Consider the following 144179-nt stretch of genomic DNA (forward strand, 5'->3'; position numbering starts at 1 on the left):
CAATTCCACAGTGTTTGGTCGAAGGCTGCTGCTGGGAAGGCACTAACTCTCCAGCACTTCTGGCCTGCTGTGTGTCTAGGCAAAGCAAACCCAAACCACCAGAAAAAGCCCTCCGGCAGTTGGAAGTCAGGCTGCTATGCACAAAATGTCAAGGCCCAGGGTGATACGAGCAGGGTATCCTCAGCATCTGCTACACTGTGTTCTCTCATCCTCCAGACTAGTGGACAAACTTTCTGCTCCCCATCCATTCAGAGCCCAGAGTAAATCTTCCCAGAATCAACTGGTAGATGCACATCCTCTGCCTCCCCCAAACCAAATTTCCAATTGATACAGATTGCTTACTTCACTACTCATTGTTCAGTAGCTCTCCACCCATGTTACAGGGTCACTCTGTGGTTTAGTCCTCTTTCCTCCCTGTCTGGTAACACGCTAACAGCTCAGACCCTGACCACAGCCCTGGAATAACTGAATAAATCTCACTGACTGACTCCAACCTCCATCCATTCAGTAACATCCTAGATGTTTGGAAATGCCACAGTCTACAGCCAATGCACTTTAGACAGGTCCCTGTCAGCTTTGATGTTTTGGAGAGATTTACTATTTGCTAAACATGGTAAGTTTGGGGTATGTGATCTTGAGGGGATATAGTATTTCTCATCTCCAAAGGAAAAGATCAGTTTCTTTTAGGACTATGGATAGCATCAGTGTAAACTGTGGGCCAGCCAGCTGTGAGTTGGCAACTTGGCGATGTCTGGGAAGAAAGGCTGGGGACCTCGGTGAGAGCAGAAACATTTACTCAGTTGTTGTCTGGTGTATGAACATCCTACCAAGATTCACTGAGTGAGTTGAAAGGCCATCTGAGGCTTGATGTATAATCTTATTTAATGAAGGGATAGCTTGAATTTGATGTCTTTCTGGTTTTCATCATTTTTTTTTTCTTCTTCCACCCTGATTATCAACCTTTAGTAAAGACTGGGAGATCTCAGTCAGTTGGCTCTAATGAAAAGGACCTTAATAGATCACCTGGGAAGTTTCTCTGCCTTCAGGCAACACTACACTAAACCATTCCTGACAGAAAGCTGCTTACCCTTGGTCTGAAAACTCTCCCAAAAGAGAGGTGGGAGAAATGCCATAGCCTCCCTGTTCTCGGTGTCTCTCCTTAATAAGCTCTGGGCTTATCCTTGCTTGAATTTCAGCTTCAAATTTTTAATAAATGTCATGGTGACCTTCTCAACACTACAAAGATTTATTCTGCAGAGTATCCCAAGTGACCTATGACCATCACAAGTAAAATGATAGTATTTAAATATATGAAGTAAGTAGTTTTTCAGGAATTTAGTCTTCTAAGAAATCAATTAAAAACATAAGTAGGACTTGCTTTGAAATACATCAAGAAGTCAGATGAGGTGATGGATGGATGGATAGATGGTGTCTAGATGGATAGACATGAGATAAGTAAGGATAGTAAATGTTAATGGTAAAAGCTGGTAGGTATACAGCTCTTATTTGTAAATTTTTATTAAGAGACTTCCCTGGTGGTGCAGTGGTTAAGAATCTGCCTGCCAATGCAGGGAACACAGGTTCGATCCCTGGTCCAGGAAGGTCCCACATGCTGTGGAGCAACTAAGCCTGTGCGCCACAACTACTGAGCCCGCATGCCACAACCACTGAAGCCTGCACGCCTAGAGCCCGTGCTCCGCAACAAGAGAAGCCACCACAAATGAGAAGCCCACGCACTGCAACGAAGTGTAGCCCTCACTCGCCGCAACTAGAGAAAGCCCACGTGCAGCAATGAAGACCCAGTGCAACCAAAAATAAATAAATAAATAAAAACTTTTACAAGTTTTCTGCATGTTTCAAATTTTTTCATAATAAAATGTTGGGAAAATATATGAAGGATATTTTTTAAGTGTATTAAATGTCTACCCACATACATTTGTTTATAAATTGGGGTTTTAAATTACCACAAACTTTCCTAAAGATAATCTTTTCTTAATAGAAAGCATACTTGAAATACTAAAGAGAACTCTATTGGCTCCTAAGTGGTAGAACTAGTTAAACAATCAACAGATCATTAATGAACACCTCCAAATTACTCTTGGAGATATGAATACATACCACCTTCAAAGAACTTAAATTCAAGTTGGGAAACTTACTTCTATATTGATCTGTCTAGATACCTATCTCATCACCTATACTTAATCTATGTCATCTGCATCATTAACACCTACATTTTCCTGCCCAGATCATAAAATTTATATTTATGCCATCTATCTATATCAAACATGTCATCTACATCTATGTTTAGAGCTATATCATTCATATCTACTCTTACATCATCACCTACATCCATATTTACATACACTTTACCTACATCTGTGTTTACATCTATATCATCTACAGCTACATTTTCATGTTCATCATATGCATCATCTACACTGATGCTTAAATCTACATCAGTATCTACGTTGGCTACATCACTGGTTCTCAACCCAGGCAACTTTGCACCCAAGAGGCATTTAGCAACATCCAGAAACATTTTTGATTGTCACAACTTGTGGATGGGGGAGACAGTGCCCCTGGCAACTAGGACAATACCCAGAACAGCCCCTGACAGCAAAGAAATATCCAGCCCAAAATGTCAATAGTGCTGAGATTGAAAAAATTTAATCTACATCCATGTTTACAGCTATGCCATGCACATCTGCACCTATACTGAAATCTACTCTGTCTACATCTGTCTTTATATCTACAGCATTTACATCTATGTGATGGACAACAACATCTACAATACCTACATAAACCACATCATCTATATCAGCACCTGCATCTATGTAACCTACATCTTTTACATCTGCATCTACCTGTGCATCTAATTAGCAGCTCAGAGCATGTTTGTTACATTGGAATGAGTGATCCATTTAATCTAAAATTAAAATTTAATCTTAATTCTCCCCTCCTCTGACCATAAAGATTCTGATGAACCAATTCAAATGTGTGGAGTGGGGTGCAGTTTGGGGTTTCCCTAAACCACCAAGCAACTGTAAGACAGCAACTGGGAGTCTTACAAGTCAACTCAATTCTGACACTGTCAACCCAGAGATAGCATCAGATGCCATTGGTTGAGGGCTCAGTTCCACAAGACTGCCCTCCACTTCAGGTGCCAATCACAAGTCCAAGACTGACTGACTATAAATGAAGGGTTCCCATGACCCCCTCCTTGGATTTAATTAGTTTGCTAGAGTGGCTAACAAAACTCAGGAAACCAGTTTAGTCACTAGATCTCTGTTTTTTTACAAAGGATATTAAAAGACATGCATCAACTGCCAGATGAAAACATGCACAAGGCAAAGTCTCAGACAAAGGGGCTTCTGTTCTCATGGAGTTTGGGGCCCAGCATGATGGCACATGCAAGCACTTTGGTTCACCAACCAGGAAGCTCTCCAAACCCCATCCTTTGGGATTTTTATGGAGGCTTCATTACATAGTCATGATTGATTAATGAATTCAACTTCCAGCCCCTCTCCCTTCCCCGGAGGTCAGGGGATGAGACTGAAAGTTCCAATTCTCCAATCATGTGGTTGGTTCCCCCAGCAACCGGCTCCCATCCTTAGGTGCTTTCAAAAGTCACCTTCTTAACATAAACTCAGTCAAAAGAGGCTTGTTCTGAATATCAAGGCAACTTTATCACTCTTAGGAAATTCCAAGGGTTTTAAGAGCTCTTTGCCAGAAACAGGGACAGAGACTAAATGTATATTTCTTGTCATGAATCACAATATCACAGGCCACATACAAAAATGTTACATCAGAATGAGTGGTCCATTTAATCTAAAATTAAAATTTAATTTTAATTCTTCCCTCCTCTAGCCACATACTAAAATGTGAGTGGAACAGAGCATGACCATTGTCGATGACACTTGCTAAAGTGTAAGAATTGTGAACTCTGCTGGCTTTGTCCTGGCTTCAAAGGACAACTTTGGCTCCTGATAGAAGAAGCCAAAGAGACTTCCATTTTGACTTGGATTGAGGTGAGAAGTTAAGCATGTGCTTGATGATTTTCATTCACGCCCTCTCTTTGCTTACCAGCCCTCAGGACCAGAGGGCATCTGCTGCAGACACAATTGTCTCTACTATTGGGATAAAGAATAATTTACTCTCAAGAGAGCAGTCACTGCCCTTTGAGAATTTGATATGGTTGGATCACATCTTGCTCCACCTAAACTCATTTGGGCTGGAAAACATACAAGTTGGCACGTGGGAAGCCACAGATCTTGCAATTTCACCCTGGGTGCTTGGGCCTCAGAGTAGTTAAGAAACTGCTTATCCTACAACCAAACGGCAACTCAGGTTGCCACATTCTTTTAAGCCCCCATGGCCATATGAGCTGACTTGTCAGCCGTAGCAAAAGTAAAATGCTGTTTTAAATGAAATTGAGAACATGGGAGAGAAGACAAACAAAAGCAACTTTCTGTGGCTTCTTTAGCCTATGACATTTACTAAATATCTATGCTTCCGGTAGAAACACACACCTCTTGGAAACTGTTATTTGTCCTCCAGGAACAAGACTGACCCTGGGTAAAGTTTCAAAACAGATTCTCAGTAAACTTTTTGTATCCTCACTCATTGTAGTGTTTCTAAATTTTCAAAAAATATTAATTTTTAGAAACTGAAAGTGAAAAATTAGCAATTCTTTACTCATTATTATGGATTTCTTAAAATATTTCAATATATAAGAAACATACAGCTTAGCAGTATTTACAAAAAACTGTAGCCTATAGCAAATATCCAAACATTATAAATGCCAGTGAACATAATTGAATAGTTTTTAAAAATAATCTAACATTTGAATTTAACCCAGTAAATGCTACACAATGTCATAGTTTTAATGTTCTCAAAAGTAGACCACCCACCTTCCTATTGGTTGAATGTCCTCCCTAATAACGATTCCCACATTTGGTTGTTCATCAGTCATTCACTCAGCAGCATTCACTGAGCAGCCACAATGTACCAGGCCCTGTTCTAGGTGCCAAGAATAGAGTACAGAATGAAAAGGGCAAAAAACCCTGGCCTCATGGAGCTTGCAATCTAGTGGGAGATGTAGGCAGCAAACAAATAAGTAAAATAAATGTCTGTTTAACTAGCGGTAATAAGTACTTTGGAGAACAATAAATCTGGAGAAAGGATAAGGAAAGCTGGCAAAGTGGGAGAGGGGAGGTCTGGGAAGGCCTCTCTGAAAAGGTGGCAATGAAGCCACAGAAAGTGCCAAAGATCTGAGGCAGAAGAATGCTTGGCATGTTTTAGGAGGAGCACAGAGGCCTGTGTGGCTGGAGCAGGGTGCATGAGAGGAGAAGTGAGAGGGGTAAAGGAAGCCAAATCATGAAAGGCCGGTTGTGAGTGAAATGGGAGCCACTGGAGCATTTTGAACAGAGCAGTGACATGACTAAACATTTCAGTCTCTGTCTGGCTGCTATATGGAGGATGGACTATAAAGAGACCGGAGTGGAGGCAGGGAGAGCAGTGAGGAGGCCATTCATTTAGCTAGCTGAGGGATGGTGGTGACTTGTAGTAGTGGTAGTGGTAGTTAGAGGTGGAAACCAGCAGTTAGATTCTGTACTTATTTTCAATTAAGAGTCTTCAGGATTTTCTAAAAGATCAGCTATTGGTGTGAGAGAATAGAGGAGTTGAGGATGACCCCAAGGCTTGTGGCAGAGCACCTGAAAATATGGAGACACCATTTACAGGAGTGAGGTCCCAAACTCTTAATCATACATTATATAATTTTGGGCTACAGTAGAGCTGGCTGAGGACAGGTCAAAGACGAATCAGAAATAAGACTAGTCATAAAAAGTCAGACTCCAGATTGAACCCAACCACATAGAAACGTGGCCTGATGCTAAACTCTGTGAATCTCTCCTAACAGAGGCTAAGAGGGGTCCTAAGATTCAGGCAAGGCTGAGCCCATAGGCACAGGGTAAAGTGTATTCGCTGTGGACAGTTGAAATCAGCAGAGGTAGTCAAGTGACACCCTGAGACAAAAACCTCCTTAACTCACTGAAGTTGGATCAAATGCCTTCAGGGGACAGAGATTTTAAAAGGCCTGCACCCTCCTCCTAGGAGTTCTGGAAAGGCTTCCCACCACCCACTTTGCAGTGTTCACAGAAATGTCCACTTCAGCAGCCCCACCCTCACCCCAAGAATATAATTATGGGAGTTATTGTTTCCGTGTGGAGCAAGAGCAGAGCTGGCCCACCAAGTGGGCCGTAACTCACAGGTATGAGCTGAGAGATCCTGAGAAGGTCCCTAACTGAAGTGGGTCCCTGGGGAACCTCTCGCTGTGTGTGACATTGTACTCATGGATTCTCTCCCCTTGGAGGTCTCTAGGGACAGGTTGCTCTGAAATGCCTCCAGGAGTAATGTTGGCTTGGTTTGGAGCCTCCCAGCATTCATTAGCGCTTTGTAATAGCACATTTTGTACAGATTACCACTTCACTTTTAGAACTGGTATGGTGGGATGTTAGCAGGTACTGAGACAGAAAGATGATGGAAGCTGGGTCATCTGGATGTTTACTCTAGAGCAGAATGGCAAGGAGACAGAGCGTGGTCCCCAAGTTACTTCTTCCTCACCTCCCAAAGTTCTCTTGGTGTCTCCCTTTCATCTAGAAAGTTCTCTTGGTGTCTCCCTTTCGTCTAGAGGGCCCAGGAGAAATGGAAAAGAGAGTATGGAAACGAGAGGCTTGGGGGCCATTGACGGACTTGGCATTGCAATGCCTTCTCTGAGGCTTTCATTGCCTCTTTGTGCCCTTTTAAAATTTATTTATTTACTTATTTGGCTGAGCTGGGTCTTAGTTGTGGCATGTGGGATCTTCATTGCCACATGCAGGATCTTTAGCTGTGGCATGCAGGCTCTTAGTTGCAGCATGCGGGATCTAGTTCCCTGACCAGGGATTGAACCCAGGCCCCCTGCATTAGGAGCACAGAGTCTTAACCACTAGACCACCAGGGAAGTCCCTCTTTGTGCCCTTTTACCTCAAATCAAGAGGTAGCAGCATCCAAGAACACCCATGTGTGGGTTTACTTAGAGCAGGGGGTAGGAACTTGTGTGTATGACACTCTGTCTCTTACATACTCTTCTTGTTTTCTTTCCTGCTCTACATTCCCACTGTCAAAACAGTGTCCAGAGTATCACAATAAAACACTTACTTATTATGCAAACAAACCATTGCTCTAGCTTTGAAGAAATATTGTCTACCCATTTCATGGCGTTTTGGGTGAATTCAGGAGTGGGGGTAATTCAAGTTCACTTTTCAGTGACTCAACTATTTCCCTTGAAGCAACTGCTTTCCTTCGTGCTGCTCTGGCCTTTCTTCAGCCTCTCCTTGGGCTATAGATTCAGTGGGGCCTTTTGGATGCCCCTTTACTTCCTCTTCCATCTCTAGGCTAGAAACTGGCCCAAGATTCAGGTCCGATGAACCCTGAGACTTTTGCTTTAGTCTGCAGGAGCCGGGTACCTCTTTGCCCCTTGGGACATATGCCTGCAAACGTTCTTTCTCCTTTCCTTAGTTAGCTATGAAGTCTGCCTTCACTTTACTTCTGGGGGGAAAAGACCAAATCCAGTAAGTCTTTCAATATTTATTTTCATACGTAATAGGATAATATGCCTTCTAAAAGACAAAAAAGTTGAGACTGGCCCATCCATTGGTAATTTAGTTTTAGGCAGTACTGAGTTTGTATGGCAGGATAATATTATTCGGTGCTGTTTTCTGAGCTTTGTGAGTGAATGCAAAAGAAAGGAAAGCAGCTAGGAAAGTGGGAGAAAGAGATGGAGAACAATCCTTTAATAAAACTGATAAGTGGCCCACTGTATATATACATGTTACCCAGAACAAAAATATGGGCAATTACAATCTTGGGAGGTTTCTGATTATGCATATTTACTTAATGGTAATGGCTCCTTGAGGACCATTATGAATTATTGAGAAATAAAATATTCATAGGTATAAAACTGTAATTAGCCTACATGGAGTTTTTCTGGAGTTTACATATACAGAATACATTTTTGTAAAGGAGAGGCCTGCCTGGGAGCTGGTATGCTCTAATCTTCGCCATAAATAATTTAAAATTCAGCACCACCAAAAGAATGCCTCCTCTCAGAGCAAAGAGTGCTTATTAAGTCCACCAGATCTCTCAGAATCACGAGATGGAACCAACTTACATTTCATGACTCCTGAGGATGAGCACAGAGAAAAAGGCCAGACAGAGTACACAAGGGAGACTTCAAAACAATCAGCACAGGACTGCTTCTGCTTTCCAGTATCAGACATGTTGGCCTGAAGTTACTGTGATTTCAAGGTCATGACCATTATTTCTGGCTTGTTGCTAGAAATTCCACAAATTGAGATACATACATTGGAATGAAACCAAACTTCAAAAATCCCTATGAAGAGTGTCATATAGAGAAGGAGTTTTCAGGAAAAGAGGAGAAATAGGCCCCTGCACATCAAGGCATCAGAGATTGAAAGAGGTTGCTCCTAAGAGGTGGAAAGAACCCAACAGAACAGGATGCAGGTCTTGACATCTCTGCTACTCACTGCTTGGCACAAGTGCTGGAAGAGGGGAGGACCACACCATCTGTGTGTGCTTCCACTAGGGACCCCACTCAAACTCCTCAACATTCACACCCACATTCCTCCCCTGCTTCTGGGCTTGACAGAACTCCAAACTTCCTCTGATTTTTTGCATTAGTCCTATCTTAGGAGCTGTGATTTTTCTCCTTCACTCTCTACCTATCTGCTTTTATCTCTCAAGGACTCTTCATGATTTCTGGTCCTATCGGAGCATTTCCCCTTATACTACAGTACTCATATTTGTAAACAATATGCAAGCATTTTTCTATCCTATGTTACACATAACCCATTTGAACATGATGAACTTGGCAGGTACACTTAAGAAACAGCTTCAATCTTCTCTTACAACTGTCTGCAAGCATTTCTGTCAAAGCTGCTTTTCTGACCCTTGAACAATATCTCAGGCAAAACAGTAGCTTTTCATTAACTCTGGACTATTACAGTAGTCCAGACTTCTATTTTTCACCCAATTCAAAGCCCCTCTAACTCCCAGCTGCTGCCTGATCTGGAACAAGTCAAGTCATGGGGAAGAGGGAAGGGTTGGCCTCTCCTTTTGTTCCCTTGTTTCTTTCTTTCCTATCCTACCCCTCCCTTCAGTTCCTTCAGGTCTGGACCGAAGAGGAGGATGACAGAGATGGAGGAGGGTTCAGAGATGGCCAGTCATCTGTGGTCCTCTGTTGGTTTTCACTGCCCTCTATTGTGGCACACCTCCAGATGCTGGCTGGCCCTTTCACAAGGGACCTTTGTGGATTCTTTAGAGTACTCCGTGGGAACCTCTTCACTCCCCCAGTCTCTGACAAAAGTGATGCTCTCTGACCTCTCACAACACCTCTCAGCTACCATTATCAGCACATCTTGGGGATCCCCTTGCTCCTTCAAGCAGGGGCTTTTTGGGGTGACTTGAGACCAGTAGCATTCTGTGGAGGCCACTTAGCCCAGGGAAAACTCTGCACATGCAGATGTTCCAGCCACTGTCTTCTCCCCTCAACTTGCCATTGAGGCTGCTCCGGCTGATCTCCTGCCCACTTCCACCTTGCTCACTTCACTCTCAAACTCTTGGGGACACAAATTAAATTGTCTTGTGATCTCCTTCCCACTCTCCTCTATTGGCGTTGGAGCGAGTCTATGGGTTTCTGCAGCTCAGCAAGCATCTGGCAAGGAAATGAGGTATCAGTCTCCCTTCCTGCAGACAACTCCACTTTATGTTAGCTTCTTGCAGCCCCCAACTTGGCAGAGATAGGAAGAAGCATCATGAAACAGTACAGGGCTCCCTACAAACTCTCTTCAAAAAAGTTCTTTCTCCAACCAGTCCTTTTATAGTTTTGCATTTCTAGGTTTGTATCTGTAGTGTTCCCTTACACAGACCTGTGAGTAATACCCACTGTGCCAGTTTGGCCCCGTTAACAAGTCTTGTAGAAATGTGACTGGCTTCTCTCTTTGAAGCATGTGAGTACTTAAAACCCATGTTGCCTAGCTTTGAGGCTTCAGTCAAAAGTCAGACATAATAAGAAAAATTCTATTTAACATCCTGCTATATGTTTGTGAATGTATGTGTCATCGTTCAACTTTCCCAAAAAGCAGACCTTGAGACAAAGATTTGACTGTAAGTAATTTATCTGGAGATAATTCCAAGAAACAGCAGTGGGGAGTAGAGAAGAAAAACAGGAAAGAAAAGTCAGCCATAAAGAGCTTGCTATCAAGAAAATTTCCACTGTGTGTAACTAAGCTCAGTCTCGCTGGGAAATTCTCAGAGCCTATGTAGAATACATACCTCTGAGGGAGCTGTGAATCTGGGGTGTTTGTACACCTCATGTTCGGGTGAGGGCTGCTCCTGGGGGTCTTGATTCCTCAGCATTTCCAACTTGCCATTTGCACAGCTCTGTTTGCTCTGGTGACCAGAGAGAGATATCAGGCAAAGAAATGCAGATCTTGGCCATTGAAAATCAAGCCAGTGTGCTCCAAAATGGTAAGAATGAGGGAAATTAAGGAAATGGGCAGAAAACCAGTAGCATCTGCTGCAGTGTGTGTGTGTGTGTGTGTGTGTGTGTGTGTGTGTGTGTTTGTGTGTGTGTGTGTGTGTATGTTGGGAGGAGGAACATATGAGAGACCAGCAAGCAGCCTTCATTCTAGATCCTTACCATGTGATGTGTTGCTAACTATAATAGATTTTTCAAGCACCTAATGGTCTTATCAACCCATCAGACCCAAATCATAGTTATCTCCCCTAGTTCTCAATATCTATTTCTTGCTTTCTCTCCAGTATATAAACAAATAAGTGCACCTGTTCATCTAATTTTCTGCAAAACCCCAAACTGAAGAGGAAGATTCCCTGTTTTGTCACCCTGAATGGTTGTAGCTCTATCTCTTGACCTCTTTTTAATTTGGCTGTGTCGTGCAACATTCAGGATCTTAGTTCCCCAACCAGGGATCAAACCCGTGCCCTCTGCATTGGGAGCGAGGAATCTTAACCACTGGACCACCAGGGAAGTCCCATCTCTTGACCTCTTTTTAGAAATGTTAATTAATATCTTCTTGCAAGCTATATGGAGTTATATTACCCATAATTTAGTAGGTTAAAAAATAGTTTCTATCTTCTCTTAAGATGAAGATTTGATTTGTGATTTCTTAATTATGTCAAAGTGTATTAGGAATCTAACCTGACATAAGAAACCAGGTACTAAATGTATTGTAGGATCAAATTATCTAAGGAAAACTACTTATTGACATGGTCTTTATTAGGAAAAAACCTTAAAGTCACAGAGATAAATGTTTATCTTATTGGCCACAAACACAGAGAATTCTGTAGATGTACATCTGCAGGGCATCAGTTTCCATGGTAATGCCATTTTCCTGGCATGCCATGCTCTCTCACCCTCCTCTGTAGACCTGGAGTCTACCCTACACCTCTCCCATCTTTACTCTCTGACTAGTGAACTCTGCTAGAGCAGGGGGAGGAGTATATTTCCTTTAGCCATTAATGTTGGGATTAACCCTGTAATCTGCTATAGCCAGTGGAATATGTATCTACTACAGTGCTTGATAAGCATTTATATGTGCAAATGAAATGAATTCATAAATTTTGAGAGAAAAATCTAAATTCAGAACCTGTACTGCTAACCTGTGGTTTTGAACTATATGCCATTTTTTGGTCTGTTTGCTTCCTGATTCCTTCCTCTGTTCTGTATTGCTGGAGAGACTGGCCCTTGCAAATTAAATTTTACAGTCTTCCCTGTCAGTCTTTCCCAGGTATGTTCAGACACTAAGAGGTACTTGCACTGAAAGAAAGGAGAAGTCGGGTTTTTATCCCCCTTTCTTTTCTTGGGAGGAAGGGGATGCATCTCTAGCAGTGGCTGCTTCTCTTCTGTGGTTCTAGCTCCCTTCCTCCATGGCCCCATGGCCTTTGTAGCTTGTAAAGCTTCCCACTCCTACCAGGTGGTCCATGTTTCTGGGGTCCAGCGAAGATACATCCTTTCTTTACCCTACAACAATCTCTGGGTCTCCTCATTTTCTCCTATTTGCTTTTCAGCTTTTCTAATCCTTGAGTATTATTTCCTGTATTAAATTCCCTCTGGTAGTTTCATTTTCCTGACTGGGTCCTGATGGATTACCTATTTCAGGAGCCATGTGCAAAGCTATGTTTTTTTCTGAACACTGGTTCCTAAGGGAGATATGCTTTCCTCCTTAATTCCTCTTTGAGAGCATTCCTGAGAAATGTTCTTCCCTATGGCTTCTTCTCTTTTCCTATAGTAATAGTATTCTGTACAACTTGAGATAAAATTATATCCAGAACAACATCAGCAATCAAAAAGCTAGGTCAGCCCACTATTCTAAAGATGTCATGTGTTCCCAAATTGATCCACAGATTAAAAATGTCAGCTGTTACCAAATTGATCTATAGATTTGATGCAATTCCTATCAAAATCCTCAGAGTTTTTCATGAAAATTGAACACTGATTCTAAAATTTATATGAAAATGCAAAGGGCCAAGAATAACCAATAACATCCTAAAGAAAAACAAGTTGAGAAGACCTTTTCCACCAGATATCAAGATTTATTTAAAAGCTATGGTGATAGAGAAAGTATGGTACTGCTCCAAGGATAAACAAATAGACCACCGAAATGGAATGGACTGATATTCTAGAACAGTCCAGACACATACCTGTACACATATGGACTCCAGGTTTTTTTCAAAGTTAAACTACAGAGCAGGTGGGAAATATGGTCATTTCAGGAAAAAAAAAAAAATTCCCAGAACACTTAGGTGGTGATATGGTTTAAAAAAAAATGACTGTACCCCTATCTCATACCATGTTTATTCTAAAGCCCTGTTTCCTAAGGAAAATATTGATTTCCTCTGTCATCCTGCTTTGAGAGAATTCCTGAGAAATGTTCTTCCCAAAGGCTTCCCCCCCGCCTCCCTGTACATGCTGATCTGAAATAATAAAAAGATTATAAAATAATGAGAAAAAAGAAAAGTAAGTCTGAATGTAGGAACTGGCTGTCGACCAACTGACAACAGTGAAAAGACATACACAGCCTCAAACACATGTTTCTAGATATGGAGGTTGGGGGGTGGTGCGGTGCGGGGGAGATGAGAAATAAGCTTGAACAATCTAAGCAGGACCTCGCTCCTCTCCCCCTGACTCATTTTAACTACCTCCCCTCACCCTTCCATCCCTTCTTCTGCCTAACTCCCCACCCCCGCTCAAGACCCAGAGCACCAAGGCGACTGGACTGGCGTAAATTTCTTCCTACTTGCGCCACCGCCCCGGGGCCGCCTCATGACGTCAGGGCTGAGCGAGGGGGCGCCGCCTCCTGGGTGCCCGCCCCTCCCGGCCCTGCGGCCCCGGCTTGCTCTTTAAAAGAGCGGGGCCTGCGCCAACCGCGCCACACCGCGGGGACCAAGATACAAGGCTATTTTCCCCGAGTATCTTCATCTCGCCTTCCGTCCACGTCTGCTCACCGTCAGCCGCCGCCCTCTTCTCCTGCGCAGATTCCGGCGAGCCGGGCCATGCAGCCTGCAGTGCTTCTCGGCCTCCTGGGAGCCACGATGATGGCGGGTGAGTGGGCACTGTGGGGAGTTCAGAACCGCGGACAGCGCCAGCCTCTGCCTCTCCGGCCGCTCTAGGCATCCTGACTGGCGGATACTGGAAGACGGGGAGGGTTGAGTGGATGGTGTCTCCCTCTTGCTTGAGGTTCTTACTTTCTTCTCTTCCCTGGGTATTTCCCTTCAACTCCCCGCTCCAACGTCTGACTTGGAAAAAGCCAGAGAGCTTCCTAGCCCAACCAAAAGAGTCTGTTTTAATCGATATAAAGAAGACGTGTCCGCGCCTCCAAGGAAACCCCACATTTTGTGCTCACTTCTAAAATGTCACATCCTCTTTACCTGTTTAGAGAGATACTGTGATAGTCTTATTCTGTATCTGTAATTAATTAATTAATCTGTGTTTGTTTGGCTTTTTAAAGCCAGATGACCACGGAGAGACAGGAATACATGTATTATATTAGTTGGCAACTGTATAATTTATTATTTTATTATTTAAACATAATTAGATAAAAGTAAGTCTCTTATGTATATATGTAGATAAGATATATCTTTTTTCTTAACACATTCATATATGTGTGTTCAGGTATATGTATGCACAGGTTTAGTGTAATATTTTTCTGTATTTTGTATTTCTGCCTCTGGGGAGAGGTAATTTCACATTCAAATTAATCCATCTTTAAGTTATAAATGGTAACTGCAAGAGATATTTTGACTTTTGTATTCCAGAAAAATAATGAGTATAAAATAACCACGAAAAATATTTTTAGAGTAGTAAAAAAAAAATCGTTTCAGTCAATTTGGGAGGATACAATTTTAAGTAGTAGATATTTGAGTGCCTCTTTATGTGTGGAAAATTGTGGGATTGATCTTTCAAACTACTCTGAATCTCAAAGAAATGATCTTTGGAGATTTGGGGAAAAAATGTGTGTGTGTGTGTGTGTGTGTGTGTGTGTGTTGAAGTAAAATCCATGAGTCCATTGAGAAGTAAATATGCCACCACCAGATTAAATTGGAGGGGTTCTTTTAGCTGTCTTAATGACCTCATAGAATATTGTTCTTATCTGAGATTGAGGTTCCTAACTAGAGTTGAGGCATCGCCATCCATGAATATGAGGGTTTCATTGACAGCAATTACGGGATCCCAAAGAGAAAATGAAAGCCACTGGTAATTTATTTTATTGCAAACTACATACATGCAGAATTTTCTAAAATTCTTGTCACTCTTACAAATTGCCTATAAATGTTCTCGATTTAATTAAAGGAAACCAAATGAATGTTTAGAATCCTTCCTGGTCAAAAATATTTTCAGAAAGGAATTGCTTAACAAGATAAATCTGTGCTATACATTATGCTATAGACCACAAAAACAATGTCTTTTATGAGACTTATTTAACTATAGTGGTAAAATATTTATGTCTCTTACGCAAGATAATATTTTAAGAAGGGTTTATATTTTAACAGCAACTAAAATCAAGATATTATATTCTTTAAAAAATTTTTTTACTGAGCTATAATTCACACACCATAAAATCCATACTTTTAAAGTGCATAATTCAGTGATTTTTAGTACATTCACAGATTATCACATTTCAGAACATTTTCATTGTGGTAGAAAGGAACTCCATATGCATTAGCAGTCATTCCCCATTCCCACCTCCCCCAAATGCTTGGATATTAGGTATGGTAGCCTTCAAGCAGAGTTTGTTCTTTAGCAAAATCACAGGAAACCTGCAGAAACCATCTGGCTCATTTCCTACCATTATGAGCTTCTGAAGGAGATCTACACCTTTCTACAGGAGTTGTTCACTCTAAAAATTAATATAAGTGAAGGAGCTACATGCTATTCATATATACTAGGTAAGATGGTTTCTGCATTCAAAAGCGTTAGCGGGGACTTCCCTGGTGGTGCAGTGGTTAAGAATCCGCCTGCCAATGCAGGGGACACGGGTTCGATCCCTGCTCCAGGAAGATCCCACATGCCGTGGAGCAACCAAGCCCATGCGCCACAACTACTGAGCCTGCGCTCTAGAGCCCTTGAGCCACAACTACTGAGCCTGTGTGCCAGAACTACTGAAGCCCGTGCGCCTAGAGCCCGTGCTCTGCAACAGGAGAAGCTACCGCAATGAGAAGCCTGCAGACCGCAACGAAGAGTAGCCCCCGCTCGCCACAACTAGAGAAAGCCTGCACGCAGCAACAAAGACCCAACGCAGCCCAAAAAAAAAAAAACAAAAAAACTACAGAGTTTGCGTACCATGTTATTTTATAGCTGTATTTTCATTCTGGGATGAAACCTTAGTTTGGTAGTCTTATGGAATATTAATACTTTGGAAGTTATTCTCAGATTTATCATATGATATTATTTGAAAATTTTTCTGCCATTTGACTACTTCACTTTTATCACAATTATTGGGTTTTCTTTTGTGCACCCTTAATGTTAACTTTTACAAAAATAAGTTAAACTACTTTAGGGGTATCAACATACCTTCTGTTATTACTTTGCTGCCACAGATTCTATTGGAAGAAATACAATGGAACTTAGATGTCTCACTAGATGCATAATATGCTTTCATAAGGAGACCTTAGTTCCTTTCCATCAAAAAGATGTCTGAAGAGCCTCAATTAGGAAAGAGAATTGTTCTGTAAAAACAAACATGAGCTACAAATTGTTCAGAGTCACAGAAGAAAAATATTCCTCTCCCCTCAAATCAAATGACTGTTACTACTTTAGCAATATCAGTAGTTAATAATAGCACCTATTAAACATTTGTGGAAAAAGAAAAGTTATTAGCAAGAAACTGCATTTACCAAAGAAAGTTTAGGAAAGCCAGAATTTTAAAAGGCACTTTCTAGTTTATGACAGAAGTAATTCTCTCAGTTATTTCTTTTCAGAGCATTTTACAGATCTCAGGTGGAAAGAGTAAGTGCCAAAGTGGGAATGTTCTCAAATAACAGCCATTTGGGGGATAAAATAATGGCCCAGCATATTGGACCCTGAGTACCAAAGGTGGCCATCCAGATCTTGTCTGAACTACATTTCAGGACGATAGTGGGGACATACCTTGTTAATCACTTCTTAAATATTTTACCAGTGATTTTAACATGCTGCATAACTTTGGGCCTATTGAAACAATTGGAGTAGATCCCAGGCTGTGCTTTGAAAAGGAAAATTCAGTAAGGTGAGCAAATGAAATAGGAGTTTTATTTCTAGATTGAGCCCTATGATATGTAATTGATTGGGAGGAGGTAAAGAGATTGGAAAGCAAATATTTGGGGAGGAAAGGTCAGGTTGCTGGTAATAAGAAACAGCATTTGAGCAGCTTCCATCTCTGATGTCTGAGAGTTTTGCTCTTGCTCCAAGTAGCTCTTCACTTGTCTCAGAGACCTGGAAGAATCTTCTGCACTGAGCTCTCCAGCCATAATAGCAGTTTCTCTTCTAGGGAGTGTCAGGAGAACTGTAGAGATGGACCTATATGTAAATGCTTTGAGCTTCTCCAGTGGAAAGAGCTTAGACAAAACAAAGTCAAAGTGAAAGATAAAAGAATCAAAGCAACTTTGAAAAAGGAAAAAAAAAAAAAAAGCACTGTAAAATTAAAAACACCTGAAGCATTTCCTAAGATGACAAAGGCACTTCAATCACTGGTTGAAAATAAGCAGAATCTCATGAAATTTAATTTAAATAAATTAAAATTTATCTTTTTGCAATATCCTCATGAACTATTCATTAAACACCTATTTGCATATGATATTATGGATTCAACAATATCCTGGTAAAATTAGATACCTCCCATATTCTTTACATGGCTGCAGACAACATGGGGAAAGGGAAACAACACTGATACACACATAAGTGTGCTTGTCCAAGAAAAGGCTTGAGGGTAAAATGAGGTAATTAATTATATAAGATAATCATAACCACATTTTTGTAAATAAAGTGAGTTTCAGGGAGAATATTTTCTTGGGGACAGGAAAAGGCAAAGGGAATCACAGATCTTTACCCATTTTGAGTAGGCAGAGGGGTTGAGGAGGGCACCCCAGTTTCATTTAAACTAGGTTTATTTTAAACATTTTATTGACATATAATATATGTACAGAAAAATGCATATAGATCATAAGTATACAGCTTACAGAATTTTTCCCTCCTTAAGCGCAGCTGTGTAATCAGCACCCAGATCAAAAACAGAACATTGCCAGTATCCCAGAAGCTCGCCTTGTGTGGATTTATATTGGATATAAGATAGCATTCATTTTCAAATCATGTTTATGACATTGCTAGGGGAAACAGCTGTGTGTGTGTGTGCATGTGTGTGTGTGCGTGCAACTGGGGCAATTCTTGTCCCTGGGACAGACATCCGCAACTATCTCCACTCTGCTCAGCTCTGACTTTGCCCCTCCCTCCAAGTAACATGCTGGGGGTGGGGTGATTTTGTGAGTTTGGGGACACACAGCTTCCTAAAATCAACTCACTTCCCATTCGTTTTTTCTTTCAAAGCTGTCAGTTCTATGCCAGTGGACATCAGGAACCACAGTGAAGAAACGGTAAGTTGAAATGGAAGTCTAGAATCTAGACTTATATCTAGACTCTGGATTCTCCCACCCCTTATCTCATCAAACTAAACAAAATGAAAACCAAAAATAGACAAACAACAATGAGGAAATGGGAGCAAGTGATGTCCCTCCTGCCCTGGGCTTTTACCTCCTTCCTGGATGTTTTAGTGCCCCTGAGGATAGCTGTCATCACACTGTTTTCCTTTGAATCTGTTCAGAAATGGGTGTTTATTTCTCTTCTCTGGATAGTCTTGACCCAATGCCTTCTTGCATTGTTCTGTGGGGTGGCCTGGGAGGTTTCATTACAGTCCTATATGTAAGTCTACATTCCTGACCCAAGGGGTCTGCATCGGTACAGGTCACATAGCCAAGCCTCTTTTGACAGCAGCTCTGGCTTAAGTAGTCAGGCATCCCAGTGATACCAGCTTTGCCAGCCTGCTTTCCGGTTTCCCCCTAGGTGACTCGCTGCATCATCGAGGTCCTCTCAAATGCCTTGTCGAAGTCCAACACTCCACCCATCACCCCTGAGTGCCGACAAGTCCTGAAGAAGAGTAAGTATCCTCCACTTCAGGAGATCTTTGTCCCTTGAGTAGTTCTTTCTCTTGCTCCCTCTGTTTCGCCTTCCACTTTATCTCCATATGAACCAGGGGCATGATGCAGTGGGAAGACTACAGGCTAGATCAGTATCTGGGAAGATGACATATGGCTTCCAAACCTGCTCTGCCACTTAAACATATGGCTTCCAAACCCTGCTCTGCCACTTCATAGCCGTGTTACCATGGGGAAGACCCCTTGCCTCTCTGGGCTTATTTCCTCAAAGTAAAATGAGGGAGTTGAACTGAATGATAGTCTGTGAGCTGTCTATATAGTTCTTAAATTCCTTGGTTTGAGAGTTTGGAATTTTAAAACAGACTTTCATTTGGGTGGAGTGAGGTATGGGGAGTGCTCATTTGTGATTAGACAGGGAGGCGAAGTGTTCTGGAAGCAATGGAAGATGAAAGGATAGAAGGAGACAAAAATTATTCTTCTCTTTACCTTCTACTCTTTTGACAATGAGGAGCTAGAAGCTTGGAAAGGTGACTGGGAAACTTCTGGCCTGTTTACATGACAGATTGGTTAAGCCATTTTAATACATAGCTTGTTAGAATGAGAGGACTACCAAATGGTATCAGGAGTTCCAGGCCTGAGAACTGGAAGGGGTGGGGGTAGACTTAGAGCATCCAAGGAGTCAGAGCAATGCCCTTCTGGGTCTAGACTGGAATGTTCCTCTATACAAACAGCTTATGTTGAAAACAAAATTTAAACAGTGATATGAGCAGTATCCATTGGAAGTTGACATAAAGAGGTAAATTTTACAAAACTATGCATCTCTGGGACTTCCCTGGTGGTCCAGTGGTTAAGACTCTGTGCTCTCAGTGCAGGGGGCATGGGTTCGATCCCTGGTTGGGGAACTAAGATCCCGCATGCTGCACAGCATGGCCAAAACAAAAACAAAAACTATGCATCTCTTTTAGCATGAAGTCAAACTGATTCAAACAAATCCGAAAAGCTCTGTTCTCTTCAACACCTTTCTCTGCTTTTAAATTTTTAGTCAGGCTGAGAACAGTGGATTTTCTTTCTTCTTTTCACCTTCAAAATCTCCTATTGCAAGATAATACTCTCTTCCTGTTGCTGCACATGAGGTCCATGCATAAAATTATAACAAGTATGAGTGACTAGCCAAAAGAGTAGCCTGGGGGGACTCAATCCACTATTGGGGGCTTCAGGATAACCATAGTAGGTGTGGGGGCCTGAGACTGTAGGAGACCCATGCACAGTGGAAGGAAGCTTCTCTACCACTCCCAGCCTACATGCCTCTTTCATGAGCTTGTCAGAATGAGTTTATTAGCCATTGCAGGGAATGAGTGAGAGCAGGGTGGGTCTCCAGGCAGGGACTAAATGCTGCTACTTTGGGCAAACCCATCTCATTATCTCCCTTCCCATTTCTTTGTTTACCAGACGGATGCAGAAGTTTTGGGTCTGTCATACTAGGTCATCAAAGAACCAAGATTGCTTAGGAAGAGTTGTTGATTGTAGGGCTTTGCTAACTGCCAAGATCAGATTCTTAGCTCTCAGGTAGGATTCTAGCCTCTGCTCATCACTGATTGTGCCCTGGGGTCTTTTGAGTCTCTTGAGAGAGCCCCAGGAAAACTGGTAAAAATCAAATGACCCATGTCTATCAGGACCTTGGAGACATCATACCCAGAGAGCCATTGAATACTGAGATCAGGGAGATTCGAGCTCCTCCGGGCTTGCAGACTCAAACACCAGCCAGGGCCAGGAAAATACGTAAGAGAAAGGAATAAAACAGGACAGGAAGTGACTCACGAACTGGAGGATACAGGCCACTTCTAAGGAGGAGTAGATTTTTCTCAGCTTGAAACCTATTGTGAGAGAAATATAGATTCTGTTACCAGATCTTGGGATTTTTCAAAAGAATTTAAAATTTGGATATCTAAGCAATATCTCCTAGTATTTAAGTATTGCCTCTGAATTCAAATTTACTAAAAATGTTATTCAGGCCAAATAGAATTCACCTTTGGGCTACCAGTTCATAACTTCTGTCGACTAAAAAAAAAAAAAAGAAGCACAACCTAAAATTTGAGATTTATATTTTATTCCATGGACATACTAAGGACTTAAGCCCAGGAGACAACCTCTCAGATACAGTCTGAGGGACTGTTTTGAAGAGGTAAGGGAGGAGGCAGGATATATAGGTGTTCTTGCAATAAAAACCAGATAGTCAGAACATTAAAATATTACAGTTAATTAAAGAAAACCAGACATCTTAAGTTACCAATTTAGCACTTTTCTATGTATGGGAAGATGCAAGAGTCTGGGCTTACTGAAGTCATTCCTTTCATATGCACCTTAATTATCTTGTTTTTTCCATCCTGAATCCCCTCTGGGTACACAGTTAGGTGTGGCTGCAGTGCCTAGATGGCCAGGACACCCTTTGTTTACTGATTTGGCAGGCGACATTCTTTGTCCACACTTCTGTCCTATTCTGGTTTTCTCTCTCCTGCTGAAATGTCTTATGCTGGTCACAGGACTGGTGGAGCTTTCTGCCAACAAGTTGGATGAATTCCTTCATGTAGCCTCCCTCCCATCCCCAGCCCATCTCTGTCTCCACTCCCACTCTCTCCAGCACATCTCGGTTAGCACACGCTTACTGAGCAAACAAACATTTGGGGAGCAGGGAAGAATCATTGTTTCATGGCTTGAAGAGATCTTAGGGAATTCATAGTCCAATTTCTTAACAGGTATAACAATTTCTTTGATCAGGTCATCTCTGCAACATGATAGTTAGGGATGGAAGGTGCATTTTCTCCTTTTTACTTGAAGTAAGAGTGAGCTTCACACCTTGGTTTTACAGATTGACAAGACTGTATGCTGCTAATCACAGCCTTCCTCAGATCTCACCTGAGGGGACTTAAAGCTAAATTTAGGAGGAAGTGCTAAGCCTCAGGCAAGCTGCTACAAGCAGTACACATTTAACCTGGAAAAAATAAAAATGCTTCTCTTCTTGACCAGCAGGCAGTAGGAAAAGGGCCACACAGCCTCTGCCTCGGGAAGCTGAGATTCTGTCCAGATGACATCAGTATCTGCTCAAAGCCTCCCTGCTTACCTGTGCATACCTGGTCAGCCCTGCCTCAGTGCTGCACACACCACCACTGGCTCTTAAAAGGCAAAGGCACTGGTGAGGGGCCAGCCCTCAGGTGTCTGGGTGTGGAAGGTCAGGGACCTTTCAGTTGCCTCATAAAACATGAAAATATTATCATGCCAGGCTGGGCTTTTAAGCAGAGAGGAATAGACTGTCTGCTATTTCTTGGACATTTTTACAAAACAGACCATTTTTTTCTATTTTGCAAATATCAGTTCAAAATGACTCATCAAGAGCCATTCAATAGAAATATCATGTGAACCACAAATATAATTTCAAATTTTTCAGTAGCCACATTAAAAAAGTAGACAGGTGAAATTAATTTTAATAATATATTTAGTTTTGTCCAATTTATTTTATTCAATATACAATTTGTACATACGTTTATAATACATATTATCTTGTACATCCAAAATATTATCATTCCAACATATAATCAATATGAAAATTTGAGGTATTTTACATTCTTGTTTTTCATCTGAAGTCTGAAATCTGGTGGTTTCTTACATTTACAACATGTCTCAGTCTGGACCAGCCACATTTCAAGTCCTCAGTAGCCACAAAGGTTTGGTGGCCCCCACCATGGATGGCGCAGACGTCAGCCTAGAGCTGTGAGCAGCCTTGGCTTCAGGTGTTCTATATGAACTCAGTGACATCAGTTGAAATCCAAGCCCTCCCAGCTAACAACTCAGACAGTGTTAACTGCATATCTTCTTTCACAGGATGCCCTTGAGTTAAGGAGGATTTAGTGAAGATGCTGTCAACATTTGGAAAAGATGAGAAAAAACAGCATTCAATTAAAATGTCGGTTATACTGTCTACTGTTGATTTGTGCAATACAAAGATAACTCAGTTTATTGAAGTTCATTCTCAACCTTTGAGAACATGTGGGGTGGATGGGACCTGAGTGAGGGAAGGACATGGTCCTTTCCACTGCTGTGCAGTTTTCTCAGGGAAGAAACAAACACCCTGCTTATCACCAATTACTAAGTTTTATTGTCACTTACTGCTAAGTTGCATCTACACAGTTGATTGGATAATAAAAATCTGGTAAACTAATTAAACACATTTTTAATCCTTTGTTGAATCTGATATTTCCCATTTTGGGCATTTAACTTCATTTAGCTGGATTCTAGTGGGAACCATTTACACAATGCTAACTTTTAAACCCCTACTTAGAGCAAACATGGAAATAATGGTCCTGAATTACACCTCTCTGAGCCTCAGTGTCTCTGTCCACAAAAAGAGGAGGTTGAAATACACAAATTCTAAGGTATCTTCTGGTTCTAAATTCTAGTATTTTATAAACCTATATTTGGATTTCAATTTGGTCATTGAAAGATGCTTGTTGGGTGTTATTAAAAAATAAATATGCAGAGAATTTATTATCAGATTTAAACACAGCTAAGGAGTTTTCATAACATTTCTTTCTTTTTTTTTAATATTTATTTATTTATTTGGCTGTGCTGGATCTTAGTTGCAGCGCATGGGATCTTGGTTGCAGCAGGCAGGATCTAGTTCCCTGACCAGGGATCGAACCCTGGCCCCCTGCACTGGGAGTGTGGAGTCTTAACCGCTGGACCACCAGGGAAGTCCCCATACCATTTCTTTTAAAAGTAATCTGAGTATATTCTTTATTAACTTAAAAAATTACCCAAGGACTTTCAGGATCTTTAGGATTTGTAGTGATCACTGAGGCTGTGCTTAGTGAACCACAAACAATTCTGAAGTATACTTACTCTTTTTTATTTTCATTATAGGTGGAAAACAGCTCAAAGATGAAGAGAAAAGTGAAAATGAAAACACAAGGTTTGAAGTGAGATTGTTAAGAGACCCAGCTGACGCCTCAGAAGCCCCCAGGACCTCCAGTAGGGAGGACATAGGGGAGGAGGACGCCCAAGGCCAGACAGTGGCAGACACAGAGGGCGGTGGGCACAGCCGAGAGCGGGCAGGCGAGCCCCAAGGCAGCCAAGTGGCCAAAGAAGCAAAGGCACGCCATTCTGAGAAGAGCAAGGGACACGACAGGGAGGAAGAAGAGGCGGAGAAATATCAGAAAAGGGAGCGTGTGGAAGATGGCAGTGAGGAGAGACACCCTGGGGGGCCAGGAGAGGCACAAACTGCTCTTCCCAGCCACAGAAACCAGACTCCAGCTAAGAAAGAGGAGTTAGTGTCCAGATACGATACGCAGTCTGCAGGGGGCCTGGAGAAGTCGCACAGCCGGGAGAGGAGCAGCCAGGAGAGTGGAGAGGAGACCGGAAGCCAGGAGAATGGGCCCCGAGAACCGCAAAGCCACCCCGAGCGCCAGGAAGGACCTGAGGAGAGCGACGAGGATGTCAGCCCCGAGGCGGACAAGCGACGCTCGAGGCCAAGACACCACCATGGGAGGAGCAGGCCCGACAGGTCCTCTCAGGAAGGGAGTCCTCCCGCTGAGGGAAGGGGGTACTCCTGGGAGGAGCCACACGTGGGCACAGGCGGCTCAGGGGAAAAGAGAGCCCGCCATCCAACCCTTTCCAGGGCTTCGGAGGAAGAAGCCGAATACGAGGAGGAAGTGAGGAGTCACCTGGCTGCCCGGGCTCCCGGGGACCTGGAGGGGGCACGATATGGGGGCAAAGGAAGTGAAGAGCACCGGGCTCCCAGGCCTCGCAGTGAGGAGAGCCCAGAGGAGGAGGACAGGAGAAAAGGCCTCAGCCTAGAGCTGAATAGCATGGCGCACGGCTATGACGAGGAGAGCGAGGAAGAGAGAGGCCAGGAGGGGGGACCCCGCCACAGAGCCCGGGTAGGGGAGCCGGGAGCCTACTCCACTCTACACCAAACAGAAGAGAAACAGTTCTTGGGTGAAGCGCACCACCGTGTTCAGGAAAGCCAGACGGACAAGGCGAGGCGGCATCCACCAGGCGAGGTGCGAAATTACCTCGACTATGATGAGGAAAGGGGTGAGGAAGGGGCCCGAGGGAAGTGGCCGCAGCTGGGGGACCCACAAGACGCTGAAGAGAACAGGGAAGAAGCGAGGCTTCGAGGCAAACAGTATGCTCCCCCTCACATCACCGAAAAGGAGAGATTAGCGGAGCTTGTCAGTCCATACTACGACCCTCCCCAGTGGAAGAGCAGCCGGTTTGAGAGAAAAGACCACCTGGATGACAATTCTCTTGAGGGTGAAGAGGAGAACGGGCTGACCTTGAATGAGAAGAATTTCTTCCCAGAATACAACTATGACTGGTGGGAGAAAAAGCCCTTTGAGGAGGATGTAAACTGGGGGTATGAGAAGAGAAACCTGGCCCCCAAACTGGATCTGAAAAGGCAGTATGACAGAGTGGCCGAACTGGACCGGCTCCTTCACTACAGGAAGAAGTCAGCTGAGTTCCCGGACTTCTATGGCTCGGAGGAGCAGATGCACCGTCGCCACGCAGCAGAAAGTGAAGAGGAGAGAGCTGGCCAAGGAGTTCTGACAGAGGAAGAGGTATGCTGTGGGGCTTTTGCTTAAAACTAACTTCAGGTGGTTAATTTTAATATGTTATATACAAGACTATCTGATACTAGGGGGAGATATGGATGGGGATTAATCACCATGGGACTGTACGCCTAATAACAGAGCGGAGACAACCTCTGGGTTTGATTTCCACCTGGCATCTAGCCATTGTCCACAGCCCTGTCCACTTCCTCCCACTGCAGTGCTGCAGTGCTTCTCAACCTCGGCTGCATGTTGTAATCCCCTGGAGAGCTTGAAAAATTACTGACATCTGGGACCCACACCCAGAGCTTCTGTTTGGTACTGGATGCTGCCTGGGCATCAGGATGTTTTAAAGCTCCCAGGTGGTTTCAATGTTCAGCGAAGGTTGAAAACCACTGGTCTAGTGTCTTCTCCTTGGTCATTTGACTTTTCATCACTATTTTCCAGGGTAGGAAAGAACAGGTGATACAGAAGTTAGTTGCTTAGTTCTATCTCTGTCATCTCTTGGCCTATAACAGTCAGACATCTACGTGTAGGAGAAGGAACATTACCAGAGCTTTACCTTCCTTAACAATGTTTTTTTCCCCCAATATTGATTATGTAGGTTGGTGCTTCTCAGGCTTGAATGTGCCTCAGAATCATGTGGGATTTCTAGCCTTAGAGTTTCTGATTCAGTAGGTAGGCCCCAGGTGGGGCCCAAGAACCTGTATTTCTGACGAGTTCCCTGGTGATACTGATGCTGCTGGTCAAGGAACCACACTTTGAAAACCACTGATGTCGGGTATCTCCTATAGCCTCTAACATATCAAAAATTCCCCCTTCTGTTCAGACTCCCTAGAACTGCAAAGAACTAAATTGATCTGGGACCTCATGCCTCTACTTTTCTGTATTTTCTAGGAAAAAGAACTTGAAAACTTGGCTGCGATGGATTTGGAACTACAGAAAATAGCTGAGAAATTCAGTGGTAACCGAAGGGGCTGATGGTCGTTGGAGCAAAGGGCAGATTTTAAAAGCAGCCTTCACATGATCTGTTTTCCACCACCTCACTGAAAGACCCCATTTATTTACCCAAAGGCAGAAAGTAGAATTTACTGTTCATCAAATGTTTGACATGATTGGAAATGTCCTTAATTTTTGCCAGAATGTTATTGAAAATATGAATAGCATGACTTGTAGCATATGCTTTATCAAATAATAGATATATTAACATGCTTGTGACAATGACTGTGCTACTGTCCTTGAAAAAATGTCTCAGTCTGAAGTAATAAAAGATTCACCTGAGGCCAAAAGTGTCATGTTCTCAGCTTCCTTTGGGCTAATAGGGAGGAGTGTGACTTTTAGATCCATTCTTCAAAGTAAATTCTAAAATATAGTACTAAGATTTGTTGGTTTGTTGGTGTTTGGATACAGAAATGAAAAAAAAAAAAGAAAAAGAGCAAACATCTGAAATAAAAGAATGTGGAGGGGGCTTCCCTGGTGGCGCAGTGGTTAAGAATCCTCCTGTCAAGGCAGGGGACGCGGGTTCGAACCCTGGCCTGGGAAGATCCCACATGCCGCAGAGCAACTAAGCCTGTACGCCACAACTACTGAGCTCGCGTGCCTAGAGCCCGTGCTCCACAACAAGAGAAGCCACCACAATGAGAAGCCTGTGCACTGCAACGAAGAGTAGCCCCCACTCACGGCAACTAGAGAAAGCCCGCGCATAGCAACAAAGACCCAACGCAGCCAAATAAATAAATAAAAGAATGTGGAGGATATAAGGAGAAAGAGATCAGGAAAAGACATTGCTCCCCCAGGCTGGAGGAAGATTAAATAGGCTTGAAGAACCTGTTTCAAAAATTATTATAAGCCATTACTTTTAGAATCTGATTATCTGGAGAGCTCTGGGAATAGCTGGCCAAGGGTCATTTTTCAGGGCTGAGGAGAAAGCCTGGATAGTGGGAAGAACTCCAGACTGGGAATCACAACATCTGGGGTAGGCCAGACAGATCCTTGGACCTTCACGGCCTGTCTCATATCTGCTCTATAAGAAGACAGGGCTCTGACTCTAAGTAACTGTGTGACTTTGGGCAAGTTACTTTCCCTCTCTGGGCTTCAGATTCATCAGTAAAACAAGGATATCTGTTCCATTGGGTTGTTGTGAGGATGACTGAATTTAAGCAAAACACTCAGAGTAGTGCCCAGTGTAAGGCAATGGTGCAGAAAACAGTGGCTGCTACGATTTTTATGGCTGCAGTTTCTCACAGCAAGACCAACGGACAATAGCCCTTCTCCCTTCTTTTACTTGGCATTTCATTCCTCACAGATGGTGGCTTCTACTTGGTTGATTACTCCTGTTTTGGCAGTTCAGGTAAAGCATTGTCCTCTGGGCATCACCCATGGCTTTTATTCATCTGGAAGGCCTGGTTCTCCTCCTCTTAACTAAGTTAAGACTTGCCTGTGATAATTTAGCCAGATTCTTGTCAGGTTAACTCTTGGTGACATACTTCTCCAGGAGAGTGTCAGTTTATCATATGGAGAGCAAGCCAGTGTGATGAATCAGTGTGATGAATCTGACAGAAAATTGTTCTAAATCTGGGCACACACACTTCTAAAAGGCTGCTTATTGTCTCTCTAGGTATTTTTTCCAGCCATGGGATCATGACGGGCTGCTCGCAAAGGTGAGTGGGAAGCGCTGGGGGTCATGGCTGCTGGAGGCAGTCCTCGTGGGACAAGGAGTTAGGATACAAATATCGTTCCGGTTTCTGGGGGCTGCCATAACAAAGTACCACAAACTGGGTAGTTTAAAACAATAGAATTTTACTCTTTCACAGTTCTGGAGCCCAGAAGTTCAAAATTAAGGTGTTGGCAGGGCTACACTCCCTCCAAAGTCAGTAGAAGAATGTCCTTCCTGCCTCTTCCAGCTTCTGGTGGCCCCAGGCGTTCCTTGGCTTGTGGCAGCATCATTCCAATCTCTGCCTCCATCTTCTCATGACCATCTTCTTTCTATGACCCTCTCCTCTTCACACAATGTTCCTTTTATAAAGATACCAGTCATGCTGGATTAAGGGCCCACCCTACTCCAGTATGAGTAATTACCTCTGCATCAATCCTATTTCCTAATAAGGTCACATTTGGAGGAACTAGGGGTTGGAACTTCAACATATCTTTTTCTGGGGGCAAAATTCAACCCAAGCAGGCCAGCTCCCGCACCCCTCAGGTGGATTAACTCTGAGCCGCATATTCTGTGCCTCCTAGAACTCCCCAGGGGATTGAGCCCCAGGTGCCACAGGTGGCCTGCTCTCTAGTGCACCCTTTATGGGCTCTCTTTACCTCCCTGTCCTGCTCCTACTGGTGACCCTACTGGTGTTTCCTGGGATCACCTCCCAGATAAACCGATTGTCCTCAACTTCTCATCTCAGGGATTGCTTCTGGGAAAGCCCAACCTAAGAAACCATTCAACAGCAAGCTCAAACTCGTCTTATGGTAAATAATGTAACCACACGTTGTAATACATTGCAGTTATAATCTCTTGTGTTACTGTGTCTTGACAGAAGATACTGGGAAATGCTTAACACGTTACAATACATGCAAAGCAATATGTCTCTCCCCTTCTCTACTGCAGTCCAGTAGAAAACAAAATCATTTCCTAAATAAAGAGAATTCAAGGGGCTCAAAATGAATAGGGATTTACTTACTGGATGAGAGAAACACTGCAATGCATCAAATGCCAGCCTGGCAAGTCACACACACACTCACACACACACACATGGTGGGCACTGCTCATGCGGAGAAGCTGCATGAGCATATGGAGCACAGCTCTGTATGGTGCCCCAGGCTTGGAAATGGTTCACACAGCTTCCTCCTGGCCCACTGCCTGGTGAGGCCCTGTGCTCTAGCACAGCTTTTCATCTTAGTTTGCTGACACTTCAGGGCAGGGGAATGTGCAGGCATGAATGACCTATCAAAGTTGCAGGAGACACCCAAGAGAATCCCACCTGAGCCGTGGTGCCCAGCAGAGTGCAGTTAGGACCTCTGGGTGCCACCATTTCTTTGAGAAGGAGTCAAGGACTAACCGGGTTACTGTTTTTTCCCCCTTTAGTCAAAATAATATATGTTGATGGCAAAACATTGAGTGAGTGTTATGAGTTGAATTGTGTGCCTCAAAATGATATGTTGAAGTCCTAACCCCTGGCACCAGTGAATGTGACCTTATCTGGAAATAGAGCTTCTGCAGATGCGATCTATAATAGTTACGATGGGATCATTAGGGTGGGCCCATATCCAATATGAAGAGGGAAATTTAGATACAGACACATACAGAGAAGAATGCCATGTGAAGACAGACATACAGGGAAGAAGTCCATGTGAAGACAGTGGCAGAGACTGGAATTATGCTGCCACCAGCCAAGAAACGCCTGGGGTCACCAGAAGCTGGAAGAGGCTAGGAAGGATTGCCCCCTAGAACTGTCAGGGGGAGTGTGGCCCTGCTGACACCTTGATTTGGAACTTCTGGCCTCTAGAATTGTGAAATAAATTTCTGTTTTAAGTCACCCACGTGTGGTACTTTGTTAGGGCACCCTATGTACCTGATATAATGAGAAACAAATGGCCTCTGCCCCTCCCAAATCCTTCTGCAGATGCAGCCATCTATAGTTACTTTACAGTTTTTTTTCTTACTTGAGTATTTAATTGTCACAGTCTCTAATATTTTATCAAGTGATGGGACAGGAGGGGAGAAAGTGTCCTATCATTACAAAATGAAAATCCACAACATACCATTGTAACATATATATAATTGGGAGATCTCAGGTGCTAAATAATTAACTAAGTGCAACAATTACTATTTTTAGCTCAGGAGCTAGTCACTTGGACACATAACAGGCCTCAATGAGAAAGTGAAGACCAAAAGGAAGCAGGATGAACCACATGGACACCTGGGGAAGGACACTTCAGGCGGAGGGAACAGTAGATGCAAAGGCCCTGAAACAGGAATGTGGTTGGCACGTTTGAAGAAGAACAAACAGGCAGCATGGGGGACAGTCATAGGGGATGAGGGTAGAGAGGGTGGAAGGGTCCAGATCATGCAGGGCTTTGTAGGTCCTGGTAAGGACTTTTGCTTTAGCTATTGGAGAGTTCTCTGGAGGACTGACATGATTTGCTTTACATGATAAAAACACTGTGGCTGCTGGGTTGAGAGAAGGCTGTAGGGGAAGTGAGGGCAGAAACACAGAAACCAGCAAGAAGGCCACTGCAAAACATCCTGACGGGTCATCGTGATGGCTTGGACCAGGGTGGTGGCACTGGAGGTGGGGAAAAGTAGTCACACTCAGGATCTAGTTTGGAGGCAGATGACAGGGAGGGCCGATGGATTTGGTGTGGCAGGAGGGAAAGAGAGGCATCAAGGATGATTCCAAGGTTTCAGTCCTGAGCAACTGGGAAGAAGGGAGGTGGGGAAGGTTACAGGAGGGACTGGCTTAGAGGGGAGGTATGCGGAACTCAGGTTGGGATTTGTTAAGTTTGAGATGTGACTACACGCCCAGTGGAAGTGTTGAGTAGGTTGTATGGGCCTGGAGCTCAAGGAAGAGGGCGGCTAAAGACAGTGTGGGAGTCACCATCACAAAGATGGTGTATAAAGCCTCAAAATGGGGTGAGATCACCTAGTGTTATATAAATGAGCCAAAGATGGCCTCTGTATATCTGCCCCAAAGTTGTTTATTTCTTCACTGTAGGCTGAGAACTGTTAGCTCAAAAGCCTGTCAGTGCCAGACTCAAATTTTATACATCCATTCATTTTAAACATAGCCCAAAGGAGCACATTTTTGGACATTCAGGGCCCATCTGCTTTGCATACCTCTGCCAGACTATACTTAGCATCTGCTGGCCATTGATAAGATAGAGCCATGTGACTACAAGACAGACCTCAATCCTTATAAGCTGCGAGACTCCTGCCCCTTGGACCTCTCTGACTCAGCGACTCCCTGCCATGCCGAGCGGCATTACCTAGACACCAAAGGCACCACCCCAACTCCCCTCTCCCTGGGAGTTCTCTTGCCCTCCTCCCCTTGAGTAGCAACCCCCTTGGTGTAGCTTCTGGACAGATTCCTGCTATGAGGAACATCTCTCCCTCCCCGCCCTTGCAAACCTGTCAGAGCATCATCCTCACCCAATAAAGTAGGTATGAGCTCCTGCCACCTCATGGTTCTATCTTTTTCTTTTATCAGTTCCCAAATCCCTTGAACATCCTACACCCAGGCAGCAAGTATAGACAAAAAAAAGGAAAAGGTGCAGTTGCTGAGCCCTGGGGCACACTGATATTTTCCTAAACATTCATCTCAGAGATGAAGAGGAACCAGCAACAGAGATGGAGGAAAAAAGGCTAAAAAGGAAGCAGGGAACCAGGAGAGGAAAACTGTCACACGGAGAGGAGTCAACTGCTGCCAATAGGTTTAGAGGACTGAGAAAGAGCTTTGGATTTCACTTTACATCTTTTTTTTTTCCCTGTAAATTCACTTACTGCTTTAAAGTTTTTAACTGTTTCAGCAGTTACAGGAATTTTTTTTTAAATCAGAAAGAAAAATATTTACATTTTAAATACAAAAGAAAAATTTTATTCTTGGTTTACCTCTAAAACCCAACCACTTACATGCTCATGGTTTTGTTTTTTTTTTGTTTGGTTTTTTTTACTAACCTATTCTATCTATACAACGTGTGCATCCTGTGTGATTACTAAGCATTTGTTACCCTTGGATTTTCTGTGTCAGGTTTACTTTGTTGTGGAGTTTCTTTAAAAAAGCTAAGTGAATTTGTCCAATAAAAAGTCTCACATTTTTTGGAAAACCAGTGATGCAACATTGTTTCCAGATCTGCCTCCAAAGCTGAACTTGGGTGTTGGTAGCTCTTTGAGAAGTTCAGATCCTTCACTGAATTCATTTAGCAATGATTCCTTGGTTAAATTATATTAGGTTATTAGAAAAGTCTTTCACTTTTCAACATTCTGGAAAGAGATTTCACTTAATGCTTCACCTTCTCAATTGCACTGTTAGGATTAAGGCTTATGGCATCAATAGTCCCTTTGGCAATACTAGTATGAAATCGAGGCAGCTTTGCAGAAAGATTCAAAAAGTCTTCTACCTTCAACTTAATAAACCTTCTTTCTCTGTAATATTTCTGGAAAGCTGTATCAATTCCAGTAATGTTAGGGAAACCAAATTCTGCCATTTCCAGTTTCACTATCAAGTACTGAAGCATCCAGTAGAATCTTGTGTTTTTGTATCTACCTTAGTCAAGCTATACCCACTTCTACAAATGAGATTAATCCTGTATCTCCATATTCTTGGAGAGTTTGCAGTTCTCTCTCACAGATAATAGCATCCCAGCGCTCTTGGGTCCCCAGCCATTGGGACGAAGCCATCCCCTCTGGGACTGCCCCTCTGACTGTGCCTGGGGCCCCAGCGCCACTGCTCTGTTCGTTCCCACCACGCTCCGAAATGCTGCCCTCCTATTCCATTCATTGCTTCACTTAAATCTGTGGTCAGCACACTTTTCCTTAGAGGGCCAGATGGAACATATTTTAGGCTTCGAAGGCCATATGGTCTCTGTCACAACTATTCAGCTTGGCCATAGCAGAAAGCAGCCATGGACAGACAATACTTGAACAAATTAGCCTAGCCGTGTTCCAATAAAACTTCATTTATGGGCACTGCAATTTGAATTTCATGTAATTTTCACATATCACAAAATTATTCTTCTTTTGCCTCCATCCCAACATTTAAAAATGGAAAAAACTGTTTTTAGCTTTAGGCCATACAAAAAAACTGGCGGTGCACCAGATTGGGTCTGTGGGCTGTGGCTTGCTGACACTTGGTTTAAAGCAGGCATATTCTTTCTTATTTTTGTCTCCTCTATTCCTTGAGTCTGTCGCCTTACAGCTACTTTGTGTCACTCACAGGTGATGGAAAAGAACTGTGAGAGGCCACCTTACTTACACGTATTTGTTTGTGGAAAGTACTCCCAGAAAGCAAATAACTTTTCACTCTCACTTCCTCCGCCCTCTGGATTAATTTCTCTACTTTTCCAAGTGTGCTGGTTTAGAATGATAACAACATACAACATATTGAGGCCACCCACATTTTGAAACAAGTTTTCTTTAGTACCTTGTTAACTTTCTGGCAATGTGAAAATGAAATGTCTAAATCTTTCCAGTCCTGTTTTAATATCTCATTTAAATGCCAGAAGCCCAGGTTACTAATGAATTGTAAGAGGCAAAAATAAAAGGAGGGGGGAGTACATCACATTAATTTCCTATGCTTCGAAGATTTTGCACTTCCTCAGAAAGGGTCAAAAAACAGTGGGTGCCTAATAAATGTTAATGGGGGTAATTAACAGCTTATCAGTTGCTCTTCAGGTACTCACATTTCTTGCCATCTGACCTGCATTACATAAGGCCAAGAAAAATCTGTAATTTCTTTTACAAAAATTAATACTAGCCCAGAGGCAACATTCTATTTCTAGTAAAGATATCAGATGTAATTGGATCCTTTCTAGCACTAGTTAAATAGAGTCCAAAATCAGGACCATTTAGAACAACATGAATTTTAATAATCAGATTTTTAGGACATGCTTCTTAGTATTTACTATTGCTATTGTAATATTTACAATCAATGCTTTATTTTTTTTAATTAATTTTTATTGTAGCATAGTTGATTTACAATGTTGTGCCAGTTTCTGCTGCACAGCAAAGTGAACCAGTCACACATATACATATAAGCCACTCTTTTTTAGATTCTTTTCCCATATAGGTCACCACAGAGCACTGAGTAGAGTTCCCTGTGCCATAGAGTAGGTTCCTATTAGTCATCCACCTTATATATAGTAGTGTGCATGTCAGTCCCAATCTCCCAATTCACTCCCCCTTGCCATTTTCCCCCCTGGCAACCATGAGTTGGCCCCCTACGTCTGTGACTCTCTCTCTTGTCCTGCAAACAAGCTCACCTGTACCATTTTCTTAGATTCCACATACAAGCAACATCATATGATATTTGTCTTTCTCTGTCTGATTTATTTCACTCAGCATGACAATCTCCAACAACAAATGCTTTAAAACAAAATGTACACGCCCTTTTTCTTCAAAAGTTTATACATATTAAAAAAGAATATATTTTTGGCTTTTCCATATATAACCAATAAATGAATGATTACCCATTAAGATCTGGTTCATATGAGGGAATTCCCTGGTGGTCCAGTGGTTAGGGCTCCTAGCTTCCACTGCAGGGGGCCTGGGTTTGATCCCTGGTCGGTGAATTAAGATACCGCAAGCCACGCAGTGCGGCCAAAAAAAAAAAACACAAAAAACAAAAAAATCTGCTTCATATGAGAGGGGACCAAGATGGCAACATAGAAGGGTCCTGAACTCCCTCATCCCTCATTCGGATACAATGAATGTTCTCAACTTCATCCTTGCCACAGTACTGTACAGTTGAGAGGGAAATGCCAACCCCAACTCCCAGCCTCTCCCTGAGGGCCACAGGGTTTGGACCGCAACATAGCACCCCAACATTTAAGAGTCCCACTCAAGGAACCAACGGGCCTCCTAAAGACCTAGCTCTGAAAGCCAAGGCCATTTAGGTCCATGAGACCCACAGGACTGGAGCAAACAAAGTAGCAGTTCTTAATGGCAACCAAACACTTGCTGCTGTGGCCACCCCCCAGGGCTCAGTGCAGAAGTAGCAGAGAACAATACCCATGTCCCAGCCTTTCCCTGAGGGTGTGACTACACACTTTATAAGCTGCTGCTTGAGTGCTAGGCTTCAATTTAGCACACATTTAGGGACTGGCTGTGATCCAGGGCCACCGGAGTCTATGAGCACTTTCCCTACTTTCCACCTCTGGTTTGCCCCAACATTATCCGATTGCCAACCTCTCTGGAAGGAGCTTGTATGCATGTCTGGCAAGCCAGCTGCCACCCAAGGAACAGAACCCCAAATCTAATAGCCAATGAGAACTGCATTCACGAGTCCCACAGGACTTTAGCAAAGAAGTTTTTATATGGGTGCAGGAGCACCCCCTGCAGCTATACATCTGGGTTCAGTGTAGAGGGAGCAGGCAAAAAATGCTCACCTCCCAGTTTCTCCCTGGAAAGGGCTTAACTACATACTTTCCCAGCTGCTGCCTGAGGATCCACTTCTAATCAGCCTGCATCTAGGTGCTGACAGCAATTCTACCCTTTGGGATATTGATGGGTCATGGCACACCCTCAATTATTGGGAGCCACTAAGAACAAAGTCAGGTGTACTTAACAGCTTATCAGTTACTCTTCAAGTAGCTTGGAGATCAGAAAGTCTTGAGAGACAACCAAGAGCTCAGACTGGGCTAATTGATGAGGTTTATCTCCTATATGAGATCATTCTGTCAAGACTGTGAGAGGTGGCTATTGTATCTAATGTGCAGGCACCAAGACTGAGAGTGAAAGAAAATAAACAGAGGAATATGTTCTAAACAAAAGAACACGCAAAATATCCAGAAACAGATCTTCATGAAAGAGATAAGTGATTTTACCTGATAGAGTTCAAAATAATGGTCATAAAGATGCCCACCAAGGTAAGGAGAGCAATTCATAAATAAAGTGAGAACTTCAAAACAGACAGAAAATATAACTACCAAACAGAATAACTGAATATTGAATAATACAATAACTAAACTGAAAAATTCAACAGAGGCAAACAGAAGAAAGGAGCAATGAACTCAAAGACAGTCCAGTGGAATTCATCCAGTCAGAGCAACAAAAAGAAAATAAGAATGAAAAAGAGTGAACATATCTTAGGAGACCTGAGATACCATCAAGTGGACCAACATACACATTATAGAGGTTCCAGGAGAAGACAGAGAGAAAGGAGCAGAAAGCTTATTCAAAGAAATAATGGCTGAAAAGTTCCCTAACTTGGAGGAAAAAAAAAACAGACATCCAGATAAAGGAAACTCAAAGAGTACCAAATTAGATGAACCTATACTGACACACATTACGATTAAATTGTCAAAAGTTAAAGGCAAGGAGAGAGACTTAAAAGCAACAAGAGAAAAGCAACTTGTTACGTACAAGAGAACCCCCATAAGACTACAAGTAGATTTTTCAGCAGAAACTTTACAGGCCAGAAACAAGTGGGATGATATATTCAAAAAAACTGAAAGAAAAAACTGCCAACCAAGAATACTATATGCAGCAAAGTTGTCCTTCAGAATTGAAGGATAGAATTTTCCAAACAAACAAAAGCTGAAGTTTATCACCACTAGATCAGCCCTACAAGAAATGCTAAAGGGAGTTTTTCAAGCTGAAATGAAAGCTACTAATAAGCTATTTAGTAACATGAGAACATATGAAAGTATAAAATTCACTTACAAAGGTAAAATATAGAGTTAAATTCAGAATATGCTAATATTGTAATAGTGGTGGGTAAGTCACTTATAAAGACAAAAGTATTAAAATATAACTACAATAATTTATTAATGGACACACAACATGAAAAAAACAAAACATCAAAAATACAAAATGTAGGAGCAGTGTAAAAGCGTAGACTTTTTGTATGTGAATATATATCTAAAGAAAATGAAATCAGTATCTTGAAGAGATATTTGCACTCCCACGTTCATTGCAGCATTATTCACAATAGACAAGATATGGAAACAACCTAAGTGTCCACCAACAGATGAATGGATAAAGATGTGGTATATATATACAATGGAATATTATTCAGCCACAAGAAAGAGGGAAATCCTGACACTTGTGACAACATGGATAGACTCTGAGGGCATGATGCTAAGTGAAATAAGCCAAATACTGTATGATGTCACTTATATGTGGAATCTAAAAAAATCAAACTCATAGAAACAAAGTAAAATGGTGACTGCCAGGGGCTGGGCGGTGGGGGAAATGGGGAGATACTGGTCACAAGGCACAAACTTTCAGTTATAAGATGAATACATTCTGGCGATTTAAGAATGTATACATTCTGGCGATTTAATGTAGAGCATAGTGACTATAATTAACCATAATTATATACTGGAAAGTTGCTAAGAGAGTACATTTTTAATGTTCTCGCCCCCAACCCAAATGGTATGTCACAGGTGGAGGTGTTAGCTAATTCTGCAATACAAAACTGCATCAAATCAACACTGAACACCTTAAATTTACACAATGTTATTATGTCAATTACAACTCAATAAAACGTCATACAATTTTAATGTACCTTTATGCTAAAAAATCTTCTAACTGGCACCACTGTATATTTCCAAGTATCCTAATCCAATGGAGAAGTAAGATGGAAATTACATAATGATTTTGTCTTTACTTTTTGATGGCCACTCATTAAAGTGCTATTTCACATAGCTCTCCTGGTGACTGGATGTCTAGTAGTCATAGAATTACCCACTCATGTGCTCCAAAGGTGGATGTCCACTTTATAAACAAGACACTCTTGATATGTGTGTATACACAGAAGTGTTTCTCAAGGAGTGGGTTCCGGCCCAGCAGCACTAGTGTCACCTGGAAACTTAGAAATGCAAATTTCCCACCCCATTGCAGACTTAATACTTAGAAACTTGGTGGAGCCCAGCAATCAGTGTTTTAATAAGCCCCCCAGGGGATTCTGGTGCACACTAAATTTTCAAACCACTGAATTAAATCATCAGTACTCAAAGATGAAGTAAATTACATGAATGAGAAAACATTAACAAGTAAAGGTTAACTTTAAGTTAACCTGGTGCAAAAGTCCACAAGTCAACTCCAGGGGCAGCTATATGGGCGCACAGGTCCTTGGCAGTGCAGACCCCCACACTGAATGGAATGAGATGGGACTTGAAAACTGGTTGAGTTTCAAGTAGGAGATGGTTCTAACAACAGTGACCAGTGGAGACCAGCCACTACTGAATCTAGTCTGTGCATATATTGTGTTCTCTTCGACCAAACTTGACTGGTTGCATGTGAGTGACAACTGTTTGCAAGCACATGTTCAGTGACATGCCAATCCAGGCATGTTTTCTTACAAAGACCATGTGTCACAATCAGCTGAAAGCCAATGAATGCGGCATCACTGACAGCATCATTCATGTAAGTCAGATGGATCACAGTAGGAAATGCTTTTATTCTTTAAAAGCAATTGTTTTAAGAAAAAGGAATCAGAACTGTAGTTGTTGGTAACCACACTGGCCATTTTTAGAATAGTACATGCTATTAGGAAAAAGCAATTTTTTTTTTCTGAGATGCCCCTTGCTGGATGATTGCATCTATTCTATAACGACATGAACAATACACACGATGAGCATGTTTAGTGAGCAAGACTCAGACTCTCAATGGGCAAGAGCTGTGGCTTCCTCTAAACACTTTTCTTGGCTGCAGATGACCAAATAATTTAATTACACTTTTTCAGAGCTTAGAAAGGCTAACCACCTAGTCATGCCAGAGCTCAACAAACCAGCATTAATAATCACCAAAAAAAGGCACTTTAAAATACATTTGACAAGGAGTGACACTAATGCAATGAGGACTGGTCTAAGCCCTGCACTAAACTTTGTTTATATGGACAGTGTGTTCTCTCTGTCTCCATGTGGATGTGTGTGCACATATAAATATATGTATGTATGTGCATATACCAATATCCATATACATGTATCTATCTATCTCCGTAAGTCTCTGGGGAGGGAAAAAACCATTTCTGTTTCATTTAATAGTACACAAAAATTCTAGTCACTTTATTTGGAACAAAGAATGAGAGGATTGGCAAATTAATTCAAAAAAGTACCCTACAACACCTTTCTACTGACAAAAACAGCAGTAAAATAAATACTCAGATCTTTTCTAGGTCATCAACTATTAAGATAATAAAATATAAAATTATTAAAAGTTTATTCCACTGGAGGGAAAAGGGTGGACATTTTTGGTACTGTAAGTCTCACACACATTCATATTGCTTAGGTTGAAGAGAACATAATGAACAGAGGAAATTTCTTCCACAAATTCCTTCGTTTCAGTACCCAAGTTTCACTGATGGTGTGTTATTCCACTTGGCTTAACATATAAACAAAGTTTTGTATAAATATATTTCTTTGATCTCTAAATTCTAAAGATATTTGCGCAGAGCACTAAAAGTACTTAGAGGATTTTTGTGAAATAAACACAACTGGCCATATACCAGTTTACTGCTTACCCCAGGCTTGGGTATTCTGGCTCGAGGTTTTGACAGACAGAACCAATCTGTGTCAGAGGTGGACAAAAGGCTTACTTGTCCTTCCCACGAACAGGGGTATAGACATGTTCTCATTCTTAGGATATGAAAACACAATTAGTAATGGCATTTAAAGTTTACTTACTAACTGCATAATGTCTGAGAACAAAAATCAAAGCAATTTTTGAAAGGTTGAGTCAGACTCTGGGCACTTCCGTTTTTTAGCTGCTGGCTCTTCAGTCTTGTGTGATTCTAAAGTGCTGGTGCTAGATTTGAGACTGGGGTCTGCTTTAAGGTTGTCCATGGCAACAGTGAAGCCTGAGAGAAGGTACCCCCCACCTCCGCTCATCAGTAGTTTGGGATGACTTCGATCTGGCAAAACCTAATCAAGACAGAAAGACAGACATTCATGTTTTCCTAGGCAGATAAAGCCACATTAACAATACACATGCCAGAAATGAGAATTTAAACGACACAGATTCGCCTGAAGAGAGACCAATTTAATCAGACCAAGTCCTAAGGAGGTCCATCTTTCACATGACAGTGCAGATAAAAGCGTAGAAGTTGGTTTAAGTGATTTTCTTTTGAAATATAAAACTGAAACCATTTCTCTTATACCTGAAGCAAGTTTCTGGTGGTGAAAGGGCAACTGGTTTGTGTAGTGCTCTGGGCCTGGTTTTTCACCCTCCTTTAATGGGCAATTTTTGCTCTGCGGTTCCTCGTCATCCTGGCTGAGACTTTCTCAGAGCAGCACTGCATGCTCTTCCTCCCCTCCTTCCTCCCACTTGTCACAGGCATCAGGCCTGTATCATGGTCTGACAGCTCTCCCTGCCTAATCCTGCTCCCTCTTGTCTTATCTTTCACAGGCATTTCTCTTACACTTTTAATTCTATCTTTGCATATACGTTCCAGAGGACCTGAATTGACACAGAGCCCACCAGGAACTCTCGAACACTTGCTGCAAAGACATGCCAGCAGAAAGGAAAGGGTCACTTTCTTGTTAGCCTAGGGATTTTGCTATTATCAGTTATTCCCTCTACAGTGATCTCAAGGCCTTGGGGAAACACGAACCATAGTCGTTTGCATTTTAAATGTCTCTGGACTCGGGTATCTGAGTAATAGACCATGACGTGAAAAAAGAAAAAAGGGTCCGGAAAGGTCAGGGCACTTTCTCTGAGTTATAGACGTGAGACTCCACCATATCTATAGATAGAAACAGGGAGATCCCTATTTAACAGCTTCTGGTACTACTGTGCAGAGCCAGCGACCCAGGAGAGCAGCTCCCAGGGACTGGTTGTGAGAACACATACCTGGTAATTTCTGAGCCAGGTTTCAGACAGCCTGAGATTGATGACCCCTCCTCTTTCCCGCAGTTTTGTGTAGCATTCCAACAGAGGCTAAAGGCATAAACAGAGTTCTGTTAATAATTATTTTGAGGGTGCAATTTGAGAATCAACATTCAGATGCAAGAATTCCTGTCTACTCTGTTTCAGTATTACCTCTTTATATTGACAGTACACCACGAATGGCCTTGAAGGAGCCACAAAGTCCAGCAAAGACAGCAGCAGTGGAGTGGGATGGAAACGACTAGCTACAATTAAACTGCAAGGAAAATGTTAGACAAATTATTTCTCTATGTCCCCAAAGCAGAGCATAGGTTTTAAAATATCACGTATTTATTTGCATGACTCACACAAGGAAGCACTTTAAATACAACATTCTAGAGATTCCAACAATAAAATCACGAGCTATTACTTTCTAGGAAACACAAACTGGATTATAAACTCTCATGGTAACTGGCAACTCTATGCGGCCAACTTAGAGTTGGCAACTCTAATGACAGTCTTGATTTAAAAAAAAAAAATCTGGAAGAAAATCCAACATTGTAATACTGGCTTTGCAGATACCTGAATCTGCCTTTCCTGTCAGGTTTTCCTTAGCCCATGCCCTTAGTCAGTAACACATCAACTGGAATGCCCTCCAACCTGCACCTAGTGGGACTACACAGCCCAACTTGATGTGACATCATTGGAGAAATTTCAATTTCTTCTAAAACTCTGAAACCAGCATAATCAATTTCTCATCTCTGCCAGATGCAGCTTCCTTTCTTTAAAAACCCAAGACAGAATCATCATGTTTGCCCTCACTACAACCAAAATAGACAAGCAGACAGAGAATGCTAATCTGCTTGAAGCAGAGCCCACGAGCACCAAGATGTCTCCCATGTTCTTTCAGCAACACACCCGTCTGCGTTTCTTTCACTCAGCAGAGCAGCAGCCTCTAAATGTCTTTTCTTCTGCTCTTCTTGTCTCCTCTGCTTTTCCTGAATCTTCAAGAAGAAAAATAAGATACCAACATACTGAGGTCATTCAGTCGGGTTTATGGAAACACTGGTCTGTCAAAACATTTTAACAATATTTATCAACTTGGACTAAGGCAACAGAAGAAGATCATTTATAAGGAAGCTAAAAACACATAAGAGAGCCCTTTGGTTATAAAACCACCATGCAGCCACCTATACAATGCTTCTGTATCCTAAAGCTCCATCCCAAAGATTAAATCACACATGTGTACACTCACACACAGTTTTTATCTGTCTGTTTTGATATTTGTTATCTTGGGAGCTCATGCTCCAAAGCCAAATCAAATCTCAGGGCTTACATGAAGTTAAATGAAGCCTGAGGAAGATACTGAGGGTAGTGGGAACTCTTAACATTCTTACATAATCCTTTTTGCTTCCTCTCTCTTTAGGCTCCTTATAGTCTGGATCTTGAGAGACAATTTCCATTGTTTCTTGTTCTTCTGGGTGATTGCTCTCTGGGGCTTCTGGCATGCTGTCTTCGTTCTCTTGTTCTGAAGTCTGTTTTTCCTCCAGTGTGCCATTACTTTCTTCAACCGAAGCACTGTCTTTTGGCTCTGAAGATAACATCTCAGCAGAAAATGTTCCATTTAAAAGACTGTCCACTTGGTTGAGGGGGAATTCATAAAGACCACTGAGGAAAGATTTTGGAAATCCAAAACATGCTGTTGCTGCCCGAACAGGTCCACCTCCAGGGTACAGCTGAATAATGGAGCCAAAACCTGAACAGACAAAAGAAACAAATATCTGCTCAACGGAGGTGGCTCTAGACTATGCAACCCTCGGGGTACTACACAGTAAGGAGACTGAAGGTCTCTCTGCTTTACGCTGTTCAGAGGTTGAAGGTGATGCAGCTCCTCTGGGGTCCATCTGGAGTCCATGCATATTCCCAATGGGGGTAACAGAATTCCAAACAGGTACACAGGAAGTCTTAAAGAAGTGTACCCCCCTTGACACTACAGTAAAACCCTGTGATCATACAAATTTTGTATGTCACATGATTGGTGATTGGTTCTCAGCATCCCCCAAGTCCAATCTTTAAACAGGACAGTTAGAAGTTCTTATCTTCAACAGGGTCATAAAAAGGGCAGACAAATCAGGCTGTGTTGTACTCTTCTAGTACAGAATACATCCCTAGTATTCTTCCCACCCTATACTCTCAATTCAGGCCAATAAAATGAGCACCAACTATCCAAGAGTTTAACTGAAATCATGGTCCTGGAGGTCCTAGCCAGTCACAGGCTTCAGAACCATCCCCACTGACACAGAAGCTGGAAAGGACACTGTGTCGGGAGTGCCAGCACAGCTCAGGCTGGGAGATGTGGGCTATGGAGAAAGGTCCCAGAGACTGGAGCTGTGCAGGCACACCCAAGTCATTTCATTCGCTTCCAGTAACTCAAACTCACTTTCCATGAGTTTTGAGTTTTTTAGACCCCTCGACTCAAATCATGGTAGGGTTTTAATGAACTTGAAAACGTTAAATCTTACCTCCCATTCGTTCCATCATTGCACCCAGCACCAAGCCTGCACATGTTTCCATCACAATCATTTTATTGCCAGCACGGATATTTCCCAACGTCAGCATCTGGGCTAGCGTATCGTATCTCATGTGGCTAAGGAAAAAAAATGATTCATTCATTTATAGCTAAGCAAAGTCTGCTATTTTGATCATAATTTTTCAAGTTTTGTTTGTTTCATAAAAATGATGTTGATAAGATTATCGATTGCTTTGGAGGCAATAGTAAAAAAGGACTTACAATTTATGAAGTAGGAGGACACTTTATGCAGATGAGCAAGATTTTCATTTTACTTAAAATCATGACTTTCTTAAAGATATACTTTCCCCCAATTATACTTTTGAAAGGAAACAAAGCGTACTTAATTTTTCCAGGTTCTCTTGCATAATACATAACTGAAAGAATGCGGGTGGATGGCTTCACAACAGTAATCATGGCTTCATATCTGGGGGAAGGAAAAGCAGAACATCAATTTTAAAAAGCTAGTTTAAAAATATTTTATTTTTAATAATATATTTTATAAATCTATAAAAAGATTTTATATTTTCATCCTTTTAAAAACAAAAATTACTTACTTCTTTTTCTTCTTTTTTATATATTTATCTTGAGCAAATTCTGTCTTGTCTCGGAATGTTGTACTATTTTCAATTAATTGCTGAACTATTTCCTATAAGAAAAGGAGCAAGCAGATTTCCTGAAACTTTATTTTCACAGCACAGATAACTTCAAAGGTTTCTTACCCCAGAATGTATCCAAATGTCTGATTCTCCAGGCCCTTTTCCACAGAAGTCCAAATGGGTGAACTTTGTATTTTTATACTCTATCTAGAATTTGTATTAAAATGTAAGTACTTTAAACTCCATTTAAATCAAAGTAAAAGAACAGACATATACAATAAAAGAAGAAAAGAAGTAAAGAAAACTGTCAGTCCTGAAGACACTGGCTGAAAACATTACTGAAAATGAACAAACTTAAGCTCTGAGATGAAATAAGTTATCAAATTCCCTTTTGCTAACACTATTAGTAATGCTATTCACTTACATTCCTGCCTATAAGAAACAAAATCTTTGATATACTGAATTGCATATACACTTCAAGCTATTTTTAACAGAAGTGTACAGTATTTTTACATTTTACCTTAGGAGAAGTCTGCTTTAAAATGCAAGCAATTTCCTAAATACCAAATGAAAACAAAACAAAAAATCCTTTGAATTTTACCTCGCCTTTAATGCCTTTGTCCTTTAAAGCTTTTATGTCATCTTGAGTAAGTTTCTGAGATTTCCCATCATCAATTATATTTCGATTATCAGTGCCCGCTTCTTTGGTCTCTAAGGAAGAAAATTGCTCTATGACATGTATGATCTGAAATTATTTAAAAATCTTTCCTATTCTAAGTTCGTATCCACATCCAGCCCATCAGCCACTTAAATCTGGCCTTCCAGTTCCACTGCCCCCACCCCAATCCACTATCCTTTCTTGTCACGACTACTCCAAGCCACTCACTCATATTCTTGTTCCCACTCTTGTCCCCTTACAATCTACGTGACACCAAAGTTCTCTTTTTAAAATGCAAATTGGCTCATCTATTCCAACGCACAAAACAGTGGCTTCCAGTAGCAATTCAAAGACGACCCGCATGGTTGTTATATGACCTGGCCCCTGGCTACCTTTCCAGGGCTCATTTCTCAACCCCTGTACTCAGCCACATTGCCCTTCTTTCTGTTCCTTAGACACACAGCAGCATGGTCTCAATGCAGGGCTTTGGCACTTGCTGCTCCCTCTGTCTGGAATGCTCTGTGACACCTCCAAGTGGGTGGATCCTTTCCATCACTCAGGGCTGAGCTCACCATCTCAGCCAAGTTTCACATTTCAATCAGCCTTCAGTACACCTCCCTACTCTACCATCTGCACAGCACATATCACCATCTGAAATTATGCTGTTTGCTTATTTTTAGTGTTCCCCACTGCTAAATAAATTTTATGGGATAGTCTATCTAAGGAACTGCTGAAATTGCACTGCTTAATCATGTCTAGAGCATATCTGGTGCTTAATAAAAACATGAAGGTTGATTTAAAAGTATTTAATAAACTGGTTTGAACCAGAACTTCAATAGTGTTTTACTTATTTAATTTTAATAATTAAGTATTTTCATTTTATTAATATTTAAGCACATTTATTTTGATAAAAATTTAAGTATTTAATTTTAATAACAATAATACTAAAATTATGGGGTCGTTACTCTAACAGGCAAGGCACTGTTAAGAACTTCTCTGAGAGAAGACAACTACAGCTTGGGCATTAAATGTGTTTATGGCCCTATTTTACTGATGAGAATATAAAACTTAGAGAAACCAAATAACTAGGTCAAGGTTATAAAGTAAGTCATGAAGCTGGAACTTAAACCTAGTCAGTTGAATTCAAAGCCAGACCTATTATCCTTACCCTATATGCTAACTACCTCAAGAGCTGGTAACTTCTAGACACCAACAGGGCTCCACACCCACTCTTACAATGAAGCTGCAAGGATTCATGGCATCAAATACCTGGCCCAAGGTCGAAGAGCTGGTTAATGATGGGCAGGAGTCAGAACCCAGGTATCTCAAAGCCAAAGGCAGACCCTAATGCATTCCACCAAGCTACAGTTCTTAGATTATGAGTTTAGATTTCTTTGGGGACAGCCTGGGCTAGCATTCTAGAATTAATTCGAGTTGACAGGTTTCTGAGTAGCCAGCTCAAGAGCAACTATTTCATACATCCTAAGTAGTACAGTGCACCTGAAGTAGGCTCTTCCTTCTTCTTCTTAGGCTGAAGACTTCCTCCACTGGTCACTTCAAATGTGGTTCCATAACTATGGCCAATGACGTTATCCAGATAGAACCACTGTTTTTCAAAAGTTACTTTTCTGGGGAAGAAATGCAATCAATTAGCTGAATCTCATTTGTATTCAGTATAGGAAAGATTTATTCAATCTAGGTTATTTCATAATCAGTCTCCCTAAAGGATGATTAGCAGCATTATCTCTGACCATGAACCGACAAATGAACTAGAGAGGGTTGGGTTGGGGTCAGAAACACAAAACACTGCACAAAATTAATAAAGAAGCCACAAAAACACTGAATTTGGAATGAGAAACAAGGACAGAAGACATTCCTCCTCTGAGGCATTGGTCTGGCTCCAATTTGCACTGTCTGACAGGATGTCCAAACTCGCAGACTTTGGATTTCCTGAGTAGCAAGACTGCCATGCCACTGAGACACACACTGTGACGCCTCTTGTAACTTACACAAGAAAATCTCAAAACTGAACAATCATTGAGATGACAGGGATTTAACAAATTCCCTGGCCTAACTGGCCATTTTCTTTGAAAATCATCCAGTAAAAGCAAATGATATTTACATAACATTATTGACAATCTACACATTTGTAAACAGTGCCTAACACTGATGAGGCTCTACTGAGGCCCAGGCAATCTTAGCTTTTCCCATTACCCAGATTTTTATCTTCTTAACAATGTAAAAGGGAAATCCCACAAAAACAAAAAACTTTCCTTTCAAAAGACAAAAACTAACACCCACTGAGTGTCGATCAGGGGTTAGGTAGTATGTGCCAGGTGTTTCATACTTCTTGATTTAATTCTCAATTAAGTAATCCTGGGACACAGCTCTTTCCAGGTGAGCAAACTTGAGACTGAGGGAAAAGTGTCTTGCCCAAGATTCAGTTACACAGTAGGAATTGGGATTCAAATCCAAGTCTGCCTGACTTAAAAGCCTGGTTCTTTCCACTGCACCACACGGTCTATCCAGCAAAGAACAAATGGATCTCAGGAAGCCCTGCTTAGCTTCAGGACATGGCGCGTATCAACAGAACTCTGAATTCTGAAAGATGTACACTGGTTAATTTTCTTTATGCCCCATCCTACACCTTCTCTTTCTTTCTCTGTGCCCCAAGAGGCCAACCATGACAGAATGCACACACCACATCACACAGGCTCCCTTGCTGAAGGCTTCCCACAATTCTAGACCCTTGGATGCATCACCAGTCTCTACTGGTTCTCTAAACCTTGTCACATCTCTGTATGTGTATGTGTCACATCTTCATTAAGTCTCCTTACTTGAACCACCTGAGTGAATTTCTCCAAGATCCTAAGTATCCAGACAGGGCCAATTCTTGCTCGTTGCTGGGTCCTCAGTGATTAACACATAACAGACACTCTAAATATATGCTGACATGAATCTCCTCAGAGAAGATGAAACTCAGCTCAGCCCAGATGTGTACCCTCCCCCACCTCATCCTTTGAGTAGCCCAGTGCTAGCAAAACACTGTGTCTGAGCTGGGTTGGGTTTACCCCCTGGCAGCTGGTCTGATATGCAAAGAAGGGCGTGTCACTCAAACTGACTGGCCTGACAAGAGGTCACTGCCCTAGTCAGGAAAGTGGGACCCAGTCAGAAGGATATGGAGCCACACCTTCCTTGGGGAAGAGGGGGATGTGCAGAGTCTGCTCACAGAGGCAGGACTGCTTCTGCCTAACCAGATGAGTGCAGCCCCCAGGAAAGAGTGAAGGGAGATTCTGGCCTGCGATGTAGCTGAACTCAAAGGGTCATTTTCTAAACAAAATGGAAACTAATGCTATGGCTTCTGCCAAGAAAACTGATGAAAAGTGTTTCAAAATAAATGTCTAAAGAATACTTTTTAGAAATAAAGATGTTACTGTCTGTCTCCTTGGGAATGAAAAGCTCTTATCTAAAAAAGCACATTTGTAAGAAGCAAACTCAAACAACCACATCTCACGATCAAGCAACTTAAAAGGACAATAGTAGAAAGAAAAACCAAAGGTTCATCTGCACATGGAATCATTCATCGAACGTATAACCCTAAGGACTTCGCTGCACTGCTATACTTAAATTAAAAAGCTTAAATAATTAGTATTAGCACTTTACACATTTCTAATCAGAAATTCTGAAGAGAAAAGAGCACTGGTTTCAAGAATACAAAATAAAGTTGTGATGAGGGGGGCTCTGGGAGGCAAGAATGAGACTAGAGGGTGAAGGGTGGTTTCTGTGAGAAGACAGGAGAGAAGAACTCAAAACCTGGGGAAAGAACCACAGGACAGGGGGTGGGGTGGGGGCCTGGAGAGAGGGGTGGAGCACCTGAGGGCCAAGAATGGGAAAAGGACCCTGGAAAAAGTGAGATGCTTAAGATGGAGGGCCAGTGTGAGATCACGGAGGGGAGTTCTGTAGGAAGACAGAAGGAGTGAGGGAGATCTCGAGGGCCAAGGATGGGATCCTGGGGGCAAAGGCCTCTGTGGGAAGATCCCAGAGGAGATAACGAGGGACAGGATTGGGAATCCAGAATGGATTGGGAATCCAATAATGGTACCCTGGAGGGAGAGGGTGTCTAGAAGATGGGGGCGGAGAACCCCTAAGGCCAGCGACCCGACTTACTTTCTCCGCTGGACTTGCACTGCTTTAAACACGTCTTCCCGTTTCAGCACCACGAAGTCGCCGTCGCGGATGCGGTGGTCCCCGGGATGCGGTGGCCGTGGGCCCGGTTGCTCCTCAGAGCCCTCCATAACGCTCAGCCGGTCTCCGAGCTCCGCAGCGTCTCTCCAGTTCCCCGCGCTCTGCCCCTGGCCCTGGGCTGTAGCCGCTGGCAGCCTCACCTCCCACAAACCAAGACGACTCAAAGCCCTCTGACCGGCACCGCCCCCACGTGCTGCGCGCCGCTTCCGCTTTCCGATAAGAACCTCAGGACAGCTTCCGGGAGCCTCAGGGCTTCCGTCAGGCCGATCTCTTTGATTGGCTGCCCTCCGTCACGCCCCTCCGGTCTCGCCGCAGCTTCGGGCGGAAGTTGCGTCACAGAAGCGCCAAAAAAGAACTTGGAAAACTGGGATTTGGTTAGCCGTGCTGTTGTGGCGCCGTGCTCTAGACATTTTCCGGCTCCGCTGTGCGGCCTCGGTGGAGAAGCTGAGGTCCCCAAGCCGCTGCTACAGACGAGCTTCGATCCCGCGCGGGGACGTCAGGAGAGCTGAGGGTGAAGAGTCTGCGGGGCTTGGGCAGGGACACCTGTGGAGCTCGGACCGCGGAGTCTCCTCTCCGCCCCGTCGTGCTTCCCCCCGAGAGGAAGGGAGAACCAGTCCAGCCATGAACTAAGAGAGTTTTGGGACCTCCATCTTTTGCAAGTAAGAACTTAGTCTTGAGGAGACGTAAATGAAGTGAGGTATTTAACCAAGCATAGAAGCCCGACGGGTGGCGTTTACCCATTCTCCAGTCCTACCTCTTGCATTTATGTTGGAATTTTTACTAGTTGTTCTCACCATATTACCTCGTTTGAAAAAGGTACGGCACGTAGCATTGTCGAAGGAGCACTTCAGGTTGGGAATGTGGAGATGAAGTTTGAGCTCAGTACTGTCAACAGACAAATTTGATCTTGATCAGTTCACTTAATTTCTCTGGTCTTCAGTTTCTTAACGTATGGTGTGGTCTAGATGATTACCAAAGCCCTGTTAGTGCCCATAACATGAACTTGTTATTAACTTATTTACTAATTTAAATCGCTTTAAATAAAGATGCGGATACGCTGTCTTGTAATGAATTGCACTACAGTCTATGGATATGTTCTTATTTATTTTTATTCTTAGGATATGAACTATTTTCTTTTATTGAGGTATAGTTGATTTATAATGTTATGTTAGTTACAGATGTACAACATAGTGATTCAATTTTTATAGGTTATACTTCATTTAAATTTTTTTTTGGGGGGGCTGTGTTGGGTCTTAGTTGCGGTGCGACAGCTCTTCGTTGTGGTGCGCAGGCTTCTCTCTAGTTGTGGCGTGCGTGTTTTCTCTTCTTTTCAGTTGGTGGCGCGCGGGTTCCAGAGCGTGTGGGCTGTGTAGTTCGTGGCATGCAGGCTCTCTAGTTGAGGTGTGTGAGCTCAGTAGTTGTGGCGTGGGGGCTTAGTTGCCCTGCGCCATGTGGAATCTTAGTTCCCTGACCAGGGATCAAACCCGCGTCCCCTGCCTTGGAAGGCAGATTCTTTACCACTGGGCCACCAGGGAAGTCCCTATTTTTAATTTCTTGAGGAAGCTCCACACTGTTTTCCATACTGGCTACACCAATTTACATTCCCACCAACAGTGTACTAGGGTTCCCTTTTCTCCACATCCTCCCCTACATTTATTATTTGTTGTGTTTTTGACGATAGCCATTATGACAGGTGTGAGGTGATATCTCAGTGTGGTTTTGATTTGCATTTCTCTGATGATTAACGATGTTGAGCATCTTTTCATGTGCCTCTTGGCCATCTCTAAGTCTTCTTTGGAAAAATGCCTGTTCAAGTCCTCTGTTCAGTTTTTGGATATTGAGTTGTACGAGTAAACTATTTTCTTCAGCAGACTTTATTTTTTAGAATAGTTGTAGGTTTACAACTATTGTTGTAAAAATTGCACAAAGTACAGAGTTCCCATATAGGTCCTCTTCCCTTCCCCCACCCCCATTTCCCCCATTATTAGCATATTGCATTAGTGTGATACATTTGTTGCAATTGATGGACCCAAATAGATACATTGTTATTAAAATCCATAGTTACATTAGGATTCACTCTTTTTGTTGTATAATTTCATGGGATTTGACAGATGCATGATTTCAATATCATACAGTATGGTTTCACTGCCCTGTGCTCTACTTATATGAATTATTTTAAAACCCATTTAAAAACTTTTTTAGGCTGTGTTGGGTCTTCGTTGCAGTGTGCAGGCATTCTCTAGTTGCAGCGACCGTTGTGGTGGGCAGGCTTCTCATTGCGGTGGCTTCTCTTGTAGAGTACAGGCTCTAGATGCGTGGGCTTCACTACGTGTGGCGCATGGGCTCAGTAGTTGTGGCTTACAGGCTCCAGAGCGCAGGCTCAGTAGTTGTGGCACACAGGCTTAGTTGCTCCACAGCAGGTGGGATCTTCCTGGACCAGGGCTTGAACTCGTGTCCCCTGCATTGGCAGGTGGACTCTCAACCACTGCGCTACCAGGGAAGCCCCTTAAAACCCATTTTAAAAGATCACATATATATTGATTTATTGCTTTTCAACCAGGAACTATTTTTATGGATTTGAGTTTAATAAAAATGAGTCTTGGGAATTCCCTGGTGGTCCAGTGGTTAGGACTCAGCGTTTTCACTGCTGTAGGCCCGGGTTCGATCCCTGATCAGGGAACTAAGATCCTGCAAGCTGCACGGTGTGGCAAAAAATAAAATAATTTTTTTTTAAATGAGTATCTCACCATGTACAAAGTAGAAAAAAGCAGGAAGGGATAATTAGCCCCAAAAATGATATTAACAAATATGGATATGCTTTCAGAAAAACTTTATTGCATTTTAACAAATTTATCTAAAAATTGCAAATAACCCATCTATCAGTATTGGCCTAGAAATGATCTTGCTTTCATTGTCGTTTTAACACAGTCATTCTAAATCTGGAAAATTAACTTCTTTTCCATTTTGGCCCCTACAGGACAAGAAAGGTTGAAACATGTATGTACCCATCCCACTCCTGTGCTTCCCCAGAAAGATCTGTCTTAGATACCTATGTAGGAATATCCAGGGAGTTCCCTGGTGGTCTAGTTGTTAGGATTTGGTCCTTTCACTGCCGTGGCCTGCGTCGGGAAACTGAAATCCCACAAGCCATGCAGTGTGGCCAAAATAAAAAAAATAAATTAATTTAAAAAAAAGGATATCCATGTATCCCTGATAAAAGTGGATATGGCACAGCTGGATTGTCTATATATAAGGAGCTATGATGATATATTCCTAATGTCACAGGTCAGGATAATGTTCAGACAGTGCTGCCCTATAATAAGTCTCACCACACTACAGAGGTATCTTAGAGTTAATTACCTGTTTTATTTTCATTTCTATTGTGAGAGTTCCATGGAAACAGGTATGGTACCTTTTCTTATACCTTTTCTTATTTTTATCCCATGACAAATCCCATGACAAAAATAAGAAAAGGCATAAGCACTCAGTATACTTGGTTAAACATCTGTGGTAGGCCTTAAAAGGAGATGAGGATTAGAAGAATTACTGCAGAGTGTTTGGGGTTTGTACCATGCTGTGCAACATTGCTGGTCTCAAACTAGAATATATATTAATTTTTCTTATTTTCTATGTTAATACATTTTTAGGAGCACTGTTTCTCCTACAGTTTTGATGAGGACTTCCTAATCTCTATCTTTTAAAAGACATGAATGGAGAGTACAGAGGCAGAGGATTTGGACGGGGAAGATTTCAAAGCTGGAAAAGAGGAAGAGGTGGTGGGAGCTTCTTAGGAAAATGGAGAGAACTAAAGCACAGACCTGACCTGAATAAAGCCACAGGAAAACATCCTGGTAGGGGAGGCCAACGGTAGTGCAATATTTTTTTCCTTCGTGAAGGAATCTGTTCGTGCCTGTCATGAAGAGCAGTTTAACTCAAATTTGTCTGTCTTTTATTTGACATTACCCTTAAGGTAATATTTGGATGTTAATATCCAAAATTCTTACTGAAATCTGTAACTTAGATATTCTGTTAATAACATGTCAGGGTCTCATTGTTATAAGGAGAAGCAAATAGGAAAAAAAAAATGTTCTGCTTCTATTAACCTAGTATTCTGTTTTTGTGGTTTTGTTTTTTCAGAACAAACCCCACAGTCTTTGCTACTACAATCAACGTTGGATCAATTCATACCATATAAAGGCTGGAAGCTTTATTTGTCAGAAGGTAGAGTTAAAAGTGCAAAAAGTACCATAAGTCTTATTTTCTTTAACATTTTTTGGATGCTACATCTCATATTACTGCTCATTTGGCTTATATATATATATATATATATATATATATATATATATATATCCCCTCTTCTTTAATCTTAGTTCACTCAAACAATTGAATTATGTTTATGTTTCAAGAGCATAATTTTTTATTTTTCTATAAGTCAGAAAAACAAACCACACTAGGTATTTCAGAAAGAGGAGTTAATACAGGGAATTGGGTATACAGATAGAAGACTGAAAGAGCAAAAAGGGAACACTGAGGTAAACTCCCAGATAGTGTTAACTTTGGAAAGCACCACAACCACCCTTTTGCCTAAGGGAACAAAAGATAAGTAGTGCTGAGGTTATCAGAACCTAAGAATTGAAAGGAGGAGCCACAGCATAGCTGTGGCTTTGACCTTTGAGGGGCACCCCACAAAGCTGTGCTTGGACCTCTGAAGGATATCTTTCAGAGCTGTGCTCAGACCACTGAGGCGAATTAAGCAGGTTGCTGCTGGTAATTCTGGCAGGAGAGTGGCATGGTTGGTGCTTAGAGCTGGAGGCCAGAACTTAGCTATCCTCTGTAGCTGGAGAGATGCTGAAAAGAATTGGAAACAAGAATAAATTCCTTCCTTCCTGCCACCTGCCAGTCTCTAAAGTTGCCTCTAATTGTCAGAATCTTACAGGAGTCTGGGAAGTTCCATGTGCAGATCTTGATCAAAGAATCACAAAGCTGAAAATAGAAGAATAGGCTTGGAATCAAGAGACAACAGCCAACACAGTTTGTGTAGAAACATAGTTAAGGAATCTCCTTTTTGTAATCCAGAACATCAGTTAACATCATACATCTGTCTGTATGGGTTTGGAGAATCATCTTTCCTGTGCTCTGATAGTATCATATGCTTGTTATGAGATATGGGTTTTGTGTTTATGTATATCTGTGTTTTTTTTACCCACTGGACTGTACTGCTTACGGGCAAGGATCTTGCCCCATACCGGGCACTCAGTATTCATTTTGTGAATGAATGAAGTGCTTTACAAATGTTTGCTGTGTTGAGAGTCTGTTTTTCTCTTCTCTGGTATATAGAAATGTTATGTTTCATAGTTGATGTATCTTTTGTTGCTTTAGGATACATTAGCCACCAACACCCACAGTATTTCCCTAGCAGTTAGCTCAGAATACTAGAGAATACTAGAAGTGATCTTTGGACTGGTCCTAAAAATGGAGTTCACTAGTTGCCTTTGGCCAGTTGTACTTCCGAACTGCTTCATTGTACTGTTTCTCTGTGGGAGACCAATTCAAAAATGTTATAGAACTTTACAATGTGGAAGATAACTTTACAGTTTTGGGACCAGAGCCGAGTGGTAGTCTGCCTCTCCTGATCTCAGGAAGGGATTTGACAAATGGCTATTTGGGCTAGTAGGATTTTCTTTGCAAAGAAATAAGAGTTTAGTTAGTGTGCTAAGCTTTGGCTTTAAAAAAATTTTTTTAAACCTTAACGTATTTATTTATTTTTTAACGTCTTTGTTGGAGTATAGTTGCTTTACAACGTTGTGTTAGTTTCTGCTGTATAACAAACTGAATCAGCTATACGTATACATATATCACCATATCCCCTCCCTCTTGCGTCTCCCTCCCACCCTCCCTATCCCACCCCTCTAGGTGGTCACAGAGCATGGAGCTGATCTCCCTGTGCTATGCGGCTTAAGTTTTCGCTTTATTATGTAAGCTGTTTGAACTAGTAGATCTTACTAGGTGTCACAGCTCAATGTAAAGATTTTCAGATATTGGTGCTTTTAGAGAGAGACACTTCCTATCTGCCTTTCAGATTATGCAGACCTAAACTTGTTTTAGAATCTTATGTTTACATTCTATACCAGTTCTTATCTAAATGTAATCAGAATGTACAGCAATTAGAAGTCATCTACCATGTATATAGTATTTCTTCTGTCTCATGAAAAATATGATTGTACATGTGTAATTTTTATTAGTGCTGATGCCATATTTGTTGGATTAGTTTACAGCGACAGCTCTCCTTTTATTGAGAAGATTCAAGCATTTGAAAATTTTTTTGCAAGGCGTATCGATTTATACGATAAGGTAAGGTTCTTGCATAACAAAGCTACTAGTCCACCTTTATGTGTCATCTTATTGAACAATGTATTTGAGGTGCTAGTGATTGTGATTATAGACACTGGACTGCCTTGGTCCAGCTGCTAGCTTCCCACTTACCAGCAATATGGACTTCGGTGAATTGCTTTCTTTTGTGTGTTTTCTCGTCTATCATTAGAGTATGAGAGTATTATTAATACCTACCACAAAGGGTTGTTAAGAGACATAAATAAGTTAATACATTTTAAATATTAGAACTGTGCTTGGCACAAAACTTATAGTACTTATTATCACCATATATATTTTTAATTTAATTTAATTTATTTTTTATATAGCAGGTTCTTATTAGTTATCTATTTTATGCATATTAGTGTATACATGTCAATCCCAATCTCCCAATTCATCCCACCACCACCCCCACCACCACCACCTTCCCTGCTTGGTGTCCATATGTTTGTTCTCTACATCTGTGTCTCTATTTCTGCCCTGCAAACTGGTTCATCTGTACCATTTTTCTGGGTTTCAAATGTATGCGTTAATATACGATATTTGTTTTTCTCTTTCTGACTTACTTTACTCTGTATGACAGTCTCTAAATTCATCCATGTCTCTACAAATGACCCAGTTTCATTCCTTTTTATGGCTGAGTAATATTCCATTGTATATATGTACCACATCTTCTTTATCCATTCATCTGTCAACAGGCATTTAGGTTACTTCCATGACCTGGCTATTGTAAATAGTGCTGCAGTGAACATTGGGGTGCATGTGTCTATTTGAATTATGGTTTTCTCTGGGTATATGCCCAGTAGTGGGATTGCTGGGTCATATGGTAATTCTATTTTATTTATTTATTTATTTTTGCGGTACGTGGGCCTCTCACTGCTGTGGCCTCTCCCATTGCGGAGCACAGGCTCTGGACACGCAGGCTCAGTGGCCACGGCTCACGGGCCTAGCTGCTCCGCGGCATGTGGGATCTTCCCAGACTGGGCCACAAACCCGTGTCCCCTGCATCGGCAGGCGGACTCTCAACCACTGCGCCACCAGGGAAGCCCTGGTAATTTTATTTTTAGTTTTTAAGCAACCTCCGTACTGTTCTCCATAGTGGCTGTATCAATTTACATTCCCACCAACAGTGCAAGAGGGTTCCCTTTTCTCCCCAGCCTCTCCAGCATTTGTTGTTTGTAGATTTTCTGATGATGCCCATTCTAACCGGTGTGAGGTGATACCTCACTGTAGTTTTGATTTGCATTTCTCTAATAATTAGTGATGTTGAGCAGCTTTTCACGTGCTTCTTGCCCATCTGTATGTCTTCTTTGGAGAAATGTCTATTTAGGTCTTATGCCCATTTTTTGATTAGGTTTATTTTTTTAATATTGAGCTGCATGAGCTGATATTATCACTATATTAACATTATATGCTTTCTCAAAGTATGTGATTGAATGCTCATATATGGTAAAAAAGCAATCATTATTTTCATACCGTAATATTTTGTAGGATGAAATAGAAAGAAAGGGAAGTATTTTGGTGGATTTTAAAGAACTGACAAAAGATGATGAAATAGCTAAATTGATACCAAATATAGCAAATGAATTAAGGGATACACCTGACAAAACCCTGGCTTGCATGGGTCTGGCAATACATCAGGTAAGTGTTGATTTTGTGAGACTTTTGTCAAAATTTTAAAGGAAGATTTCACAGTCACAGTACCTTCTCTAAAAGATTCTTAGTTTTTACCAACAGACCTTTGCTAGAAATGAAAGGTTGCTATCCTGTCAGAGGAAGACTTCATAGGCGTGGTGGGGTTTAGAGTGGGTCTTAAAGTGGTACTGAGGACTGGACATAGAGCAGAGGAGGTCAGGGTATCCAGGTGAGGGTTCATTAAAAAGATTCGTTGCAAAGATGTATACACTGCTAGTGACCCAAGGCTGGGAACCTTGGCTGTTGTCTTCAGACTCCTCTTGCTCATTAGTTCTTTTTTTTAATTAATTAATTAATTTATTTAGTTTTGGCTGTGTTGGGTCTTCTGTTCTGTGCACGGGCTTCCTCTAGTTGCGGTGAGCAGGGGCTACTCTTCGTTGCGGTGCGTGAACTTCTCACTGCGGTAGCTTCTCTTGTTGCGGAGCACAGGCTCTAGGCGCAAGGGCTTCAGTAGTTGTGGTGCACGGGCTCAGTACTTGTGGCTCACAGGCTCTAGAGCGCAGGTTCAGTAGTTGTGGCGCACAGGCTTAGTTGCTCCGCGGCGTGTGGGATCTTCCCAGACCAGGGCTTGAACCTGCGTCCCCTGCGTTGGCAGGTAGATTTTTAACCACTGTGCCACCAGGGAAGTCCCTCTCATTAGTTCTTCATGTCTAAATTACCACATCCTTTCACTTCTATTTCTAAAATATCTCTTAAATCCACCTCTTTTCCATCCTTACAGCCTCTGTCATAAGACTTCATTATCTTTCCTTAACTGTTGCCATACGTGGTAAAACACGATTTGTCCTTGGAAACTGTGGTGACTCTTTTCTGCCAAATGATATCCAAACCCTTTGTGTGGCATTGAAAGCCTTCCATAACCTGGTTCAACTTCCTCTCCCTGCTCTCCTTCTTTCACTGCCATCCAGCTAAACTAAGCTCCCCCTAGGATTCTTACACGTGCTGTCCATTTGGCATAGAATGCCCCTTGCCTCACATGTCCAAATGTCTTGGGCCTAACTCAGTTGTCACTCTGAAACCTTTCTCATGACCCCTTTTCAAAACTCACATGGTTTTTTTGTCTGTAAATCTTTATGGTAGCAATTATAGCTGCATATTTGCATCTCATTTTTTCAGACTGGCAGCATACTGCTTTGTACACAGGTAGATGTTAAATATTTATTTTACTTAATGTCAAATGCCAAGGAAGTAAATATTGGTTATTTCAAAAGTAATCTTTATTTTCTTTATCTTAATCACTGAGTTTGGAGAAGTAGAAAATATTTTTTTTCCAGAATCCATCCAGAATATCTTTAAGGGGCTACTGTAAGGACTTTTAATACTAGGTTTAGTTGAGGCAGAAAGTAGCAGACAGGGATGCTGGAGTTTTCCAGCCCAAGGACAGCAGAACCCCAGGTAAAACATAACCCACTATAAAATAAGTAATCATAATAAAATATCAGAATTTTTTTTTTTTTTTACGGTACGCGGGCCTCTCACTGTTGTGGCCTCTCCCGTTGCGGAGCACAGGCTCCGGACACACAGGCTCAGCGGCCATGGCTCACGGGCCCAGCCGCTCTGCGGTATGTAGGATCTTCCCGGACTGGGGCACGAACCCGCGCCCCCTGCATCGGCAGGCGAACTCTCAACCACTGCACCACCAGGGAAGCCCTAAATATCAGAATTTTAAAGGGCAGTTAGAGTTCTGTTAATATGCTCTTCTGAACTGTTTATATTCTTAACTTCATATTCTCTATAAAAGAGTTCTGCTTCAAGAGGGTATCTTGTTTTCAAACTTTTGAGTAAATGTCTGTCTTGTCTAGGTGTTAACTAAGGATCTTGAAAGGCATGCAGCTGAGTTACAAGCCCAAGAAGGATTGTCTAGAAATGGGGAGACAATGGTAAATGTGCCACACATTCATACAAGGTGAGGAATTTTCTGGTATTGAAGTGTTATTCAGAAACAGGCATTAAAGACTATTTAAGAGTGAGAACCTTATTTTATAAAGCCAAAGAAATCAGTAAAAAGTATATGAGTTTCTTGCTAACTCATTGGTCATCACATCCAAGTGAACCTGCTGAATTTGAAGAGATCTTGATAGAAATAAGCTTTTTCTGCCTAAATAAGTTGATTTGTGAACCTGCAAATTTTTGTAAGCATTGATTTTGGATGTATGCTTATCAAGACCCTGCTATTTACATTTAATAATCCATGTGATACACTAAGTGGTGTGATTAAATTTTGTTAAAATTATTAGATTTCTATTAAACACAGAGAACAAATGGAATTTTTTCTTGATTTCAACTTTTTATTGTATTATAAGATTTTAAATTCTCATTAGAAGAGATGAATAAGGTAATCATCAAGGTTGTTTCTTTGTTTTTTTTTCCTTAGAATTTAAAAAAGACATTTCCTAACATTTCTTGAAAAAGAATTTGGAGACTCAGAAGTTGCTGAATTTGAGACTTTCCTTTTGGCATTATTTTTTTCCTTTTTCCCTCGAGAACAGCCAATGAGACAAGAGGAAAAGTGAAGATTTAACTTTTTTTATTTTTAAGACTGATTTAATACTTGTAAAATTCCTGATATATATGGGGATGATATGGTTTGAGAATTCCATAGTTTCTTAAAGGGACTTGTGAAAATGCAGACAACCTCAGCTTTCTGCTCATTTTAAATGTATAGATAAATATGTTCCTGTTTTTGTTTTTAGGGTATACAACTATGAGCCCTTAACACAGCTCAAGAATGTCCGAGCAAATTACTATGGAAAATACATTGCTCTGAGAGGGACAGTGGTTCGCGTCAGTAATATAAAGCCTCTCTGTACCAAGATGGCTTTTCTTTGTGCTGCGTGTGGAGAAATTCAGAGTTTTTCTCTTCCAGATGGAAAATATAATCTTCCCACAAAGGTTATACCATGTTCTTTAACTACTTCCTTCTTTATCTTGGTAAAGAAGGCAAATCAATTTACAGAAAACATTTCCCAGTGTTTCTAAATACAGAGCTTATTTTTATTGTTTATTTTCAGTTTTTAAATTATAAAATACTTCAGGGTACAAAAAATAAACAAAACATCTCTATTCACCACTCAGAATTTACATTTTGCCAGCTCCAGCTGTATCTTGAAAGAGGTAAAGCACTGGTACAGCTTTTGTCTCTTTTTTACCCCTTGCTTGTACCATTCCCAGAGACAGTCATTATCCTGAAGTTAATTTGTATTCTTTCCATTCATATTTTTATATTCTGGCTTAATAGGTACACATATTGTTTTCTTTCCTTTATTCTGCTGTTGGAAAGTGATGCATTCCTTTTTTAACTTTTTTTTAAAACTATAAATTTTAAAACTATAGAAAAGTGTAGAGAATAATGTAACTAATATCTGTGTACTACCATTATGGGTTGGCAAATATTTAGCTAATTTTTTTACAAAAAATATTAAGTGTTATAAAGGTAAAGTCTCTTTGTTTCCCTCCTCAGTTCCATTAACTTTGTTCCACCCCTAGAGCCACTATTCTGAAATCAGCATGTATTCCTCAAGTCTGCATTTTCATACTTGACTATATATGTAGGATTTGTTTTGTTTATGTTTACATAAATGATATACTGAATGTAACAAATTACAGCATTTTTTTCATTTGGTTATTTTGGAGTTCTACCTATCTTAATACATATCTAATTCTTTCATTTATTGTGTGGAGTAAATGAATAGCCACTGTTTATCCATAGTCTTGGCAGACATTGTGCTGTTTCCAGTTTTTCACAATTTCAAATAATGCTGCAGAGAACATTCTTGTACATGTCTCCTTAGCAGAGGAATTTCTCAGTTATATGCTATGCTTATTTTTAACATTTTTAGATGTTGCCAAAGTACTTTCCAGAATGTTGGTCCCAACTTACACCCCTGCTGGTGGTGTTAAGTGATTACCATTTCCCCACATTTTCATTAACACTTGGTATTGTTAGGTTTTTAAATTTTTGCCAGACTGATGGGTGTAAAATGGTATTTCATTTTTAATATGAATTTCTGTGATTTCTGTTATGTTTGAGCATCTTTTCACATCTTTATTGGCCATTCAGTTTCTTTATTGAATTTTCTGTTCATTTTTCTGTTTATACTATTGATAGGAGTTCTTTATGAATTCTAGATACTGAGCATTGATTTCTTACATTATAGATATTTTCTCCCAGTCTTTAGTTTATCTCTTAACTTTGTGGTACATTTTTTGCTTTAGAGTTTTATCAATACATTTTGACATGGTTAAATTGATCAGTCTTTTTCCTATGACTTTTACATTTTCTCCATGGCTTCTTAAGAAGGCCTCCCTCACTCACTATTTATAAACATCTCTCTTACATTTTCTTTCAGTACTTTTAAGTCTTGTTTTTTCTATTTAGATCTTTTGTCCATCTGAAATTTAATTTTGTGAATGGCATAAAGCTAAGGATCTAACATTATTCTTTTAGGTGGAAAGCCAGTTGTCGCCATTTATTAATTAAGCCCTCTGTTTCTATTGATGTGTAATACATCATCTGTAGTACACTGTGCTCCTGTAGACATGTGAGTCTGTTTTATTTCACTGGTCCTGTACCAGGTCTACACAATCCTATTTACATTGACCTTATTAAAACTTTTGATAAGGTAGGAACACTTGCCATACCGATTCTTCTTTTCCAGAGTTGCCTTTATCATCCGTAGACTTTAATAAGTTTAACATTTAGTACATTTTTACTCACATTGAAATTCCTAAGGCTTCCTTCTCTTGTAGGAAGAACAGAGTATGTTAGATTCAGCTATTGGTTCTGAATAATCAATGGTGTTGGTAAATGGGTGTCACCTACTATTTGGGCTTAAGATTCAGGACTGCCTTTAGGTCAGAGAGGCCAGATTTTTTTTTTTTCCCCCTTTGGCTCATTTTGTGGAATCTTAGTTCTCTGACCAGGGATTGAACCTGTGACCTCAGCAGTGAAAGCGCAGTCTTAACAACTGGGCCTCCAGGGAATTCCCTGGAGAGGCCAGAATTTAAATCCTGATTTAAATTGGATATTTTCTGTAAACATTATTTTGTCAGGGTATTTCCATGCCCTCTAATACAGTAGGTAGTAACGCTGACTTCATTACTCATGTCTGAACTTCAGTGAATCAAAGTGATCAGAAAGACAGTTGTTCCAGCTGATCTCTGTTCCAGTCACTATTGCTGCATAACTAATCACCCTACAGCATAGTGGCTCAAAATAACAACAATCATTTTGTTATTTCACATGGTGTCTGTGGGTCAGGAGTTTGGAAGAACTGGTTGGCTGGGTACTTCTGGCTCTTGATCTCTTAGGGAGCTGGAATAGCAAGTGACTGGACTCACTGGGCACTGGCCAGTATCTCTCTTCCACGTTGTCTTTCTGTGTGGTCTGGTTTTGGCTTCTTGCCCACAGTATGGCAGCTCAGGACACTCATTCTGCTCACATGACTGCCAATAGCTTCAAGAGACAGAGGTCCAGCTGACTGGCAGAAATGGCTTTGCCTCTTTTGAGGCAGCCTCAGAGGTCAGGCAGCATTACTTCTGTCACATTCGGTTGGTTACAAAGTGAGTCACAAGCCTGTCCACATCCCAGGAGGGGGAAATTAGACTCCAGCTCTTTATAGGGGAGTGGCAGGGTTCTAGAAAGGTTTGAAGGGTGATACAATTACAACCGTATTTGGAAAACACAGTCTGCCACAGTCTCTCTACTTATAAATGCATCTTGAGGTACAAACAGCAAACAAATGACTTACGAAAACTTGAACACAACTGACTTACATGTTGAGGACTGCCTGTGTGGTACAATAAACATTATACTATACAAGCAGTGCAAAAGGAGGTTAGATAAGAGAATTGGGGATTAAAGAAGACCCAGGAAGGGCTTTTGAAAAGGGGAGGATTGGAGCTGGGTATGTGGGACTGGATACAAGGAGATGTTCAAGGATTGGGAGACTACTTGGGCACAAAGGAAGGAATAAGTGCTTGGTGTGACAGGTGTGTAAAGAGACTTGCATACCCACAGCAGAAAGAATAAGAGCAGTCATCAAGAGGGACCAGCTGAAAAAGTGCCTCAAAAACAAAATCAATACAGAAGAAAATAGAAAGTCATTGCAGCTTTTAGTTCATCTTACTTTAATACCATTCTGGGACCAACTTTTAAACCAATACTAAATGAAGCATTTTAACTTGAATTTTCCTGAGATATGATTGTAGTATATCAAAATTTAAGTGCGAATTAATCTTGTTGCAGTGTCCTGTGCCTGCATGTCGAGGGAAGTCATTTACTGCACTCCGAAGCTCTCCTCTCACAGTTACGATGGACTGGCAGTCAATCAAGTAAGCAATCAGACTATTAAATAAAAGGCAGGTTTTAGAGCCCTCATACTGCCAAGTAAATCTACAGTATTCCTGTATTATACTTTGATGCTTCTCTGTAGATTGTGATAAAGTATATAATAAAAGGTTTACTTGCTGCAGAGTTATGTGTTGGAGTGATAATTGTCTTCATTTGAGATTTGTTTTCTATCAGATTCCAGAAAGGATTTAACGTACAAGTATTATGTCATTTTGCTATTGAGAAATCATTTTATATCTCATTTATTTTACTCATTGAATTGGATGTATATATAAGCAAAGCTGTATGTTTCATTCCATAATGTGATATCCTAGAAATAATATTGTTTTGAAGTTTTAAAATAGAGAATCCCTTAGAAATAGATACATTTCATTTTATGTTCACAATATCCATGAGGCATTTTCTATAGGTGATTAAAAAAAACTTTTTTTTTAAAGTCAGATAGTTTTCTCTATGTGTGTATATTTTTAACAATTTATTCCATTTTTTTCTGGCTGTAGTCCCATAACTCATCCCTAAATATAAAATAATGGGTAGTTTTGAAGTCAGGGTGCTATCCAGGAAACTTGGCTGAAACAAATGGTCTTTAAAAACTAAGAACATAGGGGAAAAGTGAAGTAGATTTCTACCAAGCCCTGTCCTAGCTTGACCTCCTAATGCCCTATAAAAACCAAGACCAATATATACAATAATTAACTGTGCACTATGCTGAGATCTTTACAGACACTCCATTTTATAAAAGATGAAATGTTTAAAACTCTTGAGTATGATCATGTGGGGGAGCCTGGTTTCCAGCCCATGTCTATAGCAGTTTCACCACTGAAGGGGGTGATGAGGGCCTCAAAGGTGCTATAAGGTTCACAGTATATGCATAGAAGATTCAGAGTGATTTAATTATTTGAACAAAATTTCTTTGTTTTCAGGTAAAAATAGACTAAAAATAGGCTTAAATATTTTAACTGGGTTTGAATGATCATCTCCTAATATTAGGAAATCAAACTTACGGGTAGATGATTGAGAAAAGGAGGACATTTAAGTCCTTTTCTTGAGTTTTTAAAAGTAAGGTATTGCTCAGGTTCATTTTAAATGAGTTAGTTATAGTAAAACTTTGTTAATGCAATATTAGCTTACATAATTAATTGTCTTATTCTATTGCTCTGTAGGTACATAAAATGATTTTTTGCCCTAGAAGAAAGGCCTCCTTCCTGCCATATATAGTAAACTCAGTTTCAATTTTTTCTGAGCCTTAGCTTGGATGGCCATAAGGAATTAAGTAATTGTTTCTCAACTAGTGCATTGAAATGTTTGGATGAGTCAAGGTGATAGCTTTATTGTGTATATCAGAATCGAAGCCTTATAGTTGCAGCAGTCCCAGTTCTAGAAGTTCATCTGATGAAGACAGTCACAATATGTGCAGAAATAGCTTGCTGAAAGTATGTTTTCACAGTGTTGATAACCAAAAATGGAGAATAACCTAAACATCTGAAGAAAATATTATAAAAAGGATGATACTATGAACTATTGTGTAGCCACTAATTATGATGATGTAGGAGAGTGTTTTGAAATGACATCCAAAAATGTTTACAATGAATTTAGTGATAAAGCAGGTCACAGAATGTTCTCTACTGTACAATACTGACTTTATTAAAAAAAAAAAACACTGGTAAATACAAAAACATTTTAAGAGTATACTGTCTGGGAGGTCAGATGAAAGTAATTGTTATTTTTTTCTTTCTGTTTATCTGTGTTTTTAAATTTTTACAAAGGTGACACATAGAAATATGTGTTCTTTTAATAAGAAAAGTGTAAAAATATACTGTTTTTCTTTCTTTTTTTTGGGCTGCTTTGGGTCTTTGTTGCTGCATGCAGGCTTTCTCTAGTTCTGGTGAGTGGGGGCTACTCTTTGTTGCAGTGTGCCGGCTTCTTATTGCAGTGGCTTGTCTTGTTGTGGAGCACAGGCTCTAGGCATGCGGGCTTCAGTAGCTGTGGCTTGCAGGCTCTAGAGAGCAGGCTCAGTAGTTGTGGCGCACAGGCTTAGTTGCTCCACGGCACGTGGGATCTTCCCAGACCAGGGATCAAACCCGTGTCCCCTGCATTGGCAGGTGGATTCTTAACCACTGCGCCACCAGGGAAGTCCCAAAAAATACACTTTTTTAAAGCAAGGTGACCTTAGCATGTTGTGTCACTCTGACACTTCTCATTGCAGTTCGCCAGTGTTTAAATATGCATTGAGGGTGAAAGTAGTGGGTAACCATGGAGCAGGGTTTGTGCTTACTTTCATCATTTAAGTGATTAAATTAAAAAGTTTTAAAATAATGTGTATGTTTTTAAAAACTCAATCAGCATAGAAGGCCACAGTTCCCACAACTTCTTGTTGCCTTATACATAATTCTAGATAGCATTCTTATGTCTCTTCCTTCACTTTACTTATCCAGTCTGTGAGCTGAGAATGTTAGAGACATGGTACCTGCTGTCCCTTCTCCCTCTTCCACCTTTTTTCAGTATGATGTTACTTTTAAATTGTCAAGGTTTACTTCTGTTTTCTAATGAGAATTATCTTCCATGTTTTATTCATAGGTCATATCTAATGAAACCAACAAACAGCACTTACATTTTTATGATAACATAAATATTGTTCAACAGAGAATCAAGTCAGGTGATCACATGCCAAGAGAAAGAAATGTAATTTGTGTCACTGGGTTGTTTTGTTTTGTTGGGGTTTTTTGCCCCTTAAAGGAAAATGATCCAAGCATCAAAATCAAAAAGGATTCTTTTCTTATACTCCACTGAGTTAGCCCATATTTTAATATGCTTCATATTTGGACTATAACTGTCGTTTAGCACTTTTCCTACTCTTCGTAATCTTTTTATCCATGGTGTTCTGAAAACGTCTGAGTCTATCTAACTGTGTCTTCATCTTGCTTGATACTGATTGGCCCTTTTCTTCTAGAGTTGTCTTCAACTCTAGAATATCTATTTTCTATTTTCTCTCTTTGGGCTTCTTATCAGGTGTATCCATTCAATTGTTTGTCCTTCACCCTTTGTTTTCTTTATGCTCTTTTCTAGATTTCTTTGGCTTTTGCTTGTATCCTTTGTATAAGTGTTTGATTTTTATATACATATCTTTAATTTTTCTGATCTCACACTTGTTTTCCAATAGTTTCTTTTTCATAGCAGCTCATTCTTGTTTTATGATGGTAACATTTTCTCAGAAACTCTTAAGTAGTTTTTTCTTTGTTTTTAATGCTTTTCTCCTTCTTTAATTATTGCCATTTCATCTTCAAATATCTGATGAGGAATGAGAAATTATTTGGAGTAGGTAGGATAAGTTTCCTTTGCTATTTTTTAGGTAGGAGCTTTTCTTCAAAAAGCCTCATCCCTAGATAGAGGGTAGGGTTTTGACAACCAGATTTTGCTTTATGCATGTGTTTTTGAATTTGGCTTGGGCTCCTCAAATGCCAGAATGAGGAGGCTTATGCTGGAGCTCTGATATCCTCTCTCGGCACCTTAGTTCCCCTCATAGAGTAGATGGCTCTGTTTCCTTAAAACAGTGCTCTGGTTTTTGCCAGATGGGGAAGCCTGATGGCTTTCCTGGGATGCCCTCCTTCTTCTTCTAGCCACCTATGCCCCCACCTTCCAAATAATTTCTGAACAGCTCTTCTGCGACTTGTCTTTCAGTTGATTATTCTGTTTTGTTTCAGCCATCTGCTCCCACTTGCCATTCCTGCCACCTCCAACTTACAAGCCTCTCTAGGGCTGAGAACATTGGCTCCCACTTCTCTTGTACCCTTGTAAATTTTTCCTGTGTGTATTCTGGAATTCATTTTATTTTATCCATCAGTACTTTCCCATTTGCTGTTTTATAAAATTTCATTAATATCTCTTATTTGATGATGGCACCTCTGCATGCCCCAAAACTTCTCTTCACTCTTTTAGTGACTGTTGTTTTGGTGGACACTTTAGAGGGAAGGTAGGCAAATGCATGTGCCCATTCTGCCATCTTTAATTGGAAATTGCTGAAGTAGTTTTAAATATACCATTGAACCTTTTCTTTTTTTTTTAAACTAACTGCCCTTTATCTATCTCAGCATCATGTGGACCCTGAATAGTTACTGTGTTGACCAAATAACCCAAAGTCAGTTTATGTACTGACTGAAAATTGTTTAACTTTTTAGAATCCAGGAGTCGATGTCTGATGATCAGCGAGAAGCAGGTCGGATTCCACGAACAATAGAATGTGAGCTTGTTCACGATCTTGTGGATAGCTGTGTCCCAGGAGACACAGTGACTATCACTGGAGTTGTCAAAGTCTCAAATGCTGAGGAAGGTGTGGTATAACTTTCCTTAATTCAATTGTCCCTCAATAGTTTGTCAGCATTCATCTTTTCCCTTTTTAAGATACTTCTGAATTTCCATTAATTTAAAGAACTTGATTCTTATATAGGTGAAACTTTTCCTCTAAAATAAAAGTTTATTTATAGCTCACCATGCCTTTCTTTTACAGTCTACTTGAATCTTTGTAGGGAAAATGAAAATACCAATTATTGTATATCATACTTTGAAATTTACAGGTTCTCGAAATAAGAATGACAAATGCATGTTCCTTTTGTACATTGAAGCAAATTCTGTTAGCAACAGCAAAGGACAGAAAACTAAGCCTTCCGAGGATGAGTATAAGCATGGAACATTGATGGAGTTCTCACTTAAGGACCTTTATGCCATCCAGGAGATTCAATCTGAAGAAAACCTGTTTAAACTCATTGTCAAGTATGTATGAGGTTATCTCAAGTTTTACTTTATCGTGTGCATGTTGGGGGTGCTCTTGGCTACCAATAACTGAAAACTAATCAAAATGTTTGCAAATTACAGTTCATTAGACATCTTTAGACCTGTGCAGCCAAGTCATTGAAAGAAGGAGACTAAAGGGTGAACTGCATACATAATATTTAAAGAAGGGATAAAATTTCATTTTTTCAGTTCAATTCAAAGAATCAGAATAAATAAGGCCATATATGAATATATGAAGTATTATGTTGAATATAAAGAAGTATTTTACATTTGTCAATTGTATAAATAGGAACAAACAAAAAGGACAGAGTGGAAGAGATATAATCCAGCTAATCACCCATCTTTGTACAGCCCATAAGCTGAGTGGTTTTTACATTTTTTCATAGCTGAAAAAAATTAAAAAGAATATTTCATGACACACAAAACTACATGAAGTTCGAATTTTGCTATCCATAGGTAAACTTTTATTGGAACACAGCCACACTTGTTCATTTACATAGTATCTGACTGCTTTTGAGCTACAGGGGCAGAGTTGAGTAGATGCAATAGCGAATGGCTCACAGATATTTATGTGTTTGTACCTTTACAGATAAGTTTACTGATCTCTAGTTGAAACAATAAGGAAAATTTACTATATTACACAATCTAGTTACTCAACTGAAGAGTCATGGGACAGTGAATTACCAAGTCATTTCAACTACTTGTATGTAGGGTGTTGTTTGTTTACTTTTAAAAAGCAAGAAATAGATTCACATCGAAGTCACTTACTATTGATAAGTATTTCATAATATTTTTTTATTTCCGTGTTATTGCCCTGCAGTAGAGAAGAAGCAGTGTAGAGGCATTTTTGCTTTAGTGATTACGAGCCTTTTCTAGAAGATAAACCTGAGTTAGAATCTTGCTTCAGCCACTTCCAATGTGATCTGGGGCATGTTAGTTTCTCCTTCATTTTTATCTTCTTAAAGTAGAAATAATAATACCTGCCTCAGAATGTTGTTCTGAAGATTAAATGAGATTTCATTATGTACTTAACATAGTTAACACAATGTGCTGTTATTTTGAAGTATTTTGACAAATTTTTGGATAACTTTGAAGAAATAGGAGAAAATGTGAGAGACCGAATAGTAGCTGTACCAGAGGTAAAGAACTGAGGTTTTGAAGTGCATTGTATTAGAAAAATTGATCTTGTCACGCCTTTCTCTTCACCTAGGCTTTGGGCTCTAGGAGAATTTAACAGTTTTTCTTTCTGCCTTTAATATGTTAATTAGAAAGCTGGGAAAAGTATAGAGTTCCTCAGGAGTTCTTTGTCCTTAAACCCTTAGAGATGTCCTTTGAATAGATGGCCATCCAAACCCACCCTGGGAGAGAGGGTGCTCTGAGCTAGGGTGGCGATGTGATCTGGTGATAAATGTTGGGGTGGTGAGTGGTCTGTAGCAGGTGGCCAAGGAACACCCTGGTTGAGGACCAAAACACCTCTTTGATTGGTACCTCTTACCAGTTATAAATAAAAATGAACATTTGCAGTGGTCCTTCTTCTGTCATACTTAAGGAAGATAAGTTAGTATGAAAAACCTGGGTTTCCTTCCTACAGTTTGCTTTTACCTTTTAGTTCTAAGTTTGTGATTCCAACATCAAAACTTGAATTTTTCATGGTCCTCCATTTGTGAATCTTGCAGGGGTTGGCAAACTAGGCAGGCTGCTTGTTTTGGTAAATAAAGTTTTTATTAGAGCACAGCCCCACCCATTTATTTACAAATTGTTGGCTTTGACAAAAGTTGGGTAGTTGTGACCCAGACAGTAAAACTGAAACTATTTACTTTCTGGCCCTTTAGGAAAAATGTTGTCAACCCTTGCTAGATTAATTGAGGCCTATGAAAAGAGAATGGAGAAGACAATAGAAGGCTGTTTTAGTTTAGGTTCCTTCAGAAGCAATGATTTGCATAAATGTAGTTTCTTTGGGAGGTGATCCCCAGAAATACTGGGAGGAGAATGGGGAAGTGAGACAGAGAAGGGAGGGCAGTTAGTGTATGGTACCTTAATGGAGGCTTAATAAAGGCTTAATCCTTCTGAGGCCTCTGGGACACTTGACTATAGAGCTAGCCTCAGTATTTTTCCATCTAAGGGCCTAGATTTGGGGCTGCTCCTGAGAATATTAGACATCCGAGCACTTCTGGCCTGCCCAGCCTGCCTGCTGATGATGCTTCTGCAGCCACAGAAAGCCCTTTGGCAGACAGGTGCAGGTGCTTGGTAAGAGGCCAGCAGTGATCATGCAGGAGCACGCTGAACAATGATTGCCAAGGGGAAGTGGCAGGACACCAACTTCTGTGTTGACATGTATTAACAGGGATAATGATTCACAGTTAACTGATTATATCTCTTCCTCCCTGTCCTTTTTGTTCCTGTTTATATAATTGATAAATGGGAACTACTTCTTTATATTCAACATAATACTTTATATATTCATATATGGCCTTATTTATTCTGATTCTTTGAACTGAAAAAATGAAATTTTATCCCTTTATTATGTACTCATTTCACCCTTTAGTCTCCTTCATTCAGTGACTTGGCTGCACAGGTCTAAAGATGTCTATTCATGTAAAATAGAATGTAATTTGATATCCTAAAGCCTAAAGTAGAAGACCATAATTATGATTTTTTTTTTTTTTTTTTTTTTTGTGGCGCTCCATGTGGCATGAGGGGTCTTAGTTACCTGACCAGGGATAGAACCCTCGCCCCCTGCATTGGAAGCGTGGAGTCTTAACCACTGGACCACTAGGGAGGTCCCTATGATGCATTTTAAAGGCTAGTAATATAAATGCTTTACAAGTGTCCTGCCTCCCTTACACAGGCACACTTTTTAAAACATTCTTCCCTTTATAGATTCACCAAGAATTTTGATAAATTTACTGTTAGAATAAAATTTCTTGAGTTGTTTGAGGAGATGTAAATTTTTATTTTTTACTATTTTCTTTTGATGCTAAATAAAGCAAGTTAAGCAAATTGTAAAGTAGATCTTCTAGTGTATCACTGAAATGTAAGTTAGAATTTATAAGTCATATTCTGTTTTTCAGCTCGCTTTGCCCTGTCATTTTTGGTCATGAAGTAAGTATTTTACTTCCTCTTTGCTCAAAAATACATAAATTTGGCAAAAATAGTATATAGAGATATCACAAATAATAGTCATTTCTGTTGGACAGTTATTCATATTTTATTTATTTATTTAAAGCAATTAAGTTTAGTATTTTTTTTTAACATCTTTATTGGGGTATAATTGCTTTACAATGGTGTGTTAGTTTCTGCTTTATAACAAAGTGAATCAGTCATACATAAACATATGTTCCCATATGTCTTCCCTCTTGCGTCTCCCTCCCTCCCACCCTCCCTATCCCACCCCTCCAGGCTGTCACAAAGCACCGAGCCAATATCCCTGTGCCATGCGGCTGCTTCCCACTAGCTATCTACCTTACTACGTTTGTTAGTGTGTATATGTCCATGACTCTCTCTCGCCCTGTCACAGCTCACCCTTCCCCCTCCCCATAACCTCAAGTCCGTTCTCTAGGAGGTCTGCGTCTTTATTCCTGCCTTACCCCTAGGTTCTTCATGACATTTTATTTCTTAAATTCCATATATATGTGTTAGCATATGGTATTTGTCTTTTTCTTTCTGACTTACTTCACTCTGTATGACAGACTCTAGGTCTATCCATCTCATTACAAATAGCTCAATTTCATTTCTTTTTATGGCTGAGTAATATTCCATTGTATATATGTGCCACATCTTCTTTATCCATTCATCCGATGATGGGCACTTAGGTTGTTTCCATCTCCGGGCTATTGTAAATAGAGCTGCAATGAACATTTTGGTACATGACTCTTTGAATTTTGGTTTTCTCAGGGTATATGCCCAGTAGTGGGATTGCTGGGTCATATGGTAGTTCTATTTGTAGTTTTTTAAGGAACCTCCATACTGTCCTCCATAGTGGCTGAACCAATTCACATTCCCACCAGCAGTGCAAGAGTGTTCCCTGCTCTCCACACCCTCTCCAGCATTTATTGTTTCTAGATTTTTTGATGATGGCCATTCTGACTGGTGTGAGATGATATCTCATTGTAGTTTTGATTTGCATTTCTCTAATGATTAATGATGTTGAGGATTCTTTCATGTGTTTGTTGGCAGTCTGTATATCTTCTTTGGAGAAATGTCTGTTTAGGTCTTCTGCCCATTTTTGGATTGGGTTGTTTGTTTTTTTGTTATTGAGCTGCATGAGCTGCTTGTAAATTTTGGAGATTAATCCTTTGTCGGTTGCTTCATTTGCAAATATTTTCTCCCTTTCTGAGGGCTGTCTTTTGGTCTTGTTTATAGTTTCCTTTGCTGTGCAAAAGCTTTGAAGTTTCATTAGATCCCATTTGTTTATTTTTGTTTTTATTTTCATTTCTCTAGGAGGTGGGTCAGAAAGGATCTTGCTGTGATTTATGTCATAGAGTGTTCTGCCTATGTTTTCCTCTAAGAGTTTGATAGTTTCTTGCCTTACATTTAGGTCTTTAATCCATTTTGAGCTTATTTTTGTGTATGGTGTTAGGGAGTGATCTAATCTCATACTTTTACATGTACCTGTCCAGTTTTCCCAGCACCACTTATTGAAGAGGCTGTCCTTTCTCCACTCTACATTCCTGCCACCTTTATCAAAGATAAGGTGTCCATATATGCGTGGGTTTATCTCTGGGCATTCTATCCTGTTCCATTGATCTATCTTTCTGTTTTTGTGCCAGTACCATACCGTCTTGATAACTGTAGCTTTGTAGTATAGTCTGAAGTCAGGGAGCCTGATCCCTCCAGTTCCTTTTTTCGTTCTCAAGATTGCTTTGGCTATTCGGGGTCTTTTGTGTTTCCATACAAATTGCAAAATTTTTTGTTCTAGTTCTGTGAAAAATGCCAGTGGTAGTTTGATAGGGATTGCATTGAATCTATAGATTGCTTTGGGTAGTAGAGTCATTTTCACAATGTTGATTCTTCCAATCCAAGAACATGGTATATCTCTCCATCTATTTGTATCATCTTTAATTTCTTTCATCAGTGTCTTATAATTTTCTGCATACAGGTCTTTTGTCTCCTTAGGTAGGTTTATTCCTAGATATTTTATTCTTTTTGTTGCAATGGTAAAGGGGAGTGTTTTCTTGATTTCACTTTCAGATTTTTCATCATTAGTATATAGGAATGCCAGAGATTTCTGTGCATTAATTTTGTATCCTGCCACTTTACCAAATTCATTGATTAGCTCTAAGTATTTTTTTTTAATTAATTAATTTTCTTTGTCTCTGTTGGGTCTTCATTGATGTGCATGGGCTTTTCTCCGGTTGCGGCAAGCAGAGGCTACTCTTTGTTGCCGTGCGCGGGCTTCTCATTGCGGTGGCTTCTCCTGTTGCAGAGTGTGGGCTCTAGGTGCGCGGACTTCAGTAGTTGTGGCGTGTGGGCTCTGTAGTTGTTGCTTGCGGGCTCTGGAATGCAGGCTTATTAGTTGTGGCACACACGCTTAGTTGCTCCGTAGCATGTGGGATCTTCCCGGGCCAGGGCTCAAACCTGTGTCCCCTGCATTAGCAGGTGGATTCTTAACCACTGCGCCACCAAGGAGGTCTCTCATATTTTAATATGAATCATTATATGAAAGATAAACTACAGTCCCTTGTAAGACAGAGCTGGTTACCAGTTAGAGTCAATAGGAATGACCTTTTTTTAAAGTGACTCTGGACACTGTAAATGTTAAAGCAGAAATTAACAAAGATTTCTCAGTTTTGTGGAATGGATTCAATGCCTGGCAAGGTAGGTCTTCACTCAGTGACTTTTAAGATAACCTGATTTTATATGCTTTCTAATTTAAGCTTTTTATTGTTTTTGTTTTTGTTTTGCGGTATGCGGGCCTCTCACCGTTGTGGCCTCTCCCGTTGCGGAGCACAGGCTCCGGACGCGCAGGCTCAGCGGCCATGGCTCACGGGCCCAGCCGCTCCGCGGCATGTGGGATCTTCCTGGACCGGGGCACAAACCCATGTCCCCTGCATCGGCAGGTGGACTCTCAACCACTGCGCCACCAGGGAAGCCCTAAGCTTTTTAATCATTTACATTAAAGAAGTTTATATTTTTAGACTTACTTTTCTTAGGAAAAGAAAAAAAAACAGAGTTCAATCATGCTTTAAAAAAAAAGAATCCACACACAAATGTTGTAAACATCGGAGGAGCACCCCTTTTGCTAGTCATCTTTATGTTTTTCTCACTTGTTTCTTCTCTCTCTTCTTTCACATCTGAGCTTGTTAAAGCAGGTTTGGCGTTAGCACTCTTTGGAGGAAGCCAGAAATATGTAGATGACAAAAACAGAATTCCAATTCGAGGAGACCCACATGTCCTTGTTGTTGGAGACCCAGGCTTGGGAAAGAGTCAGATGCTACAGGTAGGAAATCAGACATCTAGTATTTGACCTTTTGCTTATAAAATGCATGACTAATTCACAAGTGAATTTTCTTAAAACATACAGTGTTCGTGTTCCAGAGGGTATTATTTGTCAGGTAGTGTGAGTGAGTTGGGGTTTGTGTGAATAATATATAACTTGTATCTGGCCATCCTTTCAAATTGAGCCAGTCTCCTGTCACTCAGGCTGCACAAGCATGCTGCTCTGTTAAGATGTCAACTATTGTGAAATATTAACCATTTCCCTAACCCCCTTTTTTGTATCCAGCGTTGCTTTGCTAGTCTTTGTTGTTGTGACCTCACCTATGAAAAGAATAGTTCAAGAAAGTAAAGCAGGGTAACCTGTTATCTCTTCATACAGCTACATAAACACTGTACTGGGCTTTAAGAATAGTCTGTAAAGGTAAGAGGTCTGTCCTATCCATCTCCACTGCTTCTTTCTGAGTCTAAAACAAGGAAACTTCTATGACCAGTCTGTTGTTGGTCCCCAAGATGATTTTGGCTGTGCCAATCAGAGCCTAGTAGTTCTCCCCTCCAGGGCTTATGCTGGCCCTAGAAAATGCAGCTGGTTGGAGTGCTTCTGGTTTCCTTGGAGTGATACCTGGTAAGCCAGCAATGCATATCACTATCACCTTTGGAGATTTTCGAAAATACCGTGGCCGTCCCCGGTATTAAGAATTAAGAATCTCTGGGTTAGGATCCTAGCATCTGCACGTTTATAAACACAGGTGATTCTGAAGTGCAGCCAGGATTGAAAACTCTTGATCTCATTGTATTATAAACCTACTGTCCTTCATGTCAGAGTCATTATTTATTCCCTATGGCTGAGTGTTAAATCACTTATCATTTTAATTCCTAATCTGATATTTATTTAATCCTGTGTTTCCCAGTTTTGTTCATTTTGGCCAATTGGGTCAACTTTTTTTTTTTAATTCTCTTCTGAACACATGCTATAAGCCTGACAACTGAGGCATAGAGTACCCAGTTATAGCTGAAACAGAGTTGATAGTAAAAATGAAAACAGTATATACTTAGGTAGAATATGCATGTAAAAGTGCATGTGGGGATCTGAATTGCATTTAAGTCTGCTAGCCCCACTAAGCCAAGGTTTTTAAAAATTAGGCTAACACTAACAGTTATGAGTTGTTTATATTTTTAAATTATGTTTTCCTTTGACCATTTAGCAAGCCATCATACTCTCAAACTAACAACTAAGGAATTACAAGTAACAAAAATAATGATAGCTACCATTTATTTAGCTAGGCACCGAAGCATCACTTGGGTTGTATGCTACGCAAGTCCAGAGCGCACTATTGACATAGATAGCAGTGTAAGTGCTGTCTCCTAAGGTTGTGGGGTGCACAGCTGTGTACAGCAGCCTTGCACAGGGCATGTATTGTATGCCAGGTACCAGGTTAAGTGCCTTGCATATACGATCTCATTTATTCCTCAAGGCAGTATGTGATAAAATATAAGGAAGCTGAGGCTCCGAGAGGTTCAAGAGCAGCACCACCAGTAGATGCATGGTAGAGCCAGGATTTAAACAGGTCTGTCTGACTCCAGAGACCCATACTTTTAGCTGTTGTGTCATTTAACTACTTTTCTGTCGTGCCGTATCTTATTTACTCAGAAGGTGAGCACTGTTGAGCCATTTTATTACCTGATGTTTAAAGAAGCATTGGAGTCTCTGAAACTAAACTTAGTACTTACATTTTTGCTATTTCAACTTGAAAATGAAGCATAAAATGGAATTGTGTAGAGTATTCACATGACCACAGACTTCAGAATCAGGCTGCCTGGGTTTGATTGAATCCTAACGTCACACCTTCATAGCTGTGTAAGTTACTCTCTTCAGACCTTAGTTTCTACATCAGTAATAGGAGTGTTACCTTCGTCTTACTGTGGTGGTGAAGATTGTACAGTAAAGCTCTTAGAAGAATACCTGGCATATAGCTAATATTTGTGAGCAACTACTATAGCTATTATTTCCCTTTTACTTTGGTTGATTCTCTTAAACTCTTTGTTTCATTAGGCAGTGTGCAATGTTGCTCCACGTGGCGTGTATGTTTGTGGTAATACCACAACCACCTCTGGTTTGACTGTAACTCTTTCAAAAGATAGTTCCTCTGGAGATTTTGCTTTGGAAGCTGGTGCCCTGGTACTTGGTGATCAAGGTAAGAGGCCAAAGCAAATAATAATTTTGGGGCTTTTTTTTTTTAAGCCCTTTCCTTTTCAGTTAATTTCTTTACAGTCTGTTCTAAGAGTCATTTGGACAACACCGTCCCAACCAGTGAGTTGAGAATGAGTGCCAGAAAAACTAGAAATGCACATCTCATCATTTTGTTTGTTTGTTTTTTTAGGATATGATGGATAGTTTATAAGAACTCTAGTTGGAAGGCTCAGCAGGAAGAGATCGCCAGTTGGGCTTTGCTACCTAAATTTCTCTTTGTGATGCTTTAACCCGATTGGGAAAACATATTCCTGTGCATGTATCAGGCAGTGCCCAGGTTCCAGTCCAGCTGAGGTCATTCATTCCTTCCAGTTTGCCAGTGACATCACATTTCTAAATCTAGTACCTGTCAGCCATGTTTGACACAGCTGATCACTGCTGCCTCAGTGAATACTGTATCTCCTTGGTTTCAAGGACACTGCACTCTTCTGGTTTTCCTCTTAATTTTATTCACTGTTCAGTCTCAGTCTTTACTTGTTCTTCGTCTCCCCAACGTTTTAACTGGTTGGCTCCTCAGGATAACTTAGTTTTTGTACTATTTTCTTCTCAGTCTGTACTTACCTTCTTGATGATCTTATCTAGCTTCATAGCTCTTTACCTACTTATATCCTGAAATTTTCCAAATTTATGTTTCCTCCCCCTTGAACTCCAGGCACATATTTCCCCTTGCCTATGCAGTATCTCTACAGCTTTCTCAAACTTAGCGTGTCCAAAACCAAAATCTTGATCTTCCCCTTCAACCTATTCTTCTTACAGTGTTTCCCATCTTAGTAAATGACACTTCCATCCTTTTATTTGCTCATATCAGAAAACGTGAAGACATTCTTGACTTTTTCTCATACCTCACATCCAGTCTGTCAGCAAATCTTGTTGGCTCTACCTTCCAGATATAACCAGTATCCAACCACCTCTCCACTGCTGCTACCCCAATCCAAGACGCCATCATCTCTCACGTGGATTATTACTGTGATCTCCTAGTTGGCATACCTGTGACCACCTTTGCCCTTCCTATTGTTTTTAATAAGGCAGAGCAATCCCATTAAAACTTAGATCACATTATTCTTCTATTCAAAACCCTCCAGTGCCTTCCCATCTCACACAGTGAAAGCCCAAGTTTGATAGTGGCCCAGGCACCCTTTAATCACCTCTTTTGCCTCATTACCTGCTACTTTCCTCTTATTTCCTCTTCCCCAGCTACACTGGCCTCCTTGCTATACCTCGAATACCATCAGCACTCCAGGCACATCACATTCCTGCATCGCAGCCTTTGTACTTTGGAACCTTCTTACCCCAGATAGTCTGCAAGGCTTATTTCCTTTCCTCCTTCAAATTTTTGTTCAAAAGTCCTGACCCCAGCGAGGCCTTCCTTTAACACCACATTTTACACTGTAACCACCCCCACCCCCACCACCAGCAGACCCTGTTCTCCTACCCTACTCTACCTTTCTTTCCAGAGCATTTCTTACCTTCTAATATACCATATGGTCTACTTTTTTAATTGTCTTCCTCCCAACACTGAATAGAATGTAACCTTCACAAGGACAGAGAATATTGTCTTCGCAGTGCTATATCCCGCATGCCTAGAACATAGTATTGATATATAAAAAGCATTCAGTAAATATTTGATGAATGCATAAATTCAACAAACATATATCTGGTTATTATATAGCTCATTAGAAGTGACAGTATTTTTGCTAGGTTACCAGGTGAAGAAAATAATAAATAGGAAGAGGTTACTCATTATTAAGCTGTCAGACTTTCCATTAAATAGAAGTTGAAGGTGATACAGGGTTTAGCTGTGCAGATAGCTAATGTGATTTAAGATGCACAGCGTTAAAAGTCCATGGCCAGGGCTTCCCTGGTGGCACAGTGGTTAAGAATCCGCCGGCCAATGCAGGGGACACGGCTTCGAGCCCTGGTCCAGGAAGATCCCACATGCCGCGGAGCAACTAAGCCCATGCACCACAACTACTGAGCCTGCGCTCTAGAGCCTGCGAGCCACAACTACTGAAGCCTGCGCTCCTAGAGCCCGTGCTCTGCAACAAGAGAAGCCACTGCAATGAGAAGCCTGTGAACTGCAACGAAGAGTAGCCCCCGCTTGCTGCAACCAGAGAAAAGCCCGCGTGCAGCAATGAAGACCCAACGCAGCCAAAAATAATAAAATAAAGTAAAAAAAAAAAAAAAGCCAATGGCCTTCTCTTTCAAATCTATGTAGATGAGCCAAGCACTATGATGGTAAAAATATCACTGTTAAAATACAAAAGAATATTAGCCGAGACCAGATTCTAGAAACAAATAGAATACTACTAAAAAATAGGATCCTACTAAAATCTTTACTGAAAACTTTCAGGGGAAAAAAAACGAGAAATAGAGCTGTTTTGTAATATTTCCCTTCTTCAATATCTAATGAAATGACCAAAAAGTTGTTTGGAAAAAAAGCAACAAGATATACTAATTGTAGCCAAACAAGAAAAAGAGTAAAATTTTCACAACTTAAACTATATGCTTTAAAACCAGGGGTTGGCAAAGTTTAGTCCACAAGTCAACCCACCCTTCAGCCTATTTTAGTGTAGTCCACAAGCTATTTTAAAGGATTGTAAAGGACAAACAAAAACCCAAGAATACGTGACAGACTATATGTGGCCCACAAAACATAAAAAATTTCATCTGCCCGTTTATAGGAAAAGTTTGCCAGCTCCTGCGTTAAACTTTGAAAAGTGGCAAAGAGGTAGCCTGACTTTGTTCCTACCCTGTCCACACCTCTGAGGAACTGTACTAGTAATCTTGAGAATTTCCAATAATACCATCAATTCCAGAGAGTCCTGGACCTACTGATCATAAAGTAGATATAGAGACATTTAACCATAACAAAGCCCTCAGGACATGACCACCAAATTGCTCATGGTATGGGGAGAAGCAGAGGAAAAATATTACAAGGTAATGTTAGAGGGCTTCCAGAAACCTGTGGTTTAGACGTAATATACCTGGCACATAAAATGTTTTATCGGGCTTCCCTGGTGGCGCAGTGGTTGAGAGTCCGCCTGCTGATGCGGGGGACACGGGTTCGTGCCCCGGTCCGGGAGGATTCCACATGCCGCGGAGCGGCTGGGCCCGCGAGCAATGGCCGCTGAGCCTGTGCTTCCGGAGCCTGTGTTCCGCAACGGGAGGGACCATAACAGTGAGAGGCCCGCGTACCGCAAAAAAAAAAAAGTTTTATCTAGGATGGACCTAGGTACGATCATACTAAGTGACATAAGTCAGACAGAGAAGGAGACTTATCGTATGATCACTTATAGGTGGAATCTAAAAACTGATACTCCTTACCGCTGCTCCTCCCCGTTCAGTGGTGGGTCTTCATATGGTGTTTAAAGAGGTTAAGTGTACAGTTAACTCTACAGTTGTACAGTCAACACCTGGCATTGCTGAGAACTGCACTCTAGACAGATTCTGACTTTAGAGGCTTTGTGTTCCTTCCCAAATCATGCTGTCCACTGTTCCCAAAGGACCCAGCTCAAATAGCACCTTTTTCTTGAAACCTTTCCAGATTCTCCTTCCTCTTTTAACTCCACCCCACCCCCAGAAAATTCATATGATTATGCATATATATTATAGTTGTTAAAATATACTATCTTAAATGTGTATATATATATTATCTGTTCAAATTTAAGCCTTTGAGTTTTTTGAGGGTCACTCTCATATCTTCATTTTTGTAACCCTCACCACATAGTGCCTTGCCCAAGGAAAATGCTAAATGACTAAATATTATATAACAGTTAAATAAGATAAATATTTTATTTGCTGTAAAACAAGCACAAAGTTTGTACTGTATGACATTTTATAATCTTAACTGTTGGAAACTAATGGAAATATGCTTTATTGTGGAATAATTTCTATCTTGTCAGGTTTGAAACTTGACGAAAGGAATATTTTTTGTCTGAATTATTTTACTGTGGTTGTAGGTATCTGTGGAATAGATGAATTTGATAAGATGGGGAATCAACATCAAGCCTTGTTAGAAGCCATGGAACAGCAATGTATTAGTCTCGCTAAGGCTGGCGTAGTTTGCAGCCTTCCTGCAAGAACTTCCATTATTGCTGCTGCCAATCCAGTAGGAGGACACTACAATAAAGCTAAAACAGTTTCTGAGAATTTAAAGTAAGCCTCTTCAAATATTTATACTTTAGTATATTGAATGCCTATAGATATGAAGAAGATAACTGAGGACATAAATGGAAAGTTCACAGAAGTTGCAAGTTTCCAATAAATGGACAAAAATGTATTAGAACACTGCACGTTAAAACAGTGAAGTGCTGGGACCTCCACGCTCCCAATGCAGAGGGCACGGGTTCGATCCCTTATCAGGGAACTAAGATCCTGCATGCCACATGGCAAGCCCAAAATAAAATAAAAGAATAAAACAATGAAGTGCTATTGACATCTACCAGATTGGCAGATATTTTAAATATTAATCATTATTGGCAATGGGGTGGCGAAATGGGTTCTAACATACATAGTTTAGCATTTTGAAGGACAGCTTGACATGTTTATCACTATTTTAAATATATTCTGTTTGTTCCAGCCAATTCTTTTGGGAATTATACTCACAGAAATAGGCACAAGAGTGCACAAAGATATGTTGGCAGGGTGGGTCTTACGGCATTATTTATCACGCCAAAGATTGGAAATAACGTGAAGTGCCCCCATCGGTAGGGAAGTGCTTGAACTAGATAATAAGACTGTACCGTGGAAAGTAGCAATTAGGAGAATGAAGGTAGCTTTGTATGTACTGTGATAGGGGAACATGTCTGTGCTTTATGGTTAAGTGACAGGAGCACATTACACACTTATCTGTATATGTGGATCCCACTTTTTTCCAAAACCAATGTTTATATCTGGGTGTGTGTATGCTTTCTCTTCTAATTTGTTCTGTACAGGTTGGACAAAATGTATGGGGAGGGGAAAATAGCCTCAAGTGATGCATAAGTGAGAAAAAGACAAAAAGATGCCTCATGTAAAAAATTGGAACTTTAAATTCTAGTGGGAAACAAAAAGCTAATTTTCTAATATTTAATAATAAATACTTTTATTGTAGGAATGGTACATAGTAAAAAACACAATTGTACTTTTAGATCCTGGGTATTTCTGTACTACCACCAAAAAAGCCGTCTGTTAGTGTTTCTTAATAAAATGACCAAGTCCTGTAATTGGAAAGATCAGAAAGATCTTATTGAACAAGGATCCAGGGAACTTGGATCCACTAGGATGTTGGTCCAATTCTTTAACCTCTCTGGATTTCAGTTTGTTGGTCTCAAATAAAGGAGTTATCTGGTTGGTAAATTTAGAAATGACTAAGTAAAACACAGCACTTTTACTATAATGATTAATAGACATATAAATGCCCCTTTAAGAAAAAGTGGTATTTTTGCTTCTAAATGGGCTTAGGTACTTTGAGAGACTCAATGTTTTGGTGAGACAGGAAATATAAAAGATTAAGAACTACTCATCCAGATAACCTTCGATGTATCATGTAGCATTCTAGCTTACAAGTTCAATGATCCTAAATCATAGGGAGTGATATAGAACATAGAGAAGAATTTAGTGGTTTTGCTGGTGTGAGAAAAGACTGCGTCCTCAACATACCGATATAGGTACATATAAGGCTGTGCACATGTGACCTGGTGTGTCTCTGGAGTTGGTGGGTATATTGAATCCAGAAGCTATTGCTTGTTTCTTTAACCTAAAGCTTCATTTTCTTTTTTTTAAGTTCTACCTGGAACTTGATTAGTAAGCAAGTGAGTAAACAGTTTTCTAGGTTTTCTGTTTGTTTTAATTCCGATCACTGTTTCTTCTTTCTTTCACACCTTTAGAATGGGGAGTGCCCTACTATCCAGATTTGATTTAGTCTTTATCCTGTTAGACACCCCAAATGAGGATCATGATCATTTACTCTCTGAACATGTGATTGCAATAAGGGCTGGAAAGCAGAGAGCTGTTAGCAGTGCCACAGTAGCTCGTATGAATAGTCAAGATTCAAATACTTCTATACTTGAAGTGGTTTCTGATAAACCACTATCAGAAAGACTAAAGGTATGCTTCTTCTTAATCATTCAGTTCAGTTTTGTTTGAATGTCAGAGTTCAGTGTGTTGCTTGTTGTAGAGCAGTAGTATGTAAACTTTCATAGCAAATACCTTTTATATTATAATACTAGAGTTTATATAAAGTTCAGTTGAAATAATCTGAGTCAACTAGACTTAGAGCTAGAACTACAGTGTTTGGCTTATTTGGTCTATTTATCTAAACAAGTTATTTTAGCAGAAAGATTTTATTTGCTACTTATCCTTGTAATCTTGGGCCTTTTTATCATGCTTTAGGTGGTTCCTGGAGAAACAATAGATCCAATTCCCCACCAGCTATTGAGAAAGTACATTGGTTATGCTCGGCAGTATGTCTCTCCAAGGCTATCCACAGAAGCTACTCAAATTCTTCAGGATTTTTACCTTGAGCTCCGGAAACAGAGCCAGCGGTTAAATAGCTCACCAATCACTACTAGGCAGCTGGAATCTTTGATTCGTCTAACAGAGGTTCGTTGATTTTAAGTTCACATTCTTTTGGCTTAAAAAGGAAGTAGAGGGTAATAAGATTTCTCTCAATTTTCTGTGTAATGATTTGCTTTTCTTCCTACTGAGAGACATTAGAAATGGGTAGATACATTTTTTTAAAAGGGTTGTCATATACTTAACAATCAAAGTTTAACCACTTTTTTCGAAGCAGGACCAGTTACTTATGCAATGGGTTTTTTTTCCTTTAATGACACTTAGGAGACTCTTGAAGTTTGAAGATTGCTTAGGTTAACTAAGGATTTGGGAATTCAAAAGTGAGCATATGGGAACATGGAATGTGTCAAATATCTTAGGAGTATTTGATTTTATATACAACAGGTCTGTAAGTGCCTGTTTTTCTAACGGCAGTAACATCTATTCACAATTATGGAATGCTAAGAGAACTCTGGCAGTTAAAATTAACTGGATCAGAGTTTGAGCTTTTTTGCTCCTAGAATCTGAGTAACTCATCTTTGTTGTTTTAACAAAGAAGTTAGGCATGATTTCCTGAAAGTACAAGGCAAGTCTATTTCATAATCAAATCTTCTAGAATGAGCATTCAGAAAGATGTTTTTAGTAGATAAAAAATTTTTATCTACTAAAATCTATTTTAGTAGATAACAATAGATTTTAAAATGAGTGATAATTTTCATACTCAAGTTTTCAGATAATTTTTTAAAATTGTGACTTTTCATACTACAGCCCCTCTTCCCAAAAAAGTTTTGTGTAAAATGAATAAATGAAATAAACTTAGACATACTATACCTGCTCAATCAGTGTTAAATATATTTATCTTTTGTTATCTGAAGATGGTTGTTTTCTTTAAAAGGCACGAGCAAGGTTGGAATTGAGAGAGGAAGCAACCAAACAAGATGCTGAGGACATAGTTGAAATTATGAAATATAGGTAAGATTACATTTTAAATGCTGTTTTAAGTGAAATACCAGTCATCTTTCCATCTCAAATTATATATTTAACTGGGACAAGCAATATTATTTTTATTTAGCCCATTTGATCACTTATTTTCCTTGGAACAAATTGTACTTTACTGGTTTAAAATATTCCTGTGTAAATAATCTTTACATTAAAAAAAAAGGTTTTTTTGAATGGGTAATACATTCACATAGTTCTAAAATCAATTCAAAAACATACTTTGAGAAGGCTTGCCTCCATCCTGTTTACCATCCACCCTTTCTCTTTACCAGGACACCCATTACTTTCTTGTAAATAGCATATAACTTACTCTGTTCTGTACCTTTTTTTTTCAATTGAGATATAATTGACATATACCATTATTAGTTTCAGGTGTACAACATAATGATATTATATATATATGTGATATACGTATATCAAAATGATCACCACAGTAAGTCTAGGTAACATTCATCACCGCACAGTTACAATTTATTTTCTTGTGATGACAACTTTAAAGATCTCCTCTCTGGAGACTTCCCTGGTAGTCCAGTGGTTAAGACAGCTGCTAGTGCAGGGGGCGCAGGTTCCATCCCTGGTCAGGGAACTAAGATCCCACACGTTGCGTGGTGTGGCTAAAAAAAAAAAAAAAAAAAGAATTGACAGCTTATAATTTTTTATTGCTGGCCCCAGAGTAACTAACTGCCTCATAATGAATAAAATTATTAACAATTAATGACTACCAATGCTTTCGACCAATTCCTAACATATTACCCTCTATATCTTAATATCTTACTGGTTTAGCATCACACAGCACTTGAACCATCAATTTTCTCTTTTACGTGACTCACTACTAGGGTTCGAGGGGTCTTGTAGGTGAAAATTTTACCAGGCTGGCTTCATTGTGCTGGAGACCCTCCAGTTGATCATTTATAAGCAAACAGGTAGGAATTACTAGACTTTCTCATACAACATGCTGCCAGGGCTCAGTGTACCAGCATATGAAGTAAAGGAATGGCCACAAAAACCAGCTGCCTGCCTGACTTCTCGTAGGTCTAACTTCCTGGGAGACGAGACCAATAAGAAACTGAGAGTCCTAATAGAGATCCTTTTTTTCACTAGGAAAGTAAGTCACTGAACCCAACCAAAATTCTAGAAATCTTGGATTCTAAAATTTTTTCCTAATTGAAAACAAGCACCAACAACAGGGACTTCTCGTTTAATGACAAGAAGCTGCCTCTTTGCTCACAATCTTGAGTATGTGTATCTTTCTCTTTCTGTGCATTGTGCCCTTAAGTGCTTCACCTTTGGAAGTGGAGCCAAGATTGCCGCTCCTGGTTTTCTTTTCTTTTTAATGCTCTCTCGCCCTTTCTTTGGGTTTTCTGGTGCCTGGCTCTACTGAAGAGTGTCATGTGCTTCTACTTCATAGACTGTTGGCAGTCAAGCAAATCAAGGGTCAGACTACCCCAGCCACTCTCCTTCACCTGTAGCATTTGGTTTTTGAGGCTTTACCCTTTGTCACTCTCCCAAGGCCTCAGACCCCAAACTTTGCCTCAAGCAGCCAATCTGGTGTTTCTCTACAGTAAATCCACAGGTCTGTGGACAACATGGATTAGTTCTCATATCTGAGCATTATACTTAAGCAAGGTATATTATGTTCTAATTGCCTTTTCAATAAAAATACTACAGTGCTCATTTATGAATAGTTATGCATGTCTGAATACTCATGTCAGACAGTATTTACATGGGCTTTTCCTTGTGGAACTTGTATTTGTTTCTACTTCTCAAAGTTGCCTTGCTGGTAAAACTGAATTAGCATCAGGCTGTCAGTTTTCTTCAGGGCTCCTGAAAAAAGAGTTCTCATTATTAAGTGTAAATAGCACCCACATGAGATTTCCAGTTTGTTTCCCTGAATTGCTTGAGTGTTTATTAACTTTTATAAAAATTTTCAGGGAAAAAAGAGGCTAGTTTGATTCCAAATGATTGGAGTTACCTGGCATTATTTCCATGGTAGAGATCAAGACCCAGTTAAACACTTTGAGACTAGATCGTGAATTACCTGCTTTGTGATACTTAACATGCTTTCTGTTCTCAGTCTAAACTCTGAGAGAAGGAACCTTAACTGTCGCATTTACCATGTACTCCCAGGGCCCAGACTGATGCCTAGCACACAGTAGGCCCTCAGTAAATGTACTGCATTAATGGTAAGGTTGATCTTAGTAATCATTTTTCATTCATTAAATCTTCCATTTGAGAGTTTCTTTTGTTTTTGTTTTGTTTTTTGGCTGCACTGTGTGGCATGTGGGATCTTAGTTCCCTGACCAGGGATGGAACATGTGCCACCTGCAGTGGAAGCATAGAGTCTTAACCCCTAGACCACCAGGGAAGTCCCCATTTCAGAGTTTCTGTCTCCTCAACTTTTGAATGTTTGCCCTTAACGTGGTTTGGAACCTGTAAAATTACATTTTAACTGGGAAGCAGAAGCCTAAATAATAAAAATCTAAACTGTGACAATACATCACAATTATCAGAGCACATAGCTATAAAAACCACATATTTATGGGCAACAGTTCACATAAGCTTTCTCTTAGAATTGGAAATAAACTAGGAAGCAGAAGAGAACAGAGCCACCTTCAAAGGTTAAGAGATCATTGTGAGAGTTTTTTCTATTTAAGGAAAGTAACTCATATTTTACATACTTTTCTTCAAATCACAGATATGCCACTCATTAGCTGTGTAACTTTGGCAAGTCACTTAACCTTCCAAGGCTTTGTTTCTTCATCTATAAAATGGGAATAAGAATAGTCCCTAAGTCTTAGGGTTGCTGGAAGGACTAAGTAGGATAGCACATGGTAAATAAATATAATTAAGGTAAATATTAGCTATTACAATTAACATAGTAGCCTAAAGCATTTGTGATAACTGTTTTATGAGAAATAAGTATATGGTAAATTATATGGTAAAGTAGTTAATCATAAATAAGATTATACTATATATCTAGGTATAGGGGAAATCTAGGGGAAACACACATTCATCAAATTGTTTTATCAATTATTACAATCTTGGATGACTCATATTCCTATTTGTACAGTTCCTTCTCTTTCATGTGAGCTCCTGTCTATTCAGGGAACAAAATGAAGCTGTGTTTTTAGTAACCCTTTAAACTCATTCCTGTGAGCTCCTTAAAGGCAGGGATTGCACCTATTTTGTTCACCACAATAAGCCTACTGCCTCGGAAGTGACCAATGTATATTTGATTAATTAATTCCTGATTAAATAACATCTTTGCCTATGAGCCTGGCTGTGAGACTACATATGTCTCATTTATAGGCAGAGAATTCAGGCAGGGAATCAGTAACAGGGCTGGCTAATTGTATGTCTAACCAGTACTATCAGACTTCTGACTAAAATTTACTGTCAAGTACATATTTCTTTCCTTAATGATACTGTGAAAATAGGAGGAAAGCAGCAGAGAGCTGGAGTAATAGGCATATCCTTTAATATCTATCATTACTGCAACTCAGCAGAACCTTTCTAGTTCATTATCCAGAGTATTTTTCAACACCTTTTATTTGCCAGGTGCTCCACTAGGAGCTGGAACACATCTTTACCAAGTGAAGCCTAAATTTAGTATATTTAGAATTTCTTTTTTCATGAATCAAAAAGCATGTTCCAGGACTCCCCTGGTGGCGCAGTGGTCGAGAGTCCTCCTGCCGATGCAGGGGACATGGGTTCGTGCCCCAGTCCGGGAGTATCCCACATGCCGCAGAGCGGCTGGGCCCGTGAGCCATGGCCGCTGAGCCTGCGCGTCCGGAGTGCTCCGCAACTGGAGAAGCCACAGCAGTGAAAGGCCCGCGTACCGCAAAAAAAAAAAAAAAAAAAAAAAAAGAATGTTCCAGGTATTTATATTGTAGCCTATCAACTTTGTATTTTTATGCATTTCTCTTTGCAAATATAGGGAGTTTCTTAAAAGTGGTAACTGTCCAAAATATTTTTATCCCCAAACTGTTAATACATAGTGAATTACACAGTGGCCACTCAATAAATAAACATGTTTAAATCTTTGTTATGTGAGCCTCAGGGCTACTTCCACAATTTTTTTTTGTTTGTTTGTTTTTGTTTTTGCGGTACGCGGGCCTCTCACTGTTGTGGCCTCTCCCGTTGCGGGGCGCAGGCTCAGCGGCCATGGCTCACGGGCCCAGCCGCTCTGCGGCATGTGGGATCTTCCCGGACCGGGGCACAAACCCGTGTCCCTCGCATCGGCAGGCGAACTCTCAATCACTGCGCCACCAGGGAAGCCCCATATTTTTCTTCTTATAACCTGGAGGCCTGGGACAAAAATTTCTTTAGCTGTGCCACACTGGGTAACTTTGTTTTTTCTTCCTTCCCATAAGCATGTTAGGAACTTACTCTGATGAATTTGGGAACCTAGATTTTGAACGATCCCAGCATGGTTCTGGAATGAGCAACAGGTCAACAGCAAAAAGATTTATTTCCGCTCTCAACAACATTGCTGAAAGAACTTACAATAATTTATTTCAATTTCATCAACTTCGGCAGATTGCCAAAGAGCTAAACATTCAGGTATGATAAACCAAATAATTAGTAAATCTTTTTATAATAATTTCAGGAGGCCTTTATTAATATAGTAGAATATTTAAATATTAAAAGATTTGGATTAAAAGAACAGAATAGGTGTCTTTGGAGTACTTAAAAATACAGGCTTGTTTTCTTTAAGATATAAAATTAGCTGCTCAGAGCTTCAGAAAAACAGTTTTTATCTAAAATTCATACCTACTAAAGAGTTTTCAACATCTTGATAGGGGAAAACATCATAGCAAGACTCAGTTTCCATGTTTTCCTGACAATCCCTGTGGGCAAGTCATCCTTATAAATCGTTGAACCTCAGTTTTCTCATTTGTTAAATGGACATGATTCCACCTGCTCTACCTACTTAAAAGTTTTAGTGAAAATAGGTGTAATAGCACTTTAAACACATAAAACAGTTTATACAGAAAATTGCTCACTCAATTGCAAAAGTTAGTCTGATTTTTGTTTTGAAGCTAAGCTAAAACAAATATAAAAGATTCTCTGCAAACTGGAGTTATTTATTTTTAAATGTACAGCCTGTAATCCTTTTTTTTTTTTTTTTAAGAAGATGTTGGGGGGCTTCCCTGGTGGCGCAGTGGTTGAGGGTCCGCCTGCTGATGCAGGGGACACGGATTCCTGCCCCGGTCCGGGAAGATCCCACATGCCGCGGAGCGGCTGGGCCCGTGAGCCATGGCCGCTGAGCCTGCGCGTCTGGAGCCTGTGCTCCGCAACGGGAGAGGCCACAACAGTGAGAGGCCCGCGTACCGCAAAAAAAAAAAAAAGAAGATGTTGGGGGTAGGAGTTTATTAATTAATTAATTTATTTTTGCTGTGTTGGGTCTTCGTTTCTGTGCGAGGGCTTTCTCTAGTTGTGGCAAGCCAGGGCCACTCTTCATCGCGGTGCGCGGGCCTCTCACTATCGCGGCCTCTATTGTTGCGGAGCACAGGCTCCAGACGCGCAGGCTCAGTAGTTGTGGCTCACGGGCCTAGTTGCTCCGCAACATGTGGGATCCTCCCAGATCAGGGCTCAAACCCGTGTCCCCTGCATTAGCAGGCAGATTCTTAACCACTGCGCCACTAGGGAAGCCCCACTGGAGTTATTTTTGACTAGCTAGGCATTATAGAATCCAAGGTTTATATGTAGGCAGTTTTTTCTGTAAGAAGTACAAATAATTTTATTTGCATAAGAAACGACAATTGTATATTACTGTTTGAGAGATTCATTTTAAAAATCATATTTTTGTATATTACTTAATGAGCTAATAACTCTTTTGATATTTTCTTCCAGGTAGCTGATTTTGAAAGTTTTATTGGATCACTAAATGACCAAGGTTACCTCTTGAAAAAAGGCCCAAAGGTTTACCAGCTTCAAACTATGTAAAAGAGCTACCAAGCCAGGCCCTCCTGGGTTTATTATGAAGAATATGCACCCAAAAAAAAAAAAAAAAAAGTTATCTGAAAAATAACATCCCAAAAGTAATGCAATAGGAAAAGAGTGTTGAACTAATTTAAGAAGTGATAAAGTCATGTGTTAATTTTTTACTTCTCCAAAAGGCTAAAAATAAATTGTTTATATTTTATCTAAATGATGTAATTAGAAATTATTTATAGTTTTATTTTTGACTTGTCTTTCATTCTTATAAATATTTCATAGTCTTGCATATCACATGTGCATCTGGGTAAGCATTTACAAAGTTACATTTAAATGTTTAAATAGTTCTGACACACAAAATTGAATATCTTTTAGAAATAAATTGAAACCAACTTTCAATTCCCAAAAAATTTGGAATTTTTTTTTTTCTTGCAGTACGCGGGCCTCTCACTGTTGTGGCCTCTCCCGTTGCGGAGCACAGGCTCCGGACGCACAGGTTCAGCGGCCATGGTTTACGGGCCCAGCCGCTCCGCGGCATATGGGATCTTCCCGGACCGGGGCACAAACTCGTGTCCTCTGCATCGACAGGTGGACTCTCAACCACTGCGCCACCAGGGAAGCCCATAATTTGGAAATTTTTATATTGACTTTTTTTTGACTTTGGTTTATAACATTATATAAGTCTCATGTATATAATATTACAATTAGACTTCTGTATATACTACTGCAAGCTTACCAAAAGTCTAGTTTCCATCCTTATATTGACATACTAAGCTTAACATCTTAGCTACTGAAAAAAATTTTAAATAAATAGCTGTGCGAGACTAATAGTTTTTTCAAAGTATATTTTATTTATTTATTTATATTTTTTTTTAGTTGGTTTTTTTTGGCCATGCTGTACATCTTGCGGGATCTTAGTTACCCTACCAGGGATCAAACTCATGCCCCCTGCAGTGGAAGCGTGGAGTCTTAACCACTGACCACTGGACTGCCAGGGATATCTGTTGTGCAAGACTAATATTAAAACCTAGCAGCATCTGTTCCACTCTTCCACATTCCCTATTTTTCTGTTCAGTCTCAACTGTTCTCGCATTTACCTCCATTTTTCTAAAGGACACGCTAGTAATGCTAATTCTTTTTTTTTTTAATTGAAGTATAGCTGTTTTACAATGTTGTGTTAATTTCAGGTGTACAGCAAAGTGATTCGGTTATACATATATATGTATATATTCTTTTTTATTATTCTTTTTTTTCTATTCTTTTACATTATAGTATATTATAAGATACGAATATAGTTCCCTGTGCTATACAGTAAATTCTTGTTATCTATTTATAGTAATGCTCATCCTTGAGTTTTCAGTTTCAAAAATTATATTGACTTTTTACCTTAGAAGATAAGAACACGGTTCTCTTAAATCCTTCTACATACATACATAAATACATACATACAGACTTCCCCATTTCTCTCCAATTTAGTTATATATCATAATTTTTAGTTAAATCTGTATTTGGCGTTAATCTTATTATGACTGTTGAATATATTCATCTCCTTTCTTATACAAATTTTGTTTTCCTTAGAATTAATAATTTGTTTCTCAACCACTTAGCTTTGACCCCAAGGCTCCACTGTAAATCTGAATCTCCTCGCAGAATACACAGACAAATCAAATAGTCTATTTTAACTTCTTGGAGACATCTCTTTTGGAGTTCTCCAGCCTTCCATTCTGAACTACACATCTGTCATCATGAGATGTCTCATTTTCTCTCCCATTTCCTGGCTCCTATGTCTTTCTCTTTCTTGTTTTACTCCTTTATTTTGGTGGAATCCATTTTCTAGTAGCTTCCTGAGGAAGATTTTATAAGGCACATTCTATCCTTAGTCATGGATTGATAGTTTGGGCATAGAATTTTAGTTTGGAAATCATTTTCACTCAGAATTTTAGATATTACTCTGTTGCTTTTAGTTTTCAGTTTTTCTGTTTGGAAATCCAAAGCCATTCTGATTTTGATTCTTGGTATGTGACCTTTACTTTCTCTGACAGGCTATTTGTACCTTCCCTTTTCCATGGTGTTCTGAAATTTTATAGTGTTTAAAAACTCTATGCTGCTGGTTTCTTATGCCAAAAATGTTGGAGTTATCTTAACTCTCTCTCTTATCCCCTAATCAATCCATCAACAAATCCTCTCAGCACTATCTTCAAAATGCCTGAAATCTGATTACTTTTCTTTACTTCCAGTTCCACTATTCTGGCCCAAGCCATCATCTGTTATTCAGCTTCATAAGGACAAGGACTTTGCTTTATTCACCACTACTGCCCTAGCATGTAAAACAGATTTTGACCACATACCCCTATGAGGTAAACACACATGAAGTGGGTGATTATACCACTTATAAATAAGGACACAGAGTGATACAGAACTTAATCAGAGTGGTTAAGCAACTTGATTTAAGAATATAGAAAAAGAATAAGAGAATAAATGAGAAAGGAGTTTCTAGTTACAAGGAGGCATTCTCCCCTGTTTCTCTCTGGGAAGTTGCTCAAAAGCAATGAGGAAACTGAAGAACAAAACTATATAGTCCAGGGCTTCCCTGGTGATGCAGTGGTTGAGAGTCCGCCTGCCGATGCAGGGGACACGGGTTCGTGCCCCGGTCCGGGAAGATCCCACATGGCCGCGGAGCGGCTGGGCCCCTGAGCCATGGCCGCTGAGCCTGCGCGTCCAGAGCCTGTGCTCTGCAACGGGAGAGGCCACAACAGTGAGAGGCCCGCGTGCCGCAAAAAAAAAAAAAAAAATATATATATATATATATATATATATATATATTTATATTTATATAGTTCATCTTCTGTGAACTAGGAAACAACTTGAGACCCAAACCCCAACACTAGGAAGGACTCTCAAGAACTGTCAGGATGACCCAAGCAGCCTTGCATGAGGGAGGAGGCAGAGATGATGCTATGGCTGAAGATTTCCAAAGGAAGCAACGAGGTGTTTCTCAGAGTGTACTTTGCAAACCTCTTGGAGAAAAATGTAAAAACCCACCGTTGCGATAGTGTGAATATGGCATACAGATTGGCGGCAGCACCTTCTAAGGAGAGGTTAAATGAGAAGTTATACAGATGCCACTTTGAAGGAGAAAAAAAAATCTGGCTGTCCTCAGATTTCTCCAAAACAACACTCATCATTGAAGCATGTAGAGCAATGCCCACAAAAAAAATTTTTTTTCTTTTTTTTTTAAATTCTGGCTGCATTGGGTCTTTGTTGCTGCACGCAGGCTTTCTCTGGTTGCGGTGAGAGGTGGCTACTCTTCATTGCGGTGCACGGGCTTCATTGCAGTGGCTTCTCTTGTGGAGCACAGGCTCTAGGCACACGGGCTTCAGTAGTTGCAGCACGTGGGCTCAGTAGTTGTGGCTTGCGGGCTCTAGAGCGCAGGCTCAGTAGTTGTGGTGCACGGGCTTAGTTGCTCCGTGGCATGTGGGATCTTCCCGGACCAGGGCTCGAACCCGTGTCCCCTGCATTGGCAGGCGGATTCTTAACCACTGCGCCACCAGGGAAGCCCACAAAAACTTTTAAAAAATAATTTTATACCCAGATGTTTAGATCAGGTTTCTTAGTTGCAAACCAGGAGTCAACAAACTTTTTCTGTAAGGGGCCAGATAGGAAAAACTTTAGGCTTTCTGGGTCATATGACCTCTGTCACAGCTATTCAGCTCTGCCATTGTTACACTACATAAACAAATGAGTGTGGCTGTGTGCCAATAAAACTTTATTAATAGACACTGACATTTTAATTTCATAAAATTTTCATGTGTCTAGAATGATAATCTTTAATTTTTTTAATCCATTGAATAATGACAGATAGTGGGTCCAATTTGGCCCATGAACTGTGGTTTGCAGACTCTTGGTTGCAAACAGTAGAAACTGACTCACTTGATTAAGCAGAAAAAGGAGATTTTTGAAAGAATTTTCGTTAGCTCACAGGATTGTTGGAAGGCTGGTGAGTTAAGAGGATAAGCTTCAAGGAGCAATTTCTGAAATTGGCCTTAAGAGGAAGCTGCTACCACCCTACTGCCTCACAAGGCACATGTTGCCTTCATGTCCCATGGATGTCACTTCTGTACCAGGGACATGGGGAAACCAAAACACAACTTACAGCAAACTAGATGACTGGAAAATTAAAACCAAAAAAAAAAAAAAAAGGCAATGTACACTGAACGTTTAACTGTAGGACCAATAAATGTGATTATTGCCATAGAACAGAATGTAAATATTAAGTCCTGATTTTAAAAAAGGAAGGAAGGAAAAGGTAGATAGTAGTGTAAATATGATGTCTTTGTGGGATAGAGGGTTAAAAGGTATTTAAAGATGATAAATCTATTAATAGTATAAAAAGTACATTTCACAAAAGTCAGCACAGATAACATCAAACAAAGTAAGGTGATAGACGAGAGAGAGAAGGAAGAGGAAATATACTACATAAATAGTATACACATCTACTATATGTTTATATAATATATACTTATGTAGTATAAATATACTATGTTAACATACATTGTTCAAAGAGGAAAATAACAGATACTGTTTAAAAGGTCAGATGTTAAAACTATTAGATGAAATTATAAACCTAAATTATCAGAAGAAACTCTTCTGTGTTTCTTAGATCCTCTGTTGTCTACTTGGCATCCATTAATCACAAGGCCAAACTAATGTCCAAAGTTGTTTACATCTCTGCTGGGATCCAGCTTTCTCTGATTACAAACCTTCCAACAACAAACGCCAGTATCTATGTTTCACTTCTTGCCCAATAGGGGACATCCTCACCTCACCAGTTCCCACAACCACAGCAATAAACACTTAGGCTTCCCCCTTGCTCCCGCCTTCTGACCAGCCTTGATGCTAACCCCTGTGGCCCTTTGTGGTGTGGTATTGCCCACTTCTCTTGGGAAGTGTAAGTAATAAATTCTTTCAAAGGCAGTTGCCTCATGTCTGTTAGCTTACCATTCCTGATTAAAATAAATCCCAGGTACAAATTTTAGAACAGAAACATACAAAGCAAAACAAGAAAACATATTGTGGAAAGTTTTAGAAGTAAGAAAAGAGCCTAACATATTCATGACAGAAGTAAACCTAAACCTAAATATGTCAAATCAATAAACGCAAATGGGCTAAACTCGCCTATTGAAACAAAAGTCTTTCAGATGGGATCACAAACTCTTGTATGCAAGATGCACTTAAAGTCAACTAGAAAGTTGAAAATAAAAGTATGGAAAAAGGTGTACCAGGAAAATACAAACAGAAAGCAAGGGTTTCATCTTAATATAAAAGGAGACTGAAGTCAAGGCAAAGCTTTATTAAACAAAGAATATTTTCTATAATTCTAGGCAGAGCAGTTCATAAAATTATATAATAATTATGGATATGTTGCAAATAGCGTTAGGAAGCAGAAACTATAAGAGAAACCAGGAAATGCAGAAGTCAAGTAGTAAGAGACTGGTTTACTTCTCTCAGTTCATGGTAGTCAAGTGGATAAAAATTAAGAATAAAGAAGACATTCTCTAATAACACCATATACAAAAATAAACTCAAAATGGATTAAAGACCTAAATATAAGACTGGAAACCATAAAACTCCTAGAAGAAAACACAGGCAGTACACTCTGACATAAATCGTAGTGGTATTTTTTTTTGGATCTGTTTCCTAAAGCAAAGGAAATAAAAGAACAAATAAATAAATGGGACCTAGGGACTTCCCTGGTGGTCCAGTGGTTAAGACTCCACACTCCCAATGCAGGTATCACAGGTTTGATCGCTGGTCAGGAAACTAAGATCCCGCATGTGGTGCAGTGTGGCCAAAAATATATATATATATAAATAACTAAATAAAAATAGGGACTTCCCTGGCAGCCCAGTTGTTGGGACTCCATGTTCCCAGTGCAGGGAGCGGGAATGCGGGTTCAATCCCTGATCAGGGAAATGGGATCCTGCATGCCCCATGGGGAGGCCAAAAATATATATGTATATATAATGGAATACTACCTAGCCATAAAAAAGAATGAAAATTTGCCATTTGCAACAAAATGGATGAACTTCGAGGATATTGAGCAGAATATCACTGTAGAATACAGTTGAGTGGAGGGTGGGGTATAGCTATTGGAGTCAGGTAATAAATAGATTTTGGGCCCAAGTCCATCTTACAGTGGACCAATGGGTCCCTGAACCTACCCTATAGTTACTTCAGTTCCTGAATGCCTAATTGGAGCAGACATACTTAACTTAAAAAATCTCCACTTGGCTCCCTAATTTGTGGATCAAGGCTATTCTGATAGGAAGGCCATATATTATTATCATAGTATCGTAAGGCCAAAATAGTAAACCAAAGGCAATGCTGCATTGCTGGAGGAATCACAGAGATTACTGCCACCATTTCTTTTGGAAGATAAAGTGCACTATTTAATTCATTTTATTATAGAAGATGTCTTAGAAAGACAGCAGTAGAATGTTTTAAATTACTCTAATTGCAACTGCAATTCCAATTGTATCCTCTTTACTAGAGCAAATCAGCGTAGCCCCTAGAACTTGGCAGGAAGCTATACATTTGGCAAATGCTATTTTCTCTCTCTCATTAATAAGAGAACACTGGCAGCAGTTTGCTTTCGCCTGTCAAGAACAATATTTCTTCATTGTCTTATCTCAGGTCCGTGACAGCTATGACTCTCTGTCATAATTTAGTGTACAGAGACTTGGACCATCTCCCCATCCCATGGGATGCCAATTCTTGTCCATACACTGATGACATCATGCTGATAGAATGATAAGTGAGCAGACTATACTGGCTACCCTAGATACCTTGGCAGGTCATCCATACCATAACCTTGGAGGTAAATCCCACAAAAATTCAGGGGTCTGTCTCCTCAGTGAAGCTTCTGGATTCCAGTACTTAGGAGCATATCAGAATATACCCTGCAAAGTGAAAGACAAGTTGCTGTACTTTGCACCCCGTTACACTCTGAAAGAGTCACAATACTTGTCCTGCTTCTTTGGATTTTGGAAGCCAGATACAACACACTAGGTGTGCTACTTATACAATAAGTATAATCCATAATACTTTTAGTTTTGAGTGTGGCTCAGGGATACTGTGATTTATGAATTATATATTCATCCCTGTTTCTGGCACAGAGTTTCCCAAACCTTTGGAATTTCCTGAGCAATAAGCAAAAACATGGGAGCATTTTTTTTGTCATAATACTTGGTCTCTTGTCCTCAGTTCCCGAAATCACTTCAGAGCCATAAAAGTGAAATGGGTGTCTTATCACCTTTCCATCACTACGGGGTTTATGTTACTGAAGGGACTTTTGGAAAACACCTAAGTGTTACTAGGGAAGCAACTACACAATCGGGGGTTGGAACTTTCAGTCCTACCCCCTGATTTCCAAAGAGGGGAGGGAGACTGGGGGTTGAATCAATGGCCAATGGCTAATGATTTAATCAATCACGACTATGTAATGAAGCCTATAAAAGTCCAAAAGGAGAGGGTTAGGGGCGCTTCTGGATTGGCGAACATGTGGAGATTTGGGGTGAGGACATGGAAGCTCCACATCCTTTCACCGTACCTTGCCCTATGCATCTCGTCCATCTGGCTGTCCCTGAGTTATATCCTTTTACAATAAACCAGTTATCTAGTGAGTAAATGGGTTTCTGGAGTTCTGTGAGCAGCTTTAGCTAATTATTCACACCCAAGGAAAGGATTTGTGGGAACCTCTGATTTATAGCCAACTAGAGGCACAGGTAACAACCTGGGCTTGGGATTTGTATCTGAGGTAGAGGGCAGTCTTATGGGACTTCACCTGTGGAATCTGATACTATCTCCAGGTTGATAGTGTCAGAATTGAGCCAAATTGTAGGATACCCTACTGGTGTCCAGAGACTTGCTTGGTTGTGTGGGAAAATTCCACCCCCCACACTGGAATTTGATCCAGGACCCAAATAGGCTCAGAGCAAGAGAAGGCTCGCCAGTTGGTTCAGGCTGCAGTGCAAACATCTTAGTGATGTTGGTGCTCTAAGTTTCTGTGTCAGATTACTCGATGGAACCTGGTCCCGGCAGGTCCTCATAGGCCAATCACGACATAGGCCTCCAGGATTGGCAGAAGTCCTGGTCCTCTTCAGCCAATAACTACTCCTCCTCTTCAGAAACAGCTCCAAGCCCTCTACTGAGCCCTCATCTACTGGCCACAGGACACTAAGAGGTATTCTCCGATCCACCAAGCCGTAATGTTGAGTGGGTGTAGCGGCATTCATCATAAAGTGAAAGGGGTGTATGGAAGAACAGGCTTGAGTTGGTCCCAAAGGCCCAGTATGTTTTCAGGAATGTGACTCACACTCCCAGTGAGTCTGGTCCTGTCACACTGCTCTCTCCCTTCCATATCTGAGGCCTCATAGGGTAGTTCAGCTGAGAAAGAAACATTTTGAACCTGGCTTATAGGTGGTTCTGCATGACATCTGGCACTAGCCAAAAGTGGCGTGCTGCTATATTACAGAATCTCTAAGGAGAACACAGTGTTCTGAAGAACACTGGGAAAAGGATTTTTTCCCCAGTGGGCATAACTTCAAGCATACATCATGTGGCTTAGCCAGTCAGGACGTATAAGAAACAAGATGGTCAAGCCTGTGCTTAACTTAGAATAAAAGCAAAAATACATGAAATGGCTTACAATGCCTTTCATATCTTGCCCCATGTTCACACTCTAACCTCAACTCCTACTGCGCTCATTCCTCTCACTCACTCTGTTGCAGCCGCACTGGTCTCCTTGCTGGCCCTTGTACAAACCAGGCACATTCTACCAGAGAGTCTTTGCACATGCTGTTTCTCCTCTCTGATCTGCTTTTCAGTCAAAGGGCCACATGGGTCATCCCCTCAACTCCTTTGGGTCATTACTCAAGTATCACCTTCTTAGTGACATCTTCCCTGGACATTGTTTAAAATTGCACTTCCCCAACCCTATCTTCCATCTCTGTTTCTCTGTTGACAATCTAATATACTATATAGTTTATTCATCTTGTTTATGTCTGTTTCCTCATCCCACTAGAATGTAAGTTCCATGGGGATAGGAATTTTTAACTATTATCTTCACTGTTAAGTCCCCTTTTCCTATAATAGTACCTGGCACTGACAGGCACTCAATAAGTATTTGCTGAATGAATGAACATCAGTCTGGGGAACAGGCTTGTGAATAAGTTTCTAAGAATGTACTCTGAGTCTGGGTGTACTCTGTACACCTGGGTCCACATGAATGCGCACCAAAGGAGCTTTGCAACTAAACAGATATCACCTATTCCGTGGATGTCAGCTAGTCTCTTTCTACAGCCACCTCAGCCCTTGGCCAATGAGTTCATGAACAAAGTGACCACGGGGTCTGGGGTTGCAGTTAGGCATGTGCTCAACAACATGAACTTCACCAAGACTGACCTAGACTATCACCATTGCTGAGGGTCTAAGTTGACAGCAGAGCAACTTATCTGAGACAACACAGTGCCAAACTTCAGGGGGATGAGCTTGCCACTTGGTGGCAGATCAATTACTTTGGGCCGCAAGAGGGCAGCAATTTGTTTTCTCTGGAAGAAGTGAGCTTATTTTGGATAGGTCTGCTCTTGCTGCCTTACTTCTTTCAGCAATGCCATATGTGAATTTATTAAACTTATTTACTGTCACGATATCCCACGTATTACTTCTCACCAAGGAAGTCATTTTACAACTGAAGAAGTAAGGCAATGGGTTGAAGTTCATGGGTACTGTCTTTACCATGTACCCCATCACCTAAGAGCATCTGGCCTGAGGGAACACTGGAATGGACAATGAAAAATCAGTTATGATGCCAGCTAGTTGATAATATCTAGCAAGTCTGGGGTACTGTCCTACAGGATGAATTATTTTCTCCAAGCCAGTGACCACTTTATTGTGCTGTTTCTTACACAGCCAGAACACATTGGTCTAGGAACCAAGGTCTAGGAACACCTTGTCACAGTTACTTCTAATGATCCCTTCATAAAGTTTTTGCTTTGCATGCCCATAAAATTGGGCTTTACTAGCTAGAGGTCTTACTATCCAAAGGAGGAATACTTCTACCAGAAGACAGGACAATGAATCCATTGAACTGGATGTTGAAACTACCACCTAAACATTTTGGCTCTTGTGCCTATGATGTAGAAAACATAAAGAGGATTAGTGGGCTTCCACTTGATAATTAGGAGAAAACTGGGTCACTGATATAAATTGGGGCATGGAAGACATTTCCAGAACTTAGAGGGTCTTCTAGGGCAGTTCCTAATATGTTCACATCCACTAATAGAAGGTGGTAGAAACTATAGGCAGGATCATTATGGGCTCAGACACCTCAGGATGAAGCCTTGAGTCATCCTACCAGGTAGAGAATCCAGACCAGCTGAGATGCTGACCGAGTAAAAAGGGAATACAGAATGGGAATGGAGAAAGATAGTTCTAAATATTAACTGGAACCTCAAGACCAGTTGCAGAAAGAAGGCCTGTATTTGTACATTAAGCAACTTGCCTCCCCCCTTACTTCCCCTATTATTTGAAATAAAATGTATTGGTAGTAGTCAACTTGATAATTTAGTCCTTTGGATAGAGGTTATCAAGCAGAGTGTAGGAATAAACACCACACAGTGAGTGATAGATCTTTATAGCTTCCTTTTATAAAGAAGGGAAATATGTTTTTTACGTTGTCATGTTAAGTTGCCGTTGTTATACAGATGTTTATGAATGGGTAGAATGAACATGTATGCATAGTGACTAGCCAAAGAGGTGAATGGTAGTAAATAAAGTGATTGTGATACCCGACACCCAATCCATCCTCCTAGTGTGCCTTCCTATAATACAGAGGTTGGAAAGCAAAGAAACGTTTCCCAAAGTTTTTTTTTTTTTTGGCTGTGCCGCGTGGCTTTTGGGATCTTAGTTTTCCCACCAGGGATGGAACCCCAGGCCCATGGCAGTGAAAGTACGGAGTCCTAACCACTGGACCGCCAGGGAATTCCCTCCCAAAGTCCTTTTGCCACTTGAATTCTGAGTGTGAATTGGAGTCCACTGATTAGATTTGGAAGGTAGAATTGGAGAGCCGTCTTCCTCCTTCTTGCTGTTTTCTGCTGGCACATGTAGTTGAGGAGACATTTAATTTAACTTCTCTGCAGCAACATTCTAGCAGTTGTTAAGAGGCAGTTGTGTGATGTTGGCAGGCCCCAATTCTCCACCTTTCTTGTTGTGGGGGTAGAAGCTCCCCTGGCAAGCCAGGCCTGTAGTGTTTTTCTGGGAGTCAGCCCTGGAGACCCAGCATGCAGCCCATTCCTCCAGCCCTTCCAACAATATTACAATCATCTCTGTTTTACAATCCTTCTTTTTAATGTGCCGAGAATGGTCTGCATTTCCCGTAACTAAATCCTCACTGATATACCTTTATCCAAAGCACTCTACCCAGCTCACCTACTACATACTTAAAAAGTTATGAGGCAATATTAATTCATAAAAACTACATACTAGTTTTATTTGAAGTTATAGAGGTCAGTATCAGAAGAATTAAAAAAAGCTATACCAGGTTTGCTCTGGAGCATGGGCCTAGGGGTGGAAAGGTAGAGTGTACATATTTGTTTTCATCATCAGCTTTTCTACACAATGGAATTAGTTACCATATATATATATATATAACTATATATATATATAACTTGATAAGATAGACATAAAAATAAATGAAAAGGTTAAAAAAATTGAGTGAGATTTTGACATTTAACTTGAAACTATTTTTAATACACAGACTTGCAAAGTCACTGAATAATTCATTAAGACGAGAACCTTAGCCTTACTTCCATATACAAATAATAATTTCAACAGACTTCTTCTAGATATATTGAAAACACTGGATAGCCTGAAAACTTCTCTTTCTCAAAGAAGGTCTATTATCTAAAGTACTGAAAATGGCTCTCCTTCTCAGTCCTGAGAAGCACTGTATTCACAGGTTTGGCAGGCAAAATGTCATCCCCCCTCCGATGACATCCACATCCTAGTCCCCAAAATCTGTGAATATGTTAGGTTATACAGCAAAGGAAAATTAAGATTGTTAATCAGCTGGTCTTAAAATTGGGAGATTGATTATTCTGAATTATTTAGGTAGGCTCAACATAATCAGAAGGAATTTAAAAGTAGAAGAAGGAGGCAGATGGAGTCAGTCAGAGGAAGATGTGACTATGGAGAAAAGGCACAAAGAGAAGCAATCCTGATGGCTTTTTAGATGGAGGAAGAGGGGCATCAGGCAAGGAATGTGGGTGGCCTCTAGAATCTGGGAAAGGCAAGGAAACAGATGCTACCCAGAGCCTCTAGAAAGGACCATAGCCCTGTCAATGCCTTGATTTTAGCCCAGTGAGATCCGTGTTAGACTTCTGATCTTCAGACCTGTAAGATAATAGATTTGTGTTAAGGCACTAAGTTTGTGGTAAGGTGTTGCAATAGCAATAGGACAGCGATACAACATCGTATAAACAGTATTCTAGCAAAAGGAGCTGATATCTAGTCATGACACTGAAAACCAGCTGTAAAAAAAAAAAAAGAGGCAAGTCATCCGTTTGACTCTGAATGTTCGGAGAACCTCTCAGTGAAAAAGACTCTTAGCTAACATTTCGGTTGTGGAAGTTTTTCACATTTTGTCATTGACACCTTCACTGTGAGACAGTAAGAAAGATGCCTTTTTTGCTATAGTTTCTGTATCATCAGAGGTTACCCAAACAGCAGCTGGACTATGAGAGGTTCTCAGTGAAGGGTCTGGGATGAAGGACACACCCCTTCACCAAGGTGATGAATAAAGAAGAGTGAGGCACTGAAATTTCTTGGTTGCTAGGTTGACACCTTTAAAAGCTGAGGTGTTATCCCCATTTCTTCTCTGCTTAATATGTTAAATTAGGGGCCATAGAGAACAAGCACAAGATGTGAACGTGGCAAAGAGTTCACATCTGAACTCACAACCTGAGCTCTGAACACAGAAGTGTGAGTGAGCATTGCCCACAATGGTTATGACCATGGGGTTGGTGAGTGGGTCTCCTGGGCTATAGAAATCCCTTGAAATTTTACCAAAATTTGTATTGCTTATTTTTTATAGCTTTCATTGGATTATATAGGAAGTCTGCAAAACATTCCATGGAAGATGCTTTTGATCTTTTAGGGGCTGGAGTCCAGACAGCTTGCAATGTAAGCTCTCTGAGAACAGAGACATGTAGATTCCCTACAATCTAAACATGAGTGGTATAGAAGAATTTTCTAATTGTGGAAGAAAGGAAATAATATGTTTAGTTTAATTTGCTTCCTGGGAAATGGGCTTGGAATTGACAAAACATAGAAGAGGTGGCGGTAGCCAAATATCAGAGGGTGGTTTTAGTATCAGAAAACCTATTCCAAACTGTGGCTGATTTGTATACAAGTTGATATACTTTGGTAACAGCCAGTTTTACTGGGTAAAAATCTCAGTTTTAGTGACTGGGTAAAGACTGAAGAATATTTCAAAAGGGATCTAGCCCTGTATTTTGTTCAAAATATAAGAAGAGTCATAGTTTAACTCAAATTTCGTCAAGAAACACAACTGTTTTCTCTACTAGTACTGAGCCTCTCAGCCCTACACCACCTTTTCCTAGATATGAACACGTGCTCCAGAATTAAAGTTATTAAACAACCTGATTTAACTGAAAAAAAAACTTAATGCTGGGAATTCCCTGGTGATCCAGGGATTAGGACTTGGTGCTTTCACTGCCAGAGCCCAGGGTTCCATCCCTGGTCAGGGAATTAAGCTTCTGCAAGCTGCGCAGTACAGCCAAAAGAAAAAAAAATAAATAATAATGCTGAGTTGTGTGGAGATGTGGCTTCTAAAAATATGAGGACTAACTATTAAGTTTTCGAGGAATATGAGGTACGTATAGGAAATCAGTAGCTGAAGAATATTTATTACATTCAAAAACACTTTAAAAAACAAAATTCTCAAATTTGTATTCACTTTGCAGGTATTATATAACCCCTTTAAAATTAACTAAAGTGCTGAGTATTCTATGGAGGAAAAAAATTATCTTGTGCTCACATTTGAAGGTTTCTCTCAGAAGTAAACCACTGAAAGAATCCACAGTATTGCTTTAAATTTTTTCCATTGGGGAGGGGGATGTGAAGGTGTTTATCATCTTTCAAATTCAGTCACTTGTCCTGAAATGGATTGGATAGTTAGATGATAACATTAAAATAGGTCTCTCTAAGCTATAGAAAACAAGATTCTTAAATTTTTGACAAGGAGAAATGGAACAAAAAATAAAGCAAGTCATACACTAAATAATGTTAAAAATCCTGCTGTTACTTTAAAAATATTTTACTACTGGGAATTCCCTGGTGGTCCAGTGGTTAGGACTCGGTGCTTTCACTTCTGTGGGACCAGGTTCAATCCCTGGTCAGGCAACTAAGGTCCCACAGGATGTGTGGCACGGCCAAAAAAATTTTTTTTTTTATTACTAAGGGAAAATAGGACAAAAGTATGAAACCCAACTCTTTCACTTCCTTGTTTGTAGATAATGCCTGCCTATGTGACTGTTTTTACTTCCTTTGAAGCTTCCTACAAGAAATGAACCATTTATATGAGTTTTTATAAACTCTTAGCTAAAGACTTGTTCACATATTCTCAGAAAGGAATAATCAAAGGCTGGCACTAGAAATTGACAAAAAAAAGAATTTAGTTTAGATCTCTTAATAATTTAAAGAGCAATCTAAATTATAGAATTTATATAGAGTTCATCTCTGCAGGCCCTGAAGAGCTTGACCCTACCACTAATGCCCTCTCTTGGGTACACGTGTTTCAAATCTAAACCCGATCACTTTATTCCTTCCTGTTTAGACTGTTAGTTCATGTAGTTATTACAATGGTTTAAACCTGTACCTTATTTGTGTTACTAAGTATTCAAAATACCTTTGGGGTTAGGATGAGTAATTAAAGCTCACTCCTACAAAACTTAACTCTCCTTGATTCCTGAGGAGAGAAATAATTTCATTTTCCTGATTTGGCTTTAACTTCCAATTATTATTTATATAAGACCCATCCACTTGCAGAGCTATTTTCTTTGCACTATAATTATTTTCTTCTGGTCCCAGGAAACAGAAAGTGACTCAAGTTTATTGTATCCCAGATCGAACAACTTAATATAAGTAACAAACACTATACCTTATTGTATGTCTAATATAAGAAGAGGGTAAACATATCTCTATGTTTATCAATAGACTATTAACAGAAAATATTAACGAATAGATTTGGGATAGTTTTCTTTTCAAAAAGCTTATGCTTCAAATAGAAGTGACAAGTGGGAAAGAATGAGTGGGTTGCAGAATTTTCAAAAGCCTAAAACCAGGATCCAGGAATCTTTAGCAGAGGTAGGATGTGCCTATTTTCAGCACAGCCCGACCTGCACCGCTTTGCAACTAACCAAGGAAAGCCTGAGTGGCGAGACAATACTACCCTCTAGGGGCAACATTTTTACTTTCACAACTTCCACAGCAAAGGATCAATCAAAAGATAAGAAGCCATACACAGGGGCTTCCCTGGTGGCCCAGTGGTTGGGAATCCGCCTGCCAGTGCGGGGGACACGGATTCGAGCCCTGGTCCGGGAATATCCCACATGTCGTGGAGCAACTGTGTGCCACAGCTGCCACGGGCTGTGTTCCACAACTGCTGAGCCTGTGAGCCACAACTGAGCCCACATGCCACAGCTGGTGAGGCCCGTGTGCCTGGAGCCCGTGCTCCGCAACAGAAGAGGCCACCGCAATGAGAGGCCTGTGCACCGCAATGAAGAGTGGACCCCGCTCACCGCAACTAGAGAAAGCCCGCGTGCAGCAACAGAGACCAACACAGCCAAAAATAAATAAATAAATATATTAAAAAAAAAAAAAAGCCATACACGGTATAGCTCCATAGCTCCGCTGTGACTGCACAGTAGATATTAGTAGCTATTGTTGTTAGCATTGATGCTTTCAAAGAAGTAACTTAAGCACACTGCCAACTGGCTAATTATTCAAGGTTATTTACAATCCTTTCTTTTCCTGTTTTGTTCTGTTAGAATTTACATGATTGACTACAGAAGTTGGGATAAGACACCTGACTAGTTTTTAAAAAAAATAATTCTAATAAAAAGGGTGAAGAGATAAAAATTGGAATTAATCTCAAGCAAGAGACTTAGGGCTCATAGACGGATACTTACTTGGATTCTTGTTACAGGCTTACTTTTCCAATTATTTTTTCCTAATTTTGGTAAAAAGTCCAGTGACAGAGATTCCCAATCCCTCAGACATATGACCTGCCCACCTATTTAGTTAATCTTATTAGATAGAAATTAACTTATACAATTTATAAAACAGGGAATTAACTTATTATAAATCAAATACTAACCGTAGAACTTTTAGGTTTCCTCTGCCCCCTGCCCTCCCCTAGCTGAATATGTTAGCAAATATGCTTCACTACTACTTTCTATGTGTATCCTAACAGCTTATATCTGGGATTGTTGTTTTACTGGGTTTCTGCATTTTCTCCACCCTTCATCCCAGATTAATCTGTTCATTTGTTGACACCTGTCATGTTCTAGAAAATGAGATCAAAGGCTGATAGCTGCGTGTTCTCCTGTCTTAAAATGTTAAGGAAATGGTCTGTTGGAAGCACTGTTACTTTTTAGTTCTATGTATTGAGCTGTCATTGACCTTTAGGCCAAAATGCCAGACACTTAACTGCCCTACTTTATAAAGACTTAGTAGTAATATCAGTAGTCCGTAGTAAAGCTGACTTTCTGTATTACATATATATACATATATATAATAGTTTCCTATATTTTATTTTATTAAACATTTTCCAGCTTTATTGAGATATAATTGACATATAACATTGTGTAAATTTAATATGATGATTTGATACATGTATATATTGGGAATTGTTTACCACAGTAAGGTTAGTTAACACCTCCATCACCACACATAATTATTTGTGTATGTGGTGAGAATATTTAAGCTCTACTCTCTGAGTAACTTTGAAGTATATAATACAGTACTGTTAACTATAGTCACCATGCTGTATATTAGTGCCCCAGAACTTATAACTGGAAATTTGTACCATTTAACCAACACCTCCCCATTTCCTAGTTTACTATATTTAAAGTGTGAGTTTTGTTTTAGTTGGGGGTTAATTTTTTCTCTAATTTTATATTGAAGTGAGAAACAGAAGAACATAATGAAATCACTACACAGACAACAGACAAAAGTTTTATTTTAAAAATTTACAGTTTAGTATAATGTAATTCCATACACAGAAATATACAAAAAATACATACGACTAAAATTGTATTTTAAACAGAAAACCATAAATTATATTTCATGGTTTAATTTCTGTGACTATTTTTTGCCTATGAGCCAAAAGGCTATCTCCAAACAATAAAGCAACTAAGTGAAGAGCTCAGGTGTTATTCTCGATGGTATCATTCTTGATGGCCCTGGATAAAACTAGATTACCATAAATTGGTAGTACATAAATTGAATAAATAATTAAACATTAAATTAGAATTTAGAAAAAACAAGATTAAATACCAAAAGGAATAGAAATAAAAACTATCAGAGCAAGAAATGAAAAAAACATGAAGAGAAAAGCAAGTAAGATCATGCCCTCATAGCAGGAGGCAGATGCAGCAGGACTGACAGCTTATGGAGCACAGAGAAGAAAAAATCCCAAGAGACAATGAGAAAGTGTCCTAAATTAGGAGAAGGTGGAAAGAGTGAGTAAACGGAAAGAGTAAACGCAGGTCCTTGAGTGGAAGGGATAAGAGACTGAAATACTGCCCACTCCCCCCTGACAGGATTATCCAGAAAGTCTATGTATCAGTTGTAGGTATTTGATTCCAATATCATTGTTTTTTAAAAGAATTATCCTTTTTACATTGCTAGTACAAACACTTAATTTTTCTCTCAATATCAGCATTTCAATATGTGTGCAAGAAGTTGAAGATTTCTTTTGATAAATACTCAGCTCTACAATGACGTTCAAATTCAATTGGTCTTTCCTAAGCTACCTGAACTAAGTTTAAGATCAACTTCAATGTGGGTCTGTCAGCACAGACACGGCTGAGGGGGATGGTGCAGAGGCCACAAGAACCATTCAAATTCACTGACATAGACTCTACAAGAAAACAGGTCTGCAACATTAATAAATATTAATAACAACAATATAGCAATAATCAATATAATTTATAACTTCTATATTAATCATTAATGTATAAAATTTGTCAGTTAATTAACGATTCTTATTTTGGATATTCCTCTAATAAACACGTTTCTTAACCTCTCTAAGCCTAAATTTCCTTATCTGTAAAAGTAAGATACTAATGGAACCCATCCGAGAGTTGCTGGGAAGATTAAACGGGATGATGCACTCTAGCCTGGCTACAGTAAACACTTTTTTCAGGTAAACGATCAGTAATTGCTAGTACTGACATTTTCTAACACCCATATTTTTGGGCATATGCAACGCTCAAAAGAGGGAAAAGAACAGAGAGCTAGTATTAAATACTTCTTCTGTATCAGACATTTTAGTAATATGTAAAACTCTCGCGATCGTGCCCAGAGCCGCGCACACCTCGGGTTTCCGGCCGGGGCGCGAGATGTCTTCCGCCCTCTCCCGGCCACAGCCGCCGCGCCGTAGTCCTGCCCTGCGCGTTCCTCTCCTCGCCTCCCCACGGAGCCCGGAGCCCGCCTGTGGGCGGACTGCAGCGCCGTGCCGGACCGCTACCCGGCAGCCCACTGGGCCTAACGGCACGTGACTCCCGCCACCTGCGCCGTCGCCGCCGGCGCTGGGAAGGCCAGCGGCGACGGTGTCGCAAAAGCGTCGCGACGGCGTCCGTTCTTGGCGGCCCAGGCCACTGGTATAACCGAACGTGCTGAGGCTTGAGAACCAGTATGGAGGCTGTCGAGGTTCTCCGATATTGCTGGGCTTCGATGGGGCAGCTACTCGCCTGTGCCCCGGGCTGCTGAGCTCTCGCCGCCTGCGTCCCCGCGGCTCGCCCGCAGGGCCATGCTGGCCTCGCGGGTGGCGCGCATCTCGTGGGGTGCCTTGCGCGTAGCCGTGTGGGCCCCGGGAGCGCGGCCGGGCAAGGGGCGCGCCCGCGGGGCCTTGCTGCCGCCAGTGCCATGCTGCCTGGGGTGCCTGGCGGAGCGCTGGTGGCTGCGCCCGGCTGCGCTCGGCCTGCGGCTGCCTGGGGCCAGCCCGCGGGCCCACTGCTCGGGCGCGGGGAAGGCAGCCCCCGGGCCCGCAGTGCAAGAGGACGCCGCCACCGAGGCCCGGGGCGGCCGGTGGGGCCCGGCGAGCGCCGCCAGCCTGGTACGTACCGAGGAGAAGGCGGAGGGGCGACTCTGGGTCGGGGTCGACTGCTGCGGCGGCGCTCGGTCCCGAACGCAAATAACGTGCCGTGGCCGGTGAGGTCCGATGCTTCCGTTTCAGAACTTTTAAAGCGTTCCCCGAAGAGAAGTTATGGGCAGATCATTCGGTCGGGGTGAGTGTCAGGGGTACCAGCCGCGTCCTCCTGTCTCGGTGGTCAAGTTAGAGCCCTCTCCTTCCCGTCTATCCGCACCGGTAGCTGGACGCGCCTCTGGATATTGCATTGGTAAAAATACCCTTCACCTGTCTTATTAAAAGCCCATTTTAAATTTTTTGAAGCGAATCCCCAATGTTTAGGGCAAGTCTCTGGGCGTCTTCAGAATGATATACAGGCCTTTCTGTTTGCTTGTGCAGGTTTGGTTAACTATCATTTGACCTTTGGTGACTTTACATATTGTAGGATGAAGGATAGCTAAGTAATTTAAATCGTAATTAAAAGATCCTTTAACCTTTAATTATAGGAAAAGATTAAACCTCTCTTCCTGAGGTAACGGAGGAAAATATTTGTCTGCTTACCTGTTGAAATACTGACCAAACAGAAGACATGAGAGCATGAGTGTGGGAGAGCTTTTGATGTCATGTAGCAAGACTCATGCAATTATTACATCTTCAATTGTTATGTCTTCAGTGGGCCCCTGTGCTGCTTTCATCAGTTATACAGCATGGGTTGGGGTGGCCACATCCTGGCAGGAGTCTCGGCCACATTAATAGCTAGAGCATGTTGGGGTTTGAATGAATGCTGGATGCTTTGAGGTTGCCATATCCTGGCTGAAGTCCTTCCAAGAACGGCAGTAGTTGGTCGAGTATGCCACAGGTTATCTGGTTGGGTAATCTGAGATTAGCTCTCTTAATTTTAACTTAGAAACGTTTACAAATTTAATGATTATAAATTGAGGTATTTTATTTTAACTGAAATATGTGGAGCTAAAAGGAATCCCTTTCATTGTTCTAAGAACATTCAGTCTGGTTTATTAATTCACCAAATGAAATGCTCTAGCTGTTTACAACTGTGTCTTTAATTTTTCCCCATGGGCCTCTCTGAGTTTAATTTTGGGCCTCTGTATTCTGACCTTTTGCTTTGTTTTTCCTTTCTCTCAATCATGAACTGTACCTCCTCACCCCCCTCAATGAGGCACTGTAATGCTGGATCAGTATTTGACTTACTCTGTATCGCAGTATGGTCAACAGACTTTTTTTTTCCTCTGGACTCTGAAACACTTGGACCTTTGAACTTGAATTTGGAATATGTTCCAAGAATGATTCCATTTAATTAATATAATGTGGATTAGTTCAACAGAAGGTCCTTGAGTAGAAGTTTGGAGTGCTGCTTGTTTGGTGATTGTTTCCTGCAGAATTTGAATTTTTCTGTATCTTTAATGACAGTATTCTGCCACTGGGCCCCAATAACTTCATTATTCCTTCAAACTGAGGTGAACATTTCTTGCTGGGTTCTGTTTATAAACACAAACTTAGTATCTTTAGAGAACTGGCTTTTCTTACAGAATGGCTGAAGGTATTTTAAAAGAGGTATTTAGAAGTGGAAATGTCAAAATTAAGGTTCAGGCAAATAGGTTACTGATTGATAAAGAGGTTAAGTAGGGTTATCTTGTGAGGAGATAGTCCCATGGGGTAGAGCTGGCAGTCTTGACTCAGTGGAGAAAAAAATCCGGCCTTTAGGGAATGACATTTTTCTCTGTATTATTTCTGTACCCTGTTCTGTGCAGTGTATCTTAGTTCCACTAGGCTGAGGCTTTTTAAAGTTGAAACACCCTCTCATGAAACAGACTTTGGCCAGGAAGGAATGATTTTCAGAGGAGCTGCTGAGGTGCCCTTTTGTTGGTGCCAACTTCAAACACCTTGGCTCCAAATGAAGTTTCAAGGAATCATAAAGCCCCCACAGGGGAGCTGTGAAAGCCCTCAGCTTCTGGTTGGGGATCTTAACATTTCTGTGGCTATTTTGAACAAATTTACAAAATCTCTTTATTTCCTAAGTATCTCAATACCTTCTCCTTGTTCCATTTTCTTCTAGCAGTTCTCCAGTTTAGTGATGAGCTTATGGAATTAAATGTTTTATTCCTCTTCATTCGTATCTCCAACACTGTGTATGGCATTTAGCATTCTTTTGATGGGTATGTGTAGAGGAGTGAGGAGAGGTTATTTTGCAATAAATGTTTTTTAGCCAAAATGCCCATGGTTGATAATTCGGCTTTTTTCTGACACTTTCTAGACCGTTTGTCTACTTGAGGTATAAGATCTTCCTGAAGATCTTTTTTTTTAATTTTGTATAATGGGAAAGTAATTCTTTTTTAAAAAAAAAATTTATTGGATATAGTTGATTTACAGTGTTGTTGAATTTTCACTTTTAAAAGCAGTATGTTTTTAGTTTTGAATTCTGATGGTGAAGTAATACATTAAAGGCTTGACTTATATGATAGATAATACATGTTTATTCCTTCTCTCTTTAGTGAGAAAACCTACTCTATATACAACCAACATTTTAGTCTGTGTTTTGGTATATGACATATCTTCATCTGCATTCTTAACAGTTTTAGATGTGTGTAAAAATAACGGAATGGATTTTAAAACTGAAAGTACTAATTTTAAGGTTTATGTAGCTTCTAACCTTTAAGTTGATGCAGTGTATTTTTCCAATGTATGTAGTTATTTAAAGTATGAATTTATAGTATTTAAATTTTGTTGTCTTTATGTTTCAGTATGAAAACCCATGGACAATCCCAAATATGTTGTCAATGACGAGAATTGGCTTGGCCCCAGTTTTGGGCTATTTGATTATTGAAGAAGATTTTAATATTGCACTAGGAGTTTTTGCTTTAGCTGGGCTAACTGATTTGGTAAGTTGTACCGGCACTCCCCCTGTTTTGCTCCCCTTCTAAATCCCAGGGTCTCTACTACACTGAAATAGCACAGACTCAGTCTGCTTTTCTTTGGAAGGAAATCCTCAAGATGAATTTCACCTAGTGCTTTGTGTAAAGGCTTGTCTTTAACATCTATATGGGACTCTGTTATTCTTTATATGATCTAAGGAAGGAAGTGGAGGTTGTAGGGAGGCATGGGAGAGGGAGCTCTTTACTCTTGGTTTTTAACTTCTTCATAGAAGAAAAAACCTTAGAAATTCTCAAAGGGCCAAGTACTTGCTTTAGGGATAGAAATAAAGGAGAGAAGCTGTGAGACTTTTTTTTTACTTATATAGTAGAGAGAAATATCTGATCTGCAACAACAGTTGGTTTTACTGGTGGAGAGGGAAACAGTGGGCCAGTTGTTGTGACCAGGGAGCTTGCAGAGGCCGGATCTCTGCTCAGGTTTATGCTGGCAGGAGGCCATAGGCACCCCACAGATTTGGTCCTTGATTCCTTCTCTACACCCCTCTGACCACCTTCCAGAAGACCCTGCCCTAGGTGGGCATTAGACATCCTTCCTTCTTCCACTCTCCCAGCAGATGGACCAAGGAGAAAAGAGCACCTTGACACCACTGTGTCAGTTTATAGGGAGGGAAAGATTTATTCAGGTTATCTCCAATTAGAACTTGGAAAATAATTTTCTAACAGAAAGCCACACTATGTGTTATATAGGCTTTTGTGGACTGGCCAGTCATCATCATGTGTGACATTATTTGTATTTATCACCCACCCTGTTGCATAAAGGATTTGAAATGGCTTGTAAAACTATATGTCCTGCAAAAACACAATTGAAGGAAGTGGGGGAAAGGTAGAGGAAAGATTTTAAATCAGGACAAAAGCATGTAGAAATAGACATTATGTATATAAATTGTATATTCTTGTACAAGGTTGGTCTGAGATCCAAGTGAGTACCCAGACAGGCAATAATAATTTGGTGCCTCTTTAAACTGATGTATGTTTGAAAAGCTTTGCTCAGTATTCAGTGAGAATAAAGAGAAACTAATTTTCTGTTAATAAAAGTCACATAGCATCATTCTTTGTAACATCAGCTGTTCCCTTTGAGTTTCATAGAAACAAAATTACACCTGCCCAGTAGCATTGTTGAGCAATACAGAGTTAGCTGAAAATTCTGCAGGATAAATAATGAGGACATTTGCACTGTTATATGGCATTTCTAAATATGCATCAAATACAGTTTCTTGAAGTGGTTACCGCCTCTTTTTCCCGAGTTTAGCTCCTGTTTGTCACAACTTCTCATTCTCACAATCTCTTCTTTTGTCCCTGCTTTTATCTGTGAAGCCTGAAGCCCTCCATTTATTAATATAGTCTCCAAGTCTGTCAAAGGCCATTATATTGATAATGGAATTTTTTTTTCATAATAGGCAAGATGTTTTTCAGTTACTGGATTTACTCTTTTTTTTGGTTTGTAGGTTTTTTTAGTTGCCACATGAGATTGCAATATTCATCGAATGGGAGAGGTCTCATTTACACTTTTCTAAATATGTAAGACAATGTGTACAGAAACCTGAGTTAACTGGCATCATATTACGTTTACTTCATGTAGGTTTTGATGCCTCTAGAATGGCTGCTGGGCAGATGGCTGGACTCATGGAGGGTTTAAGTAGGGGAATGTTGTATGTGGGAAATGGATTACAGGAATGCAAGAATAGAAGCAGAGAGGCTGGTTATGAGGCTTATAGTAATCTAGGGAAGAGGGTTGGGAAATATGTTTTGAAGATAGAGTTGATATGTTAATGGATTGGATATGTGGGGTGAGAGAAAGGAATTAAATAGGAGTGCTAGGCTGTTACTTTTTTCCTTTTCAACAAGCAGATGCATGGAGGTTTACATTTTCTGTGATGGTCAACACTCAGGGTAGGACAGGGTTTGTGGGAAAGAGTTGTTATGCCTGTTCAGATAGAGGTAACATTGGGTAGTTGAATACAGTAGTTTGGAGTTGGAGGAAATCATGGTTAGAGATAGATTTAAGAGTTATCATCATATAGATGGTCAAGTCTGGATGAAATCATCTAGGCTGTGGTAAAAGAAGAGAAGAGGTCAGAGAAAAGAACAATAATGGAGCAATGGAGAAGGAGCCAAAAAAGGACACTGAGAAGGAATAGCTGGTGAGAAAGAAAGAAAATTGGGCAATAAGGTGTCCCAGATGTTAAGTGAAGAAAGTGCTTTAATTGTGTTGGGGTCAAGTAAGCTAAGAATGTAGAATTCATTGGTGACTTTTATGGGTACAATCTCTAGAGGGTGGGGCAGTCAAAATGGGTTGGCGAGCATAAATGAGGTGGTGATGACAATAGATGTCACATTGGGGAAGTTTTGCTTCATAGGGGGATAGAGAGATAGTCAAGGAAGGGTAGTTTATAAAGAGATACATACTGGGGAAATTTTTGTTGTTAATTAACTAATTAATTAAATGACTGGGTAGGAAGAGAGAGATTGATGATGCAGGGGAGGTGGGGAAAACTCAGAAGGTAAGAGGACTTGGGATCAGGGACCGCAGAGAGAATGTGCATGGACACTAGTAGGTGGTGGACTTGGAGGTGGGAATACAAGGGGGGACTGACACTCTGTTTCTGTTTTTTGAGCAAATATAGACATGGTCATGAGCTAGAGAGAGAGGCTTTGGGAAGGATGAGCAGACTCTGAATAGGGAAGGTAAACACAGTAAGCAGGTGTGGGTTTGCCAGGCAGTATTGAGTGCCCACAGGAGATTTGTGGTCATGAAAAAGTGAGATCAATCAGCCCATTTATGTGTTTTTCTTGATCAGTGTTCAGCTGCTTGGGTGCAGGCCTATAGTACATGGTAGTTGTATTTAAGCAGGGTTGAGGGAGAGTGGAGTAGGGAGTTATAGAGGTTTACAAAGAAGAGATGATGTTGATGACCTTGGAATCCAGTGTGAGTAGAGGAAAAATGAGGACAAGAGGGTGATGATGGTGATAAAATGGGAGGTTAAGTTCCCCGAGATCAGAAACTGAACTGACACCTGAATCTTCCAAGGCCCCAACTCCCAGTTCTAGGCACTTTCTGTTAGTGTTACCTATAGTATACTTAAGAAAATAGATTTTTTCAGTTGAGGTAGTAATAGCTAGTAACTGCTTTTTTTGAGGATTTACTAAGCGCTGAGTGCTAAACAAGTATTAATCACATTATGTACTGAGACAACCCACCCTGCGAGGTAGGTAGCACTATCTCTGGTTTACAGATGAGGAAACTGAGGCTTAGGCCAAATAACTTGCCCAGAGTCACACAGTTAAGTGAGTGGGAGAGCCAGTGCTTGAACCACGTATGCTCTGCTACGAAGAGTAAGTTCTTAACCATTGTCCTGTACGACTGCTCTAAGTCATTGGAATACTTGAGATATGGAGGACTTATTTATCCTTTAAAATGTACCATGTTAAATTACGTCTAGATTAATTTGATCTTTTTCCTTGGAACTAGGACTGGAAAATTCAAATATTTGTTGAAGTTTGAAGTTAAATAAAATGAGTAAAAGCCGGGGTAGGGACTTGGAAAACCAGAAAATATCTGCCTCGTTTAATGAAAATAGGCAGTACTTGGTTTCAGTCAATTTTGTGGCCCCAGGGTGGCCAGATCTTCCCATTTCTCAAGTGAGCCTGGAGATCTGGATTTTTTTGAGTTAAGACTTTGAATATTTAAATATTGGCAACTAATTTATATTTAAAAAATCACTGGGCAGGTCAAACAAAACCAGCCTGCAGGCCTCTTTGGCCCCCTGGTAACCCAAGTATGACCTCTGCTTTAAAATATAATTTGTTTCCAAGAGTAGTGAATAAGTAATTTTCATATCAAAAATTTTAAGTAGGCTAGGTACAGAGGACTGAGTTTTGTATTCAAATACAGGTCATGCAATACAGTCAGACATGGAATTAACAGTGGCACTAGATAAAAAATATTGATAATAACAGTTAAAATAGAATAAAATAAAAATAATAACAGCTAAAACATAGGGAGTTGGGTCATATTATAGAAAAGTAGGTAGGAATGGAAGTTAGAAAATCTCGCAGTTAAACGGTAGTCCTTGCAAGTAAAAGCAGCTATTTTGGCTGTAGTGAAATAGCTCAGGGCTCAAGGGGTGGGGGATGGGAGGGGTGGGTTGGGGTGGGGGATGGGAGGGGTGGGTTGGGGTGGGGTGCCTAGTCCAAGCTCTGTCAGTCCTGCTTTCTTTGAGTTTTATTTGGGTTCTTTACATCTCTAAATTTGTGTCTGGGTTCATCCCACAAAGGGGCATTGTGAAAACATTGCAAAATAGCTGAAGGCCTTGAGAAAGAAAAGTGAAAACTTTTTTCTGTAGAAAAGTGAAATCATTTTCTGACCAGTTGGTAATTTAAAAGCTAAGTGTATACCAGTAAAACAGAAGGTTTGGGGGTAAGAGACAGAAGAGGTTTTATCTACATTTTATGCAAGTATAGCGGTTATTCTGGTATCTCTTAACCTTCAAGATATCTACTCTGTACCTATTATGACATTTATTAAAAAAAAAAACTTCTATTTTCAGTTGGATGGATTTATTGCTCGAAACTGGGCCAATCAAAAATCAGCTTTGGGAAGTGCTCTTGATCCACTTGCTGATAAAATACTTATCAGCATCTTATATGTTAGCTTGACCTATGCAGATCTTATTCCAGGTAAGAACGCGTCATGCGTACTTTTAAATAGTACAGGGAAGAATCACATTTATCAGCTTAGGATTTCTCTTGATTGAGAGACAAATAATTTTTGTTCCAAAAATATGTTTTCAACTTTAAAGTGTTTCCCTAAATTTAAACTATTGAACTGTTTTGCTTTCCAAGCTATTTGTTTTACTTTAGAATTTATGACCTTGTATATACTATAGAATGCGTTGTTTTCTTAGTAAAATTGTTTAAAATTAAACAAATATTTCAAAAAAATTGAGCTAATTCATATTATCCTAGAATCTTTTGAAACTATTATTTTCTTTGTGCCTAGCTTTTGAAAGCAATTTAAAATTTTCCTAAGTCTTATTATTTATTAAGTACAATTTAATAAGTGAGAGCTCTGAAATCCTAAAGATGTCTATAAAATTTCACATTGTTATTATTATTACTTAGATGGTATTACGCAATTTTAAATTATACACATAGTTTGTACATTGTCTGAATACTCTTTTTTTTAATTAATTATTTTTGGCTGCGTTGGGTCTTTGTTGCTGTGCGTGGGCTTTCTCTAGTTGTGGTGAGCTGGGGCTACTCTTTGTTGCGGTGTGCAGGCTTCTCATTTCAGTGGCTTCTCTTGTTGGGGAGCACGGGCTCTAGGTGCACGGCCTTCAGTAGTTGTGGCTCGTGGGCTATAGAGTGCAGGCTCAGTAGTTGTGGTGCATGGGCTTAGTTGCTCCGTGGCACGTGGGATCTTCCCGACCAGGGCTCGAACCCGTGTCCCCTGCATTGGCAGGCGGATTCTCAACCACTGCACCACCAGGGAAGCCCCTGAATACTCTTTGTAACAAAATTTTATGATCTTTTGTATTTTGTATGTGCTTTTTGGTTGTTCATTTTCTACTTCCGCTGTGTTTCTCAGTTTTTAATCCTTTGGTTCAGATTAAACTGTTTATTTCCAAGAGTTAGAATCTGAGAACAAAGAAGCTGGTACTTGGTCCTTCAATACCATGTTATTACTGACATTTGATAGGAAGAAGTTTACTGGTGTTTCAGTCTAGTATAGTCTCCCAATCTAGAGATTCTTTTTCTCCTCTACCTTTAGGCTTTGCTTTTTTTTTTAATAAATTTATTTATTTATTTTTATTTTTGGCTGCGTTGGGTCTTTGTTGCTATGCGCGGGCTTTCTCTAGTTGCGGCGAGCGGGGGCTACTACTCTTCGTTGCGGTGTGGGGGCTTCTCATTGCGGTGGCTTCTCTAGAGCGCAGGCTCAGTAGTTGTGGCACATGGGCTTAGTTGCTCCACGGCATGTGGGATCTTCCCGGACCGGGGCACGAACCCGTGTTCCCTGCATCGGCAGGCGGACTCTCAACCACTGCGCCACCAGGGAAGCCCTGGCAAGCGGATTCTTAACCACTGCGCCACCAGGGAGGTCCCTACCTTTAGGCTTTTAAATCCACATACCAAATTTAAAAATGAATTAGACTACTGTTCATGTGCTTCTTTGAAAGTCAGAATTATGGTGTGTGAATGGTTGGGGGTATTGAAGGGGCAGGGGTATGCTATAAGTAATATAGATAATTTGTAGGAGAAAAGATCCTAAGGAGCATTCTGTTAACATTCACAATTAAAATTTGTGTGTGTGTGTGTGTATTTTCATGCTTCTCATTTTTCAGAGTTATTTTGTATTTTGTTGTATTGTTTTACAAAGGTTGGCCAGCCCAGGTATTTCCGTGGTGAACACAGAAATTGTTTCCAGGTTTTGGTATTATGGATATTGTTGATACAATTGATGTAGGTCGCTTTTGGAACTGCAACTTCCCTTAATTATCATTCTGGGAACTTCCATTGTCTCTCTTCTGTGTTGGGTTTGTTTTTCCAGGCTCCCATGGCTTCCTTGTTAGGGTCCTCCTTTTTGTGGAGTAGAATCTCCAGTTGTTTCCTAGCTAGGATGCAGCCTGGCAGCAAGGTTTTTAGAGGTGTACAATGTCTTTATTCTACAGACATCTAAAATGTATTTGTTCTACCCTCCATACTTGATTGGGGCATAATTTTCAATTGCAGGTTATTTTCACTCAGAATTTTCAAGACCCTGATTATAGATTTCCAGATTCCATCTTGCTGTTGAGAAGTCTCATGCCATTCTGATATCTTTTCCTTTACGTGTGATTATGTTTTGTATTAGAAAGCTTTTAAGATTTCTTTGCATAATTCCTAGTTGATGGTTTAAAAAATTCTCTCTCTTAAAAGTTAATTTTCTAACTGCTTCTTGGGACACCCAGTTATCCCAGCACTTTTTATTGAAAATTCTATACTTTCCAGACTCACTGCCATGTTCATATATACATGGGTTATTTCTGGGTTGTCTAGTTTATTCCCCATTGATTTGTCTATCTTTGCACCAGTACCATCCCTAATTATTATTACTTTGCCAAAAGTCTTTTTTTTTTAAATTTATTTTATTATTTATTTATTTATTTTTGGCTGCGTTGGGTCTTTGTTGCTGTGCATGGGCTTTCTCTAGTTGCGGTAAGCGGAGGCTACTCTTCGTTGTGCGCAGGCTTCTCGTTGCAGAGCACGGGCTCTAGATGCACGGGCTTCAGTAGTTGTGGCACGTGGGCTCATTAGTTTTGGCTCATGGGTTCTGGAGCGCAGGCTCAGTAGTTGTGGCGCACGGGCTTAGTTGCTCAGCTGCATGTGGGATCTTCCCAGATGAGGGCTCGAACCCGTGTCCCCTGCATTGGCAGGCGGATTCTTAACCACTGCGCCACCAGGCAAGTCCCCCAAAAGTCTTGATACATGATAGAGCACATTCTTCCACTTTGATATTCTTACCTGTTTTCATTTGTGTGTGAATTTTAGAATCAGCTTTCAAGTTCCCCAGAAAAACCTGTTGGGATTTTATTGGAGTTGCACTGAATTTACAAATTTATTTGGAAGAATTGGTATTTTTACAATATTGTCTTCCAATCCACATACATCTTGTATTTACTCTATTTAGGTCTGTTAAAATGTCAAAATGTTACAGTTTTCTCTAGAGAGGTAATAAAACTTTTTTATTAGATTTATTCCTAGGTGACTGATAGTTCTTGATGCTTTTGTAAATGGTAGCTTTTTTAATATTTCATTTTGTAGTAGCTGATGTTGATTGGATGAAATCAGTTCCATCTCTGACAGTGGTTTTTGTGTCTAGCAAAACTTGCTGAACTCTTATGCTAATAATATAAATGTATATTCTCTTGGATTTTCTGTATCCTTGATTATGTATTATCTATAATTAATGACAGTGTGTTTCTTCTTCTCCAGTCCTTTTACCTTTTTAAAAATTTGCCTCACAATAGTGCACAGTGCAATGTTGAATAGGAGTGGTATCTGTGTCTTATTTCCAGTCTAAGAAGGAAAGCTTTCAGTCTTTCAGTATTAAATATGACATTTCCTGTAGGGTTTTATAGATACCCCTTTTTCAGGTTAAAGAAGTTCACTTCCACTGGCAGTTTGCGCAGAAATTTTTTTACATCGGATATGGAATTTTATGAAAATTTTTTTCTTCATGTATTATGATAGTCATATTTTTTCCCTTTAAACTTAATGTGTGGTGAATTACGTTATTGATTTTCTAAGTTAAATGAACCTGATGACATTCCTGTTACAAATCTAACTTGGTCATGATATATTATGAAGATATTGCTATTTGGTTTACTGATATTTTGTTGAAGATTTCACATCTAGATTCAGAAGATTGGCCTGGAATTCTTTTCTACAAATACCCTTGTTAGGTTTTTTTTTTTTTAATATTTATTTATTTGGCTGCGCTGGGTCTTAGTTGCAGCATGCGGCATCTTTAGTTGTGTCATGTGAATTCTTAGTTGCAGCATGTGGGATCTAGTTCCCTGACTAGGGATCGAACCCAGGCCCCCTGCATTGGGAGCGTGGAGTCTTAGCCACTGGACCACCAAGGAAGTCCCCTACCTTTGTTAGGTTTTAATATCAAGTTTATAATAATCTCATAAACTGAATTTAGGGAGTGCACACACACCCCACCCCATTCTTGGGAGATGTTTGTGTGAGATTGCAATTATTCCTTCTTGGAATGTTGGTAGAACTTGTTGAAGCCATTGAAGCCTGGAGTTTTCTTTGGGAAAAAGTTTTAAAATAGTTGATTCATTTTTTAAAAAAATGGTTACAGGGTGATTCAGTTTTTCTGGTTCATCTTTTGTCTGTTTTGTGAGTTGTGATGTTTTTCTAGGGACTTGTCCATTTCAGCTACATTTTAAAAAAATTTACCATAAGCTATTTATAGTATCCACATTAACGTTTTGATGTCTGTAGACTATGTAGCGATGTCCCCCTTTTCATCCTAATTATTAGTTATTTGTCCCTTTTTTTCTTTGACTTGTCTTGCCAGAGGTTTGTCTGTTTTATGAATCTTTTCAAAGAACCAACTTTGAACTTTGCTAAACTTCTCTGATATGTTTACTACTTCATTAAATCTTGCTCTTTTGTTTCTGTCTCCTCCTTTGGTTTTTTTCTGCTGTTCTTTTTCTAAATTCTATAGATCAGTCCTGTCTAGTAGAAATATAATGGGAACCATAGATCTAATTTAAATTTTTCTAGTAGTTATGTTCAAAGTGAGAAGAAACAGGTGAAGTGTGTGTGTGTGCTTGCACTTCTGCTACAGTGGAGACTGAGTGCTCTGTGCATGCACTGCTGCCTGTGCCAGGCCACCCCCCATTTTAATAACATTTTATTTAACCCACTAGATGGAAAATATTGTCATTTCATTATATAATCAATAAAAAATCATTAATGAGATTGTTTTTTCATACTCTGTCTTCAAAAGCCAGTGTGCTGTTTGCACTTACAGCACCTCTCACTTCAGACTAGCCACATTTCAAGTGCTTTATCTTTACATGTTGCTCATGGCTATTGTATTGAACAACACAGCTGTAGATGAATGTTTAACTCGTTCCTTTTTTTGTTTGTTTTTTTGGCTGTGCCGTTGTGGGATCTTAGTTCTTCAACCAGGGATTGAACCTGTGCCCCCTGCAGTGGAAGCACGAAGTTGTAACCACTGGACCACCAGGGAATTCCCTCAGCTTTTCTTCTTTAAAGTTTGCATTTAAGGCTATATATTTCCTCTAAGTATCCCTTTCACTGTATCTCATATGTTGGTATTAGTGTTCTTGTCATTATCGAGTTCAAAGTAATCTGTTTCCATTATGATATTTCTTTGGCCTATGGTGTTAATAAAAATTTATTTCTTAATTTGTGGGATTTTCTAGGTATCTTTTTGTTATTGATTTCAAGCATAATTACCTTGTGTTCAGACAACATGCTCTGTGATTTTAGCCCTTCAGCCCAGTATACAGTCAAATTTTATAAACATTTTATGCGTTTTTCAAATGAATATGTATTCTGCAGTCATTGGGTATGATGTTCTACATATGTCCATTTGGTCAATTTTTTTTTTTTTTAAGTAAATTATTTCTTTATCTTGGGCTGTGTTGGGTCTTCATTGCTGCACGCAGCCTTTCTCTAGTTGTGGCGAGCAGGGGTTACTCTTCGTTGTGGTGCATGGGTTTCTCATTGCGGTAGCTTCTCTTTTTGCAGAGCATGGGTTCTAGGCACGTGGGCTTCAGTAGTTGTGGCATGAAGGCTCAGTAGTTGTGGCTTGTTCGTGGGCTCTAGAGCGCAGGCTCAGTAGTTGTGGTGCACAGGCTTAGTTGCTCCGCGGCATGTGGGACCTTCCTGGACCAGGGATTGAACCTGTGTCCCCTGCATTGGCAGGCAGATTCTTAACTACTGTGCCACCAGGGAAGTCCCTGGTCAAGTTTTTAATCCTGGTGGCTAAATCTCCTTCTTTACGGACTTATTTTTTACATTTGGTCTGCTTTTCTGTCAGTTACTGAGAGAGTAAAGTTTCCTGCTGTGTCCAATTTTCCATTATTTTTTCTTTTTAGCTCTGATTTTTGCTTCAGGTCTTTTGAAGTCATGCTATTAATAAGTGCATATAAAGTAGAATTGTTATGTCTTTTTGGTGAATTGAATGATTTATTTTGAAGTGACCCTCTATATCTTTAGAAATGATTTTTGCCTTGAAGTCTCTCTCTCTCTCTCTTTTTTTTTTGACCACACCATCTGGCATGTGAGATCTTAGTTCCCTGACCAGGGATTGGACCTGTGGCCCCTGCAGTGGAAAGGCGGAGTCTTAAACCACTGGACTGCCAGGGAAGTTCCTGCCTTGAAGTCTCTTTTGTTGACTATTACTATAGCTACACTAGCTTACTTTTGGTCAGTGCTTACATGATAAACCAATCTTTTACTTTCAACTTGTCCACATCTTTATATTTTAGATATTCCTTAAAAATAACATATAGATAGATGGTTTTTCTTTACTTTATCTAGTCTAAAAATATTTTATCTTTCAGCTGGAACATTTAATCCATTTACTATGATTACTAGTATTTGTGTAGCAGTCTTCCATTTTATTTTGTGTTTTATTTGGCCTGTATGTTCTATTCTACTTTTGTCTATATTCTATATTCTATAATTATCACTGTTTTCCTGTACCAATTGGAAAGTTTTACACTCTGTTAACATTTAGCTAGTCTGAAAATTATAATTCATCTTTACCTTATCAAAGTTTAATGTTAACAAATCTATACATTTGGCCTTCTGTATCTGGGAGTTCTCCATCCACGGATTCAACCAACCTCAGATTGGGGGGAAGAAAATCTAGAAAGTTCCAACCAAACTTTGCTGCAAACTGGAAACTGAGGGTATTTACATTGTATTAGGTATTAAGTAATATAGAGATGACTTAAAGCATATGGGAAGGTGTGCATTGGTTATATGCAAATACTCCACCATTTTATATAAGGGACTTGAGAATTTGTGGATTTTGGTGTATGTTGGGGGAAGCAGGGTGGATCCTCAGACCAACCCCCCATGGATACCGAGGGATGCCTATATGCCTTCTGGGCACTGGAAGGGCCTTAGAATACTTTAACTCCATTTATTCCTTTCTCAATTTAGGTTATTCTCATACTTTAATTTTATTTATGTGTTCAACCCACATGATATTGTTTATTAAGTCAGTGTTCATTTAGATGTATCTTCATACTTTTTTCTGGTTTATGTTTGGTGTATTTCAGACCTTCCACCTGGAATCATTTTCCTTTTCTCTAAAGTATATCTTTAGAAATTCTATTAATACAGGTCTACTGGTGGTACATTCTTTTCTTTGTTTCTCTGAAAATATTTTTATGTTGCCTTTATTCTTTGTGTGAGGACATTTAAATTCTACTCTCTTAGCAGATTTTAATTATACAATACAGTGTTACCAACTAGTCAGTGTGTTATACATTAGATCCTCAGACCTTATTCATCTTTTGTTTCATCTTAAAATTGAAAGTTTGTGTCTTTTCACCAGCCTCTTTCTATCTCTCTTTTTTTTTTTTTAGATTCTACATATAAGTGATATCACGCAGTATTTGTCTTTCTCTGTCTGATTTTGCTTTTATTCTTGAAGGATATTTCTGTTGGGTATAGAATTCTGGGCTGGTAGTTAATTTTCTTTCAGTACATTTAAAGTACCATGCAATTGTCTACTCACTTCCATTTTTGGTAATAAGAAATTGTTAACCCATTTCTTTTTCAAAGGTACTTTTACTCTGTCTGCTTTTAAGATTTACTCTTTCTCTTTGGTTTTCTGTAGTTTCACAATATTTGGTGTGATTTTCTTTTTTATTTATCCTGCTTGTGATTTGTTGGGCTTTTTAATCTGTGGATTGATATCTTTAATCAGTTCTAGAAAATTCTGAGCCACAATCTTCAAGTATTGTTGTCTGTGTTTCTCCTTCTTTTGGGACTGCAGTATACCTGTGTTAGATTTCACTGTATCCTTTAAGTGTCTGAGCCTCTTTTCTGCATGATACCTCATTTTATCTTTCTGCACTCCATTCTAGATGATTACTAATGAAGCTTGCTCTTTCATTTCACTAATTCTCTCTTCAGCTGTGCCAAATTCATTTAAGTCTTCTATTATATTTTCTAGTTATAAAATTTCTATTTCATTCTTCTGCAAACTTAGTAAATCAACTTTTATAGTTTGCAGTTCCCTGCTGAAATTTTCAATCTTGATTTTTGTATCCCTTTGAACATAGTAAGCTTTAGTTGTTTTATAAACACTGGTAATTCTGAAATATCTTTTGAGGGTCTCTTTCATGTGTCTGTTTCTATTGAGTCTCACTCATGGTATCTTATGTCTTTGGTTATTTTTGACTGTTTAGACACTGTACTAATATTTAAAAAATAATTTGGAGGAATATCTTGATGTGTAGGATGATGGCATCACTCTCCAGAGGAGATTTTTTGTTCAGTTCTGCCAGGTATCTAGGCATGCTAACAGTCTGGGACCACCTAGATGGCCAGATGATAAGACATTCTTTTTTAAGGCTTAGTTTGCATAGGGCCATCTCCTCTCCCAACCCTGTGGAAATAGTTGTTCAGATCCCAGCTTAAAGCTAGGAGGTGGTTTGTCACTGCCCATCCTGAGGGCTCTGGGCTTTGACTACTGTTTCCCCACCCTTTAAGGCGGCCAAAACCCCTATTCAGCTTTGTGGCTTACTTCCCTAGGGTTAGGGACAGTGGCTTTGAGTGGCTTTGAGTACCTAGGCTTATTTTCCTGAGTTCTCATTCTGATACTTTCTTAGCATCTTACAAGCTTTTCACTTTCAAGATTTTTTTGTTTAATGTTCTTCTTTAACTGTCTTAGCAGGAGAATTATTACCTACTCAGATATTAATGGAGCTGAACCTGAGGATCTTTTCATTTACCTATAGGTCTGAAATTTTGCAGTGTTATATGTTCTAGATCCTACTAGAGTTTGTAGTAAATCTTTCTTCCATTGTGCTGGGTACTAAGAAGGCCCCTTCAGTCTGAAAACTTATCCATCAGTTCTAAACATTTTTCCCTAGGTTCTTTTCTTACTGGAAACACTTTTTGTTCTCTTTCTGGGAAATTTCCCCAACTTTGTCATTTACCCCTTCTACTGACATTTTAGTTAATTTATTTATTTAATTTAAAAAATTGGTTTTTGGCTGTGCCACGTGGCATGTGGGATCTTAGTTCCCTGACCAGGGATTGAACCCTCAATCCCTGTAGTGGAAGCGTGCAATCTTAACCACTGGATTGCCAAGGAAGTCCCTCGATTGACATTTTTATTGCTATCATTTTTAATTTCCAAGAGGAAATAAAGAGCTCTTGTTCTGTATGTTCTTTCAAAACAAAACAAGGGGCTTCCCTGGTGGTGCAGTGGTTAAGAATCTGCCCGCCAATGCAAGGGACATGGGTTCGAGCCCTGGCCGGGGAAGATCCCACATGCCGCGGAGCAACTAAGCCCGTGTGCCACAACTACTGAACGTGCGCTCAAGAGCCTGCAAGCCACAACTACTGAGCCCATGTGCCACAACTACTGAAGCCTGTGTGCCTAGAGCCCATGCTACACAACAAGAGAATACGCTGCAATGAGAAGCCTGTGCACTGCAACGAAGAGTAGCCCCCGCTCACTGCAACTAGAGAAAGCCCATGCACAGCAGTGACAACCCAACACAACCAAAAAAAAAATAAATAAAATAAATAAATAAAAAAATTTTTAAAAATGTCTTTTTCTTACTTCATAGGTGAGTATCATCATTTCAGGACATCTTCTATCTGTTTTTGTATGTGTGTTTGTGGGGGGGTGGTTTTAAACCCCTGTATTGTATCTATTTCTTTTCTTCTTTTTTTTTTTTTCTGTTTGTTTCGGTCTCTCTTTCATGATGGAGACTTTGCTAAAATGTCTGGTGATTCTTGGCTGCTTACTTCATAAATGTTTAACTGGGTGCTCCCTGGGCATTGGTGGAATTTGTTGGGTGGTATACTACCCTCTAGGGTGAACAGGTAGTGAGAGACAAGGCGTGGCCCTGAATTCTCAGTACCTTTAGCTCTATTTTGTAGGTAAGAGCTCTCCATTTGCTCCTTAAAGATTGCAGAGGTCCTGGTTTAGAGATTAACATGTAGAACAAGGGTTGGCAGACTTCTTCTGTAAAGGCCAGAATGGTAAATGTTTCTGACTTTATGGGCCATGTGGTCTTTGTTGTAACTACTCAAGTCTGCTATTGTAGTGTGAAAACAGCCATAGAAAATATATAACAAATGACTATGGCTGTGTGTTAACTTTATTATTTTCAATGCAAACTTCTACTATGTAAAAGTGACTTGATTTTATTATTTCCCTTTAACACTAATAAATTTGGCCATGATGTACTTCTTTGTTGCAGAAACTGTATTTCAGACAGAGTTAGCAAATAGGAAAACCTTGGAGCACTCCCTGACACATTTTACACCTCCCTAACACACTATCATACTCTAATAGACAAAGGAAAGCTGCTTTAGCCCTGGAAGAAAAGGGAAAGGAAGGCCAGGAGAGAAAGCAGGAACAGTTAGAAGATTCAAAAGCCAGGGAACTGGACAAAATTGCCCCCCAAATCACAGTAAGAACATGTATGTATACAGGCTCTCAGTTGGCAGAGGCTTTAGAGATCACCCAGTGCAGCCTGGTCCCAGTCTGGCTGTGCTTGTGAACCCCCAGGGAGCATTCACCTTTGCTTTTATGAAGCTTTCACGAGGTGATTCTGTGATGAGTAGTCAGTTTGGGGAACACTGGATTTTGTAAACAGTCCTGTCTTCCACCAGACTGTTAACAGATGGTAAACTGAGCCCAGAGATGCATTCTGCAGTAGTACTGACTAACTGGTGACCTTGGCCAGGTTTTATAATCTGCCTGAGGCTTGTTTTCAATATTTGTAAAATGGGGTAATGATGGTTCCCATATCATGGAGTTGATATGTAGATTAAATGACATAATATGTATAAAATACTTAAATGGTGCCAGATGCCCAATAAATGGTAATTTTAGTAGTTAATAGAACTAGAGCCCAAGGCTTTGCAGTGTATTGAATTGCTTCATCTGTTCTTCTGCAGAAACCTTATTTAGAATTAAATTATATTCTTTTTCCCCTGTGGTGATGAACTACAATAACAGGTGTTTATTTTCCTCTACTGTTGTGTTTACTGTATATAATTCACATGAGTTTGCTGCATTTTAAAATCTGATTTAAAAATAAATAAAATCTGATAGTTATTTAATTTTGCCAGCTGATTATTACTATAGAAAAGTTTGGTTTACAGGCACAAAAATTCTCCTAAAAATCATGACTGCCTTGTTTTGTTACTTGGTTCATACAGTCGAGTCTTCTTTGTGCTCCAAATGCCATGACTTGAGTGGATAAGCATTTTCTCTTTGGAATCGTCTTGTCATTGAGTACTAGGCCAAGGATCAACACTTACATCACAGCCACAACCAGCAGAGATTTAAATTTTAAATCTGTAATTAATTACTGAGATTTTTCATAAGTTTCTGAACCAATAGAGGACCCTAAGTATGGCCTTAAAAGTAATTCACAAAGAACTGTTTGAAAGTATTATGGAAGGGATGTGCATGATTCTTTTATTTTAGTAATTGAAACAATTTGAAATGAGTGTTAGCCTCAAGATTTTTTCCTTTTTAAATAAATATTTTTTTCTAATAACATGACATATATTCATGGTTAAAACTTCCTTCAACGTGGAAGGATGTAAAATGAAACAGAACCTCTGCCCTCCCATTCTCATTCGACAAGGGAGCAGGAGTTCCTTGCGTATCCACTTAAAATGTCCTTCTGCTGGCACTGGGACCGTCCTGTAGGATCTTAGGAATAATGAGAAAACTATCAACAAGTTGAATTCATGTTTAACTAGAATTCATTGAATGAATGAGCAGAAGAAAAAATAGCAATTGCCTGGATAGGAACTGGCCAGGCAAAAATGAAGATATTTTGGCTCTCCACAAGTGGTACACATAGCAAATTTTACTGTTCATAAAATAATCTAGAATGCAGAAGCAAGCAGTCAGAGTTCTTAAAAGTCAGAAGGGCTTGAGTTAGGACTTCCCTGGTGGCACAGTGGTTAAGAATCCACCTGCCAATGCAGGGGACACGGGTTTGAGCCCTGGAGCAAGTAAGCTCATGCGCCACAACTACTGAGCCTGTGCTCTAGAGCCAGCGAGCCACAAATACTGAGCCCACGTGCCTAGAGCCCGTGCTCCACAACAAGAGAATCCACTGCAATGAGAAGCCTGTGCACCACAACAAAGAGTAGCCCCCGCTCGCCGCAACTAGAGAAAGCCCGCGTGAGCAATGAAGACCCGACACAGCCAAAAATAAATAAATAAATTTATTAAAAAAAAAAAAAAGAATGCCTTGAGTCCTGGCATCCTTTCCAACCTTTTTACCATCTCATTCCATGTAATTATAGTGAGCTTGGTGATCTTTTTTCTAAATTTACAAAGCTGGGAAGTAACAAAGGAAATAGGATTGAGTAGAGCTGACACTGATTAACTGCAATTTAAAAACGTATGCAAGGAAAAAAAAATACAGAAAGGGGTGAGAGGATCAACATTCTGAAATGTGACTTTAAAAGCCATAGTCTGTCTTTCACCTTGTTTTGAAGGCAGGTTAAAAAAACATAAAAATCAGTGGTTCACTGTAGGGATCCTAAACAGGCATCAATAAGTGTTTATTTTAAAATTTTTGCTTAGGTGAAACACCAGTTTATGGTAAGGCTTCATTGTATGTATAATGTCTTAATAATTTTCAAAATCCCAATCAAAATTATTTTATATTTGATTTTCAGTTCCACTTACTTATATGATAATTTCAAGAGATGTAATGTTGATTGCTGCTGTTTTTTATATCAGATATCGAACTCTTCCAACACCGGTGAGTTTGTTTCAAAAAAATGTTCTTTTAGTATTACTGTAACTTAAGGCAAAAGAAAAAAATCATTATTGCGTACTGAGTTTCACTTTATGGGAATAATTTATGACTATTATGTATTCAATCCATTTATTAGGAATTTAAAGAAAACAGACATAACTGTCATCTTGCTATTTGAATCACCCATTATGGTAGCTGTTCAGTGAAAATATGAATGATCAGTTTTTAAAAGGATGTTTTTGTTATAAGTCAACATTGTTTTAGTTGATAGTCCATAAAACTCAGGCCAGCTAGCCCCATCCCTAGCAGCAAACTCTGTTTAGGAGTGTTTTGTATAACTAAGCACCCTTCCCTGTCTAATTTAGCTTCTACTATGGATTATCTAGAACTGGTTTTTAAAATCACAGTTTTATGAGCATGGAGTGGTTTGTTCACACATTTGTTCATTGGTTCTACAAATATTTGAGCACATAAGCATAGCATAGCTTATAGCCACCTCATGAACATAACAACCTCATCTTTTGATTCCCAGCCTGGTGAAAATGGCAGTATTTTATTCATTTTGGTTCTTTTTAGCCTATAAAGAAAACAGTGATGAGGGAGATTTGTTGAATCTATTTAGTAGAAAGACATAGTTAAGCAGACTTTATGATAGTTATTGTGTTAGAAATTTATAGAAATTGAGAAATCTATAAATTAAAAAATCTATTTTCAATAAACTGTAGGTGATTTATGAAGAATGTAGATGTTGCTTATATAGTATAATAAAAGAAGATGCAGATAAAGGGTTTATCTAGCATATAGCCAGGCGTGTGTTATACACTCAGTAACTGTTGCATATAATAACAAAATATTTATTTTAAACTTGAATGATGAATAAACTTTGTTTTTTTTGTCCTCTGCCAGAGAACACTTTCTAAGTATTTCAATCCTTGTTATGCCACTGCTAGGTTAAAACCAACCTTCATCAGCAAGGTAAGAGACACACAACATCCTTTTAAGTTAAAAACCGTTGAGGATTTTATTTTGATGACTATAAACCTCAGTCTGGAGCAGCTGAAAATGAGACACATTTTAATGTATTGACCATAGAGAATAGAGAGTGGGGTCATTAGCCCAGTTCTTTTGTCCTCCAGGCTTTCTGGATCTTTAGTATATATGTTGTGTTTTGTGTTGGTGGTGTAAGAATTTAAGTCTCCAAATGAGGTATTAGGGCCACCACTTAGGGGAGGTGGCAATGTAATTGCATATTGACACAAAGAGAGTATGAAAATTTCTTTCTGGTTTCACTACCCACCCCTCCCTGTAGTGAAAACACCATATAACAAGGTCCTTTCATTTGCAAGATCGATTGTTAACATGGAAAGGGACATGAGAAAGTTTTATTCACTAATAAACAACTCCTACTCTTAGTTGTCCATCTGTTTTCCTGAGCCCTCTTCAGGATAATAACTGTATGCCAGTCTTTGCACACAGAGAGGACACTATTAATGTCTCTGAAGGCAGATTTGTTTTACTAGTAGCCTTGGTAAGTTTGCTGTAATTATTCTTTTGCTCCATGCCTTGTGACAGAGGTTTAACAGGTTAGGGATACTGATCATCTTTGGGACAGAGGGATGATTACTCTTAAACCAGAGACTCCCTGGGGTGAATTTTTACCTACAAATATGCGTTATTTATTTATCTGTCTATTTATTTTATCTATTTATTTTTGTGACTTACATATGTATCAAGTACAGTAATTGGAGTATAGCACTGTACAGAAGGTGGCTTAAAGAGGTACCAGGGACAAATGCCTTAATTCCTTGGGCTTGCAGGGAGTTCTCCAGACAATTTTTATTACTTATTTTTAAAACGGAGTCGAATCCTTGTAATTTGGCTGCACAATGGATGAGAGAACATAGGTGCTTCTCTAGACACATCACCCACGGATTCATACATCACCCGCTTCCCCAGAATGCTTCTCTCAATGAGTACAGGAAGTCTCCAGTGGTTTTGTTGTCTTCCTTTTCTCCACCACGCTGTCTTTTAGGGTAGGGAAACCTACTCATTTCCGAACTTAGAGCCTCTCTCATGGAGATTAGTGCATTTCAGTTTTCTAACTTCATAGGTTTGACAGGTGGTAGGCAAGTGAAAGGAGCATTGAATGGAGTACTGGGAAATGTGGGTTCTGGGTTTGGATCTGTAACCTGCTATGACTGCAGGCAAGTCACTTAACTCATTACCTTTTTACCTGTGAAGAGTATCTTCATTATTTCCATATTCACAGGGCTGTTTTAATAGGCAACTGAGAAAAAGGCAGAGAACTTTGCAACATTATTGCTATGGAAATTCAAGATAGTGGTGTTTTCTGATAGTTGCCCTTCCCCTCACTAGATAGGGCAGCTGTGGAGACAGATGGGCCTGTTAGTGAAATTCAGCCTTTTGTGTGAATGCCAGCTTCTTTGGCAGGGATATTACAGCATCCCTGAGGGTCTGTTGTGTTACACTGTGATGGGTTATGCCTTTCTCTTGTGAGCTTGAAACATAATTGGGTTGGCACTGTTCATTTATGACTTCTTATTTTTAGGTTAACACAGCAGTCCAGTTAATCTTGGTGGCAGCTTCTTTGGCAGCTCCGGTTTTCAATTATGCTGACAGCATTTATCTTCAGATCCTGTGGTAAGCTAAACTTAGAATTACTCTCTGAGAATGTCAACAAAATGGCTTATTTTGACAATCCTAGAATTACTTTGTTCTTAATCATGTTTATTAAGCACTGGGTAAAGCTGTGGGCTATATTTTTTGATTGATACCATTTTTAAGAAGCTTACTATCAAGTGTAGAATATAGAAGTTATAGGGGGTTTCACGCAAATTAGAAGGGATGAGAGGTACAGATAATGTGTTGGGGTTTTGGAGTAGAGAAAAATACTTCCAGGTAGGAAGAAGAGGGAAAGCTTCAGGGAAGAAGTAGCATTTGAGCCATGAGGTCTAGGTGGAGAGAGACTGAGGGGAGGCCATTCTGGTGAAGGGCAGACCCTGAGCAAAGTCAGACATGCAGGAGAGTGGATAAGGGGAAAGTGCACCCAGCCTAGTGAAGGGGGCAGAGTGGGAGAGAAACTTGGAGAAAGGAGTTTGAGTTTTATTTTATTAAGGTTATGTATAGCCTTGAAAATGTGTCACATTCATACTTTATGCCACACTGATACTAAAGCACTGTATTTTTACTCTACTTTTAACTCGATAATTAAAACATTGCTTGATGCAGTCTGAGCCAGAAAATAGTTGGTTAACTAAAGTCAGTTAAGCTAAAAAGGTTTAAAAATGATACACACGCTAGACATTTTATTTTCTAAAATATATAATCGTACATTCATTCTGATTTGTCCTACGTCTTCTGATAAAGGCTCAATGCCTTTTCTTTGATTATAGGCTCATCAGTGGGATTTTTTTCTTTCTTGCAAAAAACTGCATCCATAATACAACCTCTCTGATTTTCATGTTCTGCTTTTAAAGTGATATAAGAATGTAAGACATTTATGAAGCAATCAGAGTATAGAAACTTTCTAGATTTTTACCATTTTCTCTAGTATTTTAACAATTACATTGTCTACTTACTTTGACAGTAATTTTTAGCAACTCGCTGTGATATCAAGCCTTTCCAAAGCCTCCAGCTTAGTTCTCAGAAATAGCGACTCTTCCTACCTGTATGTTTCATTATGTGTGAATTTAGGATATCAAACTGGCATAAACAGGTTTGAGATCAAACAGATTCTTGATGAGCCTACACCTCACCTGGTGGAAACAGAAGTACATGTGTGCACCAAAAAGGAACGTGTTAGCTGCGAGCGCTCAGCAAGCCCTGAGTGTCACTCGTGTCATTTCAAAGAGAATCTGATTAATTCTCCTTAATTTTAAGGAAATATCAGTAAAGAAAGCTGAATTTTATTTAAAATGACTCAGATATTAGAATTCCCAAGATCTGTAAGAAATAGCTTCTAAAACTAACACTCTAAGCAGCGTGGAACAGTGGGAGGAGCACAAGGGCTCTAGAGTTGGAACCAAGCCAGACTCATAGTTCTGTGGCCCTGAGCAAACTCTGGGGCACTGTTTCCTCTGTATGATGAGGTTGCTGTGAAAATAAAACTACCTAGAATAATGTCTGGGTAAAAAATGACAATTGCTATTATTATTTTTTTCAGACTGATTAGATTAATTCTGTTTGACATTACTGATTCAAATGAAGTCTTAAAGAAAAGCAGTATATTTAAATTCTTGTTAAAAAAAAATTACACCAACACAGGCTTTTTTACTTCGAAACAACTCCTTTAAATGTATTCTTTATGGTTCTTATAGTTAGCATTTTTTAGAGTTTAGACTAAATTTTCTTTCTTTCCTTCCATAAAAGGTGTCTTACAGCTTTTACCACAGCTGCATCAGCTTACAGTTATTATCATTATGGTCGGAAAACTGTTCAGGTGATAAAAGGCAGATGAAAGTCATCCATCATCATTAGCAAGGAAGCAATATACATCATCGGCGGCAGGGCCAGTGGAAATCTTAGGGAGTTTCCTTTTTTGGTGTTCAGCTTGAAAAAGGACTTGTCAGAACAAACCATGTCATCAAAATTTAAGTAATGTGCATTGAAAATAAGCTTGATCATGGGCATATGCAGAATTTCCAATGTATTTTTAAATACAAATAAAACTATAATTTAGAATTTTTTTATCTTAGGTTTCTTGATTAATTTATAAGTAGCAATTATTGTCAGTCATTTTTTGATATGTAAAACAAAAAACAGTCTAGAGCATGGAAACTGAAGAGTTGTCACTTTAATAGAATTTAGATTGCTCACAAAGCACTAGGGAATTTCCTGGGTTTAAATATACATCCTGTACAACTTGGCTGCACAGTTGTTTGTTTGACTTTTAGATCTGTGCACACGTTAACAGTACATGTGGTTAATATTTGATTGTTCAGGATAATGACTATAAAGGTAGCTTAGTTGTGGATGAATTAAACTTGTAAAGAGATTTAAAATGCAGTAAATTTTGAAAATAATAAATAAGATCAAAATAGAAGGTACTGAAGTTCATGTTCAGAAGTCTTCCAACCTCTCAGGTGCCTAATAGTTTATGCATCAGGATAATAAGTGACAAAGGTAGTTGGAAAATGAAAATATGTCTGTTACCCTAGCCATCCAAGAGGCAGTGAGTTACATCATGCCTTCCCACTGTATCTCTAACATAACAATGTTTGTACGATATTGGGACCTGTACTCATATGTTATGTAAATAATATGAAATTATATTTTTCAAAGGTTTTTTTAAGCTTTGGGGAATCTTCTTTTGTTAAGATGTTAAAGGAATAAAAGAGCCGGAAAAAAGTGACCTTCAATTTGGGTTGTCTGTGTTCCACGGTCGTCTGCTGTTGTGGAAGTTTTCTGATTCATAAAGTCCATTCAGATATATCACTTGCACTTAACATTGTAAAAATAATTGGTTTGTGATCATCTGACTTAAAAGCCCTATTCTTGCTACACTGTCATGTTTAAGAGAATGCAAGATGCAGGGAGAGGGGAGAGGAAGACAAGTGGCTGGTGCCGGTTGCCTCCTCTTAACAGTGGAGGCCTGTTGCTGCTCATTGTCCCGAGGTCTAACCTAAGTGTAACATGGACTCATACAGTGAGATTATCTAAACATAGCCTATTGAGCTGTGTTAAAATGAGAAGTTATAAGCAAAATTCATGCCTCTTGGTTGTGACATCCTTGGATCAGTGTGCCCCTTGTTGCCTGCTGGTCCTGGCTTCCTTGTTCCCAGATTAGCTGCTGAGCCATCCTAGGCTTGGAAAACACTGAAGCCTGCGGCAGGGACACTGCTAAGGAATCCAGTGGAAGGGGGTGAGAGAAGGGTGGTGTGAGGCTGGCCATTCTCCCCTTTGGGAACCTCCTGTAATGTCTCATAACGGCCTGGGGTGCAGTGAGGCTTGAGGTGGAAGTCCCATTGCTGGACCACCCAAGAGGCACGTTGACCATGTCTCAGCACTAGCAAAGTATGAGCACACAAAAATGATGTTTAAAAAAGGGAGAACTTGAAATAAAGTAGGGGAAAAATTAGAATTTTGTGTCTTGTTATGCTTATTTATGGTCTAGTGTTGATACTATTTGGAGTGACTTACGGGTTGGGTCCCTAGTCTCTTTAGTATCAAAGTCTTAATCTGGTTCTGGTTAATAGACTTTTTCCACGTCAACCTGTATGTTTTTGGATACTGAATTGCTATAAGACATAAATTCTGCTGGTCTATAAAACTTTGAAATTGTATTAGGTATGTTTGAGTGTATATTCATACATACAGACTCCAAGCAAGACAAATTCATTTTGATGCCTCCACATAACAGACTCAATCATTTTTTTTTAAGGAATATTGTTTAAATTAATTAATTAATTAATTCTGTTTTCGGTCTTCCTTGCGCTGCACAGGCTCTCTGGATGCGGCTCGCAGGCTTCTCTAGTTGCAGTACTCAGGCAACTAGAGCGCATGGGCTCAGAAGTTGCGGCATGCGGGCTTAGTTGCGGTATGTGGGATCATAGTTCGCCGACCAGGGATCGAACCTGGGCCCCCTGCATTGGGAGTGTGGAGTCTTAACCACTGGACCACAAGGGAAGGTCCCTCAATCTTGATATTAAACTAAAAAAGGCATTGGGATAATATAACTACATTCCTGAGGGCTTTTATGTTTAGGACTTCTGCCTTGCAATTTTAAATTTGGAGCTGGTAGGTATCTTTTAAATCAGTCTTATTTCTCTTGGTTACATATTTGATGAAACTAGGGATCCACCTCAGAATTTTGGGAAGCCTTTTCAAAACTTCACCTAGAAATACAGTTCAGTTATTCAGGTCAAACTTGGATATGCTTAGTTTCTGCAGCATGGTTTTTGTGCTGCAGCATGTCATGGAAACAAAAGATACATGGGAATCAAACTTGATTTTTTTTCTTGGAATAGAAGTAAAATGCTGTTGTGGGTTGAATTGTGCTTCAAAGATATTGTTCAAGTTCTAACCCCAATACCTGTGAATGTGACCTTATTTGGATATAGGGTCTTTGCAGACGTAATCAAGTTAGGATGGTCATACTGGATTTGGGTGAGCCTTAAGCCACTGCCTAGTGTCCTTATATGAAGAGGGAAATTTGACTTCTGGGTACATATCCAAAGGAAATAAGATCATTATCTTGAAGAGATATTTTCACCTCCATGTTCATCGTAGCATTATTTACAGTAATCAAGACATGGAAACAACCTAAGTGTCACTGGATGAATGGATAAAGAAAAAATAAATATACAATGGAATATTATTCAACCATAAAAAAGAAAGAGATCTTGCAATTTGGAACAACATGGATGGACCCTGAGGGCATTATACTAACGGAAAAAAGAGAAAGACAAATTCAGTAGGATCTCATGTGTGAAATCTAAAAAAAGCAACTCAGAGTTGATTGGTGGTCCCTAAGGGTAGGGGGTGGGGTGGGGAATGGGTGAAGGTGGTCAAATGGTACAAACTTCCAGTTACAAGTTCATGATAACTACAGTTAACAATACCGTACTATTAGAAAGTAGCTAAGATCTTAAAAGTTCTCACCACACATACACTCATATACACACACAAGATAACTATATGAGGTGACAGACGTGTTCACTAACCTTATTTTAATTATTTCTCGATATATAGGAGTATCAAATCATTGCATTGTATACCTTAAACAATGTTATATGTCAATTATATATCAGTAAGCCTGGAGAAAAGAATGGAAAAAGGGGGGGAGGTGTTTAGACACATGAGACAGAGACTGTCACAAGACAAGGAGGCATGGATGAGTGATGCACCTGTAAGCCCAGGAACCCAAGGATTGCTGGCTTCCACCAGACACGGGTGGAGGGGTGGGGGCAGTGGGGGGAGGGGGGCCGGCGTGGAATAGTTCTCCCTCAGTCTCCAGAAGGAACCAACCCTGCTAATACCTTGACTGCGGATTTCTGGCCTGACCAGTAGGAGAATTAACTTATGTTGTTTTAAGCCACCCAGTTTGTGGTAACCTGTTACGGTGGCCACAGGAAACTTACATAAATGCTAACGTAGAAAATTAAAATCTAGGTATATGACCCCCATTTTAATTTAATAAAGTCACTTTCCCCCCTAAGTTTGTATAGAAATAAAAAAAAGGTGTAGTGAGACATAGCCCACAGTCAGATACGAATCATACAAAAAAGGTTTGTTTGATGCAATTTGAGCAGAGAAATGCTTTGGCCTCTTGCCAGAGCCTTGAGGTTTTCCTTTTATTTCTTCTCTCTCTTAAAAAAAAAAGTTTCCTGGGGCCTCCCTGGTGGCGCAGTGGTTGAGAGTCCGCCTGCCGATGCAGGGGACGCGGGTTCGTGCCCCGGTCCGGGAAGATCTCACATGCCGCGGAGCGGCTGGGCCCGTGAGCCATGGCCGCTGAGCCTGCGCGTCCAGAGCCGGTGCTCCGCAACTGGAGAGGCCACAACAGTGAGAGGCCTGCGTACCGGAAAAAAAAAAAAGTTTCCTGAAAGTGAGATTATTAATTATTATGCTTCCTTAAAAAAGGAGTTCACATAGGTGAAATGCAGCAAAAACCGAGTTTGAAAGGACAGCCTTCCCCGTGTTTCACAGATGTTCCCTAAAGACTGCAGTTTAAAGCTAGAAGCACACCTGCTACTGTACCCTGAAATGAACTAATGAACCCGCAAAGCCTCAGGGAACATAACCGGTTCTCAGGTTGAGAATCCACTGGAGTCGTTCCCTTTAGTAACAGAACCCTTACCAGAGCTTGACCATGAGGGAACTTCTCTGAAATGACCTGAGGATGTCGCTTCCAGTATGAGAAAAGCGGCCGCATTGCGCCATTTGTTTTCTCTCTTCCTACTTCCACACACAATTCTAATTATTCTACCGGACGTTGAGGGGCACTGACTGCTGAAAAACCCCAATAAAACCACACACAGGGATGCCCGGCAGCATGAACCATCACGTTTCTCGGAACAGAGAGAAGCAGCAGGAAGGGAAGGCAGAGAGGTTCCCGGGAATGAGGAACTCAGCGCGGGGAGTGCCACGTGTGCCTGAGGAGCGCGGGCCTCGCCCGAGGGAGAGACGCTCGGGGCCGACCGGCCGTTCGGGACCGGGTACCGCCTTCTCCTCGCGCACGCGGCGGGTGCTCAGCGATCGCGCGCCCGCGGGAGCGAGGCCGGGGTCGGCGGCGCGGGTTCGGCGGCGAAGGCGGGGTTGCGGTAGGCCAGCAGCTGCGTACGGCGGTTCGGGGAGCGTGGCGTCCGGCCCCGGCGGCAGAGGCCGGCGGCCAGCAGCGCGGTGCTGACTAGCAGCAGGCCGCCCGCGGCACCCAGCCCGGCCACGAGGAGCGCTGGGCTGCGCCCGGTGCTGAAGGCGGTGCACGCCCCGCGCCGGCTCAGGCCCGCGCCGTTGGCCGCCAGGACGCACACGCGATAGGCGGTGGCCGGCGACAGCCCGTGCAGGGCGTGCTGGCGCGCGGTGGCGCAGACGTCCCCCACCACCGACTGGTTCCCTGGCCGGCCCTCGGGCGCGTAGCGAATCTGGTAGGCGCGCACCACCGAGTTGGGGGCGCACCAGCGCACTAGCGCCGACGTGTCAGTGGTCTCGGCCACCGCCTGCAGCTTGGGGGGGTCCGGGAGGGTGTCTTCCCCGCTGAGGCCGGGGCACCGGCACCGCCAGCGCCGCTGCAGCTCTGCGCACGGCGTCTGGAGGTGCCTGCAGGGGTGGTAATCGCAGGGCTCATCCCGGGCCGGCGCCCCCACCTCCTCCTTCCCGCTCTCTTCCTCCTCCTCACTGGAGTCGTCCAGCAGCAGGACCGGAATCCCGCCCTCGGAAGGAGGCGGGTGGGGAGCCCGCGGGGTGGCCCGTGTCCCCCGGGCGGGCTGAGGCGTGCTCCCTGGGTTCCGGGAGATAGAGGAGAGACCAGGGTGTTTGCTGGCCCATGGGGTGGAGGCAGCTGAGATAGTAGGTTCCAGGACAAGCTGAGCAGCATGTTCTTCTTGGTGCTCTGTCCCGGCTGTGCTCGCAGCCCTAGGTGGGTTGCCAGAGTTGCTGGAACTTGCTGGAGAGACAGTAGTGGAGGGAACGGCCCCGTCCTCGGCAAGGCTGTGCCGTGGCCCCGCCGCTTGTGTGGGGGAATCCACAGGGAGGGAGGGCACCTTGGTGACACTCTGTCGGCCTCCTGCACATTGGGTAGAGGGGACTGTTCTCCGCAGGGTGGAGGGACCCTGTGTAGATGGTGTGTGGGTGGAGAAGACTGAGGAGGGTGGGTTGGAATCAAGGAAGGTGGTGTTTTGGTCCGAATGGCACACACTTGGCAGCTGGGACAGCAAAAGAGGGGCTGAGAAGGTGCCACTGGATCCTGCACCTGGTGTGCACACAGTGTCTGCTGCCCTAGAGGGGAGGCCAATTGGTTAGAAGGTATTTGGCATCAGGGCTGCTTCTGTGCTGGGCTTTGAGTCCTCAGTGCAGATAATCCCTCTCCTAAGCCTTGTGACACATCTGACAGGTACCATGTGGTACACATGCAACGTGGGTCACGCCAGTGACCTTCAGGGCAACCTGTGTAGGAGGCTCCCCTCATCACTCCCATTGTGCAGAGAAGAAAATGGGAACTCAGAAAGAGGGACTAACTGCCCAAGATAGCGTGGCTAGTAAATGCAGAGCCAAAACCCAGGGTGAGCCCGGTGAAGGGCAGTCCAGATGCTCTAAGTGTGGTCTGCCATTTTATTCTCACCTGTCTGCTTCCTAGTGGTGAGTACTAGTAACAATACTCATACTAGCTAACATTTTTTGAGTGCTTGCTGCATGCTAGGGACTATTGCTAACACTTCACTGTATAAACCAATCTAGTCTGCACTACCTCATGAGGTAGGCAATATTATCCCCATTTTACAGATGAGGAGGTAGAAACACAAAGAGGTTAAGTAACAGCCAGAATCAACAGTAGTAAGTACTCTCAACCTTTTCATTCATACCAGAGCAAGACCCTTCACTGCAAAGGGCCTGGGTGCCAGAGGCAACATGAAGGGGTCAGGGGGGCAGACTGAGCCCCACTTGATATCCAGGCTTGTGTGAGAGGTGAGAAAAGAACCCCACAGGACAGGGCTCTCAAAGTGAGCTGCAGGGAGAACAGATTAGCTGGTGGAGGTGGTTTGAGGGTGCTCAAGACCAGAGGTGTCCCTAGCCCCCATCCTCTCCTGGTGGCCAGCCTGGGCATGGCTCCCTATTGCAAAACAACTCTTCCAGCCAGCAGCCAATGGGAAGTCTCCATAGGAATTCTTTTTCTCCTGTCTCACGAGAGAGCTCTATAAGCCCACTGGCCCTGGACTTAGAGGCCAGGCCCCGTTTTGGGGACTCAGTGGGGCCCAGTGGTTAAGAGCACAGTTTTGGAAGACGGTATAGATCCTGCCTCCTCCACCCAGCGGCTACGTGAATCTAAGCAAGTACCTCTCTTCCTTGGGCCCCAATTCGCTCGTTTGTAAAATAAGCAATGATAACTCCGCTTTAGCAGAGACAAGCTAACTCTTTACTTCTCCTACTTGCTTTTCCTAGCGGGCACACAGCTAGACTACATTTCCCAGCCTCCCTTGTAGTAGGCGTGACCTGCTAAGTGACATCTGGCCAATGGGATGTGAGTGACGGTAGTGAGCTCCACCTCCTGGCCTGGCCCATTAAAACCTCCTGAGTCGGGGGTCCTCCACGCTCTCTGCCCCTCTGGCTGACTGGAAGGGAAGTAGAGCCTCTATGTCCTGGGTTCTTGAGTGTGACTACACGGGGAATGGCTGCCCCACCCAGCACTGCCAACCTGTCCAGCATGGTTACGTGAGCAAGATATGAGCTGTGAGAACTTCAGCTCCGGAGGGCAGGCCCTCACCCCTCAGTCATCTGCTTTGTAAATGTGTTACCTGCTTAGGACAATCCTCTTTGCATCCATGAGGAGCCAGGACAACTCACAGCTGCAAGTGAGGGGATTACCAAAGAGGTTGATGGACAGGGCCTGGGAGGAATGCAGGTTCCAAGGAGGGAAGGAACTCAAGTTGCAGCTGAAATGCACAAAAATCTATTAAGTCAGTCTTTTACAATCAGGTCAAAACTATACCCAGAGAGCCACGGTGGTGTTATGGGAAATCCATTCTGTTAGGTGCTAGATGATATTGCTTTGAGCAAACTCTTTTTTTATTTTTTTAATTTTAATTTTTTTTTTTTTTGCGATACGCAGGCCTCTCCTGTTGCGGAGCACAGGCTCTGGACGCGCAGGCTCAGCGGCCATGGCTCACGGGCCCAGCCGCTCCGCGGCATGTGGGATCCTTCCGGACCGGGGCACGAGCCCGTGGCCCCTGCATCGGCAGGCGGACTCTCAACCACTGCGCCACCAGGGAAGCCCCTGAGCAAACTCTTAATAACCTTGGATTTTTTTTTTTTTTTTCATCCGTAGGGATACAAACCTAACCCGGTCAGTATCACCCCTCATAACAAATGGAGACAATCCTCCCTGCTGGTTATATCAAAAAGAGTCTGTGATGATGAAAGTGTTTATAAATATAAATCTCTACACAAGTAAGATATTGTTGGGCTTCCCTGGTGGCACAGTGGTTAAGAATCTGCCTGCCAATGCAGGGGACACTGGTTTGAGCCCTGGTCCAGGGAGATCCCACATGCTGCAGAGTAACTAAGCCCGTGCGCCACAACTACTGAGCCTGTGCTCTAGAGCCCGTGCTCCACAACAAGAGAAGCCACCACAATGAGAAGCCCACACACTGCAAGGAAGAGCAGCCCTGCTGGCCGCAACTAGAGAAAGCCCGCCCACAGCAACAAAGACCCAACACAGCCAAAATAAATAAGTAATAAAATAAAATATATATTTTTTTAAAAAGTAAGATATTGTTATCATAGACCAGTCACAAGTTCTTAATTAGTGAGAGCACTTTTTTTGTGTGTGTGTGGTACGAGGGCCTTTCACTGTTGTGGCCTCTCCCGTTGCGGAGCACGGGCTCCAGACGCGCAGGCTCAGCGGCCATGGCTCACGGGCCCAGCCGCTCTGTGGCATGTGGGATCTTCCCGGACCGGGGCACAAACCCGTGTCCCCTGCATCGGCAGGCGGACTCTCACCCACTGCCCCACCAGGGAAGCCCAGTGAGAACACTCTTGAACGTATACTATTGCAGTTGAACTGCATCTGATGGCACTCAACACCAGTCCTTTGGAAGATGCCTCACTGAAGTGTATCAGTTAGCGCTTGCTAACTTAGCTTAAAATAATAAATATTTATTCTTTTTCATGATTCTGTGGGTTGACTCAGTGATTTTTATGGTCTGGGCCAGCTCAGCTGGGCCCGAAAGATCTAGGATGGCCTCCCATATATGGAGCCTCAGCTGGGTTTACTGGGACCACTCTCCATGTGTCTCTCATCACCCAGGAGGCTAGCTCAGGCTTGTGCACATGGTGGTGGACCAGTCCCCACCAGCAAGAGAGGGTGAGCCCCAACTTGCTCATCTGCTTTTGTCTCTGCTTGTATAACATTTGCTAATGTCCCTCTGGCCTAAAGAAGTCACATGGCCACGCCCAGCTTCAAGGGGTGGAGAACAGACTCTACTTCCTGATGGGAGGAGCTGTAAAGTACATTACAAAGGGGTGTGTCTACAGGGATGGGAGGAATTATCAGGGCCATTTTTGCAAACAATGTACCACACCTAGCAGTGGCAGGTCCTCTCCTGGTTTTCTGCGTTTTCCGCCCAGAGCCTCACTGAGCGTTTGGCCTCAACTGTCTCAACTCCTGGAGTCTCCTGGCCTCTTGTACATGTTCTCAGTTATAATCTGAGCATCATGAGCAACAGGAGTTACACTCTATCTACAGGCCTCTTCTGATCAAAGGCTGGCTTTTCTCCATCTGCCTGG

General features: G+C 40.6%; 5 protein-coding genes across 11 annotated transcripts in view; 3 read left to right on the forward strand and 2 right to left on the reverse strand.

Annotated features, from left to right (window-relative positions):
• The first annotated feature begins 13532 nt into the window (after positions 1-13532).
• On the forward strand, positions 13533-26468 carry CHGB (chromogranin B). Its single transcript, XM_079946318.1, has 5 exons — positions 13533-13684; positions 18161-18207; positions 18674-18767; positions 23680-25376; positions 26265-26468. Exons 1-5 carry the CDS (start codon positions 13636-13638, stop codon positions 26346-26348), a joined length of 1971 nt encoding a protein of 656 aa, XP_079802444.1. The 5' UTR covers positions 13533-13635; the 3' UTR covers positions 26349-26468.
• A 6471-nt stretch (positions 26469-32939) lies between these two features.
• On the reverse strand, positions 32940-49160 carry TRMT6 (tRNA methyltransferase 6 non-catalytic subunit). The gene is made up of 11 exons (XM_079944501.1): positions 48881-49160; positions 46214-46341; positions 44657-44766; positions 44014-44105; positions 43800-43883; positions 43410-43534; positions 42285-42643; positions 41806-41891; positions 41062-41164; positions 40873-40959; positions 32940-39944 (listed from the first exon to the last, which is right to left on the reverse strand). The coding sequence occupies exons 1-11, from the start codon at positions 49006-49008 to the stop codon at positions 39735-39737; spliced, it is 1512 nt and encodes a 503-aa protein (XP_079800627.1). The 5' UTR covers positions 49009-49160; the 3' UTR covers positions 32940-39734.
• On the forward strand, positions 49156-90500 carry MCM8 (minichromosome maintenance 8 homologous recombination repair factor). 5 transcript variants are annotated; one of them, XM_079944495.1, is made up of 19 exons: positions 49156-49617; positions 52606-52809; positions 53096-53179; positions 55227-55309; positions 56819-56968; positions 58825-58928; positions 59716-59914; positions 63270-63355; positions 67550-67701; positions 67946-68141; positions 71234-71264; positions 74461-74601; positions 76651-76792; positions 80808-81003; positions 82716-82935; positions 83221-83430; positions 84278-84354; positions 88755-88944; positions 90238-90500. In XM_079944495.1, exons 2-19 carry the CDS (start codon positions 52665-52667, stop codon positions 90328-90330), a joined length of 2499 nt encoding a protein of 832 aa, XP_079800621.1. In that variant the 5' UTR covers positions 49156-49617; positions 52606-52664; the 3' UTR covers positions 90331-90500. The 5 variants fall into 5 exon arrangements, 4 of the variants coding, with proteins under 4 accessions (XP_079800621.1, XP_079800622.1, XP_079800623.1 ...); XM_079944496.1 differs by having other exon boundaries at positions 52663-52809; XR_013831556.1 differs by lacking the exon at positions 90238-90500 and having other exon boundaries at positions 84258-84354; positions 88755-88887.
• Positions 90501-108895: 18395 nt separating this feature from the next.
• Positions 108896-136306, forward strand: CRLS1 (cardiolipin synthase 1). Of its 2 annotated transcripts, none has more exons than XM_079943760.1 (7): positions 108896-109741; positions 112513-112650; positions 117249-117378; positions 130141-130226; positions 131130-131198; positions 132793-132884; positions 134613-136306. In XM_079943760.1, exons 1-7 carry the CDS (start codon positions 109436-109438, stop codon positions 134698-134700), a joined length of 909 nt encoding a protein of 302 aa, XP_079799886.1. In that variant the 5' UTR covers positions 108896-109435; the 3' UTR covers positions 134701-136306. The 2 variants fall into 2 exon arrangements, with proteins under 2 accessions (XP_079799886.1, XP_079799887.1); XM_079943761.1 differs by lacking the exon at positions 108896-109741 and adding an exon at positions 109751-110024.
• Positions 136307-139332: 3026 nt separating this feature from the next.
• Positions 139333-144179, reverse strand: part of LRRN4 (leucine rich repeat neuronal 4) — a 12680-nt gene continuing 7833 nt past the window's right edge. For both annotated transcript variants that reach the window (XM_079944500.1, XM_079944499.1), the window contains 2 exons: positions 142190-142327; positions 139333-140675 (listed from right to left, as the gene is read on the reverse strand). In XM_079944500.1, coding sequence (XP_079800626.1) covers positions 139430-140675; positions 142190-142327 — 1384 coding nt within the window. In that variant the 3' untranslated portion in view covers positions 139333-139429. The remainder of the gene's footprint in view (positions 140676-142189; positions 142328-144179) is intronic.

Source organism: Stenella coeruleoalba (assembly GCF_951394435.1).
Source record: "Stenella coeruleoalba genome assembly, chromosome: 15".
In the NCBI taxonomy this organism is placed as follows: Eukaryota; Metazoa; Chordata; class Mammalia; order Artiodactyla; family Delphinidae; genus Stenella; species Stenella coeruleoalba.

Excerpts from the sequence above, each read along its gene's own strand:
- CHGB (XM_079946318.1), top strand. The coding sequence starts at position 13,636 with ATGCAGCCTGCAGTGCTTCTCGGCCTCCTGGGAGCCACGATGATGGCG. Across the intron at positions 18,768-23,679 it reads CCGACAAGTCCTGAAGAAGA|GTGGAAAACAGCTCAAAGAT; the intron begins GTAAGTATCCTC and ends TTTTCATTATAG. Across the intron at positions 25,377-26,264 it reads GAGTTCTGACAGAGGAAGAG|GAAAAAGAACTTGAAAACTT; the intron begins GTATGCTGTGGG and ends TGTATTTTCTAG.
- MCM8 (XM_079944495.1), top strand. The coding sequence starts at position 52,665 with ATGAATGGAGAGTACAGAGGCAGAGGATTTGGACGGGGAAGATTTCAA. Across the intron at positions 67,702-67,945 it reads AGTCTCAAATGCTGAGGAAG|GTTCTCGAAATAAGAATGAC; the intron begins GTGTGGTATAAC and ends TGAAATTTACAG. Across the intron at positions 76,793-80,807 it reads CCTGGTACTTGGTGATCAAG|GTATCTGTGGAATAGATGAA; the intron begins GTAAGAGGCCAA and ends CTGTGGTTGTAG.
- TRMT6 (XM_079944501.1), bottom strand. The coding sequence starts at position 49,008 with ATGGAGGGCTCTGAGGAGCAACCGGGCCCACGGCCACCGCATCCCGGG. Across the intron at positions 42,644-43,409 it reads AATGATGGAACGAATGGGAG|GTTTTGGCTCCATTATTCAG; the intron begins GTAAGATTTAAC and ends TTGTCTGTTCAG. Across the intron at positions 39,945-40,872 it reads CCTGGCTCAGAAATTACCAG|GTTTTGCCAGATCGAAGTCA; the intron begins GTATGTGTTCTC and ends TGTCTTGATTAG.
- CRLS1 (XM_079943760.1), top strand. The coding sequence starts at position 109,436 with ATGCTGGCCTCGCGGGTGGCGCGCATCTCGTGGGGTGCCTTGCGCGTA. Across the intron at positions 109,742-112,512 it reads CGGCGAGCGCCGCCAGCCTG|TATGAAAACCCATGGACAAT; the intron begins GTACGTACCGAG and ends TTTATGTTTCAG. Across the intron at positions 112,651-117,248 it reads TAGCTGGGCTAACTGATTTG|TTGGATGGATTTATTGCTCG; the intron begins GTAAGTTGTACC and ends TTCTATTTTCAG.